Source organism: Chiloscyllium punctatum, chromosome 26 (genome assembly GCF_047496795.1).
Source record: "Chiloscyllium punctatum isolate Juve2018m chromosome 26, sChiPun1.3, whole genome shotgun sequence".
NCBI classification, from domain to species: Eukaryota; Metazoa; Chordata; class Chondrichthyes; order Orectolobiformes; family Hemiscylliidae; genus Chiloscyllium; species Chiloscyllium punctatum.
The window spans coordinates 62991352-63113247 of record NC_092764.1 but is presented as its reverse complement, the minus strand read 5'-3'; the positions used below and the strand labels follow the sequence as shown (position 1 = coordinate 63113247).

General features: G+C 45.4%; 2 protein-coding genes across 2 annotated transcripts in view; both read right to left on the bottom strand.

The window, feature by feature from the left end:
• Positions 1 to 4110: 4110 nt before the first annotated feature.
• On the bottom strand, positions 4111 to 108938 carry LOC140496214 (uncharacterized). The gene is made up of 17 exons (XM_072595713.1): positions 108875 to 108938; positions 92400 to 92849; positions 91299 to 91443; positions 81657 to 81801; positions 36013 to 36123; positions 34100 to 34142; positions 29146 to 29207; positions 24908 to 25024; positions 24785 to 24815; positions 22333 to 22477; positions 21264 to 21402; positions 15353 to 15496; positions 12055 to 12171; positions 11907 to 11949; positions 11712 to 11818; positions 8324 to 8442; positions 4111 to 6894 (listed from the first exon to the last, which is right to left on the bottom strand). The coding sequence occupies exons 1-17, from the start codon at positions 108936 to 108938 to the stop codon at positions 6846 to 6848; spliced, it is 2031 nt and encodes a 676-aa protein (XP_072451814.1). The 3' UTR covers positions 4111 to 6845.
• A 2616-nt stretch (positions 108939 to 111554) lies between these two features.
• Positions 111555 to 121896, bottom strand: part of LOC140496213 (uncharacterized) — a 126468-nt gene continuing 116126 nt past the window's right edge. Inside the window, exons 14-18 of the mRNA XM_072595712.1 lie at positions 119691 to 119807; positions 119543 to 119585; positions 119349 to 119455; positions 115738 to 115856; positions 111555 to 114308 (exon numbers count right to left, since the gene is read on the bottom strand). Of these exons, the coding sequence (XP_072451813.1) occupies positions 114260 to 114308; positions 115738 to 115856; positions 119349 to 119455; positions 119543 to 119585; positions 119691 to 119807 (435 nt within the window). The 3' untranslated portion in view covers positions 111555 to 114259. The remainder of the gene's footprint in view (positions 114309 to 115737; positions 115857 to 119348; positions 119456 to 119542; positions 119586 to 119690; positions 119808 to 121896) is intronic.

The following is a 121896-nucleotide window of genomic DNA, read 5'->3' as shown; positions in this document are numbered from 1 at the left end:
TCCTGTCCTGGGGATTTGTCCACCTTAATAATCTCTAGCATACTTAACAGATCTTCCCTATTTATGTTCACATAATCCAGACTAATCTCTAATCTCAACATTCATCATGTTCCTCTCCTCCGTGGACACTGATGCAAAGTAATCATTCAGAATCTCACCCATTCTCTCAGGTTCGACACACAGCCTTCCTTCATTATCCTTTAGGGGACCAATCCTTTCTCTAGTTACCTGCTTGCTTCTTATATAAGAATAAAATGCTTTGGGATTCTCCTGAATTCTGCTCACTCAAGCTGTTTCATGACCCCTTTTAGCCCACTTGATTTCTCGTTTAAGACTGGTCCTACTCTTCTGATATTCCTTCAGGGCCCATTCTGTTCTTAGCTGCCTGGACCTTATATATGCTTCCCTTTTCCTCTTGGCTAATCGTACGATTTCTCCTGTCATCCATGATTCCCGAATCTTGCCCTTCCCTATCCTTTACCTTCAATGGGACATGCCTATCCTGCACGATCTTTAACCTATCTTTGAAAGCCTCCCACATCTCAAATGTGGACTTCCCTTCAAATAGTTGTGTCTAATCCACATTTCCCAACTCCTGCCTAATTTTGATATAATTGGCCTTGGCCCAGTTTAATACTCTTCCCTTAGGACCACTCTCATCCTTGTCTACGAGTATTCTAAAACTTAGAGAATTACAGTCACTGTTCCCAAAGAAATCCCCCACCGCAACTTCTACCACCTGGCCTGGCTCATTCCCCAATATCAGGTACAATATGACCCCTTCCCTCGTCGGACTATTGATATATTGCTCTAGAAAACTCTCCTGGACACTTCTTACAAATTCTATCCCATCCAGGCCTCTGACACTAAGTGTATCCCAGTCAATGTTGGGAAAATTAAAATCTCCCACCGCCACTACCTTATTGCCTCGACATCTTTCCATAATCTGGTGGATTTCAGTTCCTCACTCCCTGCAGGGACAACATTCTGGAATTAGCTGGAGAAGAACCTGGTGGCTCATGTGGGAAGAGGGAAGCCTGTATGTCGCACACACTGACCCAGCTTCATTGGGCTGTGCTTCCCTCACATTAACATCAGGGCTAATTGATTCTTAACCACTCCACCCACCCCAGAAGAGGAATATCTGCTCCACCCACTTTTCATCTGGTCTCAGCCAGTTTTGCTGCTGTTGTGTAATTGATATTTGAGCTTTTGTGATAAAGTTCCAATTTCATGTTCTTGTGAGAGACTTGCAGGCTATTTCTGTGTGAGAATATTTTCCCTCCATCCTTCATGTTCCCTTTTATGTTGCTGACCCTGTGTCCCCTATGACCTTACAGTGTCCCCCTGATTCTTTGTTTCAATTAATGTGCTCACTTTAGTCCGATGGGCAATGAATTTATAAATTCCAATGTCCTTGATGGCTTTGCATGATCATTACCTGGGAGAGCCAGTCCCCCTCTGATTTCATCTTTCTTCTCTAGAACGTCCCCCTGTCGATTCATATCCCCCTAGTGACTCGATGCAATGAAATCCACCCCTAGGCATGAGTAGCTCACTTTCCCCAGGTTGCCTTGATCCTTCACCCATATGCCCCTGAATGATACTGAGCAAAATACAGAAACACAGAAGATAGGAGCAGGAGGAGGCCATTCGGCCCTTCAAGCCTGCTTGACCATTCATCATGATCATGGCTGACCATCCAACTCAATAGCCTAATCCTGCTTTCTCCCCATAACCTTTGATCCCATTCACCCCAAGTGCTGTCTCGAGCTGCTTCCTGAATACATTCAATGGTTTGTCACCAGCTCCTTCCTGTGGTAATGAGTTCCACAGGCTCACCCCTCTTTGGGTGATGAAATGGCTCCTCATCTCCGTCCTAAATGGCCTACCCTGAATCCTCAGACTGCGACCCCTGGTTCAGGACACACCCACCATCAGGTACATCCTCCCTGCATCTACCCTGTCCAGTCCTGTGGAAGTCTCTAAGTCTCTATGAGATCCTCCCTCATTTGTCTGAACTCCAACAAGGACTGAGCTGAGGACTGACAGTGGGCCACCCCTTAGGTCTGACTTGGAGGGACAGCCGTGACTGAACCTAGCGCAGCCCCGACTGATGTCTCCACTACACCCTGACTGGTTTCCCTGTAACCTGGGGACTGGCTGCTCTAGGCCTTTGGGATTGATCGTGATCCAGTCCACGGACTGTAAGGTAATGGATCTCCGGACTGACCATGTTCCACATCCTGGATTGGAATCAGACCGGTCCCTTGACTGATTATGGATGAAGGGTCAAGGAGGGTGATGGCCATGGAGTATGCAGGGATACTATGCTGAAGGCAGAGATGGCTGATGGCTGGGACAAGCAATCAGTGAGGTGCAGTCTTCAGGGTTACACGGTGGAAACTTGTGCTGTCTCGTTTCTCAGAGAAGGGGAGGAGAATTGTCAGTGTCATATAAATGAGGTGAGTTGGATTATTAATAAGATGCAAATGCATCAAAATGAGATAGTTACCTCTCAATAGCAAGATGCTGAAGGATTTAAGGTTGAAGTGAAAAATTACAATCAGTGTTGAGATTTTGATGCCTCTCCATTTTGTCCCGGCGTTGTTGCCATTGCTGAGGTCACACCAAGATGAAGTGAATTCTGTCGTATGTTTAATTTGAAAAGCAAAGCAGATTGGAAAACTTTTGGAGATCAGGAAAGGATGATGAAACATTTTGAGGAAGAAATTGGGGCATTGCAAGGGAACTAGCAAGAAATAGTAAAAGATAATAAAAACTTCAACAAATAGTAAGAGTAGCGACAGTGAGCATTCCAGGGTGAAGCTTGAGAATGAGGGATGGGAAAGAAGGTGGTCACAAGGCATTTAGAAGAATACAATACAATCAGGTAGAGTCCAAGCTTGGTTTTGTTAGTGGGAAACCTTTGACCTGCTAGATTATTGATGGGGATTGATGAGACAACACCATGAGAACTGTGTAGAGTTTTGGTCTCCTTCCTTCAGGAGGGAGAGAATAGCATTGGAAACAATTTGAAGAATGTTCACCAAGCTGATCCCTGGGATGAAAGGATTTTATTATGAGGAAACTTTGAACAGGTTGGGGGCATATGCTCATTGGAATTTGGAGGAATGAGGGGGATCTTATTGAAACTGATAAGGTTCTGAGGGGGACTGAGAGGATTGTTTTCCCTTGTAGGGTAATCCACAGCAAGGGGGATCACTAATAAAAGGGGCGTCCCATTTCATGTGGAGATGAAGAAGGATTTTCCCTTTTGGAGAATCCTTAATCTTTTGGAATTTATCAGCCTGGATCGTGGTGGAGGCCGGGTCATTGAATATATTGAAGGTTGGGTGGAATTGCTTTTAGACCGAAGAAGTCTCTGTCGAAGGCTCCAGTTCGGAAAGTGGAGCCAAGGCCACAATCAGGTCAGCCCCAGGATTGTATTCAATGATGGAGTGGGGTCAATGGGCCAAATGGCCACCTCCTCGTAATTAGTGTATCCTTTTGATGGTTTGGCACCAGTTTGGTCATCATCGCTTTTGAGAGTATTTTTAAATAATCAGATATAACAATGTGAGACCAGCTATTTCATTTTGTTTTATTATTGGCAAGTAAAGCATTAAACACAATAGTATGTGGACTCTGAGCAAATTCTCACCAGCCTGCAATAATCAGTCACAACTTGTACATTTGTTTGATACATCAGGTATTCAGTTTATTTCAGTGTCTCAACATCCAGCGAGTCTCACACTCAACTCCAATAGGAAATGTCTTCTCATGATTAAAACGTCAAAATATAATTTCTCCAACAAACGTGAAACAAGCTTGCTAATGATTTCATAAATTATGTCAATTCTTCTTGGAAATAATTTTTTCGATAGAAAATTACTTTTAATAAATAGAGAAGCATCTCAGCAAATTTGAAATAATTATAAAGTTAAAAATCACACAACACCAGGTTATAGTCCAACAGGTTTAATTGGGAGCACACCAGCTTTCGGAGCGTCGCTCCTTCATCAGGTGATTGTGATGAAGGAGCAGTTCTCCGAAAGCTAGTGTGCTTCCAATTAAACCTGTTGGACTATAACTTGGTGTTGTGTGATTTTTAACTTTGTACACCCCAGTCCAACACCGACATCTCCAAATCAGAAATAATTATAGTGTGTAATGACAAACACTGTTAGAATGGTGACCATGAGGAGAGGGAAAGGGATTATCCAGACAGTGCAGGGACCCCCCTGTGGCCACCCCCCTCATCAATAACTATACCGTTTTGGATACTGTTGGGAGCAGTGACCTATCAGGGGAAAGGCTCAATGGCCAGGTCTCTGTCACTGAGCCTGGCTCTGTGGCTCAGAAGGGAAGGGGGGAAATAGGAGAGCAATAGTGAGAGGAGATTCAATGGTGAGAGGAACAGACAGGAGATTCAGTGGTTGCAGACGAGACTCCCGGATGGTATGTTATCTCCCCGATGCCAAGGTGAGGGATGTCTTGGATCGAGTCTACAGGATCCCTAAGGGGAAGGGTAAGAAGCCAGATGTTGTGGTACACATCAGTACAAATGACATAGCTAGGAAAAGCAATGAGGTCCTGAAAAGTGAATACAGGGAATTAGTTTGGAAGTTAAAAAGGCAGGATGAGCAGAGTAGGAATCTCAGGATTGCTACCAGTGCCAAGGGCGAGTGAGACTAGAAACAGAGAGCGAGTGTAGATGATCACATGGCTGCAGGGCTGGTGGAGGAGGGAGGTCTTCAGAGATATGGATCATTGGGATACCTTCTGGGGAAGGTGACCTGTACAAGAAGGACAGGTTGCACCTGAACTGGAGGAGCATTGATGTATTGGGCAGGAGGTTTGGGAGAGCTCTTCGGGTGGGTTTAATCTAGTTTGGCAGACCCCCTCAATAGCAACAGAGACATGGAGGAGCAGATTGGAAGGCAGAATTTGGAATGGTGCAGAAGTAACAGGTTGTTGTCATGGGTGACTTTAACTTCTCTAATATTGATTGGAACCTCCTCAGTTCAAATAGATTGGATGGAACAGTTTTTGTCAGGTGTGTCCAGGAAGGATTCCTGACTCAATATGTAGGTAGGCCAACTGGAGGGAAGGCCATATTGGATTTGGTGCTTGGTAACAGACCAGGCCAGGTGTCAGATCTCTCGGTGGGAGAGCATTTTAGTGATAGTGATCAACAACTCCCTGACCTTTACAATAGTCATGGAGAAGGATAGCAGCAGACGGTATGGGAAAGTATCCAGTTGGTTTAAGGAGACTTACAGTGCTATTAGACAGGTACTGGGACACCTAAACTGGGAACAGATGTTCTCAGGAAAATGCACGACAGAAATGTGGAGGTTGTTTAGGGAGCAGTCGCTGATAGTGCTGGATAGGTTTGTCCCACTGAGGCAAGGAAGGGATGGTCGGGTGAAGGAACCTTGGGTAAGAAGGGATGTGAAACATCTAGTCAAGAGGAAGAAGGAAGCTTACTTAAGTTTGAGGAGGCAAGGTTGAGGACTCTCGAGGGTTACAATGTGGTCAGGAAGGAACTGAAGAACGGACTTAGGACAGCGAGAAGGGGGCATAAAAATGGTTTAGTGGGTGGGATTAAGGAAAATCCTAAGGTTTTTATCACTGATGTGAGGAACAAGAGAACGGCCAGAGTGAGGGTCGGGCCAGTCAGGGATAGTGGAGGGAACTTGTGCCTCGAGTCGGAGGCGGTAGTGAAGGTCCTTAATGAATAATTTGCTTCAGTATTCACTACTGAGAGGGACCTTGTTGTTTGTGAGGACAGTGTGAAACAGACTGATATGTTTGAACAGGTTGATGTTTGGAAGGAGGATGTGTTGAATGTATTCAGCCTGAAACTTTATATTCTGCCTTCTTGCCATGTGCTTTATTACTAACTTTGTAAAATACCTTAGCAAGGTATGACAGACAGGGATAGCACTGGGTTTCAGTGGTTTGATTTGATTAGATTCCCTACAATATGGAAACAGGCTCTTCAGCCCAGCAAGCCCACACTGACCCAGTCCCATTCACCCCTGACTTGGCAACTTAGCATGGCCAATTCACCTGACCTTCACATCGTTTGGATTGTGGGAGAAAACCAGAGCACCCAGAAGAAACCCACACAGACAAGGGGAGAATGGGCAAACTGCACACAGACAGTGGCCCAATGCTAGAATTGAACCTGGGTCTCTGTATTGACAGGCAGCAGTGCTAACCACTGAGGCACCATGCCCCACCATGAATGACATGCACCCACCCATGTTTCCCGTTATCCTGATCTCATTATGGAACGCCATGAGGCCTGTCAGCTGCTCATTCCAGAATCACAGCAGTTTGCTTCTTGGGTTTCAGCAATGCTGTTTGAGCTGGACAGACATACATCCTGAAGGCAGAACACCCAGACAGTGAATAGGAAGGGGTGTGCACTCCTGGTTCAAGACTGAGAACTAACTCTCACCATTTTTCTAAACAGTTTGGTGCAGTGTAACACTAAGATCGAGGAATGATTTATTTCCTCTTCTTTCTTCACCCACACTCCAAGCTGAGTAGTCATTAAGGTGAGATTGGAATCCATTGACAGTGATAAACAATTTAACAAAGGAAGACTGGCTTCAGAGGCAAACCTGTCACTGGAAGATATTCTGGAGGTTTGTTCCAAGCATTCATGATGTAGTATGACATAGAAATTACCAGCTCTGGTTACAAGGTTATGTTTGTGTCTCTTCATTAGCAGAAACTTTGGAAATTCTTCAGCTATTTGAAAAGTATTCCAGCCACAGAATGTAATGGCACTCGAGAGGAAAAAGCCAGGATCATTTTGTTCAAATTGCTTAGAACTGGGAACGTCCTGTAGGTTTTCCTGAAGGCCACATCATCCTGCTGTTGAAGAAAGAGAATATAAATATTCAAAGGAAGCAAACCACTGACAGTATATTTCAGAGCCAATTGTCTTCATTCGCTTGACCTTGACATGAGCTTGAAATACTGACACGCCTTAATTCATAATGGCTTTAAGATACAAGTTTCTGACAATAAAAACAACAATTGGGAGAGAACAAGTTGGGTTAATCTGTGAGAGACAGGAAGTTAGAATGATTATTTGTCGAGAGTTGAGTTTAATCTGAAATTCTGATTGTGAGGGAACAGGCCTACACCTTCAGGCGACATCCTGAACATTGTGGCAGGTTTGAGGCTGTGTCAGAGGTGAGCTGGGAATTCCAGCAAGTGCAGCACCCTTCACATTAACAGACCCTGCCTTGTCTCAAGGCAGCAATGGGGTTGGTAATGGGCCTCACAGATACCCAAGTACAAGAGTATAAACCCACTTTGGTCTAGCTCCCCAGCTGTGTTTCAGTAGAGGCCCAGGGGATCTTTTCTATCCACCTGAGAGGGCGGTGAGGCCTTTGATTTAATGCTTCATCTGAAAGACAGCCCCTCTGCCACTGCAGCACTTCATTTACACTTCACTGAGGGACCAGCCTCGATCAGGTGCTCAAGTCTCCAGAATGAAACTAGAAACTACAACCATTGATTTGCCACAATTTCAACTTAAAACACTTTAACAAAGGCAACATTTCACTTGCCACATCATCGAAAATTCACAATAGTCAGTCCTATAGGCCACGGGTGAACTGATTGAAGTCCCTCCCAGGAGGGGAGTAAAGTCAAGCATCAGCTCCTATGAAAAGCTAAGACTCGGAAGACAAGTCCATGAGAGGAGCTTTCATGATTAAATGAACAATTTGGGAAATAAACCTAAAGGTTAATGTTTTAGATTCTTTCAGTGTTTAGGTGTGAACATCCTGTATGGATTTTCCCCTCATACACCCTGTGAATCCATATTCTAATTACTTCGACCCAACTTGCAGTTTTCCATCTGCTCACATCCAAGAATACAAAGAATTTCAGGCTGGGATTGCAAGGTTTGAAATAGGGATCATCACATTGGAATGTTCACAGTGAAGTTCAGGAGTTGTTGGCAATTCAAGACAGCAACATTTGATTCAACATTGTCCCTTCTCCTCGTCAAAGGTTTATTAATAGGTGATCATTGCTTTGGGTTTGTTATTATACTGTTCATTGTGTGAAGAAATTCAAATAATCAAAGCATACACGAAAATCAAAGTAAAACGTGGAAACTAGTCACTTGATCCAATCAGTTTGTATTAGCGTATGTGCATGTCGCCTGTAATTGATTGAAAGAAATAACAATTCAGAATGAACAATGTGTAAATGTGAAACAGAATGGATTTGCAGCAGAAATACACTTCAAAAGGAGAATGACAGCCTTGAGAGCAGATTTTCTTACCTGATTGTCTCAGAGCAGTGAACTGTAATCACTATGAAAATGATAAAGGCCCCAACAATAATCAATGCAATAGAATGTGTCGATGAAGCAACATCTGAGGGATCGTCACTGTGATAGTCCTTTGAGAAAGAAAATTCGAAATGTTATTATATCAAAGCACCATCAGGGATCTAGCCACAGATCCACCATATTTAAGGGCTGATCACAAAAATCCTGAAAGCCGTTAGAAATGTTCGAAAGGCACTTCCACCAATTCATACCTTAACTCAAGGCTGAAAGAGGAGAGGTTGAAGAAATAACAGGAAAAAGGGAAATGAAAGGAAACATGAAATATGGACAAGACGAAAGAAGTCCAGTCTCCAGTACAACATGCCTCACTGGTGCAGAGGGAAATTTCCAATACTGGCTGTACCAGCCTTCAGCTGCACAGTGATTGTAGGTGCCCTTGTAATCCACGCTGCATTTAGCTCCCAGAAGACAGTGTCCCATGGCTGGGAGCAGCTGGAGATGTTTGTGGATTGTGCCATCTTGCAGAGTCTGTCAAACCAGCTTCGTTGCCAGTGGGTGACCCTGTTTTCTTTTCACATCAGAATTGAGGCAGTTCAGCCTCAACCAATTATTCTGAATGTTCCTTAAAACTCCAGCTCCCATTCAATGTGCAGAAGAAACCGAGGTCTAAAGGATCAGAGAAATATCTGTCAATCAAAATGGAGCAGCTGGACAAAACAGCGGAGTATTAGAAACCAGGATTGTTGAAGTACTTTTTAATTAATTGTCTCTGTTCTATTCTGTTAAATCTACATCAAATGCCGCCTAAATTAAGGACATTTCATACACTGGAGAAAGAGACAGTCAAACCAAAATGGACATGTAGCAATTCAAAATGAACCCTCAGAAACCACGATTTCTGTAAAGGTGACAAACAACTCCAACAATTCGGTCTGCTGTGTAATGGATTACACATTTCCAATCTCATCGACATCAATGATCATGACATGTTGTACTGTCGGAAAAATGATAGCTGGGAGAGAGAAATGTGCACTGGGTATCTAGACTTTGCTTTGGGATTCTCTCTTGCCTGATGCATTTGGAGACATCAAAATTTGTGCCGTGTTTTATTTTGGCGCTGGGTTGGCAAGGGGTTCTGGGAGAAAACTGCCTGCCCTTGGATCATTCGAACTTGAAATGCCTCGACCTTGACTATTGCCAACTTGACTCTTTCCTCGGCTCATCAATGACAATGTCTGATCCCACAAGGATGGAGAGAGTCAGGTGAGTGAAGTGGGTCACAGGAGTAATTGCAGTGATTTCAATGGCAGTGTAACAGAGTAACAGCAAAGGGAGCTGAAGGACACAGCATGAAACACATAACAAAGTGGCATCACAGAGCAAGGCAGATCAGCGATTCACAGGGAAACGTTTCAGTTCAGTTACTGATAACTTCATTGTGATCAAGAAATCAGGTCAAAACAAATTAAGTTGAAATGGAAAGCCTGGAGGGAAGGGAATGGGAGCAGTGGGGATATAAAAGAATAGTGTGATATCAGCACAAGGGGAGGAGGAGCAGATTCCAAGTAGCTGGGACTATTTTTCAAATAAGGCACAACCCTCTGTCTTTCTGGTACGTTTATACACTGTGCACTGAAAAAGGACACGGTGGGGCACCTCCGTTGTGTTGAGTACACACCCTGTAGCACGTGACAATCCAGGATGCTTCACGTGTTGGACAAGGTATTTTCTAATGAACCTGTTCAGAATTGTGATGTCACTCCTCTGGAGCAGGGAGGACTTGAACCCAAGCCTCCTGCCTCAGGGGTACGGACACTACCCACTGTACCACAGGAGCCCTCTTGTGCTGGACAATCACGTACACAGGAATTATCACCGTCTGGAGCAGCTTGAGCTTCAGAGTGTGAGCAGGAGCTGACATGCTGCAGTTTAAGAATCCCCGAGCAGAGAGGGAATGAATGACTGCCGAAAGAGAACCAGGGAGGAGTCCCAATGCATCTTTCTCTTTGATTGGAGGTGGGTTTGTGAACTGGTGATGGCAATGCCAAACTGTGAGCATCTTGGTGACTCTGTTTAGGGAAACACCGAGAAAATTCTAAATGATGACAGTGGAAGTGCAACCACTACTTAAGGGAATAAACAGACATTACTGTAGCCACAGACACCAGGGGGGTATGTTGCCTCCCTGTTATCTGGGTCAGTGATGTCACTGAGCAGCCAGGGACCACTCTAAGGGGAAAGAATGATATGGGAGACTGGGCAGAAAAGCAAGAACCCACAGGATCCAAGAGCACGGGACAAATTGAATCTGAGCTGTTCAATGATAGGAAGCAAAGGGCAATGGGCAACAGTGCTTTTGTGATTGGGAGGCTGTTTCAGTGAGGTTGTGTAAGGCTCTGTCCCTTACTTTACTTGGCAGGTATCAATGAGGTAGGGACAGGATTCAGTTTGCAGATGTTATAAAAATGGATAGTTAGGAAGAAATCTTCAGGCATTAGAGAGATTACCACTGAGCTGGGAGAAAACACGATGGAGAGAAATGTAAGTAGGGAATTGAAAGGGGGCAAATGGGTGAGGGAAGAAACAATAAATAGTGGAATACTGAGCGGTGTGAAGGAATAGAGAGACTGTGGAGCACATGTTCCCTGAGGTTACAAATTAGGTCGATCAGCTGCAAAGAAGGCCAATGGGATTGTTGATTAACCAAGGTGTAAAATATAGCAGCAGAGAGCATCAGCTCAATCTAGGGCAGACACTGGTGGAGTCCTGCACACAACACCATTTACAGGGTTACTGGAAGGATTTAATCACAGACAAAATGTACACAGACATTGACAAAGGTATCACCAGGAATAAAGAACACAAGGACAGGTTGGAGAGACCAGGTGTTTTTGGAACAGGGAAGATTGAGGATAAATTTAATTGAGATGGACAATGCAATAGGCGCTTGAGGCAGAGTGAGCCTGTTTCCCTTGGCAGAGAGATCATTAACCATGGGGTAGAAATTTAGATTAATTTGTGGATGAATAGAGGGCAGTTGAGGAGAAGATAGGGATCTGGAACTCACAACCGAAAAGTGTAATGGAGTCAAACCCTAATTATGTTCAAAAATGAAAATTGGATCTGCTTGTAATTGTTATAATTTACAGAGCAGCTACTGGAAAGTGGGATTGATTTGGGATAGATCCCTCTCGGTACGCACAGACGTGATAGACAGAATGGTCCCCATCTGTGCTTTCAATGATCTATGTCTCTCTGCTTCCCTTTCATTCCACAATGAAATTGTATTCAAACCACAATGAGAGGACAGATTGATCACAGCATGCTGGAGATTTATTGTTCCAGAATAAAACACAGTATTTGATTGGATCATTCGTACCAGTAAGACAGCGAAAGAGGTCAAGTGGTTGCACTTGCAGGTGATGTTGTGAAGCTGACTTTCTGTCGTACAGCCAGACTCACTCCAGATGCCATGACTTGTGCTCCCTACAATGAAAAGTTAGAAAATCAGAGGTGAGCCATTACTCCCCAATTCTAGAGCTAACAAATTTTGTTTTATCAAATGTTAACTCACCTTTTCTGAAATCCCAAAAGGCACATTTTCCACTTGAGTTAGTCTAAAATGGAATTGATTTACATCATAAAGGACACTCATTCACTTAAATAACTTATTTGTTCAGTTGCACAACGATGAATGAATGAATGTTTGTTTTTTCCCTTACCGGCAAGGTTGTGTTCTGGAAGACAATGATCACTGGGTCTGTGAGGTTTTCAATGGTGACATTGACCACTTCTATTCCACTTATGAGATTGTTTAACACAGTGCTGTTATTGTCACGCTGGAGACAAAGAACAGCAAGAGTAATGTATACTTAAGGACTGTGTATACTTTTTACAGATGTGACAGTGTATTTTAAACAGGATTAAATTTGAATAAATTCGTATATCCAACCCTTTTTGCAGAGACTTGGCCTTATTGGTATTTCAGTAAGTGAGGCAAAATAAGGAGCATTTCTGAACGGTATGAGTGTACAGCCAGCATGAAACTGCCCACCCAAACAAGGCAGAGGCAGCTTAGGTTTGCAGAAACATGTTTGGATTCATTTGTCAGAATGTCCTCACCAACATATGGGCAGCACCGTGGCACAGTGGTTAGCGCTGCTGCCTCACAGCACCTGAGACCCGGGTTCAATTCCCGCCTCAGGCGACTGACTGTGTGGAGTTTGCACATTCTCCCCGTGTCTGCGTGGGTTTCCTCCGGGTGCTCCGGTTTCCTCCCACAGACCAAAAATGTGCTGGATAGGTGAATTGGCCATGCTGAATTGCCCGCAGTGTTTGGTACATCGGTAAATATAGGGGAATGGGTCTGGGTGGGTGCGCTTCAGTGGGTTGGTATGGACTTGTTGGGCCAAAGGGCCTGTTTCCACACTGCAAGTAATCTAAAAACATTCCAAAAGGCTGATTTAAACTGAATCCTCATATGTTCTTTCCAACTTTGAACACATTGTTTATGATCCGACATTTGAAGGAAGAATCTCTTCCTGTAATGAGAGGCTGTTCATCCGGGGCGCTGAATATTGGAAATAGAAAAGTTCATGTTGTGTGGATGGAAGTAATCTCCTGATCTCTGTACTGGAAAGGAACACTTTGTGACTGCCGATGTTCCAGTTTACCTGACATCAAGTTAAAACTGGAAATGGTTTTACAATCCATGGATTTTCCGATGGTTGTAGCACCTTCACTTCCATTTTAGTATTTACTCCAGGTGTCCCAATGTCAGCTATTTTCCCAGCTCGTTAAAGCTGTTCCAACCCATACTGCCCAATTCTTTTACAATTACAGAGGACTTCCCGGGATATGAGAGATTGGGAGAATTGGTGAGTACGAACTGGCCAGAGTAGAAAATTACTGAATGAAAATGGAGCATATAAGGACAACTAATGTTTGAAAAGTCAAAGTGAGGCAAAAGATGAAATAAACAAAAACTGAAAGTATTGTTCCTGTTGGTTCCTTTGTTATTTTTATTTGCTGGAGACTGGTATTCTGGAAGAAACACCAAGCTAATGATGGATCAATATACTGAGTACCTTGTGTCCATTTTCACACAAGAGGGAGCAGACAAAACACCAGTAATAAACAGTAAACCTATTAACTAGGAGCAGGAGTAGGTAACTCAGCCCCTCAAGCCTATTTTGCCATTCAAATGATCATTGCTGATTTAATCCCTGCCTCAACTCCACTGTCCTGCCCTCTCCCCATAACCCTCTAACCCAGTATTAATTAAACATCTGTTACTCTCCTCCTCAAATTTATTCAGTCTCCCATGTCCACTGCATTCTGGAAAAGAGAATCCCATAGATTCATGACCCTTTGAGAGAACAATGGATGAATGAAGGGATTGGGGTTCTTGTCAAGAATACAAAAGTATTATACGTGAGATGTAGACAACTGGGATCAAATGATTCTTATGAAGAGTATAAAGAGAGTAGGAGCATTCTGAAGAGGGAGATTAGGAGGTCAGAGAGGGGATATGAGAGCCTTGGCAGATAAGGTTCAGGATTCTCTAAAAACATGAACAGTATAAGAGGAGCTCGAGAGAGAATCGGGTCCCTTACAGGTCAATGAGGTTCTCTCTCTGTTAGGAGATGGGAGAGATACAAAATAAATACTACGTGTCAATATTTTACTGCAGAGAAAAAAGATGGTGGCTAGGGAACTCTGGGTAAATAAATATTGATGTGTTGAAAACAGTTCACATTGCAGAAGAGGAAGTGTTGAATGTCTGAGAAAACATAACGTTAAATAAATCTCCAGGACCTGATCAAGTGTATCCCAGAATGCTGTGGGAAGTGACGGAAGAAATTGTGGAGCCCATTCAGAAATATTTGACTCATCTGTCATCACAGGTGAGTTGCCAGAGGACTAATGTTGTGCCTTTATTGAAGAAAATTGCTTGGAGAATTGTGTTCAAGAGTCAGGGGGTCATGATGCAGCTATGTAAGACATTGATTGGGCCACACGTAGGATTTTGTGTTCATTTCTGGTCGTCAGTCCAAAGGAAGGATTGGAGGCTTCAGAAAGAAGAGTTTACAAGGATGCTGCCTGGATGAGAGGGTATGAGCTATAAGGAGAGGTGAGTAAAACTCGGAACGCAGGAACTGAGGGGCGGCTTAGTTGAAATGTACAAAATGAATGAGATGCATAGCTAGGGTTGACATCACTGTCCTTCTGAGCAGTTTATGCTCTCAAACCCAGTGTTCTCCTGCTATAACATCAATACAGCCCAGAACAAAAAACTACTTAACGAGTTTTGTAAATTGAAGGGTCAAATGCGATGTTCGTACAGGCACACAAGCCCCCATACAAGAGGCAAAATACAGTTAAGTGGCAGTCTCAATGATTCATGTAATTTGGTAGCTTTTCCTTTGAGTGACAGAGTGAGTGCTGAAGCTGTGTACTCTCCTGTTTTCAAGTGTGGGTCTTGTGTCTGAAGCAGTGCCACAAGTATGGCAGTGAGCTTACACAGGTGGTCGAGGTCAGTGAATGTATCTTCAAAAGGACATTTCCCCCCAACCACACCACTCTCACCACACGCTGCTCAATGCACCACAGCCATATCACCCAGCAGTCCCTGGGGACTGGGACTCAGACCAAACATCCAGATACTGCACCTTGTGCTCATGCAGAACCCAGTGAGGCCAGACCCTCACCCAGTTCCTGCTGCTTCCACAAAACTCCAGCTACTCGGTATAGCAGCCCCATCACACGACACGGTACAATACAATCACTGGGACATTTCTCTCTCTCTCTTGTTGGAAAATGTTGACCATGAGAGTATGAAGCAGCGTGTATGAGCATAAACCTGCTGTCCTTTCTTGCATCCCACTTCGAGACACAGCACGACATTTCACGTTGTTAATTTCATAAATGTAGCGATTACTTGATATAATATTATCCGATTGTTATTTTTCAAATGAATTAACTTGCATTATACTTCAGTGTTGATTCTGACTACGTTACCTGGAAAAGTTTTGTATTTCCATAGATAACAAAAATGATTCTCGATATCAGAACATTTGGCTGTTCCTTAACCTTGTCCAGAAGAGTTGGAGGCAATTCAATTTCAACCTTTCGGGCGAAGCTTGAGACATTTTTCTGCTGGATCTGTTTGAATGAAACAAGGTAAATCAGTTGTTTATCATGAGCCCAGCTGGTGATAATACTGAACCAGTTAGATTCCAGAGTGAAACCTGACTTGATTGACTGTAAAGTTTATTTTTCCAGTTTGGGTACCATGGTGATCAGTCACTGAACATATTCATAAGAAGTTTTTCATATTCTTTTAACTAAGAGCAGAAGTTTAGCATACAAACTGGAAAAACCAACAACATGATATAAGTGAGACGTTATGGAAGTATTCAATCATAAACAGCAAAAAGACCCATGAACCCATTTCCACGATAGTATCTCTCAAACAGACTTGACCCCCTGTGAACTGTCACTCCGGTCAATTTCTTACTCAACTGACAAGCTCACCAGGGTGACATTTACACATTCACCTGTGATCTTTTCTCCTTTTCTGAGATACCCAGACACTGACAGACTAAGAAATGCTAAGGGATTTTTTCTACTCTGTCTACCTGTACAGCTGAAACAGCTTATGACATCTTGTTCGCTCTGATGGTCTGGGGACTGTCAAAATTAAACTGCTCTTTTACTGGTATGTATTCTTTTCTTTCAAACCTCTCCCTACCCTCTCTCCAACTGTCTCTCAGTCTGTCATGAATCTTAAATTGGTAAACACTCCAAGTGGCTCACCTTTCTAACTTGGAAGTATTTCACCATTACCTCATTATCACTGGGTCAAAATCCTGGAGCTCCCTCCCAATCCCATTGTGGGTCTACCTACAGCACAGGGACTGCAGCAGTTCAAGAAGGGGATCTCACCACCACCTTTTCATGGGCAACTCGGGATGGGCAATAAACGCTGACCCAGTCAGTGACACCCACATCCAATGGGGGGGAAAAGAAACAAAGAAACATTGTCCAATAGTCTTTCCATCAGGTGACATGTTTGGGTGTTTAGCTTAAGCACATCATTTCATGGAGAGGTCGTTTTGATCCAATGCTTCACCGAACATTTTTCACAGAACTGAAAATCCATTTACCTTGAGAGTCCAAGATCCCTGATAATAGCATATTGGGAGCCTTTATCACAGTCTGTACTCTGAAATATCAGGAACAATATGCTGAAGGAAAATAGGTGGAAAGGCAACTTGTCAGAGGGAGATCAACAGTTTATACAGAAATACTGATCGGTTCAGTGAGTGGGCACAAAGTTGGTAAATGGAGCAGAATGTGAGAAAATGCAAAGCTGTTCATTTTGGAAGGGAAACCAAAACAGTGTCATTTAAATGGAGAAACCCTGCAGAAAGCTGCAACACAAGGGGACTTGGGGAAACTTGTGCACAAAACACAACAAGCCCACTCACAGGTGCAGCAGGTAATCAGGAAGTCGAATACAATGTTGGCCCTGATTTCAATGGGGTTGAAATGTAAGCGTAGGGAAGTCTTACTGCAACTGAACAAGGTGCTAGTGAGACCACATCTGTAGTATTTTTGTCCTCTTATTTAAGGAAAGATTACATTCCGATGTAATCTGAGGCAGTTCAGAGAAGGGTCACTTTAGGGGCTTGACAGTATAAATGCTGAGAGACTATTTCACCTCATGGGAGAGTCTAGGACCAGCAAGCATAGTCTCAGAATAAAAGGGATCTTCTTGGAGAAAGTGAGGACTGCAGATGCGGGAGATCAGAGCTGAAAATGTGTTGCTTGAAAAGCGCAGCAGGTCAGGCAGCATCCAAGGAGCAGGAGAAGCAACGTTTCGGGCATGAGCCCTTCTTCAGGAGTGAGGAGGGTGTGCCAAGTGGGCTAAGATAAAAGGTAGGGAGGAGGGACTTGGGGGAGGGGCGTTGGAAATGTGATAGGTGGAAGGACGTTAAGGTGAGGGAGATAGGACGGAGTGGGGGTGGGGGCGGAGAGGTCAGGAAGAAGATTGCAGGTTAGGAAGTGGTGCTGAGTTCCAGGGTTGGGACTGAGACAAGGTGGGGGGAGGGGAAATGAGGTAACTGGAGAAATCTGAGTTCATCCCTTGTGGTTGGAGGGTTCCTAGGCGGAAGATGAGGCGCTCTTCCTCCAGCCGTCGTGTTGCTATGGTCTGGCGATGGAGGAGTCCAAGGACCTGCATGTCCTTGGTGGAGTGGGAGGGGGAGTTGAAGCATTGAGCCACGGGGTGGTTGGGTTGGTTGGTCCGGGAGTCCCAGAGGTGTTCTCTGAAATGTTCCGCAAGTCGGCGACCTGTCTCCCCAATAAGAGGAGGCCACATCGGGTGCAGCGGATGCAGTAAATGATGTGTGTGGAGGTGCAGCTGAATTTGTGGCGGATATGGAAGGATCCCTTGGAGCCTTGGAGAAAAGTAAGGGGGGAGGTGTGGGCGCAAGTTTTGCATTTCTTGCGGTTGCAGGGGAAGGTGCCAGGAGTGGAGGTTGGGTTGGTGGGGGGTGTGGACCTGACGAGGGAGACACAGAGAGAGTGGTCTTTTCAGAACGCTGATAGGGGAGGGGAGGGAAATATATCCCTGGTGGTGAGGTCCATTTGGAGGTGGTGGAAATAGCGACGGATGATACGCTGTATATGGAGGTTGGTGGGGTGGTAGGTGAGGACCAGTGGGGTTCTGTCCTGGTGGCGATTGGAGGGGTGGGGCTCAAGGGCAGAGGAGTGGGAAGTGGAGGAGATGCGGTGGAGAGCATCGTCAATTACGTCTGGAGGGAAATTGCGGCCTTTGAAGAAGGAGGCCATCTGGGTTGTTCGGTATTGGAACTGGTCCTCCTGGGAGCAGATGCAGTGGAGACGAAGGAATTGGGAATATGGGATGGCGTTTTTATAGGGGGCAGGGTGGGAGGAGGTGTAATCTAGGTAGCTGTGGGAGTCGGTCGGTTTATAGTAAATGTCCGTGTTGATTCGGTCGCCTGAGATAGAAATGGAGGGATCTAGGAAGGGGAGGGAGGAGTCTGAGACGGTCCAGGTAAATTTGAGGTCAGGGTGGAAGGTGTTGGTAAAGTGGATGAACTGTTCAACCTTCTCGTGGGAGCACAAGGCAGCGCCAATACAGTTATCGATGTAGTGGAGGAAAAGGTGGGGGATGGTGCCACCACCGTCAGGGGTTATGTGGAAAGTGGCCATGGGGAATGTCGGCTCAGCTGTTATCCTATTGAATGGCAGAGGAGCCTCAAGGGGCCAAACAGCCTCCTCCTGTTCCCATTTCTTATGGCCTTATGGAATTCCGGGAGGTAACTGGCATCTTCCTTGAGAAACAGCTTCCCTTCCCCTGTCAATACAGTCCCTTCCTCTCTGGGTTATTCACTGATAGGAGTGACCATATTAAAGTAAGCTGTTAGTTGTCTGCCAGTGTCCTGCTGAGAGTTGTAACAATAACTGCAGCAATCCATTAGGTTCGGATGGAGATCTACCTGGGATACAGTACAAAGCAAACAAATCTGGATGCTGGAAATCAAAAATAATAAGAGGAAATGCTGGAAATACACAACAGGTCAGGCAGCATCTGTGGAGAGAGAAGTGGAGTTACATTTTAGGTTGGAAACCTTTTGTCAGAATTCTAAACAAAGTCAGAGATACAACAGGTTTTAAACAACACGGGCAGGAGAATGGGAAGATCTGTGATGGGGCCAGGCAAAAGGACTCTCCCTGTCTTTTCACACAGCCGCTGTTGGTGAGGATTCTGCCATTTCCCATCTGTACTCCTGGTCGAGACTCATCTTTTGTTTCTTTGTTTGTTCCATTCTAATCTTCTTTTGCCTTGTACCATCGTCTCTCTTATTATTCAATCACTGCTGCCTTTCACCTTGTCACCAAAGAAGGTACTTTCAGTGTGAGTTATGAATAGGTACTTGGGACTCTGCAGTGGTCACCCTCATCAATACTGTCATGGACAGATATTTTTGGGACTTTCCTATAACTTATCTGTGACTTTGAGGATTACCAGGCTATTTCAGAGGGCAGCTAACATCAAAACGTATCGGTTAGGAGCAGGAGGACGCTATGAGACTCCCCCCCACTCATTCATCTGAACTCCAGCAAAAACCATCCTATCCTCGTCAATCTCTCCTCATGTGTCAGTCCCGCCATCCCTGCAATCAGCCTGGTAAACCTTCACTGCACTCCCTCGAGAGCAAGTGTATCCTTCCTCAGAAAAGGAGACCAAAACTGCAACAATATTCTCGGTATGGCCTCACCACGGCCCTGTACAGGAGTCACATGTAGTGCAGACCAGGTAAACACAGCAGATTTTATTCCTGAAAGGGGATTCGGGGATTTCAATATCTAACTCTAATAGACTTACCCTGTGTTCCAGGGTTCTGAACCTTTCCCACCCAGGGCACCTGTACAAGGCTGAAAAGTTGTTGTGGCCATTCAGGGAGAATGGGAGATGTCAGGGCCAGTGGAGCTGGGGAAGACCGATAGAGCAGGGGAAGGGCAAAGACTTTTAAATGAAGGGGGAAACGTTGAAGAATGGAGGCATGTGGGACTGTAAGAACAAGAGGTATAGGTCAGAGAGGTTTGAGGAAATCTCATGGTTTTCAAACAGTGTGTAAGGTTGGCCAACGTCAGTGCTGCAGGAGCCACGCCTCAAAGGTGAATCATTAAGGCCACACCCACAGATTGAGGAAATGGAAGAATGTAAAGCTGCATCATTCTGTCAGAGCATTTGCGAACCCACTTTAGAAAGCTTTGCTGTGTTCCCTTCTCCCACATGGACATACAGTACTTCACCTCCCCTTCAATCCATCCCCGCAGTTCACCACAATTCCTCCCCCTGGTAGTGAGTTCCACATTCTCTTGGAGTAAACAGGACTCCAAGAGTGATCTAACCAAGATTTGAGATAAGTTTTGCATAATTTCCTTCCTTTTCAGTCTATTCATCCTGATGTGAACTAAGCACGATGATTCTTTTATTCTGAACTTAAAAACCTGCATTTTTATAGAATCCCTACATTGTGGGAGCAGGCCATTTGGCCCATCAAGTTCATACCGACCGTCCAATGAGCATCTCACCCATACCCACACACCGACATTTCCCATGGCTAACTCACCGAGCCTGTACACCCCAGGACACTATCACGGTCAATCCATGCAACCTGCACATCTTTGGACTGTGGGAGGAAACCTGAGCACCTGAAGGATCCCCACACAGACACGGGGAGAATCTGCAAACTTCACACTAACAGCCACCCAAAGGTGGGATCGAATCCAAACCCATGACGCTGTGAGGTAGCAGTACTATCCATCAAACCACCATGCCACCCTAATTATCTGTGTACTGCTGCTGAGATCCTTCTGTTACTGTACTCAAATTAAATTCTTGTTTTTCAAGTAAGAGATGATGTCTTTATCTTTCAAACCAAAATATGTATCACATGTTTATTCGTATTGATATTTGTTTGTAAACTTTATGCCCATTCTGCAATTATTAGATTTCTGATCATTTGTGGTAATCCCCATCTTTATTGGTTTCATCCATAAATTTACAATGTTTTTCAATTCCAAACTCGAAGTGAATAATAAAAATTATCAACAATTGTGATGTATCTCCTGATGCCAAATTCAAGAGCACCTTTGGAGAGGCTCAGGATCGGATTAAGTATAACCCTGAGGTAGTTCACAAACATTGAGTGGAATTAAATAAGTCTAGAATACAGTATCAATGTGAATTCACAGGAAGGGTTAACTTCAGTTTAAAATAACTACACTGAAAGATTCTCAAGCCCTCTCACAACATTTTCTCTAAAAATGGTGTTAGTTTCCAACACATGATAGTCATTGCTTACAATGCCCAGCTAAACACAGCACTCACCAAATCTGATGGAGGAAAGTGAAGTCCTGGGAACTTTTCAGCTTCTATTTTTTGAATGTGAGCAAAGTAATTTGGCGTTGAGAAGGATTGATTTCCTCCTTCAATTTCTATCTCTGCGAGTATTCTCTCCAGTGTTGTACTACAACAGAAACGCAATTTAATAAAAGCAGAAAGTGCTGGAAATATTCAGCCTGGCAACATCTGTGCAGTGAGCAACATGTACATGGCTCCACAATAAAAAGTAAAGGGGTCACCCCCACAAGCTCATAACCAGAGGGACCTTGTTGATGACACATGTAGGATTTTCCAGGGGAAATGCTGTAAAGTGCTTCAATAAATCCAGGAAAACATACTGTGGATTATTCAGTAAATGATGAAATGAAGCAAGATATATTTCTCATACTGTGAGCCCTGGGGGTGCTCAGAGTCTGGCAGCCAGCATTACCAGGGACTGGGCATGTGTGTCAGGCACTAACCATTTTAATCACGGATTAGTGCGATCAATCAGGGAGCTTTAAACAGACAAAAAAGGGAGCTTTAAAAAGGTGAACATGTAAAGAAATTCTTCCATCTTCTCGTGATATTGCAAATGCCCCCATTCCATCAGCAATGTTAACAGACCTGCTCACCACTGCCAACATGGAACCCGACCTTGATGGGTGGAAATTATCCTGAACCAGGATCTGAACCAGGAACATAGGGAAAGGAGAGAAATACCCAACACGTGACAAAAGGTAAGCACCTGACCCCCACACAACATTCACATGAATGCTTGCTCATAGATGTTTAATTTAATCACCGGGCTGAAACTGGAATTGTACATTAATTGGAGGTGAAAATTAGACGGTGTCTATAACAGACAGCTGATTAGCAACAAGTTGAAAATCACAGATCTCCTGCAGTGCCACATGGCCCATTGAGTCTGCACCAATCAGACAGTCAGCCAAGGCTGGAATTGAACTGAGATAACTGGTGCTGGGAGGCAGCAGTGCTAACCACAGTGTGACCAATCAATCCCACAGACTCTGTTCTCAGATGAACATCACATTTTATGAGCACTGATACCTACCTGTCAGGAATGACACCATCACATTGCCCAAGGAATTTCTTCACTGAATCAGAGTTGTTCATATTTTTCTCCCGGGAAAGCAGTTGCTGCATCATGTCACGGCACATTTGGTTGGGATCCAAATTCTGGGGAGTGGGATTGTTACCTGCACGATGACGGAATATGAAGGAAACAAAATATAAGCAAGTAAAATGGTTTGAACTTTATCAGGAGTAATACAGGAAATAACAAGAAACTACCCAAAACTCGCAACTAGAATTGGGGAATTGGAAACCTTTGTTCAGATGTTTCTTTGAAAGGAGGAGAAGGTGTTTAGTCATAAGCCCGTGGGTAATGTAAGAAAGGGCTCTTTATTTATTTATTCATTTGGGGGATGTGGGCGTTGCTGGCTGGCTGGCATTTATTGCCCGTCCCAGCTGCCCTTGAGAAGGTGGGGGTGAGCTGTCTTCTTGAACCAGTCCACCTGCTGTGGGTTGACCCCCAATGCCATTAGGGAGGGAATTCCAGGATTTTGACCCAGCGATGGTGAAGGAATGGTGATATATTTCCAAGTCACGATGGTGAGTGTCTTGGTGGGAAATATGCAGGTGGTGTTGTTCCCATGTCTGTGCTGCCCTTGTCCTTCCAGGTGGGTGTGGTTGTGGGTTTGGAAGGTGCTGTCTGAGGATCTTTGGTGAATTTCTGCAGTGCATCTTGTAGATAGTTCACACTGCTGCGACTGAGCATCAGTGATGGAGGGAGTGGATGCTTGTTGATTTAGTGGGGATTAAGCAGGCTGCTTTATCCTGGATGGTGTCAAGCTTGTTGAGCATCTTTGGGGCTGCACTCATCCAGGTAAGTGGGGAATATTCAATCACACTCCTGATTTGTACCTTGCAGATGGTGGACAGGCTTTGCAGAGGATTCAGTGATGGGAACATCAAGGAGTGAATGTCAAGGGGTGGCGGATAGATTGTGTCTTCTTGGTGATGGTCACATCCTCACATTTGCGTGACTTGCAACTTGTCAGTCCAAGCCTGGATATTGTCCAGTTCTTGTTGCATTTGAACTTGGGCTGTTTCAGTATCTGAGGAGTCATGAATGATGTTGAACATTGAGCAATCATTGGCAAACACCCCCACTTCTGACTTGGTGATGGAGGGAGGATCATTGATGAAGTAGCTGAAGATGTTTGGGCCTAGGACACTATTCTGAGGAATGTGTACACAGATGTCCTGGAGCTAAGATGACTGACCTCGAACAACCACGAGTATCTTCCTACGTGTCAAGGGGTGACTCTAAATACCAAAGATTTTGCCCCCTGATGCCCACTAATTCCAGTTTTGCTAGGACTCCTTGATGCCACACTTGGTTGAATGCAGCCTTGATATCAAGGACTGTCACTCTCACCTCACCATTGGAATTCAGTTTTTTTGTCCATTTTTGAGCCAATGCTGTAATGAGGTCAGGAGCTGAATGGCCTGGTGGAACCTAAACTCGGCGTTACTGAGCAGGTGCTGCTGGAACGCACTGTTGATGGACACCTTCCATCACTTTCCTGATGGTCGAGAGTAGACTGATGGGCGGGAATTGGATTTGTCCTGCCTTTTATGTGCAGGACATGCCTGGGCAAATTTCCACATTATTGTGTAGATCCCAGTTTTGTAACTGCACTGGAACAGCTTAGCTAGGGATGTAGCAACATCTGGAACACAAGTCTTCAGTACTATTGCCAGATCAGGGCCCAGAGCCTTTGCAGAATCCAGCATTTCCAGCCATCCCTTGATATTATGTGGAGTGAACTGAATTGGCTGAAGATTGGTATCTCTAACGCTGGGGGCCACTGGAGGAGGCCAAGATGGATCATCCACTCAGCACTTCTGGCTGAAGGTTGCTGTGAAAGCTGAGGGGAATGATGGTTGATGCAGAGCAGTGCATGAGTGAAAATCAACAGGATCTGGTGGGAGGGGGGAGAGACAGGTTAGGGGGAAGACTACACCAAGTTAGTGAGATTGGTGGACTCCTGAGGGGAAGTATCCTGAATATAAAATACCATTGCCATCATTATCTCATATTTAATTCTATTCTGAAGACTTTGGAAACTAACAGCAGGTTGCTCTACATTTGCAGTAAAACAATGGAGACACCATAAAGCTGAAATCATTGGAACTGTGGTTTAGATTAGAGTGGTGCTGGAAAAGAACAGCAGGTCAGGCAGCATCTGGGGAGCAGGAATATTGACATTTCAGGCAAAAGTCCTTCATCGGGAATAGATGCAGAGAGCCTCCAGGGTGGAGAGATAAATGGGGGCTGTGTTTTATAAGAAAATTCAAACAAGATATTTCCACAATCTGCTGTGACAGTGGTCTTTCTCCCACTGTGCTTCCATCCAGCACGTTCTGCACTAATACAGCCATCACTGTAGCACAATTCCCAAAACTGAACAGTCGATTTTATGATAAAGTTCATTTACCTGCTGAAGAGGACAGGCTGGAGGATGATTCCTAAAGTGGAAATTCATACGTGAGATATTTTTCAATCAAATCGATGTTTATAAATAATGGAATTGAGATACTGAAGGATAATTCTGTCTTACCGGGGGTGTTTCACAGGGTCTGCCTGTCACTGGGGTAGTGACACTGACATGATTGGAAAGGTTACTCTCTGTTGTAATTTTAAATGGGTCACCACTTGGAAAAAAGGCAAAAATGTCCTGTAAAGAAATATGGTAAAAATATTGCAACAGATCATCCTAAATTAAAGATTCATACTATAAGTATTTCACAGATTGATTCATCTCCAACATGGAAATGTTAAACAACTTCATGTCTCTACCTGTCATCAGAACTCAGAAAAATGAAAAGTGTAATTGGTTTTGAGCAAGTGAAAGGAGATCAGGGAACATTCCAGAATGTCCCTGTACTTGATCAGTACCCAAGTATCATTGTGTCTTGGATAAATGTTTAAATACTTCAATGGTGACTAAAACGTGATTATTATTATCACAAAGTGTCAGTCCACAGATTCCAAATGTGAGAATTCCCAAGTCTAAGCCCTTCAGTGGGTGCTATTGTGTAACTGCTCTATCTATCCCTGATCGGAGGGGAATCCCACATTAACAGGAGTGGAATTGGGGCTAACCAGGGGCTCAGGCTGAGATCAAGTATTGGACTGCTGAAGGAAATCCAAACATTTAAAATTGAAGCTTTAATACAGCTCTCACTGGGGCCCTATTCAGCCTTCCCAGTCTGGTGGAGGTTCCAGATGTACCTGTTAAACATTGAGGCCTAGCAGGCAGGGACACATATAAACAGATGGACATGGAGCAGGAGCAGGCCAGACAGGCATTTGGGCCTGCTCCACAATTTAATAAGATCATAATACATTGGAGCAGAAGGAGGCCATTTGGCCCATCGTATCTGCTCTGTGATTCAATAAGTTCAAGGGTGATGTGATCATCCTCACTTCCACTTCCCGACCTTTCTCCAATAATTCTTAACTCTTTCATTGAATAAAAATCTGTCTAACTCACTCTTTAATACACTTTATGGCCCAGTCTCTCCAGGCCTCTGCAGTAAATAGTTTCATACGACCAGTGCCTCGGAGAAAAGACATTCCTCATCGTCTCTGTCTTAAACGGACACACCTTACCCTGAGATTATTCCCTCTGCCCCTGAACTCTCTCACGAAGAGAAATAGCCCTCAGCATCTCGCCTGTCAAACACCCATAACCTGAAATGTTTCAACAAGGTCATCTCTCAATCTGTGAGACCTCAAGTACAGGCAAAACCTCCTCAACTTCTTGTCAGAGCGATATCCCTCCGTACAGAATCACAGAATTCTTACAATGCAGAATGAGGCCATTTGGCCCATTGTGCTTGCACACCTCTTCAAACAAGCATCATTACCTCATCCCAATCTCCTGCCTCCTCCCCATAACCTTGCATATGATTTTGATCCAAATAACCAGCCAACGCCCTGTTGAAAGCATCAATTGAACCTGCCTGCACCACATTTCCAGGCAGTACATTCCATACTCTAACTCTTCACTCAGTGAAAATGTGTTTGTTTGTTCTCCCATCACCCCTGTTTGATTTGCCCATCCCTTTAACTCTCTGCCCTCTTGTCCTTGTCCCTTTCACAAGCAGGAGCAGTTTCTCCCTGTGGGCTCCATCCAGCCCACTCGGTTTCAAAAGCCTCTATCAAATCTCCTCTCAGCCATCCTCTCTCGAATGAGAACAGTGTCAACTTCGTCAATCTATTCCCATCACTGTCATTCCTCATTCCTGGACGTATTCTTGTAAATTGTCTCCGCATTCTCTCCAACGCACTCTCATCCTTTCTATAATTATATGCCCACATCTCCTAACAATACTCCACTTGCCGTCTAACCAATGAATTATACAAGTTCAACATTGCCTCCCTGTTCTTGTACTCCATGCCCCTACTAATACAGGTGAGAATACTGTGGCCTTCAACTGCTCTCTCCACTTGTCCCACCACCTTCAATGATCTGCACGCCTAAACACCCAAGACCCTCTGCTCCTGCACCCCCTTTTCCTTGGGACCCACACAGTGAACATTTCGGGACTATCTCCAATGCCCGTACATCTTTCCTTAGAGTAGGGGACCAAACTGTTCACTGTCTTCTTGGTGTGTTCCAGCAGGTGCCCAGTTTCATTTTAACAAGTCGTCCTTATTTTTACACTTCATTCCCTTTGAAATAAGGAGCAACATTCCATCGGCCTTTCCTATTACCTTCTGAACTTACACACTCACGTTTTGAGATTCCTGGAAGAGAACTACCAAAACCCTCTTTTGTCGTTTTCTACAGGCTTTCTTCATTAAATAACATTCAGCTCCTCCAATCTCCCTGGCAAACCTGACAAACAGCCATGGTGTGATTGAAAACCATGTCCCCAGAAGACCGACCTGGGGTCCAGCATTACTAATCCAGTTACATTCCCACTTTCCCACCACTTCCCCTCCAGTTTGATTGGGCCGTGCTGTACTGCTTTCTCGTTATTGCCAGCGCCAACACGTTCTCAATACGCACCGACCTTTCGTCCTTTCACACAATTAGTTCCCTTTCTTCTCTTATGCAGGCTCTTGTGAGACCCAGCAAACCACCACAAAGAAGAGACACAGACTGGAGTGCTTCAGTTCGAACCCCACCTCTGAAGAGGATGCTGCTGAGTGCTCAGAGGATGTCCCAGCAAGGCTTTCACTGCACCCTGTACCAGCTCAGACTTTCATCTCAGTGGGTACACTTTCTAGATTAGAGATAGGAGCACAGTCTGGTGAGCACATCATTGTGCTGTCCCACAGTTGGCCGAGGAAGAAATGTCCCAGGTCACTGTTCAGGAGAGAACTGGAGACCAGGCACCTGCACAACACCAGGCAGAATATGACCCTCTGTTCCCAGCAATTAAAGGAGATCAGCAACATGCAGAGAAACACCCAGCAACAGTATACAAGCTTGTCTGCAGCAGGCAGGAAAGTGAATCCAAGGATGGATGAGTGCACCAATGCTAGCTCTGGCACCATGGACAGGCTGGTGACTGCTCTGGAAACCCAGGTCCTGCACACCAAGTGTCTGCTGCTTATACACCCAGGCCTGAACTCCATCAGTGGAGCTATCGGCTCTCAGCATCAATGGCAAAGACAAAGGGGGATGAGGGACCTCAACCTCATTCCAGATCCTTCTTCCTCTCAGGGAGACAGGATGGTGCCAGCAGACACCCACAGGAGGAGGAGTCCCACATGAGACCTCCTGTAGCTTCTCAGGATAGTCTAGTGGTGTCTGGCCCCTTCACCTCCCCCCTGCCTTTGATGCTAATACCTACTGAAGTCCAAGCCAAGAGGGATGAGCCTGTAACGCAGCAGGACAATCTCAACTAACCTGGGCCCTCTAGAATCAAATATCCCTGGAGGTGACCAACTAAGTCTTCCAGACTAACAAGACCGGCTACAGAGAACATTGCCCCTATCCCAGCAGCAGAAGGCCGGACTGCACTGAGACATCAGACCGAGACTGAAAGGAAATTAAAAACTGCACTGAGGGCGTATGGGTGACAGGGATAACATATCAGTGCATTTCTCTAAGAATATGCTCCTTTGCATTCTCAAAGTGTCGGCTTCATTGTCTGTGCGGCTGTTGGAGCTAGTGAGAGGTGAGCAGCCTTTTCAGATATCCCAAGGGAGAAAGAAGCTGTCATGGCCAAGCCTTACCCATTCTCTCAGAAGCACCCAACTCCTCGACTGCAGATAGCATCAGAATTATGGATCCTGAACTGTGACCTCGATGACTACAGCTAAGGCAGGTTAATGTTAACAACACTAAGGATAAAAACAATGTTCAGGGATTCTGATAGGGTCTGGCCTGCACAAATCATCCACATTTACACAAACCTTGACAGTGAGAGGGTAGATTCAGTGATAATATCACATATCTCTGCAGGCAACGTTTTATTCAATCTCTCAGCTTTCGGAGGGAGTGCATTGTCATTAAAAGCTGGGAGGTACACAATGGGGCGTTCACATCTTCCCTCTCCCTCATAGCACAATGATCTGCTGAGAGAATCTGCACAAAACACTGCTTCTCTCTGGTTAGGTGCTGCCCAACAGGATGCCCAAGTTTTTCAGGGCAATTGAGCAGTTTGACACATTGAAGTCTAACCAATGATGGAAGGCTGTAATGGAGGTCCCTCAGAATTGCTCCCAACCTGCTGCAAATCGTGAGGGACTGCATCACCCAACACTCAGATCTCATGCTGTTGTTGAAGATCTAAAACTCCATAACCTCATGAGATGGGACTGTCCTATCTCACTGACTGCTGCTTTCTCCAAAATAGCAGGAAAACCTGCAAAGTGCAGATACTGGAAGGTGGAAGCACCTGAAGAGAGCAAGCAGACAATCACATGAAGAACAAACCATTTCTTCATTAACAGACAAGTTCAAGGAGGGCACAAATTGTCTGCTGCACACATACTGACCAGGGGTGTCCTGCCATACACCTCACCGAGAGTTACAGAATGAAAGGAAGTTGAAAACCCAGCACATTCATCCTGGAAGCAGGTTTCAGTTATTTCCTCGTGCTTGATGAAACATAGCTCTATCATGCTTCCTTGGGCACCTCTCCTTGTCAATGTCCTGATCCTCATCTTCCTCCTCAGAAACTTCCTCAATGAAGTTGCACACCCTTTCTGGTTAGACTCTAAGTCCTGACAGGAGCAGTCCAGGCAGCAAAACCTCACAGGAATGCAGGAGCCAAAGATGGCCATTCAGCCCATTGAAACTGCCCTGCCCTTCAGTATGATCATAGCTGATTGAACATTTCAAAAGTCCTTTACTCACCCTATCCCCATATTAGTGACCACCAGAAATGTATCAATCTCTCCCTTAAACATCCTCAAATCTGGATTCTCCACATCCTTCTGCGGAGAATTCTTTGGAAGTCTGAGAGTTCCAAAGGTTCACAACCCTCTGAGTAAAAACAATTCTCCTCATTCACACCGAAGTGGCATCCCCCTTATTTTTCAATTGCTCCTGGTTCTAGACCCCCCCTGCCCCCCCCACTAGGGGTAACGTTTCACCCACATCAACCCAGTCTATCCCTTTAACTATTTTGCATTTTTCAGTGAAATCATTTCTTATTCTTTGAAACTCTCGAGAATAAAGACCAATTTTTTTTCAATCTTTCTTCATTGGACAGTATTACCAACGTCAACAGGTCTACGATCAGTTCCATTATGGTCCTGGTGGAAACATGGACAGTGTCGTGTCTCTGTTCTGCCTCAGTCTGAGCCTTTTGTAAAGGTGTCATCAGTTTTTGATGGAGTTGATGAAGTGGGAAACATTTCGGTTTCCGATGTTTACCGGCTGGTGATAGGAAACGATCAGAGCAAGATGGGTGCACTCTATAGCACCCTGTACCTGGGAGAAACCAGCTCTGGGGGAGAATCCCACTGTTCAGGCTGCTTGACTGAGCCAGCACATACATCATTTGTAGATGTATGAGATTCATATGTGTCCCTGTCTGCAAAGTAACTGGCAGAAGCAAGCAGCTCATTAGCATCCCTGAGCTCGAAAGTGAAGTCTGAAGGGGGTGACGAGGTGTGTGTTTTGTCTAAAAGCAGCTGTGATGATGTGCTGAGGCTGGTGTTTGGTGATGCCCACTTGCATGGATCAAGGGTGGAAGAGGACAGTGTCCATGGAGCATGTGGTGAAATGTTGGAAAGATGGAGTTGTCCAAAGGCATGGAGAAGGAGGCAATAAGCTGCAGTTGCCAGGTAACTGCAGTGACATCCATGGAGTTTAGTTTGAATTGGTGTCATCTAGTTTCTCAGGGACAGGGAGGAGAACTGGAAGCTGCATACAGTGATGGGATTGGGGCTGATACTGAGATGCAACTTCATGGAAATGAAATGGTGACCGCTCATGTGCAAGATTCAGAATTTGCTGTGTGAACTGTTGGGAAAACTGGAAATGTTATTCCCAACATTGAGGACCTGATTTTTCCATTCTCTCTGTATTTTCCCAATTTTCTTACCATTTCCCATGCCACTCAAGGGAGCAGAAATTTCCACCCAAAAGGACACTCTCCTCAAGTCAAACTGAGAGATGCTGAGAGCGGGAGTGAAATCCAAAAGCTGATGTTTCTTTTGAAACAAGATGTAACACAGGAACAACATTGCACTGATTGCTGGAAATGGACCCATAAACCAGAGGCAATAGAAGAGCAGCATGTTCTCCCAGAACCTTCTAGAATAGAGAATGTACCTCAGGATAGATAAGGAAATATTTCCTTGAACTCCATTGAACTTAGCCAGATTACGGGAGGTTACAGAGGTTTTATCTCTCAGTGAGAAGTATTCCCTTTCCTCTCCAACAAAACCAAGGAACAAATTCATCTTTTGAGAGACACTGGGACAGTGTCATTGATGAGTGTCTTGTTGCAGCTCCTGATCATGTTGGTCTTATCCAAACTCTCCACAATTACTGAGGCCAAACCCAAGCAGCCTGTTGCTGATAATGACAGTTAAAGGAAAAGCTGATCAAGTGGTGAACCAATTTTGTGCTGAAATGGTGAATTTGCTGAAGAAAATACAAACTGGTGAGAGCACTTCAGCATCGGTCACTGGAACGAAAGTACTTGAGCGAGAACTTACAATGTCTCAATGATAAACACGTGGAAGCAAATTCAACAAAGATTGATCTTCACTTTAAAACGTCAAATGTCAAAAACCTCTCTGAGATCGTGTGACAAATACGGTGAATAGGAGAAGGAATTGCTGATGGCTCAGAATAGTTGGCTGAGTTCAGAATTAAAAACCAGGGCGGATGGATTACTGATGCTTTGACATGAAAAGAACAATTAAAGTTCGAAATGCTGATGCAAACTGGGAAACACGAATGGTGAGATATTCAATGTGAAAGACAATATCCAGACTTTACAACAGGCAAAGAGATTTTTAAGGAACAGATTTAGGACCAATTAATAACCTATGGAGGAAAAGTTTTGAAATGAATGGAATTGCCATGTAAACTGGTCAAACTTGTGTCTGGGATTTACAGATAACTCTGAAACAAAGATAACTGCACTGACCAGAGGAGGTTGAAAAAAATCAATAAATTTGAGAATGAATTGGGAGATAAGAGAGAAAACAAATGTTTGAAGGAAATTAAGTGGCAGATAACATTCACACTAACTGTCAGACAATAATCATCTCCAACAAGAGAGAATCGAACCATCTCCTCATGACATTCAATGCCATTACTATTGTTGACTTCCCCCCCCTATATAACATCATGGGCTTACCCCTGACCAGAAATGGGACTGATCAGCTATATCAGTCCTGTGGCTGTGAGAGCAGGTCAGCGGCTCGGTATTCTGCTGTGAGTGACTCACCTCTGCACTCGTAAGCCTGTCTACAAGGCACACCTCAGCATTCTGATGGGATACTCTCCACTTGTCCTTACTATGGTTCCAGCTGATGACGGGACTGGACAGTTCAGATCTTAAAATGAAATCGGCCTTGATAGATTGCATAGATCATACTTCTATTTACTTAGATGTGGGGATTATGTATCAAATCTGACAGTGAAGAAAGCAAATGCAATATCAGCATTCACTTCGAGAGGACAAGATTACGAGAGCAGAAATGTCCTGCTGAGGCCACAAGACAGGGGTAGAATGAGGCCATTCAGCCCATTGAATCAGCTCTAGCATTCAATCATGGCTGGCCTGTTCCTCAACCACATTCTCCTGCCTGCTCCCCATAACCCTTACTCCCTTACTGATCAAGAACCTGTCCATCTCTATCTTAAAGACACTTGGGCAATGAGATCCACAGCTTCAGCACCCTCTGGCAGCAGAAATTCCTCCTCATCTAAATGGTCGTCCCTTCACCCTGAGGCTGTGTCCCCAGTTCCTAATCTCCTATTGGTGGAAACAATTTCTCCATATCCACTCAATCCAGGCCTCTTAGTATCAAGTTTCAGTCAGATCCCCCTCATCCGACTACATGCCATTGAGTATGTTCCCAGAGTTCCCATTTGCTCCTCATGGGACAAGCCCTTTATCCTCGGGATCATTCTTTTAAGCCTCCTCGAGACCTCCTGCAATACCCTTCCTTCGATATGGGGCCCAAAACTCAGACTCAGCAACACATTTCTGTTATTATATTCGAGCCGTCTTAAAATTAATCTCAATAAAACATTTGTCCGTATGTTAATCTCGGGAGAATTCTGAATGAGGAACAACATTCTAGAAGCTTGGCAGTTCGCAGGATAAAGGAAACCACTTGGTTGGCATCACATCCACCACCTGCAACAATCACTACGTGCAGCTCAGGCTCACAGTGGTAGCAGTAAGTACCATTTATTGGATTAACTCACCAAAACTCCTTGAAAAGCACCTTTCAAACCTGCTACATTCAGCATCCTGAAGGATGATGCCAGAAGGTGAATGAAAACAGGACCGTCTGCAAGTTACCCTTCAAGCCACACACCATCTGATCTGGTCATAAATCACCAATAGTTCACAGCCACTGAGTAAAACTCCCAGAACTCCCCTCCTGTCAGCATTGTGGGGATAAACATTATGGAGGTTCAAGTAGGAAGCACACAACCAGCTTCTCCAGAGTAATGAGGGACAGGGAACTATCATTGGCCCATCCAGCAACACCTGCATCCTGGGAGAGAATGAAAAAACATGACTGATTTCCCTGGTTTGTCTGCACTAGCGGGAGCTCAGACACTGCAGCAGAGTTGGGAGGCCCATTGAAAATCCATGTATGGGCACTGAGATCAAAGTCAGAACGGGATTTCAAGCAGGAGGTTCATCTGAACTGAGAGGCTGAAATATTGTTACATTGCTGGTTTTTAAACTGATTAAAAATAAACATAGAAACTGGGGTGGCAGAGCTACAGAATATTTTGCAGAGGCATGTTCAAGACTTGGGCAGAGCTGTATTGAACTGCAGTAAGAATGTGATAACAGTCTCACTTTCCAGGCCAATTGAACCTTATATTGGAGTTTATTTACAGTGTGGAGATGAGCACGATTCATACCTTCGATTCCAGTGTGAGGGCAAAGAAGAAACCCAGACGGTCACATCTGCAAGTGAGTGTATCCACTCTGTTCCCTCTTCCGTTTATGAGGGTGTTACATCCATCCTGATCGAAGGAGCCTGTATTGGAGAATTATTAATCATGAGAATCATTCCCTCATTTACACATTCCAGTATTGAGTGATGTCAGCATTTTAAAACAATCTTCACTTACCATTTCCACCAGAGTCCCAGACGCTGCATGGTGGAGAATCGGGCTAAAATGGAAAAGATAAACCAGAACATTAGCTTCACCAACAATAACACAGTTGAAGCAGCTGGGTCGATACAAACACATTGAGACATTTCTCTCTCGCCTGTCTAACAGGGTAAGGCAGGGAAGGAGGAGGAAATGTGATGCCAACTGGGAAATTATTGGGTTATAATTTTCCGGATCCTGGGTATGACCTCAGTGTTCCCACCAAAGCAACTTTACACAAAGCAGATTCCTAATTGGTCACCTCCCCATTCACCATCTTTAACTTTACCAGGAAGTACAGGGCCCAGGGGGAGGGTCTGAAGCAGTGCCCAGACAGCAGCCTCATTGGGAGAGGAGAATGCTGCTGGACACGGGAGAGACCGAGCAGACACCTTCAAATCGGGGCACTCACAAATGCCTCTCTCTTCAGTGGTGAGAACGATACAAAGTCCTGTGAGGAACCTCAGGTTGGACACTGATCCCTCTGAAAGACTGTCTGCACTACTCCAGGACCACTGTGAGCATTGCAGCTCCCTGATGCTGTCAGTTATATCAGTTACCCATGGTCCACTGCCCTCCTAGTGAGAGAGCCCTCCACCATGTTACTCAACTCCTGACAGAGCAGGGGCCTGTGTAACACCAGCAGCATTGCAGCACTGGAGGATCATGGTCCCTGATTGGGGCCATATTTGGCCTCACTGTCTGGCCATCTCTGTGGAGGTTGCTGCTGAGTCCTGTGATAGCTCCAGTCCCTTAACATGAGAAACTCACCCCTGGACAGAGTTAAGGAGTGACCTGTCAGGGTTTCTGGCTCTTTAACCAGGCCATTCACCCCCAAACCTGTCTCCATGAGATTGGGAAAATGCAGCCCGTGCCGAGTGCCTTTACAGAACTTGTGGAGGTCATTTTACTGAAATGGAGATGAGTCATAATAAAGGAAAGATGACAGTTTAAAACCATCATCGTCTGGGAGAGATTCAAGTGAAGACTCACCTCAATTCCCTGAGGACAGGCAGGACATGGCTGTTACTGTCAGGGAATTGAGGTGAGATTGTGTAGCTCTGTTTGAGGTGATGCTTCATGAACAGGTTTCACTCCCAGAGTCTCTCAGGCTGTAAAGGGGATGGGTTTTGGGTGTTTTGGATGGCCAATGGGGCAGCACCTGTTTACACCGAGTCCCTGTCCTTCTCCTGCTGATCTGAAACTGTGGTCATGGGGGGCTGTGGGTCCATTGATGTAAATGAGGAAAATGTCCCATTTAATTTCCTTCTGCTGTTTATGGTCCCCAGAATGTGGGGTATAAGGAACATTGTGTGAACAATTACATTTCATGAAGTGACCAAACTGGAACGTGGCCATTTTTAATGAACGTTTCCCCCAAGGTCCACAAACCTGAACAAACAGGGTCACCTGACCCGAGGGGAACAACCTGTTTTACCAGGAATGTTGTGGGGGGTCCATCTGTAACAGAGATATCCCTCTGACCATGGGGTTTTGGATGGGGTCAGGGCCATATCCATGGGGTGGACAATCATTCTGTCCTGTCCCAGACCCTCCTTTCTCAACTCTCCAGAGGAATTTCAGGACACAAGTGATGGGAAATGTCTCACAAGGCCCAGCGATCCTCATTTGTACAGCATCATAACATTTCACACCCTCATCATGATCACAGCTTCTGATGGACATTAAAGAGACAAGGAGATCAGCTCCGAATCCTCCAAACCTGCCCAGACGGGGCTCCATTCACAGCCTGAGGACTATAGAATTTCGGGGTCATTCAGTTTAACTTGTTCATCAACACTGGAGATGATCCAGACTCTGCTGCACAATCCAGTCAGACCTGGCTGCTCACAGGGTCAGCTCGATGATAATGTGGAGGTTTATCTCACCTGGAAAGGTACATCCTGAAATGTAACTGTCAGAGGGCTGGTGAGATCATCAATCATTGAATCCCCCACTTGGATTGAAACATCGGGTGAGACAGGGTTCCTCTCCTGGCCCTGTAACAACACACAGAATGAATGATTGAAAATCTACTCACTGAGGATTTACAGAACACACAGAAACATTTCAATGATCTTCATTTCTGTGGTGAGGGTGAGCAGAGGAGGCTTCCTCATTGTAACAAATGTTACCTTAGGGACTGCAATCCCAGAAGCTCCCTTTGCTGTCAGAAATGTGTGAATGATAACTCCAGACCCTCCATGAAGCTTTCTGCCTGCCCTGCGCTCGACTGTGGGGAGGGGTCATTAACACATTAAAGTACATCAGTGATGTCCACCCCAATGGGAGTTCAGAGAGACAGAGCAACCCCTTACACAGGGACAGAAACAGAAATTCAGAGACACTCAGTGTTGGGGAGTGAAGGGGTGTGGGCTACAAACCCTGATCCTGATGATTCAGCCCCTGATTTTAAGGGCTGGATGCTCATTCCCACTGTTGACCTTTTTAAGCATCAAGAAACCTCACAAAATCGAGAGCTTTCAATGCTGACTGATGCAACAGTAAGACACGTTCAGGACAATGTACAGGGAAACACCAGGGAACTGGTTTTGATTTGATTTTGGCTTCCTTGCCATGTGTACTCAAGTACAAACATACAGGAGTACAGAGAAAAATGTTTCATGTCTCCACATAAAGTGCCATCTTCGGTATGAAAACCGAGATACAAAAGCCTAAAAACCAGGTAGAAAGGAAGAAAAAAGTCAAGAGGTAAACATTGCAGTAATTATAATGTAGTGTAAAACAGAAGAAGTAAAGTTAAAATTTACATACTATAGTTTAAGTTTTCAACAGAAAATAAAAAGATAGAACTGCAGGTTGCAACAGTAGTCTTTCTTCAGTGCTTCACCCATCACAGATATCCATTTAATAGCACAAACAGGGAGGGACAGAGACCTTGTCCCATGGTCACAGCACAAACAGGGAGGGACAGAGACCTTGTCCGATTGTCACAGCTCAAACAAGGAGGGACAGAGACCTTGTCCCATGGTCACAGCTCAAACAGGGAGGGACAGAGACCTTTTCCCATGGTCACAGCTCAAACAGGGAGGGACAGAGACCTTATCCCATGGTCACAGCTCAAACAGGGAGGGACAGAGACCTTGTCCCATGGTCACAGCTCAAACAAGGAGGGACAGAGACCTTGTCCCATTGTCACAGCTCAAACAGGGAGGGACAGAGACCTTGTCCCATGGTCACAGCTCTAACAGGGAGGGACAGAGACCTTGTCCCATGGTCACAGCTCAAACAGTGAGGGACAGAGACCTTGTCCCATTGTCACAGCTCAAACAGGGAGGGACAGAGACCTTGTGCCATGTTCACAGCTCAAACAGGGAGGGACAGAGACCTTGTCCCATGGTCACAGCTCAAACAGGGAGGGACAGAGACTTTGTCCCATGGTCACAGCTCAAACAGGGAGGGACAGAGACTGTGTCCCATTGTCACAGCTCAAACAGGGATGGATAGAGACCTTGTCCGATTGTCACAGCTCAAACAAGGAGGGACAGAGACCTTGTCCCATGGTCACAGCTCAAACAGGGAGGGACAGGGACCTTGTCCCATTGTCACAGCTCAAAAAAGGAGGGACAGAGACCTTGTCCCATTCACACAGCTCAAACTAGGAGGGACAGAGACATTGTCCCATGGTAACAGCTCAAACAGGGAGGGACAGAGACCTTGTCGCATTGTCACAGCTCAAACAATCAGGGACAGAGTCCTTGTCCCATGGTCACAGCTCAAACAGGGAGTGACAGAGACCATGTCCCATTGTCACAGCTCAAACAAGGAGCGACAGAGACCTTGTCCCATGGTCACAGCTCAAACAGGGATGGACAGGGACCCTGTCCCATGGTCACAGCTCAAACAAGGAGGGAATGAGACCTTGTCCCATGGTCACAGCTCAAACAGGGAGGGACAGGGTCCTTGTCCCATGGTCACAGCTCAAACAGGGAGGGACAGAGACCTTGTCCCATGGTCATAGCTCAAACAAGGAGGGACAGAGACCTTGTCCCATGGTCACAGCACAAACAGGGAGGGACAGAGACATTGTCCGATTGTCACAGCTCAAACAGGGAGGGACAGAGACCTTGTCCCATGGTCACAGCTCAAAAAGGGGAGGGACAGAGACCTTGTCCCATGATCACAGCTCAAACAGGGAGGGACAGAGACCTTGTCCCATGGTCACAGCTCAAACAAGGAGGACAGAGACCTTGTCCCATGGTCACAGCACAAACAGGGAGGGACAGAGACCATGTCCGATTGTCACAGCTCAAACAGTGAGGGACAGAGACCTTGTCCCATGGTCACAGCTCAAACAAGGAGGGACAGAGACCTGGTCCCATGGTCACAGCTCAAACAGGGAGGGACAGAGACCTTGTCCGATTGTCACAGCTCAAACAAGGAGGGACAGAGACCTTGTCCCATGGTCACAGCTCAAACAGGGAGGGACAGGGACCTTGTCCCATTGTCACAGCTCAAAAAAGGAGGGACAGAGACCTTGTCCCATTCACACAGCTCAAACTAGGAGGGACAGAGACATTGTCCCATGGTAACAGCTCAAACAGGGAGGGACAGAGACCTTGTCGCATTGTCACAGCTCAAACAATCAGGGACAGAGTCCTTGTCCCATGGTCACAGCTCAAACAGGGAGTGACAGAGACCATGTCCCATTGTCACAGCTCAAACAAGGAGCGACAGAGACCTTGTCCCATGGTCACAGCTCAAACAGGGATGGACAGGGACCCTGTCCCATGGTCACAGCTCAAACAAGGAGGGAATGAGACCTTGTCCCATGGTCACAGCTCAAACAGGGAGGGACAGGGTCCTTGTCCCATGGTCACAGCTCAAACAGGGAGGGACAGAGACCTTGTCCCATGGTCATAGCTCAAACAAGGAGGGACAGAGACCTTGTCCCATGGTCACAGCACAAACAGGGAGGGACAGAGACATTGTCCGATTGTCACAGCTCAAACAGGGAGGGACAGAGACCTTGTCCCATGGTCACAGCTCAAAAAGGGGAGGGACAGAGACCTTGTCCCATGATCACAGCTCAAACAGGGAGGGACAGAGACCTTGTCCCATGGTCACAGCTCAAACAAGGAGGACAGAGACCTTGTCCCATTGTCACAGCTCAAACAATGAGGGACAGGGACCTTGTCCCATGGTCACAGCTCAAACAGGGAGGGACAGGATCCTTGTCCCATGGTCACAGCTCAAACAGGGAGGGACAGAGACCTGGTCCCATGGTCACAGCTCAAACAGGGAGGGACAGGGACCTTGTCCCTTGGTCACAGCTCAAACAGGGGGGGACAGAGACCTTGTTCCATGGTCACATCTCAAACGAGGAGGGACAGAGACCCTGTCCCATGGTCACAGCTCAAACAGGGAGGGACAGAGACCTTGTCCCATGGTCACAGCTCAAACAGGGAGGGACAGAGGCTTGTCCCATTGTCACAGCTCAAACAGGGAGGGACAGAGACCTTGACCCATGGTCACAGCTCAAACAGGGAGGGACAGGGACCTTGTCCCATGGTCACAGCTCAAACAGGGAGGGACAGAGACATTGTCCCATGGTCACAGGTCAAACAGGGAAGGACAGGGACCTTCTCCCATGGTCACAGCTCAAACAGGGAGGGACAGGGACCTTGTCCCATGGTCACAGCTCAAACAGGGAGGGACAGAGGCTTGTCCCATTGTCACAGCTCAAACAGGGAGGGACAGAGACCTTGTCCCATGGTCACAGCTCAAACAGGGAGGGACAGGGACCTTGTCCCATGGTCACAGCTCAAACAGGGAGGGACAGAGACCTGGTCCCATGGTCACAGCTCAAACAGGGAGGGACAGAGACCTTGTCCCACGGTCACAGCTCAAACAATAAGGGACAGAGACCTTGTCCCATTGTCACAGCTCAAACAGGGAGGGACAGAGACCGTGTCCCATGGTCACAGCTCAAACAGGGAGGGACAGAGACCTTGTCCCATGGTCACAGCTCAAACAATAAGGGACAGGGACCTTGTCCCATTGTCACAGCTCAAACATGGAGGGACAGAGACCTTGTCCCATTGTCACAGCTCAAACAGGGAGGGACAGAGACCTTGTCCCATTGTCACAGCTCAAACAGGGAGGGACAGAGACCTTGTCCCATGGTCACCGCTCAAACAGGGAAGGACAGTGACCTTGTCCCATTGTCACAGCTCAAACAGGGGAGACAGAGGACAAAGACACAAAAGAGGCAGAGAGTTGGTTAGACACTGACCTTAAAACATTACAATGAGAAAACAGCCTCTAATGGAGCCTCTGAGAATCAGTTTGATATGTGTTGGCTCAGTACGATCTCCTGAAGATCTCTGTACACATTCAAGGAGCTTAATGAAACCACATTGCAGACTTTCCTGTAAAGTACAGATTTGGGGACAGAAGAAGGCCATTCATCTATCATGCCTCCCCTGGGTCTTCAAATTAGCATCATTCCCTGGTGCTAATCCCTTGTTTATCCTCCATATCTTTGTACATTATTTCTGCCCAAATACTGACCCACCATCCTCTTGAATGTCTCAGTTGAACCTGGCTCCACCACACCTCCTCGGTAACACATTCTAGACCCAAACTATTTGCTGAGTGAATTTTTTTTGCCTCATATCACATTTGTACCTTTTGTAAATCACTTCAAATCAATGCTTTTGCATTTTTTCTTCCTTCTGCAAGCAGGAATAGTTTCTCCTGGTCTACTCGAGCTCATGGTTTTGAAAACATTAATCAGATCTCCTTTTCACCTTCCTTTCTCCAAAGACAACAGTCACAACTTCTTCAATCCAATCTTATAACCAAAGTTCCTCATCTCTGGATCACTCTTGTAAATCACTTCTGCACTCTCTCCACTGCATTCATGTCCTTCCTACAATGTGCCACCCAGAACTGCACTCACTAAAGTGAAAGTATAAATACTGTCAATAGTGTACAGTCAGTCGGGATAAAGATGAGGGATGATGCAGAGCAAAGGTTAACTAGGTCCTTATTTTAAGAACAGCTGCTGAGCATGTGTGAAAGGATCCATCTCACAGTAACATCAGGTCAGATGGAATCAAAGTCTGAGTCTGTCCCAACATGTGCCCAAGATAAGATATGAACCATTGTCATTGCTCAAGGATTCACTCATCTCCTTATCTTTCTGTCATCAGCTGGGTCACCTCTTCAAACACTCAAACACCATCTACGCTCCCAGTCACTCTGTTAACTCACATTATCTTCAATAAATGATTTGGATGTGAGCTTCGGAGTTATAGTTAGTAAGTTTGCAGATGACACCAACATTGTGGATGTAGTGGACGGAGAAGAGGGTTACCTTTGATTACAACAGGATCTTGATCAGATGAGCCACTGGGCTGAGGAGAGGCAAATGGAGTTTAACTTAGATAAATGTGAAGTGTTGTATTTTGGGAAAGCAAATCAGGGCAGGACTTATACACCTCATGTCGAGAATGTGTTGCTGGGAAAGCACAACAGGTCAGGAAGCATCCGAGGATCAGGAGAATCGATGTTTCAGGCGTAAGCCATTCATCAGGAATGAGGCTTGTGGGCTGGGGCTGAGACATAAATGAGAGGGGGTGGGGTTGGGGGAAGGTAGCTGAAAAATCGATAGGTGGATGAAAGTGAGGGAGAAGGTGATAGGTCGGGGGGGGAAGTGATGGACAGGTCAGGAGGGAGGTGCCAAGTTGGAGACTTGAGACTGGGATAATGTTGGGGGAGGGGAAATGAGGAAGCTGTTGAATTCCACATTTATCTTGTGTGGTTGTAGGGTCCCAAGGCAGAATATGAGGCATTCTTCCTCGAGGCATCGGGTGGTAATGGTTTCGTCGTGGAGGAGGCCCAGGACCTGCATGTCCTTGATGGAGTGGGAGGGGGAGTTGAAGTGTTCAGCCATGGGGCGGTGGGGTTGGTGGGTGCAGATGTCTGTGAGATCTTCTCTGAAACGATCTGCAAAAAGGTGTCCTGTCTCCCCGAAGTAAAGGAGACCACACTGGCTGCAATGGATGCCGGGGCTAACATTGGTAGAGGAACAGGTAAATTTTTGATGGATGTGGAAGGATCCTTTGGGGCCTTGGACAGAGGTGAGGGGAGTGGTGTGGGTGCAGGTTTTACACCTCCTGTGGTGGCAGGGAAAGGTGCCAGGACGAAGGTGTGGGCTGGTGGGGGGGGAGTGTGGACCTGATGAGGGAGTCGTGGAGGGAATGGTGTTTCTAGAACGCTGATAGGGGTAGGGAGGGAAATATATCTTTGGAGGTGGCGGAATTGGCAGAGGATGATGCAATGTACATGGAAGTTGGTGGGGTAGAAGGTGAGGACTGGGGGGTTCTGTCCTTGTACGTTGGGAGCGATCGTTCCAGAGGACCACCTCATATTCCTCTTTGGGACCCTGCAACCACATGGGATAACTGTGGATTTGAACAGCTTTCTCATTTCCCCTCCACCCACATTATCCCAGTCCCAAACCTCCAACTCGGCACTCCCCTCTCAACCTGTCGATCAGTCCCCCCCGACCTATCACCTTCTCCCTCACCTTTATCCACCTATCGCTTTCAGCGACCTTCCCCTAACCCCACCCCCTCCCATTAATCTCTCAGCCCCAGCCCACAAGCCTCATTCACCTTTGGCCTGAAACGTCAATTTTCCTGCTCCTCAGATGCTGCCTATCCTGCTGTGCTTTTCCAACAACACACTCTCAACTCTGATCTTCAGTACCTGCAGTCCTCACTTTCTCCTTATCCAATTAATGGTAAAGTCCAAGGGAGTGTTGCTGAACTAAGAAACCTTGGAGTGCATGTTCATAGCTCCTTGAAACTTGAGTCACAGCGAGATAGGATAATGAAGAAGGGGTTTGGTATGGTTTCCTTTATTGGTCAGAGTACTGAGTACAGGAGTTGGGAGGTCATGTTGCGGCTGTACAGGACATTAGTTAGGCCACTTTTGGAATATTGCATGCAATTCTGGTCTCCTTCCTATCGGAAGGATGTTGTGAAACTTGGAAGTGTTCAGAAAAGATTTATAAGGAGGTTGCCAGGATTTGAAGATCTGAGCTATAAGGAGAGGCTGAATAGGCTGGGGCTGTTTTCCCTGGAGCATTGGAGGCTGAGGGGTGATCTTATCGAGGTTTATAAAATTATAAGGGGCATGGCTAGGATAAATAAACCAGGTTTTTACCCTGGGTAGGGGAGTCCAGAACGAGAGGGCATAGGTTTAGGCTGAGAGGGGGAGAAATATAAAAGAGACCTCAGGGGCAACGTTTTCACACAAAGGGTGGTCCGTGATTGGAACGAGCTGCCAGAGGAAGTGATAGAGGCTTGTATGATTTCAACATTTAAAAGGCATTTGGATGGGTATATGAATAAGAAGGGTTTGGAGGGATATGGACCAGGTGCTGGCAGGTGGGACTAGATTGTGTTGGGATATCTGGTAGACATGGTCGATTTGGACTGAAGGGTCTGTTTCTGTGCTGTAGATCCCAATGACTCTATGACTCTAAGTATTTCTGACAATCTTCAAAGAACTGTTCATTCAGAGAAACAATGTACTTGAACCTTGCCCCATCATGCATCCATCTGGAAGAAAACACGCCTGCTGACACTCCCATTGCATTTACAATAGCTTTACTTGCTAACAAGATACAAGGTGATAAGGAACCAGCGACAGAGAACTGCAACTGTAGAGGAAAACTCAGACTGAAACTCCTGAATCCAGAATGAAACCACAGGATAAGGCCATTTAGTCCAACAAATCTGTCACTGATGGTTTAAAGATCATGCCCTCCTTTGCTCTGTCCTCATAGAGTCAAACAGCACAGACTCAGCTTCTGGCAATCTTTTCTCCTTCAATTATTTATTCAATGCCATTTTAAAATTTAGTGTTGAATATGTACCCACTACACTGTCAGTCACTGAATTTCACAGTCTAACTGGAGATCAAATAAAAATATTTCTCCTCATATCACCTCTGACTTTTCTTTCCTAAATCTGTGCTCCCTGGTGAGCCACCCTTCAGCTATAGGAATCAGGCTTCATTTCTTTGCTCAATCAAAGCTCTTTATTGTATTAAATTCCTTTATCAGGTCTCCTCTTGGCTTTCCTTTCCACACTCCTCCGGGTTGCTCTTTCCTCACTCCATTTTGACCCTTCCCTGACTCCATGACTTTGATCTTCTGTTCTTTCCTGCCTCCAATCCCCCAGCTCCACTAATCCTCATTCTTCTTGATGTGGTGGGATGATCCAGGGGCTTGAGGACAAATTTTCACATTGCAGTTCTTCCAGAATTTGAAACTGAATTAATTTCCAGTGGGGCCTTGTGATCAGTAATGTTTAAAAAATCAACCGCTTCTAATAAATATTCTCCATCTAAAACCGTAAATAAATCAGGTAACTCCTTCCCACCAGGATTTCCTTAATTCACGAGTCATTTCTACTGCAATGATTTCAAATGTAAGAGAATGAATTTCCTCAAGTCTGAGATTCAAACATTACTGTGAAAGATCAGAAACTCTTTAAAATTCAGTCACTGTTTGTATGTGACAGTAGACACATCAAGGACAGTGCCATGTGAATGTTAACTCCCAAAGGGTCATTCTAAGATTTGGTTTTCTTGCAATGCCTAATCCCAGGCTGCCAGGCTCCCACATGGAGGCTGTGGACAAGGTTACAACTCATATTAAACTCAGCCAATGACACAGAATTAAAATCAGCTTGTTCTTTTGAAAACTGCTGTTTTTGACCTAGAAACACAGGAAATAGGAACAGGAGTAGGCCATTCAGCCCATCGAGTAAGCCAAATATCACCAAATCCATCATTCTGCATTTAAACACAAATGGATTGAAATGAAAGTGTGTGGAATAAATTATTGAAAACTTTAATCCAGCGTCTTTGCTAAAAGTAAATTTGAAGCAAATCTTTTCATCAATCTGCTGCAACTTTAACTGGTCTGTTGGCTGTACTAAAGGTTGTGAAGGCACATGAACATACGAATTAGGGACAGGGGTAGGTCATTCGGCCCCTGTTGCCTACTCTACCATTTGAAAACAAAATGGCTGACCTGTTTGTGGCCTCACCTCCTCACTCCCACCTCCCATCGATAACCTTTGTAAATTAAGGAGACACAGAAACATTGGGCCCCTTGAGCCTGCATGATTAAGGCTGATCATCCAACTCAGTTCCCTAATGCCTTTCTCTCCCTGTACTGAAGAACAATGTCTCCCTCTTTCTTGGAAGTTATCAATGTGTTGGTCTCAATGCTTTCGTGTGGCAGAGAATGCCATAGGCCTCCCACTCTATGGGTGAAGAAATTTCTTCTCATCTCTGCCCTAAGAGGCCTAACCTGTTTCCTTCGATAGTGATGGCTGGTTCTGGATGCCCTGGTGGTGAGGAACATCTTTCCTGAAACACCCCCATCAACACCTGTTAGAAACTTAAAGGTTTCAAAGAGATTCCCCCTCATTGTTCTGAACTCCAGTTAATATAGTCCTGCCACAGCCAGAGAAGCCGGGTTCCAAAACTTATAAAGAAATAATAGGAATCCTACAGAACCAATTTCACTGAAATCATTGGGAATTGCTCAAAGGTTCAGATTCCATAAAGATAACCAGCAAGATGGCGAATCTGTCTCCCAGTTTGTAGCAACTTCAAAGCCATTAGCAGAATGTTGTGAATTAGGAGACAACTTAAATGATGCAATCAGAGACAGACTGGTGTGTAGTTTAAGATTTGATACAATCCAGAAGTCATTACTGACAGAAAGGAACTGAGATTTAAAGAAAGCACTGGAAATAGCAGTTTCTATGGAACCAGCAGATAAGAAACCTCAACAGCTAAGCCTTTTTGAACATCCATTCACAGAATGAATATGTCACTGGCTAGGCCTGCATTTATTGCCCATCCCTAATTGCCCAGAGGATAGTTAAGAGTTAACCACATTGTTGTGGGTCTGGAGTCACATGTAGGCTAGACCAGGTGAGGATGACAGTTTCCTTCCCTAAAGCACGTTAGTGAACCAGATGGGTTTATCTCAAATATCTACAATGATTGCACAGTCATTGACTCTTAATCAAATTTAAATTCCACTAACTGCTATGGCAGGATTTGAATCCTGGCCCGCAAAAGTTTACTTGCAATGCTGGATTAATAGCCCAGCAATAATACCACTAGATCATTGCCACTCAAGCTGAAATATGAGAGCTTGTAAAATGGCGGTTGAGAAAGTTCACAAAATGGTGGCTGAGAGACAATCACCAAAACAGACTCAAAACATTACCACCTTAAGAACTCAATCCCAAGGTCAACAATTTTAAACCATGAATATCTTTTTCCTTTTCGAATACCCACTCTCACATTTTCCATTGATGTGGTAAAACAGGTCAGACAGCAGCACCTCGCTGGGATATAGAAACTAAACATTCAAACTGCAGCAAAAAAAAGAAACATTTCATGGGTGCAGTTGATTGTATCAATGTGAATGTTCCCTTATAGGGTCAGGCTGACATTTTGCCCTTACACATTGTCAAAGGAAATGTTCCAGCTTTATTGTGAAGAATGTAGTTGGAGAAAGTCAAACTCAACTGGACAGAAGTGAATCACTTAGAGTCACAGAGTCATGTAGATGTACAGCTCCGAAACAGACTCTTCAGAACAGCTCATCCAAGCCAACTAGATATCCCAACATAATCTAGTCCAACCTGCCAGTACCCAGCTCATATCCCTCTAAACCCTTCCTTTTCATATATACCCATCCAGATGCCTTTTAAATGCTGTAACTTTACCAGACACCACCACTTCCTCTGGCAATTCAAATCATACATGCACCACCCTCTGGGTGAAAAAGTTTCCCCTTAGGTCTCTTTCATATCTTTCTCCTCTCACCCTAAACCTATGCCGGACTCCCCCACCCAGGGAAAAGTCTTTGTTTATTTATCCTATCCATGTCCCCCATGATTTTATATACCTCTATAAGGTCATCCCTCAGCCTCCAACACTCCAAGGAAAACAGCCCCAGCCTGTTCAGCCTCTCTCTATATCTCAAACCCTCCAACCCTAGCAACGTCCTTGTAAATCTTTTCTGAACTCTTTCAAGTTTCACAACATTCTTCCAATCGGAAGAAGACCAGAATTGCACACAATATTCCAAAAGTGACCTAACCTATGTCCTGCACAGCTGCAACATGACCTCCCAACTCCTATACTCAATACTCTGACCAATAAAGGAAAGTATACCATGTGCGTTCTTCACTATCCTATCTACCTGCAACTCTACTTTCAAGGACCTATGAACCTGCACTCTAAGGTCTCTTTGTTCAGCAACACTCACTAGGACCTTACCATTAAGTGTATAAGTCCTGCTATGATTTGCTTTCCAACAATACGAGCAGCAGCTAAGGTCAGACAGTTTGTTTTAAAATTACTTACCGGTAGCGGGCAGTGGTGTTTTATTTCTCTCTTCACAGAAAGAGCGGGAGCAGCAGGGGGAAGTGACGAAGACCAGAGAGGCAGCCAAGACCCGGAAGCAGGTATAGCGTAAGCTTACGTGGGTAGGTTTTTTCCCTATAAAAGCACGCAGGAGAAGAATCTGAGGCACTACAGAGGTAGTGCCTCCCACCCGCCCTCCTCCTCTAACCTAATAATAAGACCTGTTGTGGGAAGGAGGTAAACATAGAAACATAGAAACATAGAAAAATATAGCGCAGTACAGGCCCTTCGGCCCTCGATATTGCGCCGACCGAAGCCTACCTAACCTACACTAGCCCAATAACCTCCATATGCTTGTCCAATGCCTGCTTAAATGACCATAAAGAGGGAGAGTCCACCACTGATACTGGCAGGGCATTCCATGAACTCACAACCCGCTGAGTAAAAAATCTACCCCTAACATCTGTCCTATACCAACCACCCCTTAATTTAAAGCTGTGTCCCCTAGTAACTGCTGACTCCATACGCGGAAAAAGGTTCTCACTGTCAACCCTATCTAAACCCCTAATCATCTTGTACACCTCTATCAAATCGCCCCTAAACCTTCTTTTCTCCAATGAGAAAAGCCACAAGTGCCTCAGCCTTTCCTCATACGATCTTCCTACCATACCAGGCAACATCCTGGTAAACCTCCTCTGCACTCGTTCCAATGCCTCCACATCCTTCCTATAATATGGCGACCAAAACTGCACACAATACTCCAGATGAGGCTGCACCAGAGTCTTATACAACTGCAACATGACCTCAGGACTCCGGAACGCAATTCCTCTACCAATAAAGCCCAGTACACCATATGCCTTCTTCACAGCACTATTTACCATGGTGGCAACTTTCAAAGATCTGTGTACATGGACACCAAGATCCCTCTGCTCATCCACACTACCAAGTAGTCTACCATTAGCCCAGTAATCCATCTTCTTGTTACTCCTACCAAAGTGAATGACTTCACACTTAGCTACATTGAATTCCATTTGCCACCTTACTGCCCAGCTCTGCAACTTATCTATATCCCGCTGTAACCTGAAACATCCTTCTTTGCTGTCCACAATTCCACCGACTTTCGTGTCATCCGCAAACTTGCTCACCCAGCCTTCAAGCCCCTCCTCCAGGTCATTTATAAAAATGACAAACAGCAATGGTCCCAAAACAGATCTTTGTGGAACATCGCTAGTAACTGCGCTCCAAGATGAACCTATACCATCAACTACTACCCTCTGTCTCCTTCCAGCCAGCCAATTCCTAATCCAAACCTCTAATGCTCCCTCAATGCCATACCTCCGTAGTTTTTGCATTAGCCTGCCATGGGGTACCTTATCGAATGCCTTGCTAAAATCCATATACACCACATCTACTGCTTTACCCTCGTCCACTTCCTTGGTCACCTTCTCAAAGAATTCAATAAGGTTTGTGAGGCACGACCTGCCCTTCACAAAACCATGCTGACTATCCTTGATCACATTATTCCTATCCAGATGTTCATAAATCCTATCCCTTACAATTCTCTCTGAGACTTTGCCCACAACAGAAGTGAGACTCACTGGCCTATAGTTACTCGGGCTATCCCTGCTCCCCTTCTTGAACAAGGGGACCACATTCGCTATCCACCAGTCTTCTGGCACTATTCCTGTAGACAACGACGACATAAAAATCAAGGCCAATGGCTCCGCTATCTCCTCCCTAGCTTCCCAGAGGATCCTAGGATAAATGCCATCAGGCATTTTTCCACGTGAGAACCTTTTTCCACGTATGGAGTCAGCTATTACGAGGGGGCATAGCTTTAAATTAAGGGGTGGTAGGTAGAGGACAGATGTTAGGGGTAGGTTCTTGACTCAGCGAGTTGTGAGTTCATGGAATGCCCTGCCAGTAGCAGTGGTGGACTCTCCCTCTTTATGGGCATTTAAGTGGGCATTGGATAGGTATATGGAGGATAGTGGGTTAGTGTCGGTTAGGTGGGCTTGGATCAGCGCAACATTGAGGGCCAAAGGGCCTGTACTGCGCTGTATTCTTCTATGTTCTATGTTCTATAATGCTGCACCTCACATTTATCTAAATTAACTCCATCTGCCACTCCTCAGCCCATTGGCCCATCTGATCAAGATCCCATTGTAATCTGAGGTGTAGTGACCACTGTCCGCTACACCTCCAATGTTGGTGTTATCTGTAAACTTACTAACCACACTTTCAATGTTCAAATCATTTATGTAAATGGCAAAAAGTAATGGGCCCCTCAAAGATCAGCAAGGCAGCCTTTGTGAGGGGCCGCGGGAGATACTAAACGAGTATTTTGCATCAGTGTTTACTGTGGAGAAGGACTTGGCAGAAATAGATGGTGACATCTTGAAAAATGTCCATATTATAGAGAAGGAATTGCTGGATGTCTTGAAATGTATAAAAGTGGATAAATCCCCAGGACTTGATCAGGTGTACCCCAGAACTCTGTGGGAAGCTAGAGAAGTAATTGCTGGGACCTGTGCTGAGATATTTGTATCAGTGATAGTCACAGGTGAGGTGGCAGAAAACTGGAGGTTGGCTAACGTGGTGATGAGATTACGTATAGAGTGGAAAGAGGCCCTTCAGCCCAACAAGTCCGTACTGACCCTCCAAACAGCAACCCACCCAGACTTATTCCCCTACGTTTACCCCTTCACCTAACACTATGGACAATTTGGCATGGCCAATTCACCTAACCTGCACAGTTTTAGACTGTGGGAGGAAACCCACAGGGAGAATGTGCAAACTCCACACAGACAGTTGCCTGAGGCAGGAATTGAACCCAGGTCTCTAGCACTGTGAGGCAGCAGTGCTAACCACTGTGCCACCGTGCTGCCCACAGTCTATCCTTTTCCATCACTATTTTAAAACTAATAGAATTATGGTCACTGGCCCCAAAGTGCTACCCCACTGACACCTCAGTCACCTGCCCTCCCTTATGTCCTAAGAGTAGGTCATGTTTTAAACCGTCTCTCGTAGGTACATCCACATACTGAATCAGAAAATTATCTTGTACACACTTAACAAATTCCTCTCCATCTAAACCCTTAACCCTATGGCAGTCCCGGTCTCCATTTGGAAAGTTAAAATCCCCTACCATAACCACCCTATTATTCTTACAGATAATTGAAATCTCTTTAGAAATTTGTTTCTCAATTTCCTGCTGACTATTAGGGGGACTATAATACAATCACAACAAGGTGATCACCCCTTTCTTATTTCTCAGTTCCACCCAAATAACTTCCCTGGATGTATTTCCAGGAATATCTCCCTCAGCCCAGCTGTAATGCTATCCCTTATCAAAAACACCCCTCCTCTCTTGCCTCACTTTCTGTCCTTCCTGTAGCATTTGTATCCTGGAACATTAAGCTGCCTTCCCTGTTAGGCCCCTTGCATTTAAATAAATGCAGTTAAATTTATCAGTCCTACCTTGTTCTCTGCTTTGTTCCTGCCTGCCCTGACTGTTAGACTTGCTTCTTTTCTCAACTGTACCAGTCTCAAAATGATCTCTTTCCTCACTATCTTCCTGGGTCCCACCCCCCCCACCTTAATTGTTTAAATCCTCCCAAGCAGCTCCAGCAAATCTCCCTGCCAGTATATTAGTCCCCTTCCAATTTAGGTGCAGTCCATCCTTCTTGTACAGGTCACTTCTACCCCAGAAGAGATTCCAATGATCCAAAAATGTGAATCCTTCTTCCATACACCAGCTCCTCAGCCATGCATTCAACTGCTCTATCGTCCTCTTCCTACCCTCACTAGCTCATATCTCCGGGAGTAATCCAGATATTACTAGCCTCAAGGACCTCCTTTTTAAATTCCTGCCTAACTTTCTATAATATCCCTTCAGAATCTCATCCTTGTCGTTGGTTCCAATGTGTACAATGACCTCCTGCTTACCCCTCTTCCCCTATAGAACATTCTGTACTGTCTCGGAGACATCCTTGATCCTTGCACCATAGAGGCAACACACCATTCTGATTTTTCACTTCTGGCCACAGAAATATTTGCCTATGCCTCTGACTAAAGTGTCTCCTAACACAATTGGTTGCTTGCAAACCGGTGTACCCCTAATTACATTAGAGCCTGTCTTGATACCAGAAACATGGCTGTTCGTGCTACATTCCCCTGAGAATCCATCATCCCCTACATTTCCCAAAACAGCATACCTGTTTGAAATGGGGATAGCCACAGAAGACTCCTGAACTACCTGCCTACCTTCCTTTACCTTTTTAGAGTTAACCCATTTATGTGATGCTATCTGCAACTTTTCTCCCTTCCTATAACTGCCAACTATCACATCCTTTTGCTCTTGTAATTTCCTCATTGCCTCTAACTATTGCTCCAACTGATCCATTTGATCTGATAGGATTTGTAACCAATGGCATTTGCTGCAGATATACTCCTCAGTAACATGTAAACTCGCCCTAAACTCCTACATCCGACAAGAAGACCATATCACTCTACTAAAGGCCATTTTTGCTTCTTTCAATCTACAGACCCAGAAATAGCACCGTCTTCTTCCTCTACAAAACACTGCTCCAGGCTTATTTGACACTTATGATTTCAGAGACAGATCTCAATAAAACATAAATTCAATAAAGAACTTACTCTACTCACTTTTGTAGATTGACAGCAAGGCTATACTTAAAACTATCCACTTATCTGTTTCTGTGCTGTGACCTCTCCCAAACAGGTTCCTTCAAGATCAGGTGTGAATTTCACTGTTAATTTTCCCAGACGCACTCCGATGTCCAGTGATACATGAATTCAAACAGCAAAGGCAGTAACTGTGCAGGTTCATTGCTGGGTCAGTTAGCAGTGTGGGTTTCTTTCTTTCTTTCTCTCTCTCTCTCTCTCTCTCTCGCACAGATCATGTGCTGCCTATTGTCTGTTTTTCTCTCTTTTAAAAGTGCTATTGTTTTGACTTTATTTCTCCAAGGTTCCAATACAATGCAGCAGCATATAAACAGTAATTGCTGCTCCTGGAATTCAAGGGAATCACCTCCAACACCTAAAATACCTCAAAAAAGGAGCAGCCTGTTACAGCTGGAAATTTTTCCTGTCCTCCATCTTGGATTACCCATAATCCTTGTTAGATTCTGAGATTGATCTCCACAAAATGTTTTCAATGGGATGTGGTCGATTGTCGAATGAGATGAGATTCAAACAGAATGTTACATTGATGGATCAGCCTCATACAATCAGAGCAAAGGTCGAGGCAGAATGAGAGAGACTGGTCAAGATGGGAGTCCTTGGACCCATCAATGTGAGTGATTGGGCCATGGCCATTGTGCCAGTGTGAAAGAAAGATGGATTGTAACCATCTGCGATTAATTTAAGGTCACTATTAACCCAGAACTGTGTGCTGTGCAGTAAAGTATACATTAATCAATGATCTATTTGTTGGAACAAACAAAACCAAAATTGCTGGAGAAACTCAGCAGAACTGGCAGCATCTGTGGACCAAAAACAGAGATAACCTTTCAAGTCCCTTGACCCTTCTCCAGAACTGATAGCAGGTGGGAAAGGGTGGTATTTATGCTGGGGACAGGGGTGGTGGAGGGATGGGGTGGGGAGGAGAGCTTGGAGTTAGTGGATGAGTGGAGACAGGGCCGAGAGAGAGAGAGGGAGAGAAAATGTCAGTCAACAACAGGACTGATTACAGTAAGCCAAGAATAAGAGAAGCCAGAGAGATGACAATGGGGACCTTAAGTCGGTGAGAGGGGGATTGCTGTTTTCCTCTTCCTCGTGTGCTGAAAGCAACCCATTTCATGACAGGATCTGGGGTGTGTGGGGCTCAGTAACAGAAAGGAAAGGAGGTGTTCATGCTGTAAAATTATTAAACTGGAGACTGAGTCCTGAAGGCTGTAAGGTCCCCAAGCAGACGATGAGATGCTGTTCCTCCAGTTTGTGTTGAGCCTCACTGTAACAGGCCTGAGACAGGAATGTTAGGATGGGAATGCAGTGGTGTGTTGAAGTGGCAGGCAACTGGAAGCTCAGGGTCATTTTTACAGACAGCACATCGATGTTCCACAAAGTGGGAACCCAAAGGCTCTTTCAATTATCTTTGCCAAACAAGTTGAATACAAATAGTCCTGAGGTGGACATCTTCTACATTGAACCAATAGAGAACATACCAGAAATGACAGGACACATTAAGAAGTGCACCAGAAATGATCCACTGTTATCAAAAGTGACGGATGTGGTGTTTCGTGGTAAAGTCACACGAACACCACCAGAACTGAAGCCATATGTCACACAGAAGCTACAACTATCCATACAAGCAGAATATCTTCACTGGGGAATGTGGGTCCCCATTCCACCACAGTTAGGGAACTGTGTGTTAAATCAACTACATGAAGGCCACTGTGGCATTGTCAGAACAAAGGAGACAACCAGAAACTAATTTTGGGACCAGGGCTCGACTCTGAACTTGAGGAGAAGGTGGGAATATGTGCTGCTTCTACAAGAGCCTCAACTGACCTCCATTAATGCCTTATCCCCATGGGAATGGCTGGAAAGGTCATGAGAAAGAATCCATATCGACCACACCAGACCTTTCGAAGGTCATTTGATTTGCTGGAACCACCCATTACACAGGACATTGTTGATGGGAAACAGCAGAATCAGGGTTTCCAATGAGAGAACAAGGGCAAACACAGGGTTTTACAAAAAGCTCAACTCGTGTTGGTGAGGAATTATACCACTGGTGTGAGGTAGATATCGGCCATCATTATAGCACAGATTGGACCAGTTTCCTACACTGTACAGACGACAGATGATGTCATATGCAGATCAACACTTGGCAACCTGAACAAATGTGTCAGAGACAACATTGTTTGAAGATCCACAATAATTTTGCCAAATAAAGACCTGGATATCCCTGAGGACACAGCAGTAACTTGAACATCTGACGGTGACAATACCTCAGTGGAGAAGACCACAACATTGTGTAAAACCTCTGAACATTAATTCATCTCAGGAAAAGACAACATTTGATGATTCTCCTCAGTTACATTAACTACTCTCCAATCCATAGGAACTGTTCCAGAGTTGAGAGGATTATGGGAGATAACCTCGAGCACATCTGTATTTTCCAGGGCCACATTCTAAACCTCTCTGTGATGAAGGTTATCAGGCCCTGGGATTGATCTGCCTTTTCTCCGATCTGCTTCCCCAATACCATTTCCCTAAGAAGACTTCTTCCTTTCAATTCCTGCTTTCCATTTGTCCTTGTGTCCCCCATCTTTTGGGAAGTTGTTTGTTTTCTTACTTTGTGAAGATTGAACTAAAGTATGTCATTAATTGTTTCCTATTATAAGTTTTCTTGTTCCTGACTGCAGGGGACCTATGTTCATGTTTAATAATCCTTTTTCTCTTAACGTACTCCAAGAAGCTTCTACAATGAGCTTGTATGTTTCCTTTAAGATTACTCACATACTCTGTTTTGCCGTTCTTAGTCTGTCTCTATTTCTCCTGTTGCAAGGGCCAAAGGCCTTTCCAATCCTCTGATCTTTGGTTTTCTGGCCAATTTTGGTGTGCCTTCCTCAGATTTAATACTACCCTAATTTCCCTTGTTCACCAGGGCGTTATACGGTTCCTGTTTTAATTCCATTCCAGAAATCAATACATTTTGCTGTTTTTCTGTTTAAATGTTTGTCATTGCCTAACCACTACCATCCCTTTAAATAACAATCCCCAAATTATCATGGTCAGCTTGTATCTCACACCATCATAATTTCTTTTATGTAAATTCAGGGCCACAGTCTCAGAAACAACCATTGCCCTCTCCATCTTAATGAAGAATTTTACCCTTTTGTGGTCACTCTTTCTGAACGGCCTACATAAAACTTGAGTCACAGAGTCACAGAGATGAAGAGCACGGACACAGACCATTCGGTCCAACCCGTCCATGCCAACCAGATATCCCAACCCAAACCCTTCCTATTCATATACCCATCCAGATGCCTTTTAAATGTTGCAATTGTAACAGCCTCCACCACATCCTCTGCCAGCTCATTCCATACACGTACCACCCTCTGCGTGAAAAGGTTGCCCCTTAGGTCTGTTTTATATCTTTCCTCTCTCACCCTAAACCTATGCCCTCTAGTTCCGGACTCCCCCGACCCCAGGGAAAATACTTTGTCCATTTATCCTATCCATGCCCCTCATGAGTTTGTAAACCTCTCTAAGGTCACCCCTCAGCCTCTGGCACTCCAGGGAAAACAGCCCCAACCTATTCAAACTTGCAACATCCTCGTAAATCTTTTCTGAACCATTTCAAGTTTCACAACATCTTTCCAATAGGAAGGAGACCAGAATTGCATGCAATATTCCAACAGTGGCCCAACCAATGTCCTGTACAGCTGCAATATGACCTCCCAACTCCTGTACTCAATACGCTGACCAATAAAGGAAAGCATACCAAACACCTTCTTCACTATACTATCTACCTGCAACTCCACTTTCAAGGAGCAATGAACCTGCACTCCAAGGTCTTTTTGTTCAGCAACACTCCCTCGGACCTTACCATTAAGTGTATAGGTCCTGCTAAGATTTGTTTTCCCAAAATGCAGCATCTCACATTTATCTAAATTAAACTCCATTGCCACTTCTCAGCCCATTGGCCCATCTGATCAAGATCCCATTATAATCTGAAGAATTCCTGAAGAAGGGCTCATGCTCGAAACATCGATTCTCCTGCTCCTTGGGTGCTGCCTGACCTGCTGCGCTTTTCCAGCAACACATTTTCAGTGCATTGTAATCTGAGGTAACCTTCTTCACTGTCCATGATTTCCCACGCACAAAGCCATGTTGACTACCCCTAATCAGTCTTTGCCTTGCCAAATACATGTACATCCTGTCCCTCAGGATTCCCTCCAACAACTTGCCCACCATTGACATCAGGCTCACTGGTCTATAGTCCCTAGGCTTGTCCTTACCACCTCTCTTAAACAGTGGCACCGCATTAATCAACCTCCAGTCTTCCAGCACCTCACCTGTGACGATTGATGATAAAAATATCTCAGCAAGAGGCCCAGCAATTTCTTCCCTAGCTTCCTAAAGAGTTCTAGGGTACAACTGTTCAGGTTCTGGGGATTTAGCCACTTTTATGCATTTCAAGACATCCAGCCCTTCCTCCTCGGTAATATGGACATTTTACAAAATGTCACCACCTATTTCCCTACATTCTATAACTTCCATGTCCTTTTCCACAGTAAACACTGATGCAAAATACTTATTTAGTATCACCCCATCTCCTGCTGCTCCACATAAAGGCTACCTTGCCTTTTGAGGGTTTGAGGGTCCCTATTCTGTCCCTCGTTACCCTTTTGTCCTTAATGTATCTGTAAAAACCTTTTGGATCCTCCTTAATTTTATTTGCCAAAGCTATCTCATGTTCCCTTTTTGCGCTCCTGATTTCACTCTTCAGTTTACTCCTACTGCCTTTATACTCTTCTAAGGATTCAATCGATCTGTCCTGTCTGTAACTGTCTGTCTTAACCAAACCCTCAATTTCTTTAGTCATCCAGCATTCCCTATGCTTACCAGCCTTTCCTTTCACACTAACAGGAATATATATTCTCTGGGCTCTCATTACCGCATTTCTGAAGGCTTCCCATTTTCCAGCCACCACTTTACCTGCGAACATCTGTGCCCAATCAGTGTTCGAAAGTCCTTTCCTAATACCATCAAAATTCACCTTCCTCCAACTTGGAACTTCAGCTTTTAGATCTGGTCTATCTCTTTCCATCACTCTTTTAAAACAAATAGAATTATGTTTGCTGGCCCCAAAGTGCTCCCCCACTGACACCTCAGTCACCTGCCCTGTCTTATTTCCCAAGAGTAGGTCAAGTTTTGCACCTTCTCCAGTAGGTACAACCACATACTGAATCAGAAAATTTTCTTGTTCACACTTAACAAATTCCTCTCCATCTAATCCCTTAACCCTATGGCAGTCCCAGTCTCTGTTTGGAAAGTTAAAATCCCCTCCCATAACCACCCTATTATTCTTACAGATAACTGAGATCTCCTTACAAATTTGTTTGTCAATTTCCCTCTGGTTATGAAGGGGTTTATAATACAATCCCAATAAGGTGATCATCCCTTTCTTATTTCTCAGTTCCACCCAAATAACTTCCCTGAATGTATTTCTGGGAATATCCTCCCTCCATAAGCTGAATCCTTATCAAAAAGGCCACTTTCCCCCTCCTCTCTTGCCTCCCTTTTTATCCTTCCTGTTACATTTGTATCCTGGAAAATTAAGCTGCCAGTCCTGTCCATCCCTGAGCCATGTTTGTGTAATTACTATGATGTCCCAGTCCCATGTTCCTAACCATGTCCTGAGTTCATCTGCTTTCCCTGTTAGGCCTCTTGCATTGAAATAAATGCAGTTTAATTTATCAGTCCTACCTTGTTCTCTGCTCTGTTCCTGCCTGCCCTGACTGTTTGATTCACCTTTGATCTCAACTGTACCAGTCTCAGATTGAAATCTTTCCTCACTATCTCCCTGGGTCCCACCCCTTCACCATACTAGTTTAAATCCTCCCGAGCAGCTTGAGCAAATCTTTCTGCTAATATATTTGTCCTCTTCCAATTTAGGTGCAATCGGTCCTTCTTGAACAAGTCACCTCTACCCCAAAAGTGCTTCCAATGATCCAAAAATCTGAATCCTTCTCCCATACACCAGTTCCTCAGCCATGCATTCATCTGCTCTAACCTCCTATTCCTGCCCTCACTCGCATGTAGCACTGGGAGTAATCCAGATATTACTACTCTCGAGGACCTTCTTTTTAAATTCCTGCCTAACTCACTGTAATCTCCATTCAAAATTTCAACCTTTTTCCTTCCTATGTCATTGGTTCCAATGTGTACAATGACCTCCTGCTGGCCCCTCTCCCCCTGCAGAACATTCAGCACCCTCTCTGAGACATCTTTAATCCTGGCACCAGGGAAGCAACACACCGTTCTGATTTTTCGCTGCTGGTCACAGAAATGTCTGTCTGTACCTCGGACTAGCGAGTCCCCTAAGACAAGCGATGGCTTGGAACCTGACATACCTCCCATTACATTAGAGCCAGTCTCAGTACCAGAAACTTGGCTGTTCGTGCTACGTTCCCCTGAGAATCCATCACACTCTACATTTTCCGAAACAGCATACTTGTTTGAAATGGGGATAGCCACAGAAGATTCCTGCACTACCTGCCTTTCCTGAACCCATCTGTGTGACTGTATCTGAGATATCCCCCCTCCCTTTAACTGCCATCCATCACATCCTCTTGCTCTTGTAAATTCCTCATTGCCTCTAACTGCCTCTCCAACTGATCCATTTGATCTGATAAGATTCACAATCAATGGCTTTTATTGCAGCTATAATCCTCAGTAACCCATAACCTCTCCCTCAACTCACACATCCGACAAGAAGAGCATATCACTCTACTAAGGGCCATTTTTGCTTCTTTCAATCTACAGACCCAGAAAATAGCACTGTCTTATTCCTCTACAAAACACTGGTCCAAGTTAAATTAATACTTATGGCTTATATGTTAAGTTTCATCAAGAGACATAGCTCAATAAAACATATAATCAAGAAAGAATCCACTCTACTCATTACTGCAGACTTCTTTTAAGGTCACTCTTAAAACATCCCCTTCTCTGTTTCTGTGCTGTCACCTCTCCCAACAGGTTCCTCCAAGATCAGTTGTGAATTTCACTGTTTTTTTAATTTTCCCAGACACACTCCACTGTCCACGATACATAAATTCATCAGCAAAGGCAGTAACTGCTAACTCTGTCAGTTAACAATGTGGGTTTCTTTCTTTCTCTCTCTCTCTCTCTCTCTCTTTCTCTCTCTCTCTCCTGCACTGACCTCACCATGTGCTTCCGTTCTCTGTTTTTCTCCCTTTTTAAAGTGCTGTTGTTTTGAGGTTTTTTCCCGGCCAAGTTCCAAAACAATGCAACAGCATTTCAAACAGTAATTGTTGCCCCTGGAATTCGAGGAAATCACCTCTAATCCCTAAAACACCTCAAAAAAGGAGCAGCTGTTACAGCCAGATATTTTTCCTGTCCTCCATCTTGGATTACCCAGAATCACTAAATTTCAATTATTCCTTCCTGATTACACAAACCAGGTCAAGGATGGCCTTTTCTCCAGTTGGTGCCTCAAAGTATTGATTCATAAAACTAACCCGTACACCACCAAGAATTCCTCCTCTCTGCTGTTCCTAATGAGTTGGTTTGTCCAATCTTTTTGCAGATTGAAATAGCCCATAATTACAGCGTTACCTGTATTAGTTGTGACTCTAATTTCCTTTTTAATGCCTTGCCCAATATTACTCCCACAGTTTGGGGGTTGATATTCCAACTCCCACTATCATTCCCTGCCCCCTGGTGTTTCTAAACCCATACAGATTCTACTTCACAAGAGCTATTCTCGGGCAGCTCGGTGACACAGTGGGGAGCACTGCTGCCTCAAAGTGTCAGGGACCCGGTTTCAATTCGAGCCTTTGGATGACTGTCTGTGTGGAGTTTGGATGTTCTCCCAGTGTCTGTGTGGGTTTATGCCAGATGCTATGCTTTCCTCCCACAGTCCAAGGATGTGCAGGTTAGGTGGATTGGCCACGCTAAAAACATTGCCTTACAGTGCCCAGGGATGGGCAGGCTCGGTGGGGTAGCCGTGGCAAATGTGAGTTGACTGGGATAGGGTGGGATGCTTTTCACGAGGTTGGTCCAGACTTGATGGGCTGAATGGTCTCTACCTGCACTGTCACATGCCTATTCTAATATCCTTCTTCACAATCACAATTTCCCTTTTAATCAGCCGTGTTACTGTCCCTTTTCTTTGTGTCCATTCTTTATAAAATCTGAAAACTTGTGGTAATTCAGGTCCTATTCCTGGTCACCCTGCAGCCACATCTCTGTAATACCCACTATATCATATTCACTCTGATCTATTTGTGTGATAAATTTATCTGTTTTATTGAGAATGATTACACATTAAGGCACAAGGCCTTAAGGCTTCTATAGTTCTGTTCGCTGTGGCCCTGCTCAATTCTAGTCCTTGTAATCTGTGCCCAGCATCATTCTGACCTCCCATTCTCTTTTCTGATTTAATACGTATTTCAGTGTCATCCATCTCCCTGTATAGAGTTTCATCCCCTTGGCGTATTAGTATAAACCTTCCTGACTGCACTCACCAATATATCCCCAAGTTCCAGTCCTGTCCAGGTACTACACATCCAGGTTGTCGTTATGACACCTCCCCCAGAAAAGGTCCCAATGCTGCAGCAAACTGAAACCCTCTCCCATGTACCAACTTTCCAGTCTGATATAACCTGCTATTTCTACTCTGATATGCACAGAGCATCGGCAGTAATCCTGAGATCACTGTTTTTGAGGTTCTACTTAAGAACTTGCTTCCTAAATCCCTATATTCTGTTTTTAGGACATCATCCCTTGTCTTACCCATGTCATTGGGACCAATGTCTACCACGGCCAATGGCCGTTCACCCTCTCACTTCAGAATGTCCTGTAGCCACACTGAGACATCCTTCACCCGAGCAGCTGGGAGGCAACATACCGTCCTGGAGTCTGGTTTACAGCCCCAGGCCCATCGATCTGTTCCCCTTATTACTGAATCACCTCTGACAACAACCCTGCTCATTTTCCTCCAGGGGGTAGGCCTCCAAATCCTCAAATCATAGAAACTCAACAGTGTGGAAACAGGCCATTTTGCCCAACAAGTCCACACTGACCCCCGAAGAGTAACCCAGCCAGACCATTCCCCTACCCTACTGGTCTCACTAATGCACCAAACCAACACATCCCTGAACACTTTAGCAAGGCCAATTCCCCAAACCTGCATATCTTTGGACTGTGGAGGAAACCAGAGCACCTGGGGGGGACCCACACAGACACGGGGCGAATGTGCAAACTCCACACAGAGAGTCGCCCGAGGCTGGAATTGAACCCGGGGCCCTGGCGCTGTGAGGCAGCAGTGCTAACCACTGAGCCACTGTGCCACTCTGAACTGTGTGGGGGACAGACACTGGGAGTGGAGTCAGCACTGGGCCCCTTGGGGGAGGGGCACGGAGCAGTGAGTACAAATGTTGGCCACTGGGATAAAGGCACAGGGCCCAGTGTTGGCTCCACTCCCCGTGCCCCTTCCCCACAGGGCCCAGTGTTGGCTCCACTCCCTGTACCCCTCCCCCACAGGGCCCAGTGTTGGCTTCATTCCCTGTGCCCCTCCCCCACAGGGCCCAGTGTTGGCTCCACTCCCTGTACCCCTCCCCCACAGGGCCCAGTGTTGGCTGCACTCCCTGTACCCCTCCCCCACAGGGCCCAGTGTTGGCTCCACTCCCCGTGCCCCTTCCCCACAGGGCCCAGTGTTGGCTCCACTCCCTGTACCCCTCCCCCACAGGGCCCAGTGTTGGCTGCACTCCCTGTACTCCTCCCCCACAGGGTCCAGTGCAGACTCCCCACAACATCCTCCTCCTCCTCAACAGGGCCCAGTGCTGACTCCACTCCTTGTCCCCCTCCCCCAAAGGGCCCAGCGCGAACTTCACTCCTTGCCCCCCTCCTCCAAAGGGCCCATGCTGACTCCACTCCTTGTCCCCCTCCCCCACACGGCCCAGCGCGAACTCCACTCCATGTGCCCCTCCCCCACAGGGCATAGTGCTGACTCCACTCCTTGTCCCCCTCCCCCAAAGGGCCCAGTGCGAAGACCACTCCTTGTCCCCCTCCCCCCCAGGGTCCAGTGCTGACTCCACTCCTTGTCCCCCTCCCCTAAAGGGCACAGCGCGAACCACACTCCATGTGCCCCTCCCCCACAGGGCATAGTGCTGACTCCACTCCTTGTCCCCCTCCCCATACGGCCCAGTGCTGACTCCACTCCCCATACCCCTCCCCCACAGGGGCTGGCACTGACACCCCATGCCATCCTGCTCTAAGGTTGTCACTGGGGTAAAGCAGTCTGAACTGTTTGGGGGAATGCCCAGTGCTATAGGAAGAAAACAATGACCTTCTCCAGTCTGCCAGCATAAATCCCACCATCTTCTCTCGAATACCTCATACTCACACTGTGCTCACTCTGGTTCCCCAATCAAGTTTCCCTGCCATCGGGCTTGTTAGTGAGTTTGGTGAGATGGCAGTCTGACTGTTAATGAGGTGGTCTGGGTTATGAGCCTGGTGTTTAACCATCAATACTGAGCATCAGTTGGTAACTCCCCTCTGCCAAGTGAGAAACTTGCCATGGTGCTTGTGAAAAGATGGTGTGAGTTCCTCCTGATGTCGAGATGGGCCTCACTGCACGTGTCACCCAATTCTGTCACACAGCTCACCATAATACATGCTGCTCAGACCCCGATACGATTCTGCCCATTACATTTGGTCCCCACATCCACATCATTGGTTGAGATTGTGAACAGCAGTGATGCAAACACTGATCCTTGAGGAACCTCACTGGACACAGGCTGCCACCTTCAGAGTGACCCATTTATTCCAACTCTGTTTTCTGTCTGGTAACCAATTCCCAACCCCCACAGCAGGACCTTTCTCCCAGTCCCTGCTGCTCAAAGTGTGTTTCCCAACCTCCTGCTTCAAGCCTAATGAAAATCCAAATACATCCCATCCTCCTGTTCTCCATTATCTACGTTACAAGTAATAGCTTCAAAAATCTCCAACAGATTTGTCAAACATGATTTCCCTTTCACAAATCCGTGTGGACCCTGTCCAAACAAATGTTATTTTCAAAGTATTCAGTTATCACAAACTTGCAAATCGATTCTCGTATTTTCGCTCCTCCTGGTATAACACTAACAGGTTTGTGGTTTTCTGTTTGTAGTTCTCTTTCTCCCTTCTTCATTGTTGGGGAATATATTTCTGAGTGGTTTCAGCTACTGCTTGTATAACAGTGGTGAGGATTGTGGGAATGATGGTGTCAGGGAAAGGTTACTAGACTAGTCATCCAGAGGCCTCAGTCAATGCAGGATGTGGGTTTAAATCTCAGTGTAGATGTGAAAATTAAATCCAATTAACTAACAAATACATTTGGAATCAAAGCACGTCCCAGTAACGGCGACCATGGAACTATCAGGTTGTCACTAATGCTGTTCAGGGAAGGAAATCTCCCATCCTTCCCCAGTCTGGCTGATATGTGACTCCACATTGGCTCATGTGAAATGGCCCAGTAAGGTGAACCGAACAGCCCCTCCATTGTAATGACTGTGCACAGGAAGGGGAAATGGGGAACCAGGAAGAGCAGTCCATCACACACAATACAGGAAGTTTCACACAATTTGGACAATGACAGATATGTCCTGACAAAGGACAGAAAGTTCTGGACAAATCCATCCCAACTAATTCCCATCTGATCAGTCTGCTCTCAATCATCTGTGAAAGTGATGGTCATGGTGTTAATGTCATTATCAGCCAGCATTTGCAATGGAATAGACAAACAGGCTGGGACAGACAGATTATTAATCAGTCAGGAATCAAGGGTATCAGGGAAAAGGCAGGAAAGTGGAGTTGAGGACTGTCAGACCAGCCATGATCACATTGAATAGTGGAGCAGACTTGATGGGCTGAATGGCTTCCCTTCGATCCTCCATCTTATGGTCTTAGTTTAACCACAAAACATGAGTCAAATAAGAGATGAGCCATCACCAACCCAGTGACAAGGGGAGGCTCCACACGGAAACAGATGATAACGAGCTGCTCCTTTTTGGCTGGAGAATGGAAGAATGGTGACTCCAGAAAAAGTAATGGCAAAACTTTAAGGAGCTGGAGGAAAATACCCCGTGTTTCTGAAACACTGGAAATTGCAAATAGTGGAGCATACCCCAACCCAAATTACTGAGTGCAGTGGGATGTCCAGTGGGCACCCCCGTGTCTACTAAAGTGGAACAGGCCGGATTGTTCAGTTTGTGATGAAAGGTGTGTGACGACGGAGCTTCATCTGTGTCGATAATGTCGACTCCTCTGACAAGTTACAAAATCATGCAACACCAGGTTATAGCCCAACAGGTTTATTTGGAAGCAGTAGCTTTTGGAGTGCAGCTCCTTCTCAGGTGGTTGTGGAGTATAAGGGAGTTTCAGAATGGTTCATGGATTCATGCAGTAAAATGTAATTCTGCTGGTACAGATTACACCACAAATGTATGTGTGTTTGTATGTGCGTGAGTGTGACTGTAAAAGGGTAAAAGTCTGTGAGAGGTTGCGTGTGAGGGTGGGAGTGTGGGAATGTGCAGAATTACGTTTTACTTTGTAATTTATTAAAGTGTTGTTCTGCAAGTACAAATGACCTCACAAACTTACATGTATGTGTGTGTGAGTGTGTGTGAGAGAGAGGCTGTGAGAGAGAATGTGTGTATGTGTGGGAGTGTGACTGTAAAGGGATATAAGTCTGTGAGAGTGTGTGCAGGAGGGTGGGAGGGTGAGAATGTGCACAGTTACATTTTATTTTGCTCAAAAACTGCCTGAATCCCTGTATGATTCTGTAAATCCCTTTTTGAGAAATAGAATCAGTCTGAACATTGGGGCACAGACATCCTCACACAGGGCACCTCACACCTTCAATGCATTATCTGGGCAAGCATGGCACCTATTGTTAAAGTTCACTTGAGAATATAACTTTAAGAAAGTTCTGGAATTTACATATGAAAGAACTGAAACCAACAAGTCATTCTAAAATGAGAGACTTAACAAACCATCCAGGTCTTTTTTAATATATAATGTCAGTGACATCACACTGTAAACTTTTGCTATAAATTCTATGTCTTACGATCTTATGCTCCACAACAACCTGATGAAGGAGCAGCGCTCCATAAGCTAGTGCTTCCAAATAAACCTGTTGGACTATAACCTGGTGTTGCGTGATTTTTTTTAACTTGACAGAGGGGTAGACATCGACTGCATGAATTTATAGTGAGGCCTTTGACCAGGTTCCACATGGTAGACCAATTAGTAGAGTCATAGAGTCATAGAGATATACAGCACAGAAACCCATCCTTCAGTCCAACCCGTCCATGCTGACCAGAAATCCCAAACCAATCTAATCTCACATGCCAGCAGCTGGCCCATAACCCTCCAAAAACAGCCCTAGCCTATTCAAGCTCAAATCCTCCAACTCTGGCAACATCCTTGTAAATATCTTCTGAACCATTTCAAGTTTCACAACATCTTTCCGAGAGGAAGGAGACCAGAATTGCACGCAACATTCCAACAGTGGCCTAACCAATGCCCTGTACAGCCACAACTTGACCTCCCAACTCCTGTACTCAGTACTCTGACCAATAAAGGAAAGCATACCAAAAGCCTTCTTCACTATCCTATCTACCTGCGACTCCACTTTCAAGGAGCTATGAACCTGCTCTCCAAGGTCTCTTTGTTCAGCAACACTCCCTGGGACTTTACCATAAAGTAGATAAGTCCTGCTAAGATTTGCTTTCCCAAAATGCAGCACCTCACATTTATCTAAGTTAAACTCCATCTGCCACTTCTCAGCCCATTGGCCCATCTGGTCCAGATCCCATTGTAATCTGAGGTAACCCTCTTCGCTACCCACCACACCTCCAATTTGGTGTCATCTACAAACTTACTAACTGTACCTCTTACACTCACATCTAAATCATTGATATAAATGATGAAAAGTACTGGACCCAACACTGACCCTTATAGTCCTCCAATGGTCACAGGCCTCCAATCTGAAAAACAACCCTCCACCACCAGCCTCTGTCTTCTACCTTTGAGCCAGTTCTGTATCCAAATGGTGAGTTCTCCCTGTATTCCATGAGATCTAACCTTGCCAACCAATCTCCCATGGGGAACCTTGTTGAACGCCTTACTGAAATCCATATAGATCACATCTACTACTCTGCCCTCATCAATCCTCTTTGTTATTTCCTCAAAAAACTCAATCAAGTTTGTGAGACATGATTTCCCACGCATAAAGCCTTGTTCGCTATCCCTAATCAGTCCTTGTGTTTCCAAATACATGTACATCCTGTTCCTCAGGATCCCCTCCAACAACCTGTCCACCACCAACATCAGGCTCACTGATCTATAGTTCCCTGGCTTGTCCTTACCACCCTTCTTAAATAGTGGCACCACATTAGCCAACCTCCAGTCGCTTAAACATCCCTAATGTCTCTGACTCTACTACCACCACTGGCAGTGCATTCCACACACCCACCACTCTCTGAGTAAAGAACCTGCCTCTGATATCACCCAATACCTACCTACAATCACCTTAAAATTATGATCCCTTGTGACAGCCATTTCTGCCCTGGGGAAAAGTCTCTGGCTAACTACTCTATCTATGTCTCCCATTTCCTTGTACACCTCTATCAAGTCACCTCTCTCTCTTCCTCTCTCAATGTGAAAAGCCCAAGCGCACACAACCTCTCTTCATAAGACAAGCCCTCCAATCCAGGCAGCATCCTGGTAAATCTCCTCTGCACCCTCTCTAAAGCATCTACATCCTTCCTCAAATGAGGCGACCAGAACTGGACACAATATTCCAAGTGTGGTCGAACCAGGGTCCTATAGAGCTGCAGCAAAACCCCCTGGCTCTTATCCTCAATCCCCCTGTTAATGAAAACCAAAACACCATCCACCTTCTTAACAACCCGATCAAGTTGGCAGCAACTTTGAGGGATCTATGTCCATGGGCCCCAACATCCTGCTGTTCCTCCACTCTGCCCACAATCCTGTCTTTAAGCCAAAAACCAATATCACCCGCACTGTCAGTGACCTCATTGCATCCGGTGATCTCCCCTCCACTGCCTCCAAACTCATAGGCCCCCAGCCCACTGCCCGGTTCGACCTGCTCTCCAAGTGGGCGGCACGGTGGCACAGTGGTTAGCACTGCTGCCTCACAGCGCCAGAGACCTGGGTTCAATTCCCGCCTCAGGCGACTGACTGTGTGGAGTTGGCACGTTCTCCCTGTGTCTGCGTGGGTTTCCTCCGGATGCTCCGGTTTCCTCCCACAGTCCAAAGATGTGCAGGTCAGGTGAATTGGCCATCCTAAATTGCCCGTAGTGTTAGGTAAGGGGTAGATGTAGGGGTATGGGTGGGTTGCGCTTCGGCGGGGCGGTGTGGACTTGTTGGGCCGAAGGGCCTGTTTCCACACTGTAAGTAATCTAATCTAATCAAGGTCCACAAGCCCAATTACCCCGACCGACCCATCGTCTCGGAATGCTCCTGCCCCAATGAACTCATCTTGTCTTACCTCGACTCCACCCTCTGTCCCTTAGTTCAGGCTCTTCCCACCTCCATCCGCGACACCAACCACGCTCTCCATCTCTTCAGCAACTTCCAGTTCCCTGGCCCCCAGTGCTATCTCTTCACTATCGATGTGCAGTCCTTATACATGTTAATATCTCACAAGGATGGCCTCCAGGCCCTTTGCTTCTTCCTCTCCAACAGACCCATCCAGTCCCCCTCCACCTATACCCTCCCCTCCCTCACCGAACTGGCCCTCATCCTCAATAACTTTTCCTTTAACGCCTCCCATTTCCTCCAAATCCAGGTGGTGGCCATGTGTACCCACATGGGCCCCAGCTATGCCTGCCTCTTTGTTGGCTATATCAAACAGTCCCTCTTCAGCACCTACACAGGCAATGTACCCCAACTCTTCTGCTGTTATATCAATGACTGCATCGGTGCAGCGTCCTGCACCCAGACTGAACTGGAGCAGTTCATCGACTTCGCCCACAACTTCCATCCCGCTCTCAAATTCACTTGGTCCATCTCGGACACTTCCCTCCCATTTCTGGACCTCACCGTTTCCATCTCCGGCGAGTCACCAGACGGATGTTTACTACAAACCCACAGATTCCAATAACTCCCTGGGTCACACCTCCTCCCACACAGTATCCTGCAAGAACTCCATCCCGTTCTCCCAATTCCTCCACCTCTACCGCATCTACTCAAACGAGGAAACATTCCACTTGTGAGTGTCCCAGATGTCCACCTATTACGAGCAACATGATTTTCCGCCCTCTCTCATCCAGACAGCTCTCCACTGCACCAACTTCATTCCCCGTTCCACTGCTCCAAATCCCCGCCCCTCCCAACGCAATAAAGGCTGGGTCCCCCTTGTCCTCACCTACCACCACAATACTCACGACATCTAACGCATCATCCTTAAACGCTTCAGCCAACTCCAACTAGACCCCACCACCAAGACCACCTTCCAGTCCCCACCCCTCTCTGCCTTCCGCAAGGACCATTGCCTTTGACAATCCTTGGTTTGTACCACTCTCCCAACCAACCCCTTCGAGCCACCAAGTACCTTCCCCGGTAACCGGAAAAGATGCAGAACCTGCAGGTACACCAGCCGGTCACCTCCATCCAGGGCCCCAAACAGTCCTTCCAGGTGAGACTGAGGTTCACCTGCCTCTCTTCCAACCTAGTTTACTGCATCAGGTGCTCCCGATGTTGTCTTAGGGAATGGTTCGCCGAACATCGCAACTGGGTCCAAAGGGACTGACTGGACCTCCCACTCATCCCCCAATTTAATTCCCCTTCCCACTCCCTTTCTAACATGACCATCCTTGGTCCATTGCCGCAATGAAACACACTGTAAATTGGAGGAACAACACCCCATCTTCCACCTGGGCAGCCTACAGGCCAGATGACTCAATATTGGGTTCTCCAATTTCAAATAATCTCCCTTTCCATCCCCCAACTCCCTTCCCAGCACCTTCCCCTCCCTCCCAGTGCTCCCTGCCACCAACTGGATTCAATCCTCCCATTGACCCTACCAGGTCGTCCCCTCTACCTGTCTTCAACTGATCCTACTTTACAACCTTACCCCCGCCACCCGTTTTATCTGCAGCTCCCCCCCCCCACCCCACACCCAGCCCCAGTCCTGAAGAAGGGTTACACCCAAAACATCAGCTTCTCCACCTCCTGATGCTGCCTGTCTTGCTGTGTTCGACTTCTAGCCTCCTCCTGTCTACCTTGGATTCCAGCATCCAGTATAGCATTTGTTTTGGCTTTAACCCTGTATTCAACATCCAAATTTGACCTTCCTAAATGAATCACTTCTTATTTAACCAGATTTAACTTCATCTGCCACTTCTCAGCCCAGCTCTGCATCCTGTCAATGTCTCGTTGTAGTCTGCAACAGCCCTCGCCACGATCCACAACATCACTGACCTTTGTGTCACTGGCAAACTTACTAACCCATCCTTCCACTTCTTCATCCAAGTCACTTATAAAAACTACAAAGAGCAGAGGCCCAAGAGCAGACCCTTGTGGGACTCCAATGGTCACCGAGCTCCAGGAGGAATACTTTCTGTCCAATACCACTCGCTGTCTTATTTCGGCCAGTCAATTCTGTATCCAGACGGCCAAAATTCCCGATTTCCCATACCTCCTAACTTTCTGAATGAACCTACCTTGGGAAACCTTATTAAATGCCTTACTGAAATCCATTTACAGCACATCCACTGCTCAACCTTCGTCAACTTGTCTCGTCACATCCTCAGAGATCTCAATAAGGCCAGTGAGGCGTGACCTGCCCCTCACAAAGCCATGCTGACTGTGTTAAATCAAATAATGTCTTTCCAAATGGTCATAAATCCTGTCTCTCAGAATCCTTTCCAGCACCTTGCTTACCACAGACGTAAGACTGACTGGTCTGTAATTCCCAGGGATTTCCCTATTCTCTTTCTTGAACAGAGGAACAGCATTCTCCTCCCTCCAATCAGCCTATACTACTCCCATGGAGAGTGAGGATGCAAAGATCATCACCAGAGGTGTAGTAATCTCATTCCTCAATTCCTGTAGTAACCTCAGATATATCTGGTCTGGCCCTGGGGACTTATCTAACTTGATGCTTCCCAGAATTTCCAGCACATCCATTTCCTTAATGTCAATCTGTTCAAGCTTATTAACTTGGTCCACAATGTTCTCATTATCAACGAGGTCCCTCTCTCTTGATCACAGAAACAAAAGCTCATTTAGGGCCTCCCCTACCTCTTCAGACTCCAGGCACAAGTTCCCTCCATTATCCCTGATCAGCCCTACCCTCTCGCTGATCATTCTCTTATTTCTCATGTAAATGTAGACCGCCTCTTGGTTTTCCCTAATCCTTTCCCCCAAGGCTTTTTCATGCCCCCTCCTAGCTCTCCTCAGTCCATTTTTTGAGTTCTTTCCTGGCCATACTGTAATCCTTTAAAGCTGTGCCAAATCCTTGCTTCCAAAACCTTCCGTAAGCTTCCTTCTTCCTCTTGACAAGAAGCTCCTCTTCTCTTGCCATCCAAGGCTCCTTCACCTTCCCATTCCTTGCCTGTCTCAGTGGGACAAAGTTATCCAACATTCACAACCAGTGTTCCTTAAACAGCCTTCACATTTCTGTTGTACATTTCCCCCAGAACAATGTTCCCAATTTATACTCCACAGCTCCTATCTAATAGCGATATAATTTCCCCTCCCCAATTAATTATGGATATTTATAAAATCATGAGGGGCATGGATAAGGTAAGAAACAAACTCTTTTCCCAAAGAGTTAGGGAGTTCAAAACTAGGGCGCATAATTTTAAACTGAGTGGAGAAAGATTTAAAAGGAAGCTGAGGGGAAATGTTCTCACACAGAGGCTGGTTCATATGTGGAATGAACTGTTAGAGGAAGTGGCAGATGCAGGTACAGTTACAACTTTTAAAAATATTTGGACAGGTACATGAACAGGAGGATCACTGTGTTTCCACATTAAAGTTCCCCATTCAGCTCACACAGGTATAATTGGTCTGTGCTGTTTTCACCTTACTGACCTCCAGGAGATTTTGGAGACAGCTCAACAGACAGTAGCTCTTCGATGTGACTGAACCTACAAGTATCCTTTGATTTTCTGTACAATTCTGCCTTTCTGTGTTACATTAGCCCTGTCAGTAGACAATAGCTGTTTCTCTTTCAATAACTTTAATTTCTAATGCACTGAACTGTTCCACCTCAAGATCTATTCCAGTCTGTAAACCCGCAGTAAAGTAATGATGAACAAACTGTCCAACATTCCAATACCAATAACAAAAATCAAAAGTGAAACTAAAATTGTGTTCCTCCATTCTTAACACATACTTTAGAAATACAAATCAACTTGAAAGTTATCCACACATCTCCTGCCTGAGAACACAGGTTCCCAAGTGATATTAATATTATTTCCTGAACCTTCATCACTCTGGTAACCAACTGAGTTTTATTATGTATCAAGATTGCCTCCATTTTTTGTCCAGCAGATGTTCACTGAGCAAAGTGATTTGACCTTGTGTCCTTCACCAAGGTCAGTGCTGTTTACTGTATTGACAGGAATGTGGAATACTGCAGCTCAGTGCATACAGGCAGTGGTCACAGCAATGGCTCCATGGACCATCGATCTGGTCAGAAGGAAATAATGTCCAATTCTCTTGCTTTGGTTTTCCACTCTAGGGAAACAGGTTATCCTTCCCATAGAGTTATGGAGGTTGTGGGCAGTCACCTTCATATAAGAGATGTAATCTTGTAAAAAAATACTTGACCGTGGTGAATCAACATGTCACCCAACTCAAACCAGCCAGTGACCTGCTGGTGTCCAGCAGCTCCCACTGCTGCTGGTGAATTCCTGGCTGGTCATTCTAGGCAGTGGCTTCACCTTCATTGTTGCTGTGGCTGGATGGCAAGTCCCACTGCATCGGAGTTTAGGATGGGAAGCCCACAGGCAGATAGACCTCACAGTCTTTGCTGTTCTCCCTCATGGAGGTCTCAGACAGCAGTATGAGGGAGAGGCTGGACAAACACCTCAGTGAGGTCAGAGGGGTTTGGAGACATGACTTGTCAGCTTGGACCTGGAGAAGGCCTTTGGAAGAATATCCAACACCTACTTAATCAACTTGCTCTTCAAATGGGGTTAATGCAGGGATTCCACAATTGGATCCATCTGCTCTGAACAAACATCAGTGGAACAGTTTAAATAATGGTTGGGAATGGGAAAGCTTTCCGATCAGAGATGGAGCCAGGCAGGACTGTCCTCTCTCCCATCCTGTTTGTGTGCTGTATTGAACCATTTACTGAGTACAATAGGAAGGAGGCAGGTGTAGGAAAAGGGAAAATGCCAGATACTGCAGGCACTGAGTTCAAATCATCCCTGCACATGGAAAACATCACTGCTTTCTGCACAGATCCACCGTCAGTGATCAGACTGATGAGAATCTGTGACCAGTTCAAACTGGCTTCAGGACACAAGATCAACTGCAGCAAGAATGAGCTCCTGTTCCTTTTCAGAACTGGGCCAATCAATCCTTTGCCCTTTGCCCTTTGCCCTGTCTGAGCAGACTACCTGAAGGTGCTGGGAATGTGATTCAGAGGAGCCGAGGTGTGTGCTAAAACCTGGAAGGTGTGGGTAACTGTGATGTGACTGAGACTGGGCTGGGGAAGTGACATTCCCTCTCCATTGGAGATAAGGAGCTGGTCATCAGCTGGGAGATACTTCTTCATTTCTCAATGTGCTGTAACTTTGGCCCATACTCCACTCCTGGACAGTGGAGGACACTCAAAACATCTTCCCCTTTGTCTGGAGTTCAACAATGGGCCATGTCTGTGGGGACACAGCAGTAGGGAATGTACCCAACACCCACCTCAGCCCAATATAAAACAAAGAACTGTGGATACTGGGAATCTGAAAGAAAACAGGCAAGTGCTGGAGAAACTCAGTAGATCTGGCAACATGTACAGAGAGAAAAACAGAGTTAATGTTTCCAGTCCAGTGATCCTTCTTCAGAATTGCTGAGTTTCTCCAGCACTTTGTGTTGTGTTTCTGATTTCCAGAACCCAGAGTTCTTTGTTCCAGATGACTGTGGTTTATCAGGTCAGGTTTCACTCTGAGATCTGATGTGTCCAGTATCACCATCAGCTGGGATTGGAACACAATTAAAGTTTCCTGGACCTTGGGCGTTCTGTATATCCAGAATGTTCCCATTTGGATTCACTGTAGTTGATCTTGTTCTGATCCCAGCTGGAGGAGAGAGGGTACTCCCTGTCAGATCCACCCTGTCCACCCAGAGTCTCACTGCCTCTGCATGTTGCTCTCACCGTGGTTCAGGTGAGGAATAGACCAACGCCAGCTCCTTGTGGGATGTGCCTCAGTGGGAACAGATAAACTCATCTCCCGGGAATGACTTTATCAGCTAACAGCCTGAGGTGGAGCCAAATGTGGACAGGACTGACACCACCTTCAAGGCCCCTCATGTCCTTACCCTGTCTGACTGTTCCCAGTCTATCTCCATTCCCTATCCCACCTCTGCGCTCCCCTGAATTCCTTGTGTATCCCTCCACCCCATTGACCCCATTCCCCCAGCTCCCCTCACTGCCACAACCTGGCCATTCCCAATGCTCCATGCCAGCTGCCAGCTTTCTGTCCCTCTCCCTTGTGCCATAACCAAGAGAAAGTGCTGCCCTCAGACCAAACTGCAGAAACCTGCCGCTGTACATCACCGGGAAACAAACATGAACCGGGCTCACCAGATTCTCACACACTGCTGACTGGGTCTTCAAGGAGGGACTGGGCTTTTATGTTAATGAATATTCATGGGATCCAAATATAAACCAAGTACGAAGCACCACAGTCTGGTGTAATACCTGACAAACTGTAAACACACGGCTTTATCTCAACACCACAACCTGTCATTGGGAAATACAACAATTCATACCCGGCCTAATTCAGCCACACTCCCAGCACGTCTCCTCAGTTCATCAGAAACGCCAGATTGGACGGATAACATTAACTCTGTTTCTCTCTCCACAGATGCTGCCAGACCTGCTGAGTTTCTCCAGCACATTCTGATTTCATTCCATTTCCTGCTCTTGCAGGTTTCATGAGATTCCCTTGACATTTTTGTTCTTGCTGTAAACCAGGCAGTCAGTCTGGGCGACTGTCCCTCGGGAGGCTGGACAGAATGATGGAAATGTCTCTCTCCAGGGAAGATCATGAGGAGCTCCACCTCCCCAGCCTTGTCAGGTCGGCCTGGGCAGCCATCCTACAACCCAAAGGACTTAACATTGAGTTCCTGAATCTCCAATAACCTTCCCACCCATCCCCCTGCTCCCTTTCCAGCCCCACCTCCTTCCTTCCATTCCACCCACTGACCCTTCCTTCCAGCTCCCAACTGGATCCATCCCTTCCATTGACCAATCAGGTCGAACCCACTACCTGTGTTCACCAATCACTGCCTCACCATCCTGCTACTCTCCCCATCCCTCCCCTCCCCTCTCTCTATCTGCAGCTCCCCCTCCCCCCCATCCCCACATCCAGTCCTGATGAAGGGTGAGACCTGAAGCATTGACTTCTCCACCTCCTGATGCTGCCGGGATTGCTGTGTTCTTCCAGCCTCCTGTTTGTCTACTTGGTCAGGTCCTTCACCCCCTGCTGGGCTCCCTGCACCCTCCCCATTTCCCTATTAATATCGAGGCCCCTGTCCCAACCATTTACACTGAATAACATCCTGATTGTGGACATACTGCTATCCACAGGTCTGGATCAATAATATCATAGAATCCCGACAGTGGAGAAACAGCCCATTTACTAACCAGTCCACACCGACCCTCCGAAGAGTATCCCACCCAGACCCATTCCCCTACCCTATTACTCTACATTTTCCCTGAATACTGTACCTAACCTTGATATTCGTGAAGACTATGGGCAATTTAGCTTGGCCAATTCACCTAACCTGCACATCTTTGAACTGTGGGAGGAAACTGGAGCACCCGGAGGAAATCCTCGCAGACACGGGGAGAATGTACAAGCCCCACACAGACAGTCGCCTGAAGCTGGAATCGAACCCAGGTCCCTGGCGCTGTGAGGCAGCAAATCACTGAGTTACTGTGTCACCTTAATCTCCTGTAGTTCAATGTTTGGTGAATAAACAGATTTATTCTCGCGGTATATCGAAGGAGATGGGGTGGATCGGATATACTCAGATGATGTCATGATGTTTGTAAATGTAAGATCTTGTTCAGGTGAAGCCCAGGAATTAAAGCCTGCCTTTAGCTGAAGTGAGGAGGAGCCATGTCAGAAATACTGGAGACACAGCAGGTTCCAGATAAAGAGAGAATAATCCCCAGATTCATCCACAAAGGGAATAACAAACAGAAACACTGACAGTCTGGAATCCAGATCAATCCAGATTCAGAGGGAGTGGGTTCCTTCCATTACCTGGATGGAGGGTTCGCTCTTCAACTGAGTGACAACGGCCCTCCCGTTCCTGGCCATGGGTGATGCAAATGGCAAAAAAATCCGAACAGCAGTGAACTCCACCCGACCATCAGGGCCCACCTGCACAATGACAATAAGATTGTTTGAAATAGTTTCCATCGTCTTTTACTGAACAAGCCACTGACAATGTAACCTTGTTGTTTAATAATTCCATGGTGACAGGTTGAACGAGGCAGAGAGTGGGTTTGAAGGGAGTTGATGATCTGTCACTCCAACCTTCACTCTGAATGAGGGATATGATTTGGAGGAGTTGGTGTTGGACTGTGGTGGACAAAGTTAAAAATCCCACAACACCTCGTTACAGTCCAACAGGTTTATTTGGAAGCACTAACTTTCGGAGCGCTGCTCCTTCATCAGGTGGTTGTGGTGTAGGATCATAAGACAGATCACAGAATTTTGCTCTTAATCTTGTGTCTTACAATCTTAGACTCCACAACCACCTGATGAAGGAGCAGCGCCTCAGAATGTTAGTGCTTCCAAATAAACCTGTTGGACTATCCCAGCATTCCACAGTTCATCTGTCTTTCAGGAATGTTTAATGGGAATCAGACAGAAAATGCAGTTTATGGACTTGGAGCCTCCCTGAACCCTCTGTTTTTAATGATGGTGCCCATCTTGGTGTTGGCACTAGGAGCGGGTGCTGTTCCCACACAAGGAAAAGGCCCAATGGTGATCGGACCCGGGGGATGAGGGACATGCTGAATGGATAAGTGGGAGTGGGTAATGAGGTGCCAATCTCAGTGTTCCCTCACTGAAAGACAGGGCCTGGCACCATCTCAAAAGAACTTTTCATCCTGTGAGCAGAGCGATCTTGTTCATCAGGATCACTTGGCTGATTTCCAACTGCCCTCTGAAATGGCCGAGCAAGTCACTCAGTTGTGTCAATCGCGATAAAGTCTCAGTTGGACAGCAGTGGGTCAGGAAGGCAGCTCACCACCACCTTCTCAAAGGGAATTCCCAACGGGCAAGAAGTGCGGACCTCGCCAGTGACACCCGTGTACCAGGAATAAATTGAAGGAAATAGTTTAGGATGAAAACCTGGTCCATGTTTTCTGTTAACCTGGGTCTAAAAAGACAAGTAAATGAGGGAGTTTTGAATATGATGTAAAAATCATTAACTTTTGTCATGACTCTGGGAATAGCAGAGTTTGATTTCCAGTCCATTCCCCCCGTGAGGTGGAACAGCAAAGAGAGTGAGGGGGCATTGAGCTCCTGTGTCACCACTGGGCACACAGAGATTCACAACAGGCAGGGCAGGGCTGGGAGGAGGGGATCTGAAGCCCTTACCCCCTGACTGTTTGTGTTTTCTCAGACACGGTTGAGCTAAAACCTGACAAAAGGTGATTTTGGAAAGACTGTGTTTCGGAGCAATGACAAGGCTAAGTGTTCCTATGAGAAAGGCAAGAAGGGGTAAGATAAAGGAACCTTGGATGATGAGAGCAGAGGAGCTTCTCGTCAAAAGGAAGAAGGCAGCTTCCGTAAGGTGGAGGAAGCTAGGGTCAAGCTCAGCCCTAGAGGATTACAGGCAGGTGAGGAAGGAGCTCAAAAATGGTCTGAGGAGAGCCAGGAGGGGATACGAGAAAGGTTTGGCAGGAAGGTTTAGGGAGAATCCAAAGACATTTTACACATATGTGAGGAATAAGAGAATGATCAAAGAAAGAGTAGGACCGATCAGGGATAGCATTGGGAACTTGTGTCCAGAGTCTGAGGAGGTTGGGGAAGCCCTAAATGAGTTTGTTGCTTCTGTCTTTACGAAGTAAAAGGACCTTGTCGTGAATGAAACCATAGAAGAGGAGGTAAGCATGCTGGAACAGATAGAGATTGAGGAAGCTAATGTGCTGAAAATTTTGACAAACATTAAGATTGAAAAGTCACCAGCATTGTCCTCGGCTGCTTTGGGAAGCGAGAAATGTGATTGCTTTGCCACTTGCGAAGATCTTTGCATCCTCGCTCTCCACCAGAGTCATACCTGAGGACTGGAGAGCGGCAAATGTAATTCCTCTCTTCAAGAAAGGAAATAGGGAAATCCCTGCAAATTACAGACCAGTCAGTCTCACGTCTGTCGTCTGCAAGGTGTTAGAAAGGATTCTGAGGGATAGGATTCATGACCATGTGGAAGAGCATGGCTTGATTAAAGGCAGTCAGCATGGCTTTGTGAGGGGAAGGTCATACCTCACAAATCTTATTGAGTTCTTTGAGGATGTTACCAGACAAGTTGATGAGGGGCGAGTGGTGGATGTTGTGTATATGGACTTTAGTAAGGCATTTGATAAGGTTCCCCATGGTAGGCTTGTTCAGAAGGTCAGGGGATACAGGGAAATTTAGCGGTCTGGATATAGAATTGGCTGGTTGACAGAAGACAGCGAGTGGCAGTGGAAGGAAAATATTCTGCCTGGAAGTCAGTGGTGAGTGGTGTTCCACAGGGCTGTGTTCTTGGGCCTCTATTCTTTGTAATGTTTATTAATGACTTGGATGAGGCGATTAAAGGATGGGTTAGCAAGTTTGCAGATGACACAAAGGTTGGAGGTGTCATTGACAGTATAGAGGGCTGTTGTAGGCTGCAGCGGGACATTGACAGGATGCAGAGATGCGCTGAGAGGTTGCAGATGGAGTTCAACCTGGAGAAATGCAAAGTAATGCATTTTGGAAGGTTGAACTTGAAAGTTGAATACAGGATTAAAGACAGGATTCTTGGCAGTGTGGAGGAACAGAGGGATCTTGGTGTGCAGGTACATAGATCCCTTAAAATTGCCACCCAGTTGGACAGGGTTGTTTAGAAAGCATATGGTGTTTGGCTTTCATTAACAGAGGGATTGAGTTTAAGAGCCATGGGATCTTGTAGCAGCTCTATAAAACTTTGGTTAGACCACACTAGGAATACTCTGTCCAGTTCTGGTCGCCCTATTATAGGAAAGATATGGATGCTTTGGAGAGAGTTCAGAGGAGGTTTTCCAGGATGCTGCCTGGAATGGAGGGCTTACCTTACGAAGAGAGGTTGACTGAGCTCGGATTTTATTCCCTGGTAAAAAAGAAGGCAGAGAGGGGACCTAATTGAGTTGTACAAGATAATGAGAGGCATAGATGACAGCCAGAAACTTTTTCCCAGGGCCGAAATTGTTTACAAGAGGGGTCATAGTTTTAAGCTGTTTGGCAGAAAGTATAGAGGGGATGTCAGAGGTGGGTTCTTTATGCAGAGAGTTGTGAGAGCATGGAATGCGTTGCCAGCAGCAGTTGTGGAAACGAGGTCATTGCGGATATTTAAGAGACTGCTGGACATGCATCTGGTCACAGAAATTTGAGGATTCATACATTAGGTTTACCTCACATGAGGATCAATGGTTGGCAATATTCCAACAGTGGCCTAACCAATGTCATGTACAGCTGTAACATGACCTCCCAACTCCTTTACTCAATACTCTGGCCAATAAAGGAAAGCATACCAAACGCCTTCTTCACTATCCTGTCTACCGGTGAGTCTACTTTCAAGGAGCTATGAACCTGCACTCCAAGATCTCTTTGCTTGGCAACACTCCCTAGGACCTTACTATTAATTGTATAAGTCATGCTAAGATTTGTTTTCCCAAAAGGCAGCACCTCGCAATTCATTCAAACTAAGATGTGACTTCAGCCCTGTTCTGCATGGTTGATTGTTAATACCTTCAGGATCACGAATCAGAGAGATCACTGCTCTACAGATGAACAAATTAACTGCTGACTCTGCTAGCACATAGATCTTTTTCACTTTCATCCTGAGCTTTCGAATTGTTTTTCCACGCACACACACACAGACACACGCACACATCCAGACACACACGCACACACACACACGGACACATACACACACACACACAAACACACACACACAGACACACAGAGACACACACAGACACACACACACAGACACAGACACACACACACACAGACACACACAAACACACACACACACACAGACACAGACACACCCCAACACCAACTCTTGCTGCTTCCACTCCCATCCAGCTATTCAGCTGTGGGTCATCACCCCAACACACTACAACAGACTCAATCACATTTTACAGCAGAAGGTTCTCCATAATAGCTACAGGACCGACAGAATCAGTGGGGACAGGACCATTTCATTCACAGAGGGACCTCTGGGAATATGCTGAGAATCATGGGGACAGCTGGAACAGAGCCCATGGCTTCATGAGGGACATTAAGGATGACGGTGAGTAACTGCCTCTGCTGCTCTCAATCCCCTCCTCACTCTCACCCTGAGATGGGGAATCAAATGAAAGCTGCAGACTGTGGGACCATGGATCTGGTGCTTTCCTCTGCCTCTCCCTCCAACATCCCAACCCTCCCGTTCTGATTTGCTGCTTTTAGATTCCCAGGAACTGCCGGCTGGGGACCTGCTCACAGCCGTGAGGAGGTGGAAGTTCAAACCCAGGTCACTGGTGAGGGGGCATTGTAACTTGATCTCACAGGTGAGCTGCCAGGGGAAATGGGTACCTCGTGTGCCAACTCCATGGAGGGCAGGTTCTGCTGCAGGGAACACAGATGGGGACATTAATGGGAGACCTACAGAAGGAGGTTGATGGGAATACACACTGAGATGCTTGGAACATTAGCAGGCCATGTCAGACAGCCTATCAAAGGGCATGGGGAAGCTCAGTCCCAATGTGACAGAGGGCACTGTACAGAGCTTGGATCCCATCATTTCCCCCTGGGCCAGTGGGAACCAGCTCCTTGAGTGCAGCAGCTGACAGGGCAGTGATCCAGTATCTGTACTCACTGTCTCAGCCTCTGCTGAAGCTCAGACAGAAGCCAAGAAACCCCTCAATGCTGCAGTGTGAGTTCAGACTGAGGTTGTGCTTGGTCCCATGCAGGCTCAGACCTGCTGTGAACATGACTGTGGATCCCAGTGGGCAAAGGGGTTTGCAGGCTCTTGGAGCAGGCCAGCAGCTCATCCTCCAACAGATCACTAGGGATCTGGGGATGCTGCCAGCGGGACTGGCAGAGGCACCATGGAGCATCAACCTGCTGCCCTCTCTCAGGGCGACAGCATTTGTCCTCTCACTGTGGCCACTCCACCAGTCCCCTTGCTGCTGTCCCTTACCCTGTCAGTCCAGACAGCTGCTGTCTGTTGTGAGATGGTTCAGTCTGAAGCCAGGCCCAGGGTTTCCCCAGGAAATCCTGCAAAAGCCACCTGCAGTCTCCCCCATTGGAGGTCAGCTGCCTTCCACTAACCATGCAGTAACCAACGGGGTAAAGCTGCACAGGAACACCAGGACAGGCACTCGGGCACTGCACAAGGATGGTCAGTTCCCATTTGTCCACGTCACTGGATATGTTCCTGAATAAAGATCCTGTGATGCACATGTTTGGTGCTTGGCCCTGGGTGGTCCAAGTTGGGGAATTCAGTATTACATCAGGCAGGGAGGCTGCTGTGTAAAACCAGGTTAGCAGCTCATCACCTGGTTCCAGTAACACACAGGGGTCAGGGGGCACCTTCTCAAGAGGCTGTACCATGTGGGGTATACTGGAAACAGCTGGCACCACAGCACCCATCTCCAGGGGGGCACAGGGCCCATGTAGTCTCATCACAAACAACACTACAAAGCTGGGACTTTCCCCCCTTGGTCATTGTTCAGATTATCCAGTTAGAAATGATCTGATTCTATTGAACTGTTGCAGTTAAATATTTGTGTGATCCTTACTCCGGGGAGTATTTAATACTCAAATATTATCAAGTCAGACAATGTCACATTTCATTACTGCACCCTAATTAATTACTGCATTGTGAAAACACTTACCCATGAGAAATTGGCAGTAACCTTAAACTCAGAAACATTCATATCCAGTTTGATCACAGCAGCCTTAACATTTAGAAGTACAAAGGTTTCACTGTCCATTGGAAAATCCATATCCATCAGGACCTTACGTAGATCAGACTCCAGCCTGGAAAATGCAAAGACAGTGAGCATTGGACTGGATAAGAAACAGGGATTCACACATTAGGGTCAATATTAACTTATTTATTACACTTCAGTCTATGTCATGAAACAAAACAGTAATTGCTGGTGAAACTCAGCAGGTCTGGTATCTGTGGGGAGAAAGCAGAATGAATGTTCCGAGTCCAGTGACTCTTCATCAGAACCCATCAGCCTTTATCATGATGTCATCACTATGTGTGCTGAGGGACCAATTATTTACATTTGTTTTAAATGTAAATATGTAAATTAGTTTGACACAACCATGCTGTAAGTTGACCTTCAATAAAAAATCTTGCTTTAATTTAAAATGAAATGGATCACAGTTTGAATCAAATCCTTCCACAAAATGTTTCTATTTCCTCTGTGCGTTTCTGTCCAAATTCACCACCATTTTCTGTCCCGGGTCATTTACAGATTTCAGAGGGACAATGGCAGGGATCCGTGTGAGAAAATGTTTAGGATGAGGCCAAACCTTTCCATGCAGTGAGTTTGATGAAGATGTAGAGAGTGATGCTGCTCTGATACCTTACTGCCGTGGTCAGTGTGATCATAAACATACTGTAATAATTACTAAGGTGTCTGATCTGAGTTTCTGTTAATCCCCAAAGAAACCACATCACCACCACAACAAACATAGCAGCTTCAATGGGGGCATCAGTCTCTTCTCAGTTTCTTCTCAGATGAATCTGAAGAACCATGAGGTAAGATTAAACTGGGAGACAAGAGTATTGTCAGACTTCCTGAAGGCAGGAGCCTGAGTTTTCTTGCAGCACCAGACACTAAAACATTTCAAGAGTTGATGGATTTAATGAAAGTTTGTTACAGGCCCAAGCCTGTTCTCATTCTGAGACACCATCGGTATTACTCGACAGTTTGAGAACCTTTCAGGGAAATCCGTATCAGAGATTTGGTTAAGACAACTGACAGAGGAATATGATTTTGGTTTAACCCTCAGTGAGATGCTGAGACACCGTTTGGTGTGTGGGCTTTATGAGGTGACCATGCAAAAGCACTGACTCGCTGAAGCCCAACAGGACTTCAAACAGGCACTACAACTGGCTTTGTGGTTAGAAAATACAGCAAGTGGAGCTTGAGTTACAGGGTATGTTGGTGGAAGTGGACAGTCTCACCAGGCCGACTGAGCTTGGGAACACCACATGAGGGAAGGCCATTGCACAGCCTCACTCAGGACATATCGTGAACAGAGGGACCCCCTTGGACAGCCCACAGCAAAACCCCAAAACAAAGCCAGGCCTCGGACAACCAGTTGACGTTTTCTCCTTGATCCGGCCTGGTAGACCATTGTAGTCACAGCCAGTATGTGGACCCGAGACAGCAATGGGGTCCCACTTGGCCTGAATTGAATAAGAACTCACAGGCCGTTTTCCAGGAGAGTGCACACACTGGAAAGTTCACCGACAGCTGGTTAGGGACAGTTAAAATGCTCCATCATCTCCAAATCAGAACCAATCAAAATAAAGGTCGGGTTAAATGGTCACCCAGTTCCAATGGAGTGGCATTAGGCAGGAAGGGACAGCCCCATACTATCCACTGTCCAATGGTCTGGTGGAAAGTGCAGGGCAACCTTTGAAGGTAGGCTCAAAGAAACAGCCATACAGCTTCACGTGATACCAAACTGTTTGATATCAGACCACCCCTCACCCAGCTCCAGGGACAGCTCCAGCAGAGTTGCTAATGGGGACAAGATGCTGCACCAGGTTAAACCTGATATTCCTGGATCTGGGCAGGGAGGAGGGTAAAACAACATCAGGAACATCAATGCTGGACACAAGAGTCCACTCAGTGAGAGAGACAGTTTACCAAAGGGGATATGGTTGAGTTGTCAAAACCACAGGAATGACCCTGCGTGGGTAAGAGGCTTGGTCAATGTAAGGTCAGGTCCCATAAAGTTCAGGAAGGTGAGGTGGTCCTGAACAAGCATGTGGATCACATGACAGCTGCAACCATGTAACTGGGGCAGGAACAAACTGTACCCAGCCCCTCAGAACGTCCAGCAAGGCTGTCAGAATCCATGGGGTTCTCCCCCTTCACCGAACATTGAAGAAACCTCTGAGGATGAGATGGCCATGACAGATGTTACAGCCTTGATGCACTTATCGTCTGATGAAGATGTAGAATATGAATCCTGGCTGAGACACTCCGGGTACAGTAGGTGGCCCACAGAATGTACATGCTGCCAATATCCGAGGCATTGTCAGGGGAACTGTATCTGAAGGAAAAATATCCCAGGAGAAGGTACAGGAAAAAGAACAGGCCTCTGTCCCAGGTCTCAGAGGGAAAGGATGTAGTGACTGGAACAAGGTCAGTCAGGTGGATATCCTGGAATATGAGTTCCCTGAATGGGGCTGTTAATCTGGTCCAATCAGGGGGCCCTGGCTGACAGATACAAACAGAGTGTCAGGGGTTCCACTCCCTCGAGGAGCCAGCTCTGAGCTTGCTCGGTCAGTGTCATGGATTATGTTTGTGTTGGTGACTTGATGACGGGATACCAGCCTTGGTGGAGTTATTTCAAAGATGGAGCTGAAATGGGGGGAATTAAGGCTTCTTTTCAAGTTCCAACATATTAGTATCAGCCCCACAGTCCAGTGTTGTTGAAGGACCAACGTGAGAAGTTAGATGGGAGGTGTGGACCCGACAGACCCACAGGTACAGAGTCACCAAGTTCTCCATTTGAAACAGAAGCTGATCCAGGTCAGTGATTCCTTTTCTGCAGTGGGCCCCATTGCTAAAGAGATCCTCATGAAGCAAGGTATTGATGAAGCTTCAGCCGGTTCCAGTCAGTGCCAGCAGCCTTTGATGTTTATTCCAGTCCTGAGAATGTCATTGTTGTGTGTGATTGGTCCGGCCAGATGTCCCAGCAAAAAGCCACATTGTCTCTCCCAAAGATTTATTTAGTGTCACTAATTCATGCGAAGATGCAGCATTGAGAGATAGTTTTGTTTGAACTCTGAATGGTATAATCTCTCAGTTCCTGCAGTCAGAGCAAGGGCTGCCCTTTGTACAGGACAACCAGAGTACAAAGCAGGCTGGGATTGAAGTTAACACCATGATGTTGTGGGTAAATCAACACAAGCTCACTTTAATTCAGCAACTGATTCAGAAATATCACAATCAAATACTGAAATAATTCCTTAAACTTTACTGCATGTAGCGACCAAAATAAGTCCCCTCAAGTAAGCAAGTTCAGCCTCACAACCCAACTTCACTATGACCTGATTAATGATGGAATTTAGCACCGACTCCAACCAACAATGTCTCTCTCTGGAGGTTCAGGATTCCAATCCTGAAGATGAAATCTTAAAGCTTTTCCAGTCCTTCAAGTTTCCATCATTGATGATCCTTTAGATTCTTCCATCCACAATACTGACGACTGTGCAGACTGAATTCTTATCAAAAGTAGCTTCCCTGTTCCTGTTACCTTTACATTTGGCTGTCTGTTTGAAGACACAACTTTCCTGCAATTAACTCCTTCAGTTCTTCTGCAGGGCAATCATTGGGCCTTGGGGCAGAAGGCAGCCAGTTACCCAGCAGTTATTCAAATGGTTTTTGTTATGTCGCAAAGATCGGTGCAGGTGTGGGAGAAGGTTGGCACAGGATACAGCGGGAGATCGATCGGTCACAGATATGAGCGGACCAATGGTCAATGGAGTTGAATCTGGGTAAGTGTGAGGTGATGTACTTTGGGTGATCAGATGTTAAGGAAAAGTATATGGTTAACAGCAAGACCCTAAACAGCATTGATACAGAGAAGGATCTTGGGGTTGAAGTCCATAGCTCCCTCAAAGTGGCCACACAAGTAGCTCGGGTGGTAAAGAAAGCATATGACCATGCTTGTCTTTATTGCTCACGGAGTGAATACAAGATTTGGGACGTCAAGTTGCAGCTTTACAAGACTTTGATTCAGCCACATTTAGAATGCTGCATTCAATTCTGGTCAGCACATTGCATGATGACAATAATGGAGGCTTTGGACAGGGTGCAGAAGAGGTTTATCAGGATGCTGCCTGGGTTAGAGGGTATGAGCGAGAGGGAGAGAGAAGACAAACTCAGGTTGTTTTCTCTGGAGCAGCAGAGGCTGAGGGGAGACTCGATGGAAGTCTATAAAATGGTGAAATGCATAGATACAGTCTCATTCAGAATCTTTTTCCTCAGAGTTGAAATGTCTAATACTCATGGGCATGGTTATAAGGTGAGAAGGGGAAAGTTGAAAGGAGATGTGAGGGTCATGTATTTTTCACAGAGAGTGGGAGGAGTCTGGAACATGCTGCCAGGGGTGGGGGTGGAGGCAGATCCATGGGGCCTTTCAGAGACTTTTAGATAAGCACATGAATAGGCAAGGAATGGAGGGAAATAGCACAAGGACAGGCAGAAAGGGATTAGTTTAATTTGGCTTCATGTTTGGCAAAACATTGTGGGCCGAAGGGCCTATTCCTGTGCTGTACTGCACTATGATCATGAAGTGGGGGGTGTTAGTGTTGGACTGGGGTGGACAGAGTTAAAAATCACACAACACCAGGTTATATCTGATAAAGGAGCAGTGCTCTGAAAGCTCAGACTTCCAAATAAATCTGTTTGGCTATAACTTGGTGTTGGGTGATTTTTCAGTAATATTTCATGCTTGTTCTTGGAAGAAGATTGAGCTGAATTGTAATTGGATTCCAGATGGGTGCCCTTACTGAATCAGTGCATTCACGATGAACACAATTGCCCCTGGGAGGGCAACACAATCAAAGAATTAAACTTCATCCCCAAAGTGAAAACCATTTGGTGGCAGTCATTTTGTTTTCTTGTTCAGTGTAATTTGAATTGAAAATGGCAAGGTTTCATAGAAACATGAAGAATAGGAGCAGAGTAGGCCATTCGGCCCTTTGACCTTGATCTACCATTCAGTATGATCATGGCTGTTTGTCCCCTCATCTACATCATGAATATATATTGTGAATAACTGGGACCCAAGCACCACTCCATGTGGTACCCCACTACTTACCGCCTGTCACTCAGATAAAGACCGATTGATTCCTGCTCTTTGTTTCCTGTCTGCCAACCAGCTCTCTATCGATGACAGTGCACTACCACCAAACCCACACACTTTAATTTCACATTAACCTCTTCTGAGAGATCGGACCAAAAGACTTCTGGAAATCCAAGAATACTTCATCCACTGGATACCCCCTTAATAACTTTTCTAGTTAGATTCTCAAAACCTTCCACTGGATTTGCCAAGCATGGCTTCCCTTTCCTTCGTCTACAATGACTCAGTCCAGTCATCTCACTGCTTTCTAATGCACTGTTATTAAATCTTTCCAAATGGACTCTTGCATTTTGCTCTATCCTGCTGATAGGCTCCCTCCTCTATAAATCCCTGTTTGCTCTCTTTGTAATATACTGGGTTAAATTAATAACTCTCCAATCCATTGGAACTGTTCCAGAGTCAAGAGAATTCTGAAAGATGCCCACCAATGCATCCACTATTTCTCAGGCCACTTCCTTAATTACTCTCGGATGGAGATTGTCAGGCCCTGGGCAGTTATTTAGTCTTCAATCCCATCAGTTTCTCCAATTGTTTTCCTTCAGTTCCTCCCTCTCACTAGATCCTGATTCCCTCAACATATTTCAAATGTTATTTATGAAAATCAGACCAAACTCTGTATTTAAATGGCCTGCCATCTCTTTGTGCCCCATTTTAACTTCCCTCTTTCTGATTGTAACTGATATACTTTTGTCTTCAACCATCTTTTTCTCAGCAATATCTCCACAAGCTTCTACATTCAGTTTGTATCTTTCCCACTAGCTTACTCTCATATTCTGTGTTCCCTCTCTTTATCAATCCCTTTGTCCTCCTTTGTTAAATTATAAACTGGGCTCCCAATCCTCAGGTCGGCTGTTTACTTTATGCCTGTTCTTTGGATCGAATGATATCTATAATTTCCTTTGGGAGCCATGGTCAGGTCACCATTCAGGCCACCATTTTATTGCATTGCCAGGCAGGAATGGAAATTGTTGCAGTTCCTCAGTGTTCTGTAAATGTTTGCCATTGCCTATACACCATCATTACTTTAGGTAACATTCCCCAATTTGATCATAGACAGCACATGCTTCATACTATCACTGTTTCCTTTATTTAGATTCAGGACCTGAGTCTCAGAATCAGCTCCGTTACTCTCCATCTGAGTGAGGAATTCTATCATGTTATGATCACTCTTTCCCAAGGGGCCTCTGACATTATCACTTCCAATTATTCCTTCCTCATTCCACAATACTCAGTCTAGGATGCCCTATTCTCTATTTCATTCATCAACACATTGATCCAGAAAATCATCTCGTAAACACACTGGAATTCCTCTTCCTACAGCATTGGTACTGACTTGATTTGCCCAATCCATCTGCAGATTAAAGTTACCCTTATTTACCATGTACCTTTATTTCCTGTTTCCATGATTTCCTGTTTAATGCCTAATTTACCATGACATTGTTGTGGTATATACAACTCCCACTATTGTTTTATGTCCATAGGTGTTCGTAAGCTCCACCCATACAGATTCCATTTCATTGGAGCCATTATCCTTCATTACTATTGCGTAAATTGCTCTTTAACTAGTAAATGTTCCTCTCCCTCCTTTTCCCTTTTTGTCTGCTATATCATTTGTTTTTGTCCTGGTTTCCCCCTCTGTTTCCCTGGATAGGTTCCCATCCCCCTGCTATTTCAGTTTGAATCCTCCCCAACCAGACTGGGAAATACTCCCAGCAGGACATCAGTACCAGTCCAGCACAAGTGTACACCATCCAGACTGTACTAGTCCCACCGCCCCCAGAATTCTCCAATGCCCCAATAATCTGACACCCTCCCCCTCACACCATCTCTCCAGCCACATATTCAACTGATGTGTCCTGCTATTTCTACTCTGACTTGCACATGGTATTGGGATCAATCCTGAGATCACGGCCTTTGAGAATGTCCTTTGTAACTTGTTTCCTAACTCCCTACATTCTAGTGAGTTTTGAGAAGATTTGTAACTCAGATTGAGGTTCTGGATGGAGGATTGCTCGCTGAGCTGGAAGGTTCATTTTCAGATGTTTCATCGCCGTACTAGGTAACATCATCAGTGAACCTCTGGATGAAGCTTCACCTGAAGGCTCACTGATGATGTTACCCAGTACGGTGACGAAACGTCTGAAATCGAATCCCAATATTCTGCTTGTATGACCCCATTCCTTTTTTTAACCCATGATGTTGATATCTGTGCAGTCTACAACCATTGGCTGTTCACACTTCCACTCCAAACTGTTCCTCCTCTTCAATACAGCAGAGCCAACCACGGTGCAACAGATTTTAGAGTCACTACATTCCTCTGAGAGGCCATTACCCCCAGCAGGATCCATTGTGGGTCTATCTGTTTTGCAGGGGGATAGCCACAGGGGATTCCTGCACTTGCTGCATCGTTCTGTGTCTCGGCCCGGTGATCAACTATTCACTTTCTCACTTTGGAGTCTAAGCCTGTGATGTGACCATCTCTCTGTACGTGTTATCCTCGATACCCTCAGCCTCCCAGATGCTCCACAGTGTCCCCAGTCTCTGCTCCAGCTCTGAAACCCAGGCTCCCTTCCAGTAGCTGCAGCTGGAGCCACTTCCTGCACATGTTCTGGTCCCACTTTCCCCACAGAGCAGGAGGAGCACACCACAGCATTGAGATCTACTCCCATGACTTTCTGCTCAATTAGACCCTCAGATTGTCTGTAAGATCAATAACGGTGATTTTTTTCCAGGTTCTTCTTCTCTGGACCACAGCACTATTGCACTTGTAAACTATAAACCCAAAATAAAGACATTAAGTGATAAAAATAAATTAAACGCTCACCCAACCGTACTCAGTAAATCAACTGCTTCTTCTTGCCCCACATGACGATTTGATTCTTCCCAGAGTGCCTCAGTATGATGCTGACTGTGGGACACCCTTCCCAGAGTGCTTCACCATTATGCTGACTGTGGGACACCTTTCCCAGAGTGCTTCACCATGACGCTGACTGTGGGATGCCCTTCCCAAACTGCTTCACCGTGATGCTGACTGTGGGACACCCTTCCCAAACTGCTTCACCGTGATGTTAATGATACAATACTCATATCTGACGATTTCAGTTGAGTGTCCTTGTGAGTGATGAGCAGTCTTTACCGAGATGAATGATGATCTTCCCTTGTGCTCCATGCTCCCTTTCCTGTTTCTGTCCTTGCACCTTCAGTGACCTGTCAGCCTCCACCGTTTCTATCCTTCCCCTTTATATAACCATCAATGTTCCCACTTTACCCTCAGAGCCCATGGTTCTGTGAATTGCGATGCCCTCGTTGGCCATACACCTCCTCCATGTTGTGGCTAAAGTAGTAGCACCTTGTGAAAACCATCCCTCCCTTAGCTTTCCATCCCATCCCAAGCTTCAGGAAATTCCAGCCTTCCATTTTGAATTTCTTCCTTTCACTCCCACCATTCCCTCATCAACCCAATCCAATGAACCTGATCCTCAGACCTGAGATTCCTGCTTTCCCCAGGAGTCCATGGAAAGGACCCTGAAAAGCCCCTGACCATTAATACCCAAACCTCCAGCTCGGACCATGTCCGAGTCCCCAGAGTAACTTGGGCAGGCCAGCCTCGAATGAGAGCCAGCCCAAAGACAGGTGTCCCCACTGCACCCCAGCTGATGTACCTGTGATCTCCAACCTGCTTGAACTTTACCTCAGGGCTGTTCCTGGCCTGATCCCTGGACTGCAGGGATCCCCACATTCTGGGAGACTGTGGCCAAGCCCCTGGACTGGGATTAGATGAGCTCCTTGACACATAGTCCCCTTCACTCCACTAAGGACCTTTAGACAGAGCCATTTGCTTGAAGCCCATGCAATGTGTTGCCACATAAGCTGCTGCCACAAGCTCTCGGTGTGACATTGGCAGAGCCCAGTGCTGTACAACAACATGCCCAGCCCCTTCCCTGCTCAGTGCTCCCAACAATGGCACGCTGCCTGCCTCTCCCTCTGCTGCTAAAAAGCAATACAGGCCACAGAGCCTCCAAGTCAGTGCAAAAAGTGTCAGTTTGAATGAAATGGCAGAATACAGTGTGCAGGCTCATTTTGACTGGGTCGATGAACTTGAATTAAAACATTTGAACTAAGCACACATCACAATGCACTTTAACATTTCACATTCTTCGAGGAATTTTAATGACAAGAAAACCATTGAAGGTGAAAATAGCAGCTTTGCATTTCACAGGAGATTTTATTCACCGATCAGAAACCTTCAAACTAGACAAACACTCCTCACAGACACGTTACTGAAACAGGAAGGAACCGAAACCTGGCAGTGAATCTGTTTAATCTTCGGATAAAATATGTCCAAAATGTGCCCCTTCACTACATCACCTTTTAAACATTGTTTTTAACTTCAAGTTGTTCACACTTACCCGACTGAAATGTTCCCCTCACATTGCCCCAGGATTCTGTTGGTCAGTAACATTGCATAGCGAGCATCATTTAGTTTCAATTGTCCTTTCCTTGTGAGCTCAGTCAATTTGTTTTTCTGATTTATGCAATCAGCCAATGGGGATTCTAATAGGAAAGATACCGGTAGAAAGAAGAGGGAATCTCAACATTTCAATATCGGGAAAATATTTCAAACTTTGAAATGTTATGTCCATGTGCTTGCAAATTGCAGCTTGATGTTAAAAAGACTTTGTGTACACACATCTCCATCTTTGTGTTGAACTCTGTCCTGAACAATACAATTAAAATTGTGAAACACTAACAGGAAATGCTGGAACTACCCAGCAGGCCTGCAGCATCTGGGGAGAGGGAAACTGAATGGACGTGGCAACTCAGTGATGTCCAGCCAGATCTTTCTCCCGAATGAAAGGTCCCACATCAGAAACAGGAACAATACAAGGAAAGGAGAAAGGAAGCTTGGGACTGGGAAAGGAAATCGGGAACATTAAACTCTCAACATGGGTCCTGATAAATAGCTGAAATCTTTACATTGTTGTGATTATTATCAATCATCTAATTCACCAAAAACCTTTCAGTTTTATGAGATTACAATTGAGTCTGGTTAGAACAGACATTGGCAAAACTAGCTGGACAGGAACTAATATTCCTGGAATACTGGGAGTAGTTTACCTGTGAGAAATATACTCTCAAGCTTAAAGAAATGCATATTCCACAATCTGGGTTTAAAGCCATCGATCCTTTTCATTAAGCAGGTCATGAAATTAATTGTGTTGTGACATACAATTAACATTATTTACAGAATCAAGGTGTTGTTTTTAGTGCTCATCTGGTGCTCCATAATATAGCCCAGGCCTCCCATCTCCCCCTCCCCATTGACTGGGGACATCTCTGAAGACAGGGAGCAGCACACACCCCCCACTCACACTTTCCTCCTCCTGTGGTTGGAGGAGAAACAGAGAAAGCCTGGGCCTATGTTTCTATTTTATTCTTTATCTGTGATAAATAGAGTCATCGAGTCACATATCTATGATTCACAATGTGTCAGTTATTATTCTACTCACCCCATGCTCCTTCAGATCCAGTAAATTCCAAATAAGAAGCATTTTCCATGTGAGCTGGACTGAAGTCTGACTGATTTATGTAAATAAGGTCTCTCAGCAACGGTGAACTCTTGTGTGAACTGCTATTGGTGAGAGTGAAATGTTGACAACATTTCCCTCCAGTGGACATGGCAGTTGGATACGACTTTCCAATATCACCACGGGTTATGTAGAGTTGGCCAACGGATCCTTTCCAGGTGATGCAGATTTCTGATGAAGCTGCAGGTGTAGGTGCTGCAGGATCTTGTGTCCAGGAAGATGAACCATTCCCAATGAGATGAGCTTCTATTTCTAAGCCTGTTTTCTTTACAGACACTTTCAATGAACATGGGTCTGGGCCAATGTAGTGATGAAATTTATTAATGTGACTGTTCAGGTATCCACAAACTGTAAACTCAGCACCAACGATTGCTGCAAATACAATCACAAAGTAAGCATTAATCAACACCTGAGAAATTTTCTCAGAAGCTTTTTAAATTAATACTGTGACTTTGCTGGAAAATTGAGGGAACTCCCACACCAATTGCATTATCAGGAATTGATAATCAGGAAGAACAACAACTTTTTTTTCATAGCACCTTTAGAGTAATAAAATGTTGCAAGGCCCTTCAAAAGTGGGTTCTCAAACAAAACTTTGATGCCATTGTAAGGTCTCAATAGTATTTGTAAAACACAGGCTAAAATATTAAAACATTTTGCTGGTTAGAATTATATAAGGATGGAGTCAAGAACTGGGTGAAGAATAGACAGTGTCTGTGTCGTAAGTAATGTTGTAATATGTTGTATAAAGCTGGGAGTTGGCTGTAACCCAGGAGAGTTGATTTTACATTTTATGATGATCAGACTCACTGTCCTTGTCTGCACATGAAAATATACAACTGTTTGACCTGTTTCCTCAATCCTCCATCAACTTATCAAGTTGTGTGATAAAATAAGGCCACAGTCAAAGGCTTTGAGCTTGCCAACACTGAGATGGAGGAAGTTATAGCTCTTCCAAAACAGAACCCTGGAAAAGGGATCAGGCAATGTAAAAGCAATAGATACTACCAAACAGCAAAGTGACACTGTGAGTTTAATCTGTAACTTTGATTAAATGAGCTTGCCTGAGATTTTGCACTGAAAGGTGATCGCATGTTCAGAGAGTTCACAATATTCCCTCCTCCTGCCGTGTCTGTTCCCTTCCTCAGCCTGAGCCCGTCACCAAGGAAGAAGGTCAGGAACAGAATCTCATGTCATATCCTGCTCACTGAGGAGACCTTTCACCAAACTGAATGACTTCGCTGCTGGAGAGTTTATTGGACTTTGACTGGAGGAAGTTTCAGGATTCAGGAGGATAAATGTACTTTTCCAATTTTTTATTCAACTTTTGAACTTGTTATAACGAGTTGTGTGAAGGGAACCAGCTCCCTGTTTTCTGACTCCTATTAGTCAGCTGCAAAAACATTTTATTTATTTTGTTCAGCTTACAGTGATGATCTTTCAACTCCAACCAAGTTCACTACACAATGCAAGAGCCCATTTTCAAGCCTTTCTTAAATGAAAAGAGGACTTTTATGACTCACTTGATTCAAGAACCAATCATTAAAATGAACAGACACACACATACACAGAGGGAGGAAGTTCAAAATAGACAGTGGTAGAGGCAGTGAGAATAATGTTGATGTGGCCTTAGACACCTTGGGGTGTTACTCGTCTTCACTGGCAACTGGGGTGGTACCAGGGGACTGGAGAGTAGCGAATGTTGTGCCCCTGTTCAAAAAAGGGAATAGGGATAACCCCGGGAATTACAGGCCAGTTAGTCTTACTTCTGTGGCAGGCAAAGTAATGGAAAGGGTACTGAGGGATAGGATTTACGAGTATCTGGAAAGACACTGCTTGATTAGGGACAGCCAGCACGGATTTGTGAAGGGTAGGTCTTGCCTTACAAGTCTTATTGAATTCTTCGAGGAGGTGACCAAGCATGTGGATGAGGGTAGAGCAGTGGATGTAGTGTACATGGATTTTAGTAAGGCATTTGATAAGGTTCCCCATGGTAGGCTTATGCGGAAAGTCAGGAGGCATGGGATAGAGGGAAATTTGGCCAATTGGATAGAAAACTGGCTAACCGGTAGAAGTCAGAGAGTGGTGGTAGATGGTAAATATTCAGCATGGAGTCCAGTTACAAGTGGAGTTCCGCAGGGATCAGTTCTGGGTCCTCTGCTGTTTGTAATTTTTATTAATGACTTAGATGAGGGAGTCGAAGGGTGGGTCAGTAAATTTGCAGATGATACAAAGATAGGTGGAGTTGTGGACAGTGAGGAGGGCTGTTGTCGGCTGCAGAGGGACTTAGATAGGATGCAGAGCTGGGCTGAGGAATGGCAGATGGAGTTCAACCCTGCCAAGTGTGAGGTTGTCCATTTTGGAAGAACAAATAAGAATGCGGAATACAGGGTTAATGGTAGGGTTCTTGGTCAGGTGGAGGAACAGAGGGATCTTGGGGTCTATGTACATAGATCTTTGAAGGTTGCCACTCAGGTGGATAGAGTTTGTAAGAAGGCCTATGGAGTATTATCGTTCATTAGCAGAGGGATTGAATTCAAGAGTCGTGAGGTGATGTTGCAGCTGTACAGGACTTTGGTTAGGCCACATTTGGAGTACTGTGTGCAGTTCTGGTCGCCTCACTTTAGGAAAGATGTGGAAGCTTTGGAGAGGGTGCAGAGAAGATTTACCAGGATGTTGCCTGGAATGGAGAGTAGGTCGTACGAGGATAGGTTGAGAGTTCTCGGCCTTTTCTCGTTGGAACGGCGAAGGATGAGGGGTGACTTGATAGAGGTTTATAAGATGATCAGCGGAATAGATAGAGTAGACAGTCAGAAACTTTTTCCCCGGGTACAACAGAGTGTTACAAGGGGACATAAATTTAAGGTGAAGGGTGGAAGGTATAGGGGAGATGTCAGGGGTGGGTTCTTTACCCAGAGAGTGGTGGGGGCATGGAATGCGCTGCCCGAGGGAGTGGTAGAGTCAGATTCATTGGCGACCTTTAAGCGGCATTTGGATAGGTACATGGATGGGTGCTTAATCTAGGATAGAGGTTCAGCACAACATCGTGGGCCGAAGGGCCTGTTCTGTGCTGTATTGTTCTATGTTCTATGTTCTATGTTCTTAACCTGAAATCAGAGTTTAGTGACTTTTATCCTCAACAGTAACAGAATCTGGAGATCTTTGAATTCTTGGTGAACAGTTCTTTCTCGAATTTACTTTTTCACTGGTTACTGTTTCTGAATAGTTTGAATAGCGATAGTCAGCTTGGTTTGTGAGGGGCAGGTCATGCCTCACAAACTTTATTGAATTCTTTGCCGATATGACAAAACACGTTGATGAAGGTAGAGCAGTGGATGTGGTGTACATGGATTTCAGTAAGGCATTTGATAAGATTCCCCATGGTAGGCTCATACAGAAAGTAAGGAGGCATGGGATACAGGGAAACTGTCTGTCTGAATACAGAATTGGCTGGCCCATAGAAGACAGAGAGTGATGGTTGATGGAAAGTATTCACCTGGAGCTTGGTGAACAGTGGTGTTCTGCTGGGAACAGTTCTGGGACCTCTGTTCTTTGTGATGTTTATAAATGAGTAAGATGAAGAAGTGGAAAGATAGCTTAGGAAGTTTGTTGAAGGATATTGGGTTCCATGTCCATAGATCCCTCAAAGTTGCCACCCAGGTTGATAGGGTTGTTAAGAAGGTGTATGGAGTGTTAGCTTTCATGAGCAGGGGGATTGAGTTTTCGAGCTACGAGGTTATGCTGCAGCTCTACCGAGCCCTGAAATGTTGTGTTCAGTTCTAGTTGCCTCATTATTGGAAAGCTTTCAAGAAGAAAGCTGCCACCGTGGGCGGCACGGTGGCACAGTGGTTAGCACTGCTGCCTCGCAGCGCCAGAGATCCGGGTTCATTTCCCGCCTCAGGCGACTAACTGTGTGGAGTTTGCATGTTCTCCCCGTGTCTGCGTGGGTTTCCTCCGGGTGCTCCGGTTTCCTCCCACAGTCCAAAGATGTGCAGGTCAGGTGAATTGGCCAAGCTAAATTGCCCGTAGTGTTAGGTAAGGGGTAGATGTAGGGGTATGGGTGGGTTGCGCTTCGGCGGGGCGGTGCGGACTTGTTGGGCCGAAGGGCCTGTTTCCATACTGTAAGGAATCTAATCTAAAAAAAAGATGCAGAGGATATTTACCAGGACATTACCTGGACTGGAGGGCATGACATCTGAAGAAAGGAGCTAGGGTTTTTCTTATTGGAGCTAAGAAGGATGAGAGATGACTTGATAGAGGTGTATAAGATGTTCAGAGGCATAGAAAGAGTGGATTGCCAGAGAGATTTTCCTATGGCAGAATGTCTATCATGAAGGGGCATAATTTTAAGGTAATTGGTGGAAGATTTTGGGCGGCACGGTGGCACAGTGGTTAGCACAGCTGCCTCACAGCGCCAGAGATCCGGGTTCAATTCCTGCCTCAGTCGACTGACTGTGTGGAGTTTGCACGTTCTCCCCGTGTCTGCGTGGGTTTCGTCCGGGTGCTCTGGTTTCCTCCCACAGTCGAAAGATGTGCAGGTTAGGTGAATTGGCCATGCTAAATTGCCCGTAGTGTTAGGTAAGGGGTAGATGTAGGGATAGGGGTATGGGTGGGTTGCGCTTCGGCGGATCGGTGTGGACTTGTTGGGCCGAAGGGCCTGTTTCCACACTGTAAGTAATCTAATCTAATCTAATCTAATCTAATTTAGTGAAGATATCAGATGAAGGTTCTTTACTCAGAGAGTGGGGTGGGTGTGGGGGAGTTGGTATGTGGAATGCACTGCCAGCAGTGGTAGTAGAGTCAGATACATTAGGGACATTTAAGTGAATCTTGGATAGGCACATGGAAGATCGTACAAGGAAGGGTGAATCAGTGAGTCTGATCTTAGAGGAGGATAAAAGACTGGCACAACATTGAGGGCCGAATGGCCTGTACTGTGCTGGACTATTCTATGTCTGTCAGCAGCACTTGTGTGATAACTTTATCTCTACAATTGTCTTAATTTGTTACTTTACCTTCGACGAACTCTGTTTGTATCGTGTTAATTTTCTGTCTCTCTTTTCATCAGTCAATGATGGGAAATGTACAGGAATCACATTAAGACTGGGACCAATGTTCACACTGAGATACATAATCCATCCCATTGGATCACCAGCCTCATACAGCATTGAAAATAAACTGGGGAATTTAAAAGAAGTGAAATAAAGCAAGTCCTGAGAAATGAATTACCTTTCCCAATGTGGAAGCTGAAGAAACAGAACAGAAGGCGTTGAGAGTTGATCAGTCTGTGAAAGGAGCTGGTTTTGAGAGGCATCTTCCACTGGGTTCCTCCTCTGGAAAATCAACATTGGGAATATGAGAGCACAGGGTGAGGGTCACACAAATGGTGGTTACATCCAAAACATACAAAATTACATGGAGTTAAATGATGACCTGTCATTGTACCAACGCCCAGTGACACCAATTGACAGGATGTAGCTCCCATTTGAAATCACAGTGATCGGTGAATTTTGGGGGAAATTATTGAGATTTTGTTGGAGTGAAAACCTTAGCTGGAATTGTCAGGCTGCTGGGACTCAGCTGTGAGTGACCAAGTGAAACAGGGACTGATAGAGGCTGAGGGCAGCTCATCTGTCCTTGTTAGTTCATGGTCTGAGGAGACCAGAGATCCCAGTCTTCATTCTCCTCATGTTTTTAATCATTCAGGACCATACATTATGAAAAAGAGTGAATCAAATTACACCACTACAGAATATTTAAGGCAGGAATCTGACCAGCCACAATTACTGGGCAAATGGATGAATAGCGCTGAAAATGTGTTGCTGGAAAAGCACAGCAGGAGTCTTTCCTGAAGAAGGGCTCATGCCCGAACCGTCGATTCTCCTGCTCCTTGGATGCTGCCTGACCTGCTGTGCTTTTCCAGCAACACATTTTCAGCTCTGATCTCCAGCATCTGCAGTCCTCACTCTCTCCTCCAAATAAGATGAATAATCAATTGAAAACACACATGATTATTCAGACCATAACCGATAGACCTGCTACTGGCAACGTATGGTTTATAGGTCTGGGGGAAGATTTGAAGTGGGTCAAATGATAAATTGGGGATAGGGTCAGAGGTTATTAGTTCAGATTAGGTGTTCAAGTTGGAAATCAGGGTGACTGATGTAAATTGGGTTTTGGGCTGGGGTTTGGGAGTTGGGGTTAATGCTGAGGGTTTTTAGTTAAGGAGTGGGGATGGTATATTGGTGAAAGTTTAACCCAGCAAGACCAGCTTCCTCATTGTGACACCAGTTACTGTTAATGCCACTAATGTCAATGCTGTCAACATCACAAGCATTCTGTAAAGGAATGAACAATAGATAAAAAGGTGTGTAGTGGAAGAACTGAACAGGGACAGAGCATTTAGTAAGGGGTTTCAGAATGATACTGAACAAAGCAATTTCAATGGTCTGAACAATATGAAAATAACTACTCAATACAGCACAGAATGGTCAGACATAAGAATATAACTGTTTAAAAGTTTAAAGTGAGGGTTTTATAATACACTGGTCTCATCTTTCTTGGATTTTTGAGTTCGCATCTTGTCACCAAAAACATATGCATTCATTCATTAAACAATATTCAAAAGGACTTTATTAATAATATGAAGATTGATCCCTGTTTCAAACATGGAAAGGCGAGAGAAACCCAAACTGCTCAATGGGAAATGGTCTTTCCAGGGAGATATTGTTAATGTCCCTCAGGTACGAATCTGTCAGGTTGAACACAGAATACGGCTTTAACTAAATAACTGACTGTGGATGAAAACTTCCAGTGAGGAAACTTCCATTTTAGAAAACAGGAATTACAATTTACGATAAGTCCACATTTATTCTCATTGAGACAGGCAGCATGCAAACTACACACTGTCTCCTCACTTCAATAATGTCAGTGTGCAGCCCAGCACTAAATCAGACTGCACAATCAACAGGGGGCCAGTAAAGTGTTTGGATCACCCATCGTTCAGCTAGACCTTCACGTTTAAAGGTTACTACAGGGCATCCACAAACTTTGCAACAACAAAACTCAAAGTACCTGAGTGCTGAGTGGCCATTGGATGGCTGTCTGTTTAAATGACCTTGTTGGGTGTTGGCTCATTGTCCACCAGCTCGGAGTGATTAGGAGAGGACATTGACTGGACCCATGGTCTCCACGTTGGCAGGATATGCACCAAATCAGCCAAAGAGGCTGTTTTCACATCAGAATCTGCTGTATATTTCAAGCTCACCCATAACATGTCCACACATCTGTCCAGACAGGAATCGGCTGGAGTGGAATTCTACAGCCCCTGTCTCTCCCACACCTCAATTAAAATACACATCAAATAGGCTAAGTAGGTCATGGAAATAACTTGTTGATTCAACAAAGGATAAACATCAGGAATAATCTGCATAAACAGCAAAATGAAAACAAAATCTACAGCCGCTGCAAGGCAGGAGCTAATTGTCCAATATGGAGGGTGGGCTTTACACACACATTCAATGTTAAAATTGCACTGACCACCTCACAGATGACACCAGAATTACTGACATGTTCTCCTGCCACCAATATCTTCTTGGGGATACTGGGGTTAAAGTACAGTGTGTAAAACCAGCAGCTCCATGAGCAGCACTGCATGGTCAAGAGAAAAATGGCCTGAATGATGTTTGTCTGAATTTGGGCAGTGGGTCAGATAGATCCCTCTGACAACATAGTATTCAATGGAGAGGTCAAACTGTAATGGTGAATCCATGTGAGACCTCAGCAACACGGACAATTAGACTGCATTCACTTCATGTTCACACCACAGCCTCTAGATCTGTGGAAGAAGCATCCACTGCCCTCTGCCTGAAATCACTCACATTGGGGTGTACTCAGGACCCTCATCATTGTGAGACACAAATATCAATCTAGTCAGCTGTCCACTAAACAAAACTGTGACCCTGCAATTCTAATTCCAATGATACTGCTTTCTCACTGTCTTGGAACGTTCACACAGTGACTCAGAACTTATGATGGACAGGGGATAGGAATTTCTGTTCTTCAGAAAGTCATCCTGATCTTGAACCAAGACCCAGCCTTTGTACAGACTGGATGACTGTGTGAGTGAGTCATATTGACATCCACAGAGAGTAGAAGGAGTATTACTGTGTTCATACAGTCCTCATTCCAAATCTTACACAGGGCAGTGTAGGAGCTTCTGAAAACACAGGGACGGCAGGTTCCAGAGTTACACCCAAAGTTGTGCACCAATCCCACCCTCACCAATGTGATACCTTCCTGTAGGTCCCACTAACCCTGGCAGGGTCAGTGTTGGAAGGAACCGTGAGGGACAATAACAGACCAAGAAATTCAGGAACAGTTTGTTCACTCTCCATGAAACAGTGAACAGACAGAGGGTCACAAAATACTTCACACAGAATGTTCTCCTCCTTCCATTATAAAACCTCAATTGTATCAATACATTTATGTTCCGAAATTTGCAAAAAACAGAAAAATACACAATTGCCCTGAGCATTCCTCACACAACATGTAGTGTTGGTCAGTTTCATTCAGGAAGACTCGATTAATGAAAATATACTAAAACAAGTAGGTTTACATTTCACATTCGACTTTGTCAACCTGGACTTAAATAGTAAAAATATTCCGATTAAAAGCATAAATAAAGTAATACCAGCTCCTTCCCTGTGGCCTGCGGGTCCTGGACATTGAGAAACTGACACACAATGTAGGAATTCTATATGTGCTAGAAATTTGCCTGAGCAGGTACTTTTGCATTGATAACCAGCTTTATTGATTTCCTGGAACAATCGGAGCTGAGCTCTGTGTGCACCAGTCTCATAAACTTGGAAATATATTCATAGAATCCCTTCTGTGTGGAAACAGGCCCTTCAGCCCAACAGGTCCACACTGGCCTCCAAAGAGTATCCCACTCGAATCCATTCCCCTACATTTACCCCAAACTAACACATCCCTGAAGACTATGGGGAATTTAGCATGGCCCACTCACCCAACCTGAACTCCTTTGGATTGTATGAGGAAACCCACACAGGTACAGGGAGAATGGGCAAATACCACACCGACAGGCACCTGAGGCTGGAATCAAACCTGGGTCCCTGGTGGTATGAGGGAACAGTGCTAACCACTGAGCCACCGTGCCACCCCTAACATTGAGCTGGACACAGGCCTGCAGGAAATGGTATCCATTGATGGTTCAAAAAAAAAGGGACTGTTGAGGCAAGTAAGAGGTGAATCCGAATATGTCACAGGCAGCACCATCTTCTGATGTTATCGATCACTGAGGGAACTCATGCAGTCAGTTACACTTGGGCCAAGCTTCAATGTTGGGGCAGTCTCAGAGGGGATTCCAGTCAGTGAATGTCCTGTGTGGGGGAGGAAAGCATCGGACACAGAAATAATGAGCAGTTTATCCAAATACAATGTGGATATAAATCTTCATGAAAAGGATATTTCAACAAACAGCCCTCTGATTATCTTTAATTCCCAGGGCACAAAGTGTGACTCTGACTGAGAGAGTGGTCCCCCTGAGCTACAATCAATGAGACAAGTTTTTTTCCATCTGTTTGCTCCATATTGCGTACTGTCCAAGGCAGAGATCGGATGCTTTGCTGCTGCTGACAACAGAAACAGCAACAAGAGAATGTACAACCTGGGACAGTGCATGGGCAACAGCATGGGGAGCTGGCAACACTACAACAACAACATGTATTTATATAGCACCTTTATTAATGAAACATCCCAAAGTGTATCACAGGATACTTTGAGGGAGGAGGGAAGGCAGTAATTTGGAGTGAGTGGAGAAATCGATTGTTGGGGAGAAGAGGACACAGATGAGGAAATACAGCTGTGTAAAGTCACTCCAATTCACTGAGCAGGGTCAGGGATGGACTGGAAATAATCCTGAAGGTGAGAAAGGAAGAAGCCAAGGATCGAGGGAAATATAATAATGACCAACATCCATTACTTACATTGGATGGGGTAAGATACCTGTGTCCATCCTCCACCTCCATCATAAACACAAAGTCTGACTCTTCCATCCACGAGAAGATTAAGGACTGTGAGGTGGGCATTGGAAAATGACTCAGCTGCTCCTTCCTTGACTGGGACTCAGACTCGACTGTGTCAAATTCAGCAAAGATTTGGGAGAGGATGTGAATATTTAATGAGTTCAAGGTAATGTCACCACAGGCTGAGTGGTCCATTGCAGAGAGAGAATCAACTGGTCCTGGTTTAACCTGAGGGTCACCCTGCACAGGGGAAGGGAGAGGTTGAGAAGAAGAGCCCTTTATGGGAACCTCAATTCATGCAGGAATTGAACCCACACTGTTGGCAACACCCTGCACTGGAAACCACCTCTCCAGCCCACTGAGCTCCACTGTCAAAGTTCAAGGATGTTTCTGGGAAGTTTGAAGAGCACAGGTTCAGGTTCGGTGTTCAGTGGAAAGTCTCAGATGTGTCCTTTCCCCATTTCTCTTCCCCGCTGTCCTCGGGACCAGAGAGTGATTCCCCAGTCCAGGGAATACCTGCTGGAAATCTGGCTTCCGGATAAATGTTAGATCCTTCTGGTACACTCTTATTGAATCTCAAGTCGGATAAGCCTGTCTTACTACAACAGAAACCATCTGTCACTCTATAAGGAGCTGTTTAGATGAGAAACACAGAAATATACAGCAAATTGAGCAGATGGTAGCTGTTGAAATACCACCGAGACCATGAGAAACTGTGGGAGCTGATTTATTCCCATATCCAGAGAGGAGTCTCACAGGCACAGGCTCCTGAAAGGTCCCTTTTATATTCAGAAAGTCAACAGCTTGAGAACCACAACAAGTATCTCAGCAGCTCGAGTTCCTTTTGCTGAGCAAGGGATTCTGCAAGGACTAAGATTTGACAATGCACCCAATTCAAATCCAGACGGTCAGTCTCGGAGAATGAATCACTGACACTGGGGACAATTAGTGTCTTACAATGGGCTGTGTGTAATAGCAGACCATGTGATAACAAGACCTAGTGTGTGGGGGTTGGTTTGGGGTTGGGTTTCCTAAGCTGACCATTATCTACTCCTTTGTCTGTTTGACTGTCCATCTCTCACTTTGGGCTCTATCTCCACCTGTCGCTTACCCCTCAACCCCTCCCCAAACCCACCTTCTGTATAAAAGCCAACTTTCTCCCAGCTACCATCAGTTCTGAGAAACGGTCACTGAACCCAAAATGTCAATTCTGATTTCTCTCCAAAGATGCTCCCAGACCTGTTGACGTTTTCTAGCAATTTCTGTTTTTGTTTCTGGTTTACAGCATCAGGATTTCTTTTGGTTTTCTTATTGGATCATAATTTCATTTGTTTTAACATAGTTTAGAAAAGGACATTGATGATATTAGGTAGGAACTTTCAAAAGTTGATTGGGTGAGGCAATTCACAGGGTTGAGATGGGGAGGTGATGGTTAGAGATGGGGAGGCCTTCGAAAATGAGATAATGGATGTTCAGAGACAGTATGTTCCTGTTAGTGCAAAGTGCAAGTCTGGTGGGTACAGCAATACGGGATGGATATAAAAATTGAGGCTAGATAAGAGTGGTGCTGGAAAAGCACAGCAGGTCAGGCGGCATCCGAGGAGCAGGAAAATCAACGTTTCGGGCAAAAGCCCTTCATCAGGAATAGAAGCAGGGTGCCTGCAGAGTGGAGAGATAAATGAGAGGGGGATGGGGCTGGGGAGAAAGTAGCATAAAGTACAATAGGTGTATGGGGGTGGGGATGGAAGTGATAGGTCAGGGAGGAGGGTGGGGGAAGGTAGCAAAGTGTACAATGGGTGAATGGGGGTGGGGATGAAGGTGATATGTCAGAGAGGAGGGTGGTGTGGATCGGTGGGAAGGAAGATTGGCAGGTAGGACAAGTCATGAGGGCGGTACTAAGCTGGAAAGTTGGAGCTGGGGTGAGGTGGGGGAAGGGGAAATGAGGAAACTGGTGAAATCCACATTGATGCCCTGGGGTTGAAGTGTTCCAAGATGGAAGATGAGGCATTCTTCTTCCAGGCGTCAGATGGTGAGGGAGTGGCGGTGGAGGATGCCCAGGACCTCCATGTCCTCGGCAGAGCGGGAAGGGGAGTTGAAATGTTGGGCCACAGTGCGGTGTGGTTGATTGGTGTGGATGTCCCAGAGATGTTCCCTAAAGCGCTCTGCTAGGAGGTGTCCAGTCTCCCCAATGTAGATCAGACAGCATCGGGAGCAACAAATGCAATAACTGATTTTGGTGGATACGCAGGTAAAACTTTGATGGATGTGGAAGGCTCCTTTGGGGCCTTGGATGGAGGTGAGGGAGGAGGTGTGGGCGCAGGTTTTGCAATTCCTACAGTGGCAGGGGAAGGTGCCAGGACGGGAGGTTGGGTTGTTGGGGGGCGTAGACCTGACCAGGTATTCACGGAGGGAACGGTCTTTGTGGAAGGTGGACAGGGGTGGAGAGGGAAATATATCCCTGGTGCTGGGGTCCGTTTGGAGATGGTGGAAATGTCGGCGGATGATGTGGTTGATGCGAAGGTTGGTAGGGTGGAAGGTGAGCACCAGGGGTGTTCTGTCCTTGTTACGGTTGGAGGGGTGAGGTTTGAGGGCAGAGGTGTGGGATGTGAATGAGAAGCTTTGGAGGGCATCTTCAACCACGTGGGAAGGGAAATTGTGGTCTCTAAAGAAGGAGGCCATCTGGAACACACTTCAGTTTGCTTTCCTAATATCCTTTTTGATTTCTCTTTTCACTCTCCTACCCCTCTTAATTTTCTACAGGGTGAGTTCTCAGCATCAGACAGAATTATTTACTTCAGTCAGACACTGGTTAGATGTGATGTGACACACCTTTGGGGCAGGTGGGACTTGTACCCAGATCATTCTGGCCCTGAGGAAGGGGCACTGCTGCTCTCCCACAACACCCCTCGGTATTGGATAGAAACTTTCCTTTCTGCCTTATGTTATCCCCATAAGCTCCTTGATATCTTGGGGAGAGTGGGTCTTGAGATTTGGTCATTGCCCCCTTTTTTCTTTGTGGGAACATATTTACTCTAAAACCCTCGAATCTCCCACTTGAATATCTTGCAGCACACTGACACTGATTTACCTTCAAGAACCTGTTTCCACCACACTTTCGCAAAGTCATTGCACAGCTGACCTTCCATCTCCAATTGCGAATTCTTCTAACTCCTGTTCTATCGCTGTCCTTTTCAGTGATTATGTAGTTACTACTCACTGGTGACCCTGCATCACTGCTATTGGCACTTCATTCCCCTGCACATGCTCAGTTCCTCCTTTTCTCTCATTGCAGGACAAATTGGCCAATAACCTGATTGAAAGGCCCAAGGTGGAGAGGAGTGAACAAAGAACAAAGAACGAAGAAAGTTTACAGCCCAGGAACAGGCCCTTCAGCCCCCCAAGCCTGAACCGATCCAAATCTACTGTCTAAACCTGTCGCCCAATTCCTAAGCGTCTGTATCCCTCTGCTCCCCACCTCCTCATGCATCTGTCCAGACGCATCTTCAATGAATCTCCCGTGCCTGCCTCTACCACCCCTGCTGGCAATGCATTCCAGGCACCCACCACCCTCTGCGTAAAGTACTTGCCGCGTGTAACCCCCTTTAACTTTTCACCTCTCACCTTGAAAGCGTGACTTCTCGTTATTGGATCCTTCACCCTGGGAAAACGCTTATCGCTATCCACCCTGTCGATACCCTTCATTATTTTGAAAACCTCAATCAGGTTCCCCCTCAATCTCCTTTTTTCTAATGAAAACAAACCGAACCTACTCAACCTCTCTTCATAGCGAGCACCTTCCATACCAGGCAACATCCTCGTAAACCTTCTCTGAACCCTCTCCAAAGCTTCCACATCCTTTTGGTAATGTGGCGAACAGAACTGTACACTGTATTCGAAATGCAGCTGAACCAATGTCTTGTACAATTTTAACATGAATTGCCAGCTCTTATACTCAATACCCCGCCCAATGAAGGCAAGCACAACATATGCCTTCTTGACCACTCTATCCACCTGTGCAGCTACCCCCCTTCAGGGTACAATGGACCTGCACTCCCAGATCTCTCTGCTCATCAACTTTTCCCAAGACTCTTCCGTTCACTGTATAATTCACTCTAGAATTAGACTTGCTGAAGTGCATCACCTCACAGTTGTCTGGATTGAACTCCATCTGCCACTTCTCCACCCAACTCTCCAGTCTATCTATAACCTCCTGTATTCTCTGACAGTCCCTTATGCTTTCTGCTACTCCACCAATCTTTGCGTCATCTGTAAACTTGCTGATCATACCAACAGTGCCCTCTTCCAGATCATTTATGTATACCACAAACAACAGTGGCCCCAGCACTGACCCCTGTGTGACACCACTGGTCACCTTTTCTCCATTTTGAGAAACTCCCTTCAACTACTACTCTCTGTGTCCTGTTGCTCAACCAGTTCCTTATCCACCAAGCTAGAACACCCTGCACACCACGTGACTTCACTTTCTCCATTAGTTTACCATGGGGAACCTTATCAAAAGCCTTACTAAAGTCCATCTGTACGACATCAAAAGCCCTTCCTTCATCAATCAATTTGGTCACCTCCTCAAAGAACTCTATTAAGTTGGGAAGGCATGATTTCCCCCGCACAAAACCATCACTGATGAGCCCATTCCTTTCTAAATATAAGTAGATCCTATCCCTCAGTGCCCTCTCCAGCAACTTTCCCACCACTGACATCAGGCTCACTGGTCTATAGTTACCTGGAATATCCCTACTAACCTTCTTGTACAGGGGTACAACATGAACAACCTTCCAGTCCTCTGGCACCTCACCTGTGTTTAAGGATGCCACAAAGATATCTGTCAGGGCCACACCTATTTCCTCTCTCATCTTCCTCACCAACCTGGGATAGATCCCATCCTGTCCTGGGGATTTGTCCACCTTAATAATCTCTAGCATACTTAACAGATCTTCCCTACTTATGTTCACATGATCCAGACTAATCTCTAATCTCAACGTTCATCATGTTCCTCTCCTCCGTGGACACTGATGCAAAGTAATCATTCACAATCTCACCCATTTTCTCAGGTTCGACACACAGCCTTCCTTCATTATCCTTTAGTGGACCAATCCTTTCTCTAGTTACCTGCTTGCTTCTTATATAAGAATAAAATGCTTTGGGATTCTCCTTAATTCTGCTCACTCAAGCTATTTCATGACCCCTTTTAGCCCACTTGATTTCTCGTTTAAGACTGGTCCTACTCTTCCGATATTCCTCCAGGGCCCACTCTGTTCTTAGCTGCCTGGACCTTATAAATGCTTCCCTTTTCCTCTTGGCTAATCGTACGATTTCTCCTGTCATCCACGATTCCCGAATCTTGCCTTCCCTATCCTTTACCTTCAATGGGACAGGCCTATCCTGCACTATCTTTAACCTATCTTTTAAAGCCTCCCACATCTCAAATGTGGACATCCCTTCAAAAAATTGTGTCCAATCCACATTTCCCAACTCCTGCCTAATTTTGATATAATTGGCCTTGGCCCAGTTTAATACTCTTCCCTTAGGACCACTCTCATCCTTGTCTCCGAGTATTCTAAAACTTGGAGAATTACAGTCACTGTTCCCAAAGAAATCCCCCACCGCAACTTCTACCACCTGGCCTGGCTCATTCCCCAATATCAGGTACAATATGACCCCTTCCCTCGTCGGACTATTGATATTTTGCTCTAGAAAACTCTCCTGGACACTTCTTACAAATTCTATCCCATCCAGGCCTCTGACACTAAGTGTATCCCAGTCAATGTTGGGAAAATTAAAATCTCCCATCGCCACTACCTTATTGCCTCGACATCTTTCCATAATCTGGTGGATTTCAGCTCCTCACTCCCTGCAGGGAAAACATTCTGGAATTAGCTGGAGAAGAACCTGGTGGCTCATGTGGGAAGAGGGAAGCCTGTATGTCACACACACTGACCCAGCTTCATTGGGCTGTGCTTCCCTCACATTAACACCAGGGCTAATTGATTCTTAACCACTCCACCCACCCCAGAAGAGGAATATCTGCTCCACCCACTTTTCATCTGGTCTCAGCCAGTTTTGCTGCTGTTGTGTAATTGATATTTGAGCTTTTGTGATAAAGTTCCAATTTCATGTTCTTGTGAGAGACTTGCAGGCTATTTCTGTGTGAGAATATTTTCCCTCCATCCTTCATGTTCCCTTTTATGTTGCTGACCCTGTGTTCCCTATGACCTTACAGTGTCCCCCTGATTCTTAGAGCACCTTCATGTTACAATTAATGTGCTCACTTTAGTCCGATGGGCAATGAATTTATAAATTCCAATGTCCTTGATGGCTTTGCATGATCGTTACCTGGGAGAGCCAGTCCCCCTCTGATTTCATCTTTCTTCTCTAGAACGTCCCCCTGTCGATTCATATCCCCCTAGTGACTCGATGCAATGAAATCTACCCCTAGGCATGAGTAGCTCACTTTCCCCAGGTTACCTTGATCCTTCACCCATATGCCCCTGAATGATACTGAGCAAAATACAGAAACACAGAAGATAGGAGCAGGAGGAGGCCATTCGGCCCTTCAAGCCTGCTTGACCATTCATCATGATCATGGCTGACCATCCAACTCAATAGCCTAATCCTGCTTTCGCCCCATAACCTTTGATCCCATTCGCCCCAAGTGCTATCTCGAGCTGCTTCCTGAATACATTCAATGGTTTGTCACCAGCTCCTTCCTGTGGTAATGAGTTCCAAGGCTCACCCCTCTTTGGGTGATGAAATGGCTCCTCATCTCCGTCCTCAATGGCCTACCCTGAATCCTCAGACTGTGACCCCTGGTTCTGGACACACCCACCATTGGGTACATTCTCCCTGCATCTACCCTGTCCAGTCCTGTGGAAGTCTCTAAGTCTCTATGAGATCCTCCCTCATTTGTCTGAACTCCAACAAGGACTGAGCTGAGGACTGACAGTGGGCCACACCTTAGGTCTGACTTGGAGGGACAGCCGTGACTGAACCTAGCGCAGCCCCGACTGATGTCTCCACTACACCCTGACTGGTCTCCCTGTAACCTGGGGACTGGCTGCCCTAGGCCTTTGGGATTGATCGTGATCCAGTCCATGGACTGTAAGGTAATGGATCTCCGGACTGACCATGTTCCACATCCTGGATTGGAATCAGACCGGTCCCTTGACTGCTTATGGATGAAGGGTCAAGGAGGGTGATGGCCATGGAGTATGCAGGGATACTATGCTGAAGGCAGAGATGGCTGATGGCTGGGACAAGTAATCAGTGAGGTGCAGTCTTCAGGGTTACACAGTGGAAATTTGTGCTGTCTCGTTTCTCAGAGAACGGGAGGAGAATTGTCAGCGTCATATAAATGAGGTGAATTGGACTATTAATAAGATGCAAATGCATCAAAATGAGATAGTTACCTCTCAATAGCGAGATGCTGAAGGATTTAAGGTTGAAGTGAAAAATTACAATCAGTGTTGAGATTCTGATGCCTCTCCACTTTGTCCCGGCGTTTTTGCCATTGCTGAGGTCACACCAAGATGAAGTGAATACTGTCGTATGTTTAATTTGAAAAGCAAAGCAGATTGGAGATCAGGAAAGGATGATGAAACATTTTGAGGAAGAAATTGGGGCATTGCAGGGGAACTAGCAAGAAATAGTAAAACATAATAAAAACTTCAACAAATAGTAAGAGTAGTGACAGTGAGCATTCCAGGGTGAAGCTTGAGAATGAGGGATGGGAAAGAAGGTGGTCACAAGGCATTTAGAAGATTACAATACAATCAGGCAGAGTCCAAGCTTGGTTTTGTTAGTGGGAAACCTTTGACCTGCTAGATTATTGATGGGGATTGATGAGACAACACCATGAGAACTGTGTAGAGTTTTGGTCTCCTTCCTTCAGGAGGGAGAGAATAGCATTGGAAACAATTTGAAGAATGTTCACCAAGCTGATCCCTGGGATGAAAGGATTTTATTATGAGGAAACTTTGAACAGGTTGGGGGCATGTGCTCATTGGAATTTGGAGGAATGAGGGGGATCTTATTGAAACTGATAAGGTTCTGAGGGGGACTGAGAGGATTGTTTTCCCTTGTAGGGTAATCCACAGCGAGGGGGATCACTAATAAAAGGGGCCTCCCATTTCATGTGGAGATGAAGAAGAATTTTCCCTTTTGGAGAATCCTTAAACTTTGGAATTTATCTGCCTGGATCGTGGTGGAGGCCGGGTCATTGAATATATTGAAGGTTGGGTGGGATTGCTTTTAGACCAAAGAAGTCTCTGTCGAAGGCTCCAGGTCGGAAAGTGGAGTCAAGGCCACAATCAGGTCAGCCCCAGGATTGTATTCAATGATGGAGTGGGGTCAATGGGCCAAATGGCCACCTCCTCCTAATTAGTGTATCCTTTTGCTGGTTTGGCACCAGTTTGGTCATCATCGCTTTTGAGAGTATTTTTAAATAATCAGATATAACAATGTGAGAACAGCTATTTCATTTTGTTTTATTATTGGCAAGTAAAGCATTAAACACAATAGTATGTGGACTCTGTCCGAGCAAATTCTCACCAGCCTGCAATAATCAGTCACAACTTGGACATTTGTTTGATCCATCAGGTATTCAGATTATTTCAGTGTCTCAACATCCAGCAAGTCTCACACTCAACTCCAATAGGATATGTCTTCCAATGATTAAAACGTCAAAATATAATTTCTCCAACAAACGTGAAACAAGCTTGTTAATGATTTCATAAATTATGTCAATTCTTCTTGGAAATCATTTTTTCGATAGAAAATTACTTTTAATAAATAGAGAAGCACCTCAGCAAATTTGAAATAATTATAAAGTTAAAAATCAGACAACACCAGGTTATAGTCCAACAGGTTTAATTGGGAGCACACCAGCTTTCGGAGAGTCGCTCCTTCATCAGGTGATTGTGATGAAGGAGCAGTTCTCTGAAAGCTAGTGTGCTTCCAATTAAACCTATTGGACTATAACCTGGTGTTATGTGATTTTTAACTTTGTACGCCCCAGTCCAACACCGATATCTCCAAATCAGAAATAATTATAGTGTGTAATGACAAACACTGTTAGAATGGTGACCATGAGGAGAGGGAAAGGGATTATCCAGACAGTGCAGGGACCCCCCTGTGGCCACCCCCCTCATCAATAACTATACCGTTTTGGATACTGTTGGGAGCAGTGACCTATCAGGGGAAAGCCTCAATGGTCAGGTCTCTGTCACTGAGCCTGGCTCTGTGGCTCAGAAGGGAAGGGGGGAAATAGGAGAGCAATAGTGAGAGGAGATTCAATGGTGAGAGGAACAGACAGGAGATTCAGTGGTTGCAGACGAGACTCCCGGATGGTATGTTATCTCCCACACGCCAAGGTGAGGGATGTCTTGGATCGAGTCTACAGGATCCCTAAAGGGGGAGGGTAAGAAGCCAGATGTTGTGGTACACATCGGTACCAATGACATGGCTAGGATAAGCGATGAGGACCTGAAAAGTGAATACAGGGAATTAATTTGGAAGCATTAAAAACAGGATGAGCAGGGTAGGAATCTCAGGATTGCTACCAGTGCCAAGAGCGAGTGAGGCTAGAAACAAAGAGCGAGTGTAGATGATCACATGGCTGCAGGGCTGGTGGAGGAGGGAGGCCTTCAGAGATATGGATCATTGGGATACCTTCTGGGGAAGGTGACCTGTACAAGAAGGACAGGTTGCACCTGAACTGGAGCAGCATCGATGTATTGGGCAGGAGGTTTGGGAGAGCTCTTCGGGTGGGTTTAATCTAGTTTGCAGACCCCCTCAATAGCAACAGAGACATGGAGGAGCAGATTGGAAGGCAGAATTTGGAATGGTGCAGAAGTAACAGGTTGTTGTCATGGGTGACTTTAACTTCTCTAATATTGATTGGAACCTCCTCAGTTCAAATAGTTTGGAAGGAACAGTTTTTGTCAGGTGTGTCCAGGAAGGATTCCTGACTCAATATGTAGGTAGGCCAACTAGAGGGAAGGCCATATTGGATTTGGTGCTTGGTAACAGACCAGGCCAGGTGTCAGATCTCTCGGTGGGAGAGCATTTTAGTGATAGTGATCAACAACTCCCTGACCTTTACAATAGTCATGGAGAAGGATAGCAGCAGACGGTATGGGAAAGTATCCAGTTGGTTTAAGGAGACTTACAGTGCTATTAGACAGGTACTGGGACACCTAAACTGGGAACAGATGTTCCCAGGAAAATGCACGACAGAAATGTGGAGGTTGTTTAGGGAGCAGTTGCTGATAGTGCTGGATAGGTTTGTCCCACTGAGGCAAGGAAGGGATGGTCGGGTGAAGGAACCTTGGGTAAGAAGGGATGTGAAACATCTAGTCAAGAAGAAGAAGGAAGCTCACTTAAGGTTGAGGAGGCAAGGTTGAGGACTCTCGAGGGTTACAATGTGGCCAGGAAGGAACTGAAGAACGGACTTAGGACAGCGAGAAGGGGGCTTAAAAATGGTTAAGTGGGTGGGATTAAGGAAAATCCTAAGGTTTTTATCACTGATGTGAGGAACAAGAGAACGGCCAGAGTGACGGTCAGGCCAGTCAGGGATAGTGGAGGGAACTTGTGCCTCGAGTCGGAGGCGGTAGTGAAGGTCCTTAATGAATAATTTGCTTCAGTATTCACTACCTTGTCGTTTGTGAGGACAGTGTGAAACAGACTGATATGTTTGAACAGGTTGATGTTTGGAAGGAGGATGTGTTGAATGTATTCAGCCTGAAACTTTACATTCTGCCTTCTTGCCATGTGCTTTATTACTAACTTTGTAAAATACCTGAACAAGGTATGACAGACAGGGATAGCACTGGGTTTCAGTGGTTTGATTTGATTAGATTGCCTACAATATGGAAACAGGCTCTTCAGCCCAGCAAGCCCACACTGACCCAGACCCATTCACCCCTGACTTGGCAACTTAGCATGGCCAATTCACCTGACCTTCACATCGTTTGGATTGTGGGAGAAAACCAGAGCACCCAGAAGAAACCCACACAGACAAGGGGAGAATGGGCAAACTGCACACAGACAGTGGCCCAATGCTAGAATTGAACCTGGGTCTCTGTATTGACAGGCAGCAGTGCTAACCACTGAGGCACCATGCCCCACCATGAATGACATGCACCCACCCATGTTTCCCGTTATCCTGATCTCATTATGGAAAGCCATGAGGCCTGTCAGCTGCTCATTCCAGAATCACAGCAGTTTGCTTCTTGGGTTTCAGCAATGCTGTTTGAGCTGGACAGACATACATCCTGAAGGCAGAACACCGAGACAGTGAATAGGAAGGAGTGTCCACTCCTGGTTCAAGACTGAGAACTAGCTCTCACCATTTTTCTGAACAGTTTGGTGCAGTGTAACACTAAGATCGAGGAATGATTTATTTCCTCCTCTTTCTTCACCCACACTCCAAGCTGAGCAGTCATTAAGGTGAGATTGGAATCCATTGACAGTGATAAACAATTTAACAAAGGAAGACTGGCTTCAGAGGCAAACCTGTCACTGGAAGATATTCTGGAGGTTTGTTCCAAGCATTCATGATGAAGTATGACATAGAAATTACCAGCTCTGGTTACAAGGTTATGTTTGTGTCTCTTCATTAGCATAAACTTTGGAAATTCTTCAGCTATTTGAAAAGTATTCCAGCCACAGAATGTAATGGCACTCGAGAGGAAAAAGCCAGGATCATTTTGTTCAAATTGCTTAGAACCGGGAACGTCCTGTAGGTTTTCCTGAAGGCCACATCATCCTGCTGTTGAAGAAAGAGAATATAAATATTCAAAGGAAGCAAACCACTGACAGTATATTTCAGAGCCAATTGTCTTCATTCGCTTGACCTTGACATGAGCTTGAAATACTGACACGCCTTTATTCATAATGGCTTTAAGATCCAAGTTTCTGACAATAAAAACAACAATTGGGAGAGAACAAGTTGGATTAATCTGTGAGAGACAGGAATTTAGAATGATTATTTGTCGAGAGTTGAGTTTAATCTGAAATCCTGATTGTGAGGGAACAGGCCTACACCTTCAGGCTACATCCTGTACATTGTGGCAGGTTTGAGGCTGTGTCAGAGGTGAGCTGGGAATTCCAGCAAGTGCAGCACCCTTCACATTAACAGACCCTGCCTTGTCTCAAGGCAGCAATGGGGTTGGTAATGGGCCTCACAGATACCCAAGTACAAGAGTATAAACCCACTTTGGTCTAGCTCCCCAGCTGTGTTTCAGTAGAGGCCCAGGGGATCTTTTCTATCCACCTGAGAGGGCAGTGAGGCCTTTGATTTAATGCTTCATCTGAAAGACAGCCCCTCTGCCACTGCAGCACTTCATTTACACTTCACTGAGGTACCAACCTCGATCAGGTGCTCAACTCTCCAGAATGAAACTTGAAACTACAACCATTGATTTGCCACAATTTCAACTTAAAACACTTTAACAAAGGCAACATTTCACTTGCCACATCATCGAAAATTCAAAATAGTCAGTACTATAGGCCACGGGTGAACTGATTGAAGTCCCTCCCAGGAGGGGAGTAAAGTCAAGCATCAGCTCCTATGAAAAGCTAAGACTCGGAAGACAAGTCCATGAGAGGAGCTTTCATGAATAAATGAACAATTTGGGAAATAAACCTAAAGGTTAATGTTTTAGATTCTTTCAGTGTTTCGGTGTGAACATCCTGTATGGATTTTCCCCTCATACACGCTGTGAATCCATATTCTAATTACTTCGACCCAACCTGCAGTTTTCCATCTGCTCACATCCAAGAATACAAAGAATTTCAGGCTGGGATTGCAAGGTTTGAAATATGGATCATCACATTGGAATGTTCACAGTGAAGTTCAGGAGTTGTTGGCAATTCAAGACAGCAACATTTGATTCAACATTGTCCCTTCTGCTCGTCAAAGGTTTATTAATAGGTGATCATTGCTTTGGGTTTGTTATTATACTGTTCATTGTGTGAAGAAATTCAAATAATCAAAGCATACAATAAAATCAAAGTGAAACGTGGAAACTAGTCACTTGATCCAATCAGTTTGTATTAGCGTATGTGCATGTCGCCTGTAATTGATTGAAAGAAATAACAATTCAGAATGAACAATGTGTAAATGTGAAAAGGAATGGATTTGCAGCAGGAATACACTTTAAAAGGAGAATGACAGCCTTGAGAGCAGATTTTCTTACCTGATTGTCTCATAGCAGTGAACTGTAATCACGATGAAAATGATAAAGGCCCCAACAATAATCAATGCAATAGAATGTGTCGATGAAGCAACATCTGAGGCATCGTCACTGTGATAGTCCTTTGAGAAAGAAAATTCGAAATGTTATTATATCAAAGCACCATCAGGGATCTAGCCACAGGTCCACCATATTTAAGGGCTGATCACAAAAATCCTGAAAGCCGTTAGAAATGTTCGAAAGGCACTTCTGCCAATTCATACCTTAACTCAAGGCTGAAAGAGGAGAGGTTGAAGAAATAACAGGAAAAAGGAAAATGAAAGGAAACATGAAATATGGACAAGACGAAAGAAGTCCAGTCTCCAGGACAACATGCCTCACTGGTGCAGAGGGAAGTTTCCAATACTGGCTGTACCAGCCTTCAACTGCACAGTGGTTGTAGGTGTCCTTGTAATCCACGCTGCATTTAGCTCCCAGAAGACAGTGTCCCATGGCTGTGAGCAGCTGGAGATGTATGTGGATTGTGCCATCTTGCAGAGTCTGTCAAACCAGCTTCGTTGCCAGTGGGTGACCCTGTTTTCTTTTCACATCAGAATTGAGGCAGTTCAGCCTCAACCAACTATTCTGAATGTTCCTTAAAACTCCAGCTCCCACCCAGCTCCCTTTTCAATGTGCAGAAGAAACCGAGGTCTAAAGGATCAGAGAAATATCTGTCAATCAAAATGGAGCAGCTGGACAAAACAGCGGAGTATTAGAAACCAGGATTGTTGAAGTCCTTTTTAATTAATTGTCTCTGTTCTATTCTATTAAATCTAAATCAAATGCCGCCTAAATTAAGGACATTTCATACACTGGAGAAAGAGACAGTCAAACCAAAATGGACATGTAGCAATTCAAAACGAACCCTCAGAAACCCCGATTTCTGTAAAGGTGACAAACAACTCCAACAATTCGGTCTGCTGTGTAATGGATTACACATTTCCAATCTCATCTACATCAATGATCATGACATGTTGTACTGTCGGAAAAATGATAGGTAACAGTGGCCTGTTCTGGGTGAGAGAAATGTGCACTGGGTATCTAGACTTTGCTTTGGGATTCTCTCTTGCCTGATGCATTTGGAGACATCAAAATTTGTGCCATGTTCTATTTTGGCGCTGGGTTGGCAAGGAACTCTGGGAGAAAACTGCCTTCCCTTGGATCATTTGAATTTGAAATGCCTCGACCTTGACTATTGCCAACTTGACTCTTTCCTCGGCTCATCAATGACAATTTCTGATCCCACAAGGATGGAGAGAGTCAGGTGAGTGAAGTGGGTCACAGGAGTAATTGCAGTGATTTCAATGGCAGTGTAACAGAGTAACAGCAAAGGGAGCTGAAGGACACAGCATGAAACACATAACAAAGTGGCATCACAGAGCAAGGCAGATCAGCGATTCACAGGGAAATGTTTCAGTTCAGTTACTGATAACTTCTTGTTGTGGTTCTGTTCGCCGAGCTGGGAATTTGTCTTGCAAACGTTTCGTCCCCTGTCTAGGTGACATCCTCAGTGCTTGGGAACCTCCTGTGAAGCGCTTCTGTGATGTTTCCTCCAGCATTTATAGTGGCCTGTCTCTGCCGCTTCCGTTTGTCAGTTCGAGCTGTCCGCTGTAGTGGCCGGTATATTGGGTCCAGGTCAATGTGTTTGTTGATAGAGTCTGTGGATGAGTGCCATGTCTCTAGGAATTCCCTGGCTGTTCTCTGTTTGGCTTGCCCTATAATGGTAGTGTTGTCCCAGTCGAATTCATGTTGCTTGTCATCTGTGTGTGTGGCTACTAAGGTTGTGTCGTTTCATGGCTAGTTGGTGTTCATGGATACAGATCGTTAGCTGTCTTCCTGTTTGTCCTATGTAGTGTTTTGTGCAGTCCTTGCATGGGATTTTGTACACTACAGTGGTTTTGCTCATGCTGGGTATCGGGTCCTTCGTTCTGGTGAGTTGTTGTCTGAGAGTGGCTGTTGGTGAGTCCTAGTGGTCGCAGTAGTCTGGCTGTCAGTTCGGAAATGCTCCTGATGTATGGTAGTGTGGCTAGTCCTTTGGGTTGCGGCATGTCCTCGTTCCCGTGTCTTTCCCTTAGGCATCTGTTGATGAAATTGCGAGGGTATCCGTTTTTGGCGAATACATTGTATAGGTGTTCCTCTTCCTCTTTTTGCAGTTCTGGTGTGCTGCAGTGTGTTGTGGCCCTTTTGAATAGTGTCTTGATGCAACTTCGTTTGTGTGTGTTGGAGTGGTTGCTTTCATAGTTTAGGACTTGGTCTGTGTGTGTGGCTTTCCTGTAAACCTTTGTGGTGAATTCTCCGTTCGGTGTTCTCTGCACCATCACGTCTAGGAATGGGAGTTGGTTGTCCTTTTCTTCCTCTCTAGTGAATCGGATTCCTGTGAGTGTGGCGTTGATGATCTGGTGTGTGTTCTCTATTTCTGTGTTTTTAATTATGACAAAGGTGTCATCCACGTATCTGACCCAGAGTTTGGGTTGAATTTGTGGTAAGACTGTTTGTTCTAACTTTTGCATTACTGCTTCTGCTATGAGTCCAGAGATCCGTGAGCCCATGGATGTTCCGTTGATTTGTTCATATATCTGGTTGTTGTCAACATGAGCAAAACCACTGTAGTGTACAAAATCCCATGCAAGGACTGCACAAAACACTACATAGGACAAACAGGAAGACAGCTAACGATCCGTATCCACGAACACCAACTAGCCACGAAACGACACGGCCAACTATCCTGGAGAGAAATGTAAGTAGGGAATTGGAAGAGGGCAAATGGGTGAGGGAAGAAACAATAAATATTGGAATACTGAGCGGTGTGAAGGAATAGAGAGACTGTGGAGCACATGTTCCCTGAGGTTACAAATTAGGTCGATCAGCTGCAAAGAAGGCCAATGGGATTGTTGATTAACCAAGGTGTAAAATATAGCAGCAGAGAGCATCAGCTCAATCTAGGGCAGCCACTGGTGGAGTCCTGCACACAACACCATTTACAGGGTTACTGGAAGGATTTAATCACGGACAAAATGTACACAGACATTGACAAAGGTATCACCAGGAATAAAGAACACAAGGACAGATTGGAGAGACCAGGTGTTTTTGGAACAGGGATGGTTGAGGAGAAATTTAATTGAGATGGACAATGCAATAGGCGCTTGAGGCAGAGTGAGCCTGTTTCCCGAGGCAGAGAGATCATTAACCATGGGGTAGAAATTTAGATTAATTTGTGGATGAATAGAGGGCAGTTGAGGAGAAGATAGAGATCTGGAACTCGCAACTGAAAAGTGTAATGGAGTCAAACCCTAATTATGTTCAAAAATGAAAATTGGATCTGCATGTAATTGTTATAATTTACAGAGCAGCTACTGGAAAGTGGGATTGATTTTGGATAGATCCCTCTCGGTACGCACAGGCGTGATGGACAGAATGGTCCCCATCTGTGCTTTCAATGGTCTATGTCTCTCTGCTTCCCTTTCATTCCACAATGAAATTGTATTCAAACCACAATGAGAGGACAGATTGATCACAGCATGCTGGAGATTTATTGTTCCAGAATAAAACACAGTATTTGATTGGATCATTCGTACCAGTAACACAGCGAAAGAGGTCAAGTGGTTGCACTTGCAGGTGATGTTGTGAAGCTGACTTTCTGTCGTACAGCCAGACTCACTCCAGATGCCATGACTTGTGCTCCCTACAATGAAAAGTTAGAAAATCAGAGGTGAGCCATTACTCCCCAATCCTAGAGCGAACAAATTTTGTTTATCAAATGTTAACTCACCTTTCCTGAAATCCCAAAAGGCACATTTTCCACTTGAGTTAGTCTAAAATGGAATTGATTTACATCATAAAGGACACTCATTCACTTAAATAACTTATTTGTTCAGTTGCACAACGATGAATGAATGAATGTTTGCTTTTTCTCTTACCGGCAAGGTTGTGTTCTGGAAGACAATGATCACTGGGTCTGTGAGGTTTTCAATGGTGACATTGACCACTTCTATTCCACTTACTAGATTGTTTAACACAGTGCTGTTATTGTCACTCTGGAGACAAAGAACAGCAAGAGTAATGTATACTTAAGGACTGTGTATACTTTTTACAGATGGGACAGTGTATTTTAAACAGGATTAAATTTGAATAAATTCGTATATACAACCCTTTTTGCAGAGACTTGGCCTTATTGGTATTTCAGTAAGTGAGACAAAATAAGGAGCATTTCTGAATGGTATGAGTGTACAGCCAGCATGAAACTGCCCACCCAAACAAGGCAGAGGCAGCTTAGGTTTGCAGAAACATGTTTGGATTCATTTGTCAGAATGTCCTCACCTACATATGGGCAGCACAGTGGCACAGTGATTAGCACTGCTGCCTCACAGTGCCTGAGACCCGGGTTCAATTCCCGCCTCAGGCGACTGACTGTGTGGAGTTTGCACATTCTCCCCGTGTCTGCGTGGGTTTCCTCCAGGTGCTCCGGTGTCCTCCCACAGTCGAAAGATGTGCAGGCTCGGTGAATTGGCCATGCTAAATTGCCCGCAGTGTTAGGTGCAGCGGTAAATATAGGGGAATGGGTCTGGGTTGGTGCGCTTCAGCGTGTCGGTATGGACTTGTTGGGCCGAAGGGCCTGTTTCCATACTGTAAGTAATCGAAAAACATTCCAAAAGGCTGATTTAAACTGAATCCTCATATGTTCTTTACAACTTTGAACACATTGTTTATGATCGACATTTGAAGGAAGAATCTCTTCCTGTAATGAGAGGCTGTTCATCCGGGGCATTGAATATTGGAAATAGAAAAGTTCATGTTGTGTGGATGGAAGTAATCTCCTGATCTCTGTACTGGAAAGGAACACTTTGTCTGTGACTGCCGATGTTCCAGTTTACCTGACATCAAGTTAAAACAGGAAATGGTTTTGCAATCCATGGATTTTCCGATGGTTGTAGCACCTTCACTTCCATTTCAGTATTTACTCCAGGTCTCCCAATGTCAGCTATTTTCCCAGCTCGTTAAAGCTGTTCCAACCCACACTGCCCAATTCTTTTACAATTACAGAGGACTTCCCGGGATATGAGAGATTGGGAGAATTGGTGAGTATGAACTGGCCAGAGTAGAAAATTACTGAATGAAAATGGAGCATATAAGGACAACTAATGTTTGAAAAGTCAAAGTGATGCAAAAGATGAAATAAACAAAAACTGAAAGTATTGTTCCTGTTGGTTCCTTTGTTATTTTTATTTGCTGGAGACTGGTATTCTGGAAGAAACACCAAGCTAATGATGGATCAATATACTGAGTACCTTGTGTCCATTTTCACACAAGAGGAAGCAGACAAAACACCAGTAATAAACAGTAAACCTATTAACTAGGAGCAGGAGTAGGTAACTCAGCCCCTCAAGCCTATTTTGCCGTTCAACTGATCATTGCTGATTTAATCCCTGCCTCAACTCCACTATCCTGCTCTCTCCCCATAACCCTCAAACCCAGCATTACTTAAACATCTGTTTCTCTCCTCCTCAAATTTATTCAGTCTCCCATGTCCACTGCATTCTGGAATAGAGAATCCCATAGATTCATGACCCTTTGAGAGAACAATGGATGAATGAAGGGATTGGGGTTCTCATCAAGAATACAAAAGCATTATACGTGAGATGTAGACAACTGGGATCAAATGATTCTTATGAAGAGTATAAAGATGGTAGGAGCATTCTGAAGAGGGAGATCAGGAGGTCAGAGAGGGGATATGAGAGCCTTGGCAGATAAGGTTCAGGAGTCTCTAAAAACATGAACATTAAAAGAGGAGCTCAAGAGAGAATCGGGTCCCTTACAGATCAATGGAGAGATTAATTAGGAGATGGGAGAGATACAAAATAAATACTACGTGTCAATCTTTTACTGTGGAGAAAAAAAATGGTGGCTAGGGAACTCTGGGTAAATAAATATTGATGTGTTGAATACAGTTCACATTGCAGAAGAGGAAGTGTTGAATGTCTGAGAAAACATAACGTTAAATAAATCTCCATGACCTGATCAAGTGTATCCCAGAATGCTGTGGGAAGTGACGGAAGAAATTGTGGAGCCCATTCAGAAATATTTGACTCATCTGTCATCACAGGAGAGTTGCCAGAGAACTAATGT

What these genes read in the sequence shown, in the direction of transcription:
- LOC140496214 (XM_072595713.1), bottom strand. Translation starts at nt 108,938, where the DNA reads ATGAATCGACAGGGGGACGTTCTAGAGAAGAAAGATGAAATCAGAGGG. An exon ending in TTACTGCCAATTTCTCATGG is followed by an intron (nt 36,124 to 81,656) that starts GTAAGTGTTTTC and finishes GTGTTGTTACAG; the next exon opens with GGCCAGGAGAGGAACCCTGT. An exon ending in CTGGGACTCTGGTGGAAATG is followed by an intron (nt 29,208 to 34,099) that starts GTAAGTGAAGAT and finishes TGCTCTCTTCAG; the next exon opens with GTGCTTCCACCTTCCAGTAT.